General features: G+C 38.5%; 2 protein-coding genes and 1 long non-coding RNA gene across 4 annotated transcripts in view; 2 read left to right on the top strand and 1 right to left on the bottom strand.

Moving 5' to 3' along the window:
- Nucleotides 1-1,195: 1,195 nt before the first annotated feature.
- LOC134137065 (uncharacterized) lies at nucleotides 1,196-6,026 on the top strand. The gene is made up of 3 exons (XR_009957619.1): nucleotides 1,196-1,247; nucleotides 2,683-2,715; nucleotides 4,931-6,026. It is a non-coding gene; the product is annotated as an uncharacterized LOC134137065 (long non-coding RNA).
- An 8,186-nt stretch (nucleotides 6,027-14,212) lies between these two features.
- NPSR1 (neuropeptide S receptor 1) lies at nucleotides 14,213-73,706 on the top strand. Its single transcript, XM_062569547.1, has 9 exons — nucleotides 14,213-14,359; nucleotides 28,262-28,394; nucleotides 54,457-54,560; nucleotides 54,900-54,993; nucleotides 59,631-59,832; nucleotides 68,791-68,867; nucleotides 70,857-70,946; nucleotides 73,095-73,275; nucleotides 73,407-73,706. The coding sequence occupies exons 1-9, from the start codon at nucleotides 14,213-14,215 to the stop codon at nucleotides 73,498-73,500; spliced, it is 1,122 nt and encodes a 373-aa protein (XP_062425531.1). The 3' UTR covers nucleotides 73,501-73,706.
- Nucleotides 73,707-99,636: 25,930 nt separating this feature from the next.
- DPY19L1 (dpy-19 like C-mannosyltransferase 1) overlaps nucleotides 99,637-144,179 on the bottom strand; it is a 51,095-nt gene continuing 6,552 nt past the window's right edge. The window contains exons 4-23 of one of the 2 annotated variants that reach the window (XM_062569548.1): nucleotides 143,411-143,498; nucleotides 142,650-142,787; nucleotides 137,708-137,828; nucleotides 135,968-136,061; nucleotides 129,575-129,632; nucleotides 124,549-124,640; nucleotides 122,432-122,531; nucleotides 121,113-121,190; nucleotides 119,090-119,176; nucleotides 117,391-117,450; nucleotides 115,952-116,032; nucleotides 114,477-114,578; nucleotides 113,638-113,709; nucleotides 113,066-113,115; nucleotides 111,944-111,968; nucleotides 110,269-110,388; nucleotides 105,373-105,547; nucleotides 104,459-104,558; nucleotides 103,024-103,149; nucleotides 99,637-101,567 (exon numbers count right to left, since the gene is read on the bottom strand). In XM_062569548.1, coding sequence (XP_062425532.1) covers nucleotides 101,411-101,567; nucleotides 103,024-103,149; nucleotides 104,459-104,558; nucleotides 105,373-105,547; nucleotides 110,269-110,388; nucleotides 111,944-111,968; nucleotides 113,066-113,115; nucleotides 113,638-113,709; nucleotides 114,477-114,578; nucleotides 115,952-116,032; nucleotides 117,391-117,450; nucleotides 119,090-119,176; nucleotides 121,113-121,190; nucleotides 122,432-122,531; nucleotides 124,549-124,640; nucleotides 129,575-129,632; nucleotides 135,968-136,061; nucleotides 137,708-137,828; nucleotides 142,650-142,787; nucleotides 143,411-143,498 — 1,924 coding nt within the window. In that variant the 3' untranslated portion in view covers nucleotides 99,637-101,410. The remainder of the gene's footprint in view (nucleotides 101,568-103,023; nucleotides 103,150-104,458; nucleotides 104,559-105,372; nucleotides 105,548-110,268; nucleotides 110,389-111,943; nucleotides 111,969-113,065; nucleotides 113,116-113,637; nucleotides 113,710-114,476; nucleotides 114,579-115,951; nucleotides 116,033-117,390; nucleotides 117,451-119,089; nucleotides 119,177-121,112; nucleotides 121,191-122,431; nucleotides 122,532-124,548; nucleotides 124,641-129,574; nucleotides 129,633-135,967; nucleotides 136,062-137,707; nucleotides 137,829-142,649; nucleotides 142,788-143,410; nucleotides 143,499-144,179) is intronic. The other variant, XM_062569549.1, reaches the window with a different exon arrangement.

The raw sequence follows: 144,179 nt of genomic DNA on the forward strand, positions 1-144,179 counted from the left end.
GAGGTAGATCCTCCTCAGGAAGAACCTGAGATGATGGAGGTGGATCCGCCGGCCTGTGAGGAGGACGAACCCATGGAGGTGGATGTGCCGCCAGCAAAGGTGGCCTGTCAGCCCCCCCCCGGTGCCTGGGACGGCCTGCCGACAGACACAGCGGCACAGTCGTCCCAGGAGAGCCAGGGGGCCACACGGCCACCGAGCTGGGCCCAGACGCCACCCCACCGCAAGAACATCATGAAAGGCTGTACGTAACATCTGTAGGCGGCAATTAGTGCAGCCACCAGCCCCCACGACAAGACCAGGAAGGGGCTGTAGAGTCACCTGCAGGCTGCAGATCAAGGCCAGCCAACCCCCAGGGGCCAACGAATAAAACAATTTCTGAGTTCCAAGGGTTGCGTGAGCCCTTCTTTCCTGTCCCGCACTGTCCCGCACACCCTCTGGTGTGAAGAGGTGGCCTCTCGGGCCCGTCGGGTGCCCCGAGCCCCGACGAGAGGCAGCAAGAGTGCCGGGCTTCCTGTGGGCTGCTGTGGGAGGGGGGGGGAACGGGGGAGTCAGGCAGAGGGTTGCCAAGGTCACTGGGGGCCCGGAGGTGGGGGGGTTCTCAGTTGGCGGTTGAGAAGGTGAACAGGGGTAGTTGTCGTCAGCTCCTTCGCTCTTCAGCTACCGAACGGGTGGTTGAAAATGGAGCCAGGCCCTCCTTGGAGGTGCACAAATAACACCATACCACCAGCGGATCGATCAAAGGAGCCTGGCTCCCCTGGAGAAGCAAAGGGCTTTGATTCCAGCACAAGGACGTGCTGGATTTCAGCAGGGAGTTCCTTCCGTTCTAGTGGCTTCCTTAGGGCTGATTGGTTCCAAGCGCAAAAACATCTGCCTGCCCTCCCTTTTGGCACTTGGGAGAGTTCCTCTGGATGCCGTGCTGGGTTTGGGTTCCCCTCGTCACACAGAGGACTGGAAGGCTGCAGGAGCCCTGCTTCGGGCCACAGAGGGGATCAGGTGCTGCAGCACGGGGCGTAGGAGGGGAGGTGGAGGGACTGGGGCTTGTTCTGCGTCCAGAAGACGAGGCTTCCTTTCAGAAGGTTCGCCGTGCCTGCACTCTTACCTCTGTGTGCTGCACGTGGCTGTGCTGCAGCTGCAGTCTCAGACTGTTGGAATCAGCTCTCTTGATGGTGGAGTTGCCAGTGCCGTGAGCATTGGCTGCCTGGTCACTGTTCTGCTCGCAGAAGGACTAGGGAACATCAGGGGAAGCGGTAAGTCAAAAGTAAGCGGTAAATCTAGAGGAGGACGTGGCAGTCTCACAAACTACAACTGCCTTAGTGGTGTCTGTTGCCGTGAGAGCTACCTACAATAGAAGCACTCCTTTTCTTTCTGACGCATGGAAAAACTTCCAAGTTTTTGCCTCCTGGTTAAGGACACCAAAGAAGAGCAAAAAATATATATATATATATTTTGTATATTGTGCAGGGGGGTTGGTTGAAATGAACTCTGGATAGGCCTTCCAACTTCAACCATCCTGTAATTCTGTTATGTAAGTTCCTCTTAGTTTTGGCATATGCCAATTAAATATATTTTTCTGTATGAATGTATGTATGTAATTTTCTGGAGATTTCATCTGAAATAATAATACATATTAGGAATTGTTGATGTTGGACTCCTCATTAGAAGATACAGAAGTTTATTCTCGTTAAACTGCTGTCACAAAAATGCCTCTTTGTATTTTGTAAAATCATTATTTGGTTTTATATCGAATCGTTTTGACAAAAAAAAATAACTAGAATATTTTTTTTAATATTTTTAAAAGGACATTTTTAGTTTGTTTTGAAAGGCTATTTTTAAAGATAGCTTTTTTCCTACAGTATAAATTTTCATTCAGGTCGGTAGAAGATTTCAGAGATTTCAAAAGATTTTTTAAATGTTTATAAAAGATTTAAAAGATTTTAAAGACCTGTGTTTAGATAAATGGTTATTTCAAACTATCTTATCAATGCTGGCAGGAATTCAGTCATGTCTTCTGGATTTTTATCATAAAACCCCAAATGTATTTTTTTTGAGCTGTTATGTATTGTTGCTTTGAGGCTACAGCATAGCATTTTTGCTGCTCTGAAAAAGAGCTGAAGAGCCCAAAGAATGGAAGGTGCCAGGGACCATCAGGTCTCCTGCAAGATGAAGTGATTTGTGTCATTCCCAGCACAAAGTGTTGAAATGCCTTTTCAGACTTCAAGACCCCGTGGCAGAGTTAGGTTAGTTGGTGTTTCATTTGAGTAGCCTAAAACAGCAGCTGCATAGATCTGTGAACATAATTTCTTATTTTTTTGTGACTTATCATAGATTCCCAAATTGGCATTTTCATGTAAGTCAAACAGAAGTTGGTAAAAACATGTTACCTGAACAGATTTTTCTGAAATTCACTTGCTATTTGCAGTTCCTGCTGCTAGCTGTGGTGAAAGATGGTTCATAGCAAGATGGCTGATAACAGGAAAACCATGTGCTAAGGTCTTTGTAATGGAAAATTCAGATTAAGGAAAGAACACTTTCCTTATTATTTTCTTAGTATTACTAAAAAAACTGATTTTCATTCTTTCATTCAAATAGTTACTAAAACAGTAACAGTATAGACTGCTTTAACTCTACATAAAGAGTCAACAAGCAAGCAATGAAAAAAAAATGTTGCTTTTTTTCTTCTAGGAGTGCCACAAGAACAGTCAACAAATGCTAAAAGTGAGTGAAGATTTTAATTATCTCCTCACCAGCATATTTGTTCCTATTGCTATTTTTTTATTCCTTTAAATTTTTAAATATTTCAGCATAAGTACCCTTTGTGCCTGTCTTCAATTAAGTGACTGAGACATACTGGGCACAATGATTCTTCTGATTAGAGCACATATAAAGCATTTCCAAATAACCTGCAAATGGTGATATAATTCAGCTAAACACAATTTGTAAACAGTGTTCGGCAACAACAGCTCCTACTGTGAAAGTGAGAGCTGGACAGGATTTTTACACTTACTAAGGCTTTTGGCTGATGTAAACACATTGTCATTGTATTTGAATATCCACATCTGGAACAAATCCCAGCATCAGAAAACAATCTCTAGCAATTTAGGATGCATGACTGATTCTTTCCTGGGTATTTGCTTAGAAAGTAAACACAAATACTTGAATTCTCAAACAAGGGAGACATCAGTTAACTTGCGAACCATGCTTTAAAATAGGCACTCGTAAAGCATTTCTATAAGAATTTCATCATTTTTGCCAAATGTTACAGTCCAGGAATTACGAGCTGCTATTTGCCTTAGCTGGCTGGTGAGACAATAAAAGTGCAAGACACATTAACGAGTTAAAGTTAAGCCCTATTCTTGTTCCAGAGTTTATTGAATATAGGCCATTCTTAGTCCTACATATTATTATAGATGAAATGAAATTACAGCCATGTCCTAACAACCCATAATTCTCATACCAGCAATTTTATCAGAGTCAGCAAATAAGCTGGTCTAAACAGTTGTACATTAATGACGAAACAAACCAAACTGCCCAGAAGTCTGAAAGAATCCAGCAGAGGATTCCTAGAATTATCAAACAAAACTGGCCAATAGAAAAACCTACTGAAGATTATTTTGAGGAAGAATTCAAGTTTTGACTAACCTACAGTTATTTTTCATGGTAAGTATCTGCTTGCATTAGAAGAAAATTGCATCATAAATATCAAAAATTGGAAATTTTTACCAACAAAAAAATGAGTGTGTGTCTGTGCACTCACTAGTTTTTGATGAAAATCCAGGTCTATCATGAAAATTGTAGCACAATTTTTCATGAGAAAATCATATAAAATGGGAAATTCAGCGAGGTCTACTGAAAACAGATGGATTTCTTGTTGGTCCTGATATTGACTTTAAGAAATGTCAGTGATACAGCACTATAACAGTGGACATGAGGGAGAGCAATATGAAATAAATGGTATGTATAACTTCTTGAACTCCTTTTGGAGAGAAGGAGAATGCATCTCCTTGAGAGATCTCAAGCTTTCAAGAATAACTTTGCGTTATTCCACATTCATCCTGCAAGGAATTTCATGGACTAGCCGATCAATTCCACTGCTAAGCTTGAGAAAATTGGAACAGAAGGACAGGTCCTTACTGACAAGTAAGCAGTATTGGTTACCTTCTAATAACAGATTTTCCAAAATTTTGGAAGGAGACTCCATTATTCTATTTCTGTTGGCATTTCAAAAGCATGTAAAAGTCTCTTAAGCAAGGCCTATGATTAATTTCTAAAATGATTTCTTTTTTTAAAGAAAAATAACTGAAATGGGAAATAATTATATACAATTTATTTCTGTAGAGAAATAAAATCAAAAGCTTGATACTCACATATATGAAGTTGTTTTGCTCATCTCCTTCCCAAAGAGGAGAGAATTTAATTAGTTTTTTTTTCTGAGCAAGATATTAATTTTCTCATCTAATCCCCCAAACAGCAGTTCATATAAAATCTAGAATTATTTGGCATGATCATAACCATAGAAAACATTTTTCTTTTCTCCTAAGGTAAATTGTATGGCAAAAACTATGAATTTTTCAAATGCAGAGATCATTTGCTTTTATTTAATCTCTCCCTGATTTGTTACATATGTGGATGCATAACAATAAAAAGTTTTCTTCAAAATTCTTTCTGTTCCAAAGAGAAAAACTAAGGAACATTGCTTGTGATGCATCATTCTTCAGTAATTTTGGTTTCTTTTAGAAGTTCTGAAAACTTGTCTCTGGGCAGCAGGAGCAACACGTATCTTTCACACTGACTTCAGATTTGTTTCTAAAGATTTTAACAAAATACACGTTGCACTTGTTATTGTATTCCACCCACATCACTATTCTTTTTGCACTAAAAACTTTTTGCATTCCTATTTCCTAAATGATGCTTACTATTTTGTTCTTTCTAGTTTTATTACACGAACAATATGACCTGTTTCAGAGGCATATTTGAACAGGAATTGGAAATTTCTTGCATAACTGATGGAGATGTTGTTTTGGCTATATAAACTGCCATTCCAGTCAGAGAAGAGCTGGCTTGCAGAAGACATTCTTCGATGTCATTTGTCTAACACTAAAAAAACGAAGTTATTGTATCACCTACCAGATCTGGATTGCAGTTCTGGCTGCTCCATGTTATTAAACACACTGCTTGTGGCAATATGTAATGACACATATCAGCATAAACAAAGGAATAAAAACTGTATCACGTGAGATCTCTGAAGGAGCTGAGACAGTTTCCTAAGCGAGTATTTCTTCAATTATCTCGGTTCCCTCCCCTTTTCTTCTGCTCTGCAATTGAGTGATTTGAATTCAAATACGTGCTGGCACAAAGTTGGTGGGACTTGAATAAATCATCTGTCTTGTTGCCTGAAAATATACATCCTCCTCCTTTAGAGAAATGACTTGGGAAGCAATTGCATACTGTAGCCAGTGTTATCCTCTGTCCCATATATTCTTTCTGACCCAGCACAGATTTCACCTGCTAACAGTTTTCTTTCTGTCTGCACAATTCTTTCTGAAGGAAGAGCAGTGGGTGAAGTATATCTGTTCTTGGAGATCCTCAAAAGCTGAGCTTCTAGAATTGGGGAAGTTACACTGGTCAAGTTGTTCTTCACATGCCTGTTAGTTGTAGCAGTACAGAAGATGTATTTTACTACACCTTAGGTTTTATTAAAGGGAAACTGGATGTAATCTGTTCTGCTCCTGTACAGTTATTTGCCTTCCTGCCTGCCTGTCTTCCTTCTCTCTGTCTCTCTTTTTCTGTGTGTGTGAATGTGTGTGTGTGTGTGTGTGTGTTTACAAATGCAAAGGCAGTAAGTAGCATACCTGCTACTGCAATGGATTTTTTTTCCTTTAGCTCTGCATAATTTCTGCAGCATGTATATAAGTGGAATTGAGCTTAAGAGCACTTAGAATTCAACTAGCTGTTTCTATATTTAATAAATAATAACCCTGCCACGAAATTGTAATTGGCATTAAAAAGTCCTGCAATTCATCTGACAACTTTCCACCTCCATTGTAAATCTGTACTTTCACTCAGCTGCTCATAGCCAAAAGACAGAGTGTATTCATTACTCCAGATACAACTTCTTCCACAGAAATGAGAACTGGATTGTAGACATTTTAAATACTTTCTTTCCATACTTTCTTTATTCTCTTACCTCCCTGTGGGCACAGAGTTCCTCCATTTTTTGACCTATTCCATTTTCTAGCTTGTGCTTGTCTTTTTCTGAGCTTTTAGTCCTGAATTGATGGATTGGATTAATTTTTCTAGACTTCCCTCTTCTCTCTCGCTGTTCGTCTGTGGTACCATTTGATCTGAAAGCAATGTTGGAGAGATAGACTTAAAGCAATGTTCTCGTGTTAATTATTGCTTTTTTTTGCCATTTTATAAACTTTAGGTTGGCCTGGTCCTGCTTAGAATTATATTTTTAAAGATCTGCCCAGTCAAAATTAATAGCAAAGTAGGTCAATTTTGCTCTACAGTGACCAGCTCACTTACTGTTGTGTGTTTGCCTATCCCTGCTTTGCAAAGTGGCTCAGCACAATTTTAGCTCACCCCAAGTTCAGACCTGTCAGTCAAAGACTGGGAATGATAGTGGTGTGAGGGCACACTCCTATGGGGAGTAAATTTTATATCAGTGCAGGTCTTGAAAATGGGATTATCATCTTGTACAACCACTTGTGCAACCACTAGAGGTAGCAGATGGGAGGGAGAAGTATTTCTGTCTCAAAGCAGATATGAAGTCGGTATGCCTTTGTCTAAGACGGACTCAGAAGAATGTTAAATTGCTTATAGTTTGATTAAGTATGAACAGTAGGAGGAATATTGCTTCTGAGCAAGAATATGAAAACTGTACTGAAAAAAAATCCTATCTTTTGAAATGACATATCCTGCTTAATCAATCCGATAGCCTTCTGTGATGGAATGACTGGCTGGGTAGGTGAGGGGAGAGCAGTGGACGTTGTGTACCTTGACTTCAGCAAGGCTTTTGACACTGTCTCCCACAACATCCTCCTAGGTAAGCTCAGGAAGTGTGGGTTAGACGAGTGGACAGTGAGGTGGATTGAGAACTGGCTGAAAGGCAGAGCTCAGAGGGTCGTCATCAGTGGCGTGGAGTCTAGCTGGAGGCCTGTGGTGAGTGGCGTCCCCCAGGCCTCAGTACTGGGTCCCATCCTGTTCAACTTTTTCATCAGTGACCTGGATGAGGGGATGGAGTGCCTCCTCAGCAAGTTTGCTGATGATACCAAGCTGGGAGGAGTGGCTGATACACCTGAGGGCTGTGCTGCTGTTCAGAGAGACCTGGACAGGCTGGAGAGCTGCGCGGAGAGGAACCTCATGAAGTTCAACAAGCGGGAGTGCAGAGTCCTGTACCTAGGGAGGAATAACCCTGGGCACTAGTACAAGCTGGGGGCTGACCTGCTGGAGAGCAGCTCTGCAGAGAAGGACCTGGGAGTGCTGGTGGATGACAAGTTGACCACGAGCCAGCAGTGTGCCCTTGTGGCCAGAAAGGCCAATGGTCTCCTGGGGTGCATTGGGAAGAGTGTTGCCAGTAGGTCGAGGGAGGTGATCCTGCCCCTCTACTCAGTCCTGGGGAGGCCTCATCTTGAGTACTCTGTCCAGTTCTGGCCTCCCCAGTACAAGAGAGACATGGAGCTACTGGAGAGAGTCCAGCAAAGAACTACGAAGATGATCAGAGGGCTGGAGCATCTGCCCTGTGAGGAACATCTGCGAGAGCTGGGCCTCTTCAGCCTGGGGAAGAGGAGACTGAGGGGGATCTTATCAATGTCTATAAGTACCTGAAGGGAGGATATCAAGGGGACAGGGACAAACTCTTTTCAGTTGTCTCATGTGACAAGACAAGAGGCAATGGGCAGAAATTGAACCACAGGAAGTTCCGCCCGAATGTGAGGGGAGAATTTCTTCCCTGTGAGAGTGACGGAGCACTGGACCAGGTTGCCCAGAGAGGTTGTGGAGACTCTTTCTCTGGAGATCTTCAAGGCCTGCCTGGATGCAACCCTGTCTAACGTGCTCTAGGTGATCCTGTTTGAGCAGGGAGATTGGACTAGATGATCTCCAGAGGTCCCTTCCAACCTTACTGATTCTACGATTCTATAATATGGGTTAAAAACAGTTCTTTATCTCTGGTGGTGGTTTAAAACACTGCAAAAAGTTGACATGGAAATCTGGAACTTCATTTTCCTTCAACTGGCCTCTCTGAGCTATGCTAAACCAAGCTCTGGCGCTGCTCAGGTGCTGGCTTATAGCTCGAGAAATGAAATATAAACACACAACTGACTGCTGATGCCAGTTTTAGACAAAATGGGAACTAGTATCTATGTCTACACAGCCTCTCTGACCCACTCTTGGTGACCATTAGCACTCATTTTAGTTAACTGAGACCTTAAGTGGAAGGAGGAGAAGGCCGGTCTATCCATATAGCTGGCGTTTTGTTCTCTGCTGTCACCCAGTTTCCAGCCCTCAGGTCTGTGGCATGGTGATGAATGAAAATCTTTCTGGTGGCTCTGCAAGTTGTAAATTTATTCTGTCTGTCTCATGGCATGCTGATGCATAACTACTTGCTAGGACCTTCTGTGGCTGATGCCATAAATACTGGTTACCTGCTCAACTCTTTAAAAGTAGAAATACTCCAGATGACTGTGTTGAGGGCTCAGTATTTTGGAGGAATTCATGTCAAGCTTCTCCTTGAGTACATGTGGCTTTTTTTTTTTTTTTTTGATTGTTTTGTTTTTTCACTTAACCTACTTGCAATTCCGTTCACTGAATAGGAAAAACCCTGATCTACAGGATATTAAGTGAATGGAGAATCAAGCCCTTGCAAAATATATGATTTTCTTGATGGTTATACTAAGGGGAAGAAAGTAAAGGGATCTGAAATTTCAGAGTGTCTGATAGTTACACTAACGTGATATTCATATCATGTTAATGACTTTCTTCTATGTATTCTCCTCAATCGCTGGCATTCCTTTCAAAGATAATTCCTTAAGGATTGCTTACTCTTCTGCAAGAGTTTCTTAGCAAAAACAGATAAATGGCTGGCTGTTGTTTCTGTGAAGTGGACTGGTCTGAATTAAGACCATAAAAAGCAATAAAGATGTGAAAAAACCTTCTCTTTGTTATATTCAAGTTATTTATGGAAGAGAAATAAAATGCTTATCTTTTGTCATTGCTATTACAAATATGCTACATGATTTCTATGGCTCCAGTGTTTACTAAGCATAAAATACAGATTTTTGCAAAAGATCTGATCCAAAACTTCAGTCAGTAGAAAGAACCCAATTAGTGAAAGTTTTGAGGCCTGATCCAAAGCTGGATAGCACACTGACATATCAGAGATCAAACTGGAGTCTCGTGGAGAACAGTCATCTTACTTTGCGGAGGATTTTGATATTTCAAGATTGAGTTTATAGAGATTTTGAAGGAAAAAAAAAAAAACAAAATTCTCTATAAACAGGACAGACTCTTCAGCTCCAGCTGCCAGTCCAGTCTGCCTCCAGAACGCAGAAATTCGGGGACCAGCTAACCCAGGGGTCTGGCAGCTCCATGGCCCCCAGGCAACCCACATGGTATAGCTGGGGCAGAGTCACAACCCAGGACTCTCTGCTGTTGCTAACTGAGATTCACACACCTGTGAATAGCGGCTCAGAAACCTTTAGGACTGATAATATCAGCAGGCTGCTTGCAGACTCCCAGGATTTGCCTCAAAATCCCCCACAGAGGCAGGGAGTCGGAAACAAAACACTTGGAAATACATCTGAAACCAACTTCTGCAATCTTGCTGTGTCCCCTGAATCCTGAAATCCTAAGTTACAGCCGTTTCATTCAGAAATGTGTGAATGGGAATCAAGTGTAAAACTCTGAGTGTGAGGAGCGGGGATAGCTACAGCCCAGGCTGCAGTGCTGTGCATGCAGATGGTGCGGGGAAGGTAGCTGGAGACCAGGATGCCAAGGAAAGCACAGACAGCCCCGGCCTTGCCTTACACGCATCTCTGACCTCAAAAAAAAGTGCAGAAATGTGTGCATCCCTTCCCGGCCACGTGCACGCTCGCCGGGTCCGGTGGGTCGCTCGCTGCCGCAGCCCATCCCCGCCGAGCGCAGCACGGGCCGTGTGGTTATCTCCCACCGGCGCTGAGCAGGGATGAGCTTGCCAAACGCGTGGTGCAAGCAGCAAATAACACGCAGCCTTCAAGTTAACAGGAAATGAGTTTATGCCTCGAGCGGGTCTCTCTGCCAGCCGATAGGAACTGTGGCACTGATGTGTCATTTCTGCGCCTGTGCTGTGCAGCGGGGACACGGCGATGCAGCTCTTGCATGCGAGAAGCAGCAGCTGAGCCCCTCTGCACTGCACCCGGTAGGAAGCTTTCGTGGGGGCAGGCTGGGGATTGGGAGAAACAGACTGACCTGCCTCCTCCGAGGCCGGCATATACAGATTGGGATAAGCAGGCTTTTGACAGACAAGCAATTAACTTGTCATTCTTCTAAAAGCAAGAAATATTTCATTCTCTTTCTTTCTCTAGTCTAATAAAAATAGTCTCTTCTTGCACTTTAATACGATTGTGCCCAGCTGTTCCGGGGTGTAGGAAACTCCAAACAGCCTAAATCCAAATGTTTGCTCTATATTCCCAACTCTGCTTCAAGGCAGAAAAGACATATACTGTACTTAAATTATATACGTATATACTATATATACTGTATATGTTACATGTATTACTATATATATTTTACTACTTAAAGGCAGCGCAAGTTCCCTGTAAAATAATACAGATTTGAGAAAAATGCTTTTTCTATCCATTTCAGATGTGCTTAATTATTTAAATAATTAGACATATTAAAACATTTAGATCAGCTGACTTTTGGCAAATCATAAAAATTGTGCACAGCAGCTACTGCCATGCTACAGTTTCTAGCAGGGCAGACAAGATAAGGGAACGCACACAGTAGGAGGAACTACCTATTCACACATAGCCCCCTCTCCTCCTGCCACTGGGCTTCGGACAGCGATGTCCATCGTGGCTGCGAAGGTGTCTCCACATGGCAGGGAGAGTTCCAAAATGCGATTTACCAAACGGCCCCTTTCCGTGTATTATGTTTCAAGACTGTTGTCGTGGAGAGACCAGAGTATCCGCATGAGGAATTTCTGACTTAATCAAAATCACTATTTTGCACTGGTCTTTAAAATCTTTCTGACTCAGTATGTTTCTTTTTCCAGAGGCACCTAACTTAGTCTCATCATAGCATTTGAAAATCCACTGATTTCAGTTACTGCAGCTTTACAGGACTTTCTCCCCTTGCCAGGCAGGAAAATTCATGGTGGAGATACACAAGAGAAGTGTTATAGGTCTCCCTCCTGTGTCTGCTAATGGAAGATACCAGTTCTTACACACTGCAGCTGCCAAGTATTCTCTGCAGCTTCCAGTGGAACCCTTCTTAGGTTTGCAGCTCCCCTGGTTCAAAACTATATTTAAAGAAACTAATTTTACGTAGTTTTGGAGACCAAAGTAAAGAGAATGGCCAATAAATAAGCCTCTTAAGTTAGTCCTCTGTGTTCTTCTTCCAAATAATCCATTCTCTTTGCTTAAAGGTTATTCTCAAAATTGCTTAATCTTTCCTATTTAGGAAGCTTGCTTGTAGTATAATAACAGAGCCAGAAAAAAAAAAAAAAAGCACAGTTTAATGTTAAGAAAACAGTATCACATTTTACCATACATTAGGAAAGCTTTATCTCAGAGTAATAATTTGAGAGCATTTTACATTAAATCAGTGGGAAGACTCTAAATCGCTTCACTCTCGGAAAGTTCTTGGTGACTTTTCAAAGTTCTGGCTGAGGAAAACTGCCAGGTCATTTGTAGGAATCAATCAGTTAATCATTTTTCACAGAAGAATTGCTAGGATTTGATCTTACCTTTTATAGGCTCCTGATACTTCATCAGCAAAATCTTTTCTTTCACCATTCATTTTAGGGGTATTCAAACAGTTTGTTTAACCTAAGGGGCAGGGAGGAGAAAACAATAATAACAAAATCCCCAAACACCAAAATTCAGAGAGCTAAGATGATTTTGGAGAGGTTTAAAAAAGATGTGGTGGGTCCTAGAGAATTAAGTTAATTATAAATGTGGCACTGTAGACGGTCGATAGCTTGATATTCCATGACTAAATAATAAGAAAAGAGCATTTCAGCAAAACAAGCCATCAACAAACCAGGATGATGGCGGTGACTGTGAGATTCTCACAGCCAAGACGGAAAACGTAGTACTAATGGAAGACTTGAATTACCTGTGTGTAGACTGATAATTGCTGGAGCAGGGCATGATACAGGCTTTTTAATGCTGTAAGTACTTTTTAGAGTAACTGGCTGGCAAACTCATGAGAGAAGTGACTCTTGGTTTAGCTGCGAGAGCTGTGCAGGATCTGGCTTACCATGTAACTACTGAAAAGCCTCTTAGTGCCCATAATGTGTTCAAGCATAACATCTCTGTAGGAGTGAGAGTGCCAAAAACATTCACTGCAATAACATTTAACTCTTAGAAAGGGAGTTCTGTAAACATAAGAAAGCAAGAAAAGAAGAAGAAAAAGGAGCAGATAAACAGTAAGGTGCTTTCGGGAAGTTTGGCTGCTACCTAAATACTCCTTATCAGGGACTCAGAGTCAACCTGTACCATCAATTGGAAAAGACTCCAAAAGGCTTTCCTTCTCTCTTTCATCTAACATATTAAGGAGTGTTTTCCCTGTTATTTTCAGCTAAATATGGTGGTTCTAGGACATTTCTATTTATCCCATCATAACCTGCGCATCAGTCACTACTGTTTAAATATTGATCACTGGAACAAACAAATCAGTGTTGATCCTTTCTCATCATGAATTGTACTAATTATCTATAGATGAACTTGAACCAAAACACTCCTTGGGATCCCTCTGGCATCACTTGGAGAGATCTGCATACTGCTCAGAAATCTAGAGTTTTCCCCAAAGCTCAAAACAGCCTGCTCCAAAGCTCTAGATCCAGACATGTCCCAACCTGGTGGATTAAGAATCAAAATCTTCTGTTACTACTGGCTATGAAAGCCAGAAGGCCTTGATGCCACTGCTTTCTCTTTCACTGTTCATACTCCTCCTTAGCTCTCACACCCCTGGTACTGCCCGTGCACACATACACACAAGAGTAAGTTATGTGGTCGGCAAGTAATGAAATGTAGTTGAGGGGGGCATGGGTGTGAAAATACATCCAATTCTGCTAAGAGTTGCACCGATATCATCACAGAGTAACTCCATCAAGCCAAACAAGTCTGGATTTACATGTGATTTTGCCCTCCACTCCAGGAAGATTTGCAGAACCTAATCTATCATGTAAACTTGGAGTAGCACAACCTAAATAAATCAAAACAAAAAAAGCATAGAGTAAGAGCGGTCAATGCCCAGACACTTGATAGTTGATTACCTTGTTGTGAAAAGCTCTTGAGCCCACCTCTTTGTGCATTTCCCGAAAGGCTCCCCTAACCAAAAAGAAAGCCCTGCTTATAGCAGGCATGCAGCATCTTTGGTATCTTTGCAAAGGGAGGGGCCTAGGCCTATTCATAATTTTTCTTAGTAAAGACAACATCAAAAGTCAGACAGTTACTGACAAGCAAATGATGACAGCTTAAATCTAAAAGCTTCATAGGGCTTGCTAATAAGGGAGAGGATGTTGCTGCTTGTATGTGGGTATACTGTAATTCTGCAGGTAATTGAAATCAAAGTGGGCTGTGCTAGGGTAAGAAAGCAAAGCTGCTGAGTGGAATAACCAGACTTCTGAGCTATAATGTAGGAAGGATGCCAATGTTTTCACAGGTACGCCTGACTCCAGACTTGCCAACTTTGGGTACAAAATCTTGAGTCTGCAAAGCGTATGGATGAGTCCACAGTTGCTCAGTCTCTTACTGGAGCTGGTTCTGCTGCTAGAAAGAGCAAGTGGACAGTTGTCGTCAGAGTTGTAGCAGAGGAGAGCTCAAAGGAATGACTCCAGCTTGCCTTTTTTTTTCTTATCACTCAGCTGCACTAAAGCCTTATGCCTCTGGTAGCCAGTGCTGGAGCAGTGAGAAGCTGTTTTTGCTGCTGTGCTCTTACAGGAGAAGCTTGGCTGCATTAACTCTTACAAAAACAAGCACCTAGACAACTAGAACAAAATCCAGTGATGGATGTTGCCTTCACAGAAGCCAGCAGCAACTCCCATGGAGGCACCGACTGGCTGGATTTTACCCTTGTCACCTGCACAGAAACTATGACCTTTACTGAAGTGGTGGAAGAACAGGAGTGGAGATCCTTTTACTATTCTTTTAAGGTATGGACAGCATGCATTATGTTTCTCGTGTGCCCGCAGCTCTGGTGCGTTTTCACTACCTTTGCAAGGAGGCAGCTAGGATTATAGAACTTTTTGCCTGAATATTGCTTTTTCTCTGTAAAGACAGTTGACAGCATGGGAATCATGGCATGTGGGAATCATCTGCTGAAAAAACAAAATCATTGTGGGATTTGGACTTTAGAATTACAGATCTTGGCCAATTGTATCCTCTTCCAATAGGGGATGGTACTGTTTTTCTAAAGAGGTATTGTAGTTATATATTCACCTTTCTTTAATCAAAGGCTTTTATTAGTTTAATACATCATTTCTGTAATTTGTAACAGCCATCATCTTGACATAAGGGATTTCTTTTTCAATTTTTCAGCTACACCGTACATTGTACACAAGTGAGAGTTATTTTTGTTTCTTTTATTCAAGAAGGACAGGTTCTAATTAGTTGATTTATTTGTTTTTAACTTCAGAGGGGGATGCAGTGTCTCTTGAAGGCTGATTTTAAGAATGTATCAGATGCATCATTCAGTAGTGAATGCTATTGAATGACATGAGAAGTGTATTCATTCTTCTCCTAAAATGAACTTCCTACTGACAGCGTACGGATGTAGGGAAAAGATGAAAGGGACACTGAATTACCTCTTTGCACAGATTTGTGTGCCCATTGTCGTTGTTTCATTTCGTGTTGTTTGCCACATATCACTTTGCTGTAGTGGCACATTATGTAAGTTAAGTTCGAGTTATTAGAAGGTCTATCAAGAAGTACCCTGCTGTTCCTTCTGGAGTTCAGGGCTGAATAGATCTGTTTCAGATGGAAAGATGTAGGCATTCAGATCATTTGATGATATGTTGAAGATCAGGGAATATGTTCCAGGGGCAAGTTTTGATTTCTGTGAGATTTTTTTTACTATTCTAATACAATGCCAGTGAAATCAATGGAATTACAACAGGTTTCCACCAATAAAAAAAAGTTGATCTACAATTAATTAATAAGGATCTCTTAACGTGTTGCTGATTTTTTCTTGACAAGACAGCACTTTCTTATCTGGGATTTCAAGAATCAAAACTGTGTGTGTCTGCATGTGTCTCTGTGAAACTCCTAAAATGGTCCTGAAAAAAAAATAGAAGTGGGCAAAACATTTTTAACAACTTTTCTTTATTTCCTTTCTTCTCACCACCACTTCAAGCTATAAATCTGAACAACGTCATGGGAGCAGTATTTCATAATGGTAAAAGTGACAATTACTTCCATAATTAGAAAGACCGCAGGCAGAAAAATGCTCCTTAATAGAGGAGATAGTGTAAATTACACTAATTAGAATACCATGAATAGTCACGTATGCTTGTCCATTGCTAAAGGAAACTTGATTCTGTTAGCTGAGAACTTCTCATTAGACTTGCTCTCTGCTGCCTCGTGTCTCGCTCTGACAAATATAGTATGAACTTTGCAAAGAGGCCTACTGATGCCACAGCAATTACTAGCTATTAATAGACATGGAAATATTTTGACTTTGGAGACAAATGGCAGCTGGTGCTGTTACTACAGGAAAGCAGGAATAAAGTACCTGCTACGACAACTACTGTGCAAGGAAGACAGGGCTCCCCACCAGCAGTTTCAGCTATCTGTAAAACTCGGCCCTAAGCCTCACAAGTGGAAGGTGCTGTCAATACCTGCTGAATCAGTGGTGCTGCTGGCTGTCCTCCACCAGGACTGCCTAGGCTGTGGGTTGCGTCAGTGTCCTGATCCCCTCCAGCAATACAAACCTTCCTCTTTATGGCACCAAGGCTGTGAAGTTCTGGGTAAGAAGCTAGAGCACTAAAAGGTCAGCGAGGCACGGATTAAATGGATTCAAAACCAGTCAGAGGTCAGAGCTCAAAATATAGCTGTAAATGGGGCTTTGGCCATTTACCATGGTTTTCAGTGCAACGAGTCCCAACACGTCAGACAGGCAGGCACTTCCAGTACAGAGCACAGGCACCCATGTATTCCTGTTTGGGAAACGCAGAGCTGCACGCTCCCTTATCAAACGGCGCAGTGGAGAAAGGCTGGTGCTGTTCCCCTTGTTTTAACTTCATTCTTTTTCTTTCCTGCACTAGTTGGGAAGGGGAAAAAAAAGAAAAAGAAAAAAAAAAGGCCTGAGCTTGGTGGGCTTCGTGGCTCTCGGGGATTCAAGACACCCTCGGCTTCCGGGAAAGCTTCACGGCTTTTGGCTGTTTTGAGGCTTCGCCTCTTATCTGATAAAGCTGTTCTGCTTTGACTAGAATAATTTAAGACACTCTGGGCCAGAGAAAGAAAGTAGACAAAATCTACTGATTTTTAATCCCTGCACTTCAGGGATGAGTGTTGGAATGAGCCTCACACTCACAAAACCCCTGTGGAGGGAAGTACTAAGCCAAGAGCCAAGAATAAGGTGCTAACTCCAGGACATGGGTGGGTTTTCAGTCCTATCCCTTCATGGATTTTCCTGCTGATTACATGTCACGGATGCTTACTCAGAGCAAGGGGTTTGTAACTTCTTTGACCACAAGATCTTCCCAGAAGCTGATCAAGGGGGACAAAGTACCCACCTCCAGGTGGTGTCTGGATCATACTATGGTGATACATGACCAAAAAAAAAAAAGGTGACTCAAAAAAAAAAGTCCTGTTCTGGGGTTCTGGGTTGAGGTCTGAATGCCTCCTCACTCTGCCTTTCAGAAGTCCATTACTCTTCAGAGCTTAACAACTAAATTCTACTCCACTTGAAATTACAAAGCTTTTTGCCATTTCTGTTACACTTCTTATTTTGGTTTTTCCTTTTTTTCCTTTTTTTTTTTCCTTTTTTTTTTTTTTTTTTTTTTTTTTTCTGGCTGATAAAAAGAGCATTTCTTCCACTTGGAGGAATATGCATTTCCCTTCCAGTGGTCATTACTGTAGCTGCTTGGCCAGGCACTAGCTGAGGAGTATCTTATGGAGCTGCAGCCATCCACACTAAGAAGGCCAACCTCAGGGCTACAGCTCCAAGTCATGTTTTCTAGGGGAAGAATGGCTGCAGTCATGTGCCATGAAGCATACAGAATCAGCTACTGCTTCCCAAAGCAGACAAGAAAGTGCTCATCCTCACCTACGTTTAGGTCTTGCTGTTGTATTACAGTCTGTTTTCCATGGAAGTCCAAACTGTACCTCTTCTCCAGTTCCTTTAATTAAAGTATGTGGTTAGATTACTTAAATCGCAAGCCCTAGAAGGTATATTGGCTGTGTCCATGCCAAATACCTCACACATGTGCCAGCTGGTATTAAACACAGCTTCTAGATTCCAATCTGAAGGAAAGCTCATTACATCTCTTTCCAATCTCCCCCATACATATTTAATCAATATATAAAAGACTCTAAGCAGGTATCAGTTGCCCTCTGCCAAAGAGTTCTCTCTTAGTACTCTATCTAAACATCTACAGCTTTCTTTCACATTAGGACTCTAACCCTTTGTACCTAGGACACTAGGAGGGAACCAAAAACCAGCCTGGGGAGACTTCAATGTCTCAAAATAGGTTCAAGACATCTTGCAGAGGAAGGTGTCCCTGCTCTCTCCTCCAGGCAGCTAGCAGGCCTGCAAGTCCTCATCAAGGCTGCTGGGAGCAGCCCCAAAGTCTTCCCCAAGGGCAGGTGCATGTACTCCTTCTCAGACAGGAATGAGTAGGGCTTATCTCTCTTATAGAAGTCCAGTTGGGAAGTGGGGTACCAGGGAAGTTGCCCCACTTTCATGGAATAGACTAAGGGTTGCAGTACTCCCAAAGGAGGAAAAATCCCAGCATCATTTCCCACCTCTATGTAGGACAGTGTTGTCACCAGCATCTCCTGCCTCCCAGGAGAGTGTGCTAACTTCCATAATCTAGCAGTTTGTCTTACTTTGTTTTCTGATGCCTAGATCTGAGCCCTCACCTGTGCAGCAGGACACCACAGCTTTGGTGCTTACACACAAGGTTGTTTGGGAACCCAGATCTCTGCCCTGCCAAGTGGGACCTCAGTCAGCAGGCCAAATGGCAGCATTGCCCTCCCCCAGCCCACTGTGTCCTGGTTTCTATGCAGAATCATCGCCCCAGCAGCAACACAGAAGTATTAGAAACAGGGTATGCATTGAATACACCACAAATGATTTTACGTGAATAATCCAAATTCCCTATTTTTTCAGGAAAGACTATTTATCTCTCTGCCTGTGACTGTCCTCCCCACCACCACAGCATTCCCAATACCAAAGTGATGTAGCCCAACTAACTACAATATTAAACAGAACAGCAGAGCTCTGCCAGGGCAAGCACAAACCTGAGGCTGGGTGCTTCTGATTCAAGGTGCTTAATGTTCCATACAAAAACCAGGAATTACTATCAAGCAGGGAGAAGGTTTATTTCGACTTGTTCTGTAGAGCAATCACCTGACAAGGATTTGACACCGAGTATCCTGAGACCCAATTTAAGGCAGAATCTGCTGGTCCTATCATTTCACCCAAATGCAGGAGTTATCTTCTGGAAAGTATTTGCCTATACTATTGCTCATTCTAATTTTCAAGCAAACTTTACAGAACATCCCATCATGGAAGACATACCAGAAAAATAAAGATAGTGCCATTCAATTTTCAAAGAATCTTCACAGATGCAATCATACGTTTTAAAGAAATAGGCAAATCAAATAATCCGTAGTTAACTTTGTTATCTTTTGGTGGGGAGAGGAGAATTAAGTCTACGCAAATACAGTATTGAGAACTCCTGGATGGAGGTATTGGAATATACCATAATAACTGTTGCCATTCCTGAGATGCTGTATGGAGAAAGCAATAGTTGATCACCTTGTAAAACAATTCTGGAGTGCTCTTGGCTGGACTGGCTTCATGTATTAACTTAAATGCAATGCAGAAGTGATCTGGCTATATGGCAGCCTGACTTGGTGTCACTCTGAGCAGCCAGTGCAGGCATTTTTGTATTAGCATCCCTAATACTTCTGGTTCCATGCTCCACAGGGCCCACGGGGTTTGAGTCTGTCTGCCTCTCTTATTTACATATGCCTAAAAAAATATAGATTTCTCTAGTTTGTGAGATGTATTCATTTTGCAAAATAGACATACTGACAATTATCCTTGTTTATGATTAAGAAGGAACAGTATTTCAAGGTCTTAACTGGGGCAGCAAAATTATGCAGTTACAGATGGGCTGTTGAGTGACCTTGCATTATCTCTCACATTGTAAATGTGCTAGGAAAAATTAGATAGGTACACATAAAAAAAAAAAAAATGATGATGTTAAAATTAGGGAAATCTATTTATCTCCTTTTGTGGAAGTCTCCTAGGGTACAACGGGTGAAAAAAAAAACCCCTGCAATAACAGAATAATACCGTCCCTATTTATTATCCATCTTTACCAAAATAGAGCAGAATAGCACCTGTGAACTAAGTGTTAGGAACATTGAATTATTGCTATTTGTTATTGACTGAAAATTTGAATGAAGAAAGATCACAGCAATTCACATTCATTAAATGCTGCACAATGAAATGTCCATGTGTCAGGCCTGATGGTGAAGTCAGAGCTAAGAAATATATATTTTTTTAAGTTGGAGATTCCCCCAAAAGGTCAATATAGTTCTGTTAGATTCCAAAAAGAAATTAAAGTAATCTTAGTAATGTAATTACCCCTTCCCGTAAAAAAGTCCCCTGATTTGATGACTATGCCTCCTTGGCCTTGATATAGCTTTTCCTCTGTATAACACCTTAATATTCACAGATGAAAAGTGCTACACAACATGGACACAAAAATCAAACAAACTGTTTCTTTGGTGGAAGAGAAAACATGACGGTGGCCCCTTGTAGCAGTGTTGTGCTTTCAGTCTAAGAGACAAACCTGGAACTAAACTACTGCTTGTGCGGTTTGAATCAGGCTCAATTCCAAGTCAAGCCACCAAAAAAATCAACCTCAGACAGGCCAGTTGCCCTCTCAAATGTGTTCCTTTCAAATTCAAGCATAGCAGAAGCACTTCTGAAAAAAATGTATGAAACTTAACTTTGAACTTGTACTTCTCTCAGTCTTTGTTATCTTCATATGAGTTTTCCCAGAGCTTCTTGTGTCAATCAAATTGCCTTCTCAGATATTTTAGGAACATCTTGTGTGAGCAATGTATACAAATATCTTTTCTTTTTTGCCATATTAGATGGAAAATGTTTTTTCCAAACACACTTGTGCTACAGGAACAATTGTTGCTAGCTGTGGCAACTAAGGCTCAAGGTTTCAGTAATGTTTCCATCAGTTCAGCATGTTTCTTTCTTCTTGAGATGGGGCTATCCGCAAATGAAACAGAAATAGCATAACCCTTTTTGTGACTTTTCTTCCTCCACAGATTTTCTTTCCTTTTTTTGGAGATTTTTTGAGCCTTAGAAGGTAGCTTGAATTAATCATCTGATCTTCCACATTCAGATGCTTGACTTTTATTGTGTAGTGTTTACTTCCAGCCTAAGTGTTCCCACTATTGTCCCTGTTTTGGTTCAGTTAATTTGTACCTCGACTTTGTTCTCTCCTAACAGTCAGAGCTGCTGTCCAGTACCAAAGTATATGCATCTCTTATTCTCTCACTGTGCACCTTATCTTCACACAGATTTCTGTTCTTTTTTCACAGCCCTAGGAAGGTTTCAGCACAAGAAGAAATACTGATATTCTCAGCTGGCATTTTAACCAGCTCAGTTCTTTTTTTGCATATTAAAGAACCTTTATTGTGGTTTTAGCCAGACATAATGTAATTGTGGTCCCTTCACTGGCACTCCATGCTGCTTCTACAGCTCAGCCTTTAACCTGGCCACACCTTGGCAGAAATCCTTCATCTCAGAGCACAGCATAAGCCTAACACAAATGCCACCTGGTATTTTTTACGTTACTTTTCCTATATGACTGATGTGCTTGTGTCATTCCCACACCTACAGCTTTTACGCCTGTACTCTTTTACATACTTTTCCTCATGAAGATCTGAGTTTGTTTCTAAGTTACAATATATAAGATACAACTTGTGCATAGCTCTTATCTGAATACACGCCTGCATACGTTTTTGTTTTAGCCTAGTTCCTTAAGAAAATAGGTCTTACTCGTATTTCTTCTGTATGCATGTATGCCCCTGATCATAGAATAATTTAGGTTGGAAGGGACCTCTGGAAGTCATCTGGGCAAATCGCCCTGTTGAAAGCAGGTATAAACTGTATCAGGTTTCTCAGGACCATGTCCAGGTAAGTTTTGACCATCTCTGTGGAGATCCCACAGAGAGGGTCTCAGGGTCCCCGTTCCACCCTCTTGATGAATGCTTTTTCTCCTGACATCTAATCAAAATTTCCCATGTTGCAAGCTCTAGCCTTGTCTCTCATCCTTTCATTGTGCACTTCTAAGAAGAGCCTGACTCCATCCTCTCTGTATGCTACCACTAGGCAGTTGTAGGCAGCAGTCATGTCCCCCTGAAGTTCCTCTCCTCCTGGTTAAACACAAGTAACTTCTGAAATCACTGCCTAGTTGCACCAAAATTTCGCATCGTGGTAAAAGCCTCCAAGATATTAAAATCCATGAAAATGGATGGCTGGTCAGAGGAGAGTGCAGAGCCTCAGGAAGAGAAAAAATAAGAGATTCTCATTTTTCTTCAGATTTTGCTGGGAGGCCTGATTTCTGCCATGGGGCAGCTTGGCAGTGTGGGGTATGTATCCAGAGGACACAGGAATTACCAGCTACTTTCCTTCATGGCACGATTTGTTTCATATCCCAGCATGGTTTGTATTATTCCCTCCCTCCTTTTTTTTTTATAAAAAGGTTTGACCAATATCTTTTAGACACTTTTAATTAAATTGTGCTAAAGGATGTCTGTCTTTAATTTCTTTCAAGGTCACTATCCAAAGAACAATTTGCCTGAGAAGTAAACTGACTGTGCATTCCCAATGGAATCAGGCAAGTTGCATAGCACCTGTCTGCTTCAAGAAATCCAATCTTTTTTTCATCTTTTGATCCATCCTAAATAGGAGTCACTCAATTAGCAAATCTGTCCTGTACATATTCAGCATTCAGTCACAGCTGAAGACTCTGGATCTTCTTCAATAGAGTCAAAATGCTGCAAAATCTAGACTCCTCTATTAGCTTACATGGTCTTCCATTTAAAGTGATTATTTGAGGGGATGTCGGGGGGAGAAAATATTTTTTCTCTTTTTTTTCCTCCTTTAAGAATGGGCATTATAATCTATTTGATTATGAGCATGTCAGTTCTCCAATTTAACAAGCAGATTTATGACTTTATTTCATATTATCTGATAAGAAGAACTTGTGAAATTATTTGTGTTTCTCCATGATTTGTCCATTGCTACAATAAGTTACACTAGGAGCATTATTCTTAATATAAACCAAAGGCACATGATCAGACTGCTTGCATAATTTAATCAACTAGCAAGAAAAAGTTGTTCAGAGACTTCAGTCATCCTCAACCTGTGGAAGTTCCTGTAATATCAGGGAACAGTCCCTCTTCTTCACTCAGCTGATCAGGGACGTGGAGCAAGAAGGCATCCCATCAGTGAGTGCTAGTATTCACTACAGGCCTCCTCTCTTCATAAGGAGAGGCCAGTCAGTTACACAAGGACCTGTGTACATCTCCCTTTTTTTTTTTTTTTTTTTTGATTTGTTCTTTCCTTAACTGGCAATCTGTTTGTTTGGTTTCTTTTTCAATTTCTTTCTAAAATCAGGCTCAGCAGTTAGGGAAAAAATTATGTTTCAGAGTGGGTTGTGGTTCACATGAAAACTCCCTTCCAAAACAGATCCTACAGTTCCTGTTTGACCCCTTGGGCAGAACATTTGCTTTGTTCAGTGATATTTGGATCTGCCCCTGCCTTTTATTAGGCAGCTGCTCCAATGTCAGACAAAGGGTTCTGTACCTCAAAATACGAGAAATGGCACCTCCGTTGGGGGGGGCTATCAAAGATATCCCAGCTCTGCAGTCACAGCTGGTGCCCCCCAACAGAGGGGATGTAAATCCCTAAGAAATGAGTGACCAAGGAGGATGGTTGGGAAGAACTGGAAGCAGGGATAGTGTCATGGTACCAGAATGTCTCCCAATGGCTCTGAAAGGACTTAGCTACAGACTAAATGAAAGCTACTGCACCAGAATGACCCTGCTCCACCAGGGCTGTATGAATATGAGATACCTGGACTGGTTTCGCTTGTCAAGTCTTGCCTGGGAAGTCTACTCGTTCTGTTATTTACTGCTGCATAAGGCACAGCTTCCCAGTCACTGGAGTATGTTTTCCTCCTCTGCTATTTACTGATCTTCAGAGAGCGCTTTTTTGCTTGAATGCTGAATTTCAGACTTTCTCCATCACAATCAGCAGAGTGAGAGTTAATCTGAGGTAAATATCAGACTGAAGTTAACTAATGGTGTTAAACATTTCCCATTTCTAAACTCTCTATGCTAGAAGAAGTCAGAGTTACTACACAAAGAGCCTGCAAATGGATTTCAGAAGAAAAAAATTGTCATTGATATCAGATAAATACAAGAGATGTTAAAATAAAACATATGTCTACAGCCCAGAAGGATCTCTTCTGCCCAGGGATGGTTTATGAGCCAAGAGCAAGTGACACACAAGGCTCACAGAAATGATTTTTCAAGTATTAAGCACAAAACACCTCATGCTAGACTTATTGCAGCCTATAAATTCAGAAATTTTGTCAGAGAGACAAAATAACAAGCGACTTCTACAAGCAAAGAAAAATGCCGACCATTTTCAGACAAGCTTTTCTGGCTTAAATTTCTTCCATGAAGAGGCTTCATTCATTGGCAAAAGCTGTTTTGGATCTCAAAGCAAATTAGCAAAATGTGCATATGTGCTCCAGATGTCGAGCACTTCCATGCTCCAGACACAGCAATGTTATGGACTAGCAGTGTATGTAACAGTTGTAGTAAAACTGCAGAAATCCTCCTGACTCTGATCTGTTCTGTGACCTTAATTAAGTCACTGGTATTTTTAGTTTCGCTAGTCTAAAAGAACTGGTATGTGACACTTACCTCTCTCACAGAATTCTTGTATGGTGTAATTAGGAATGCCTGTTGTAAAAGCACCCCTTGCTGCCAGTTTCTGCACAGGGTTTTGAGAGATACTTCTAGTGTCCGTGCAAGATACTATTAAACAATGATTTTTGAAAATCACCTCACTGAAGGTTGTTACAAAAAGAGGATTTCTACTTAATGAACAAATAAGACATGAAATGAAACACCCCTATGTTTAAGCAACCTGAGTATGAGGAATATAACAGAATTACAGAAAATGCAGCTGTAGTTCAGAGGTGGATCAGCTATATCTCTAATCTAATAGTTATTTTTAAGACCTCCAGGGATGGAGGCTTCACTGACTCGATCAATCTATACCAGTATATTTTAAATCAATTTTTTATAGTGGTCAACCTGAATTCCTTCCTGTAATTTTGTTTCACTGATTTTTGACTGACCTGCAATGAATCTGAAGAAGATACTGTTCCCTTCCTTTCTGGCAGCCATCCTTTTACCCTCAAGTTCAAGACTGTGATCATTATTTTCCTGCAGCCCTTTCTTTGCTAGATTATGCAACTTCGGTCAGTCAGTCTTTCCTGCTGGCTGTATGTTCTAGTCTGCCATCAACTCACCAGCGTATGTTCTTCTCGAAGCAGGCTTCCCAAAAGTGGACACAGTACAGCAGCAGGGTACCGTGGACGGATGATGAGAGGTGTGCTATGCTGGTGTTGATCCCGTGTGGTGGTGGTCATTTTCATGGTAGCATGACATTATTAATTCAATTAATGTTCCACTTGCGAGGCATTTACCTGCCACATGCAGGGGCATGATTTGAAGTCTTGCCCAACCCAAGCTGACTACAGGTGCTGCAGTGTAGACCCCCACACTTGTCCTCTGTTGAACTGTGTCGTGTTTTTCTCCAGTACACCTTTCCAGTTCATCGACATCATTCTGAATTTCAATTCTAGCCAGCATAATGGCCTCGATCGCTGTGGTCGTCCCATTTATAACCACAGAACATTTCTTTTGCAAGCTCATGAAGCCTGGGAGAGGCTGTGGTGATTTAAGTTGCGTGTTATTATACCTCCTTAATCCCCAAGAATGAGATCTTTTTTTCTCTCTCTGAATGGCAGCTACCACAAACATATGGAATAGAAACCCTGGCTTTATTCCTTTGTGTATGTCCTTTCAAAATTACCGGTTTTATATTCAGCTTTTGTACTTTTTAGTGCATTTCTGTAGGCTGGTTCAATGGTACATTTCCGTAGAGTTTAAAACTGCTAAACTGTTAAGTGCTGGCCTTTCATTTGGCAGATTGGGATTTAAACTGACTGTATGTGCTGTCCGCATGATGTGGAAATACCCCTCTAGCACAGTCTCCAGAAGTATTCCTTCTGTGGGAATCATAAGAAGATTTGAGTGTTGGAGCTTTGTTCTGTTTGTATTCTTATCAGTATAATATAGGAATAGAGGATTTCTTTCAAAAAAATGCTCTCCTGAGAGCATTTCAGAGCATATCAGAGAAAATCAGTGCTAAGCTTCTCCCTTTGTTTTTTTTTTTTTTCATGTGTTGTGAAAGATCCTTTTTGAAATGGAAACAAACATAACTCTGATGAGAATCCACTGATTTCAAGGACAAATATGATGTAAAATCTTATGTGTTTCTCTTTTAATTACCTTCACAGAAGACACTTTCTTCCAATTCCTAAACAAAACCAAGCATTCCCGAACAAAGAGTTTCACTCTGTCTCTGCCACACCTTTTCAGGAGAATTTGTTTCCAAGAGATTTGCAGAACAAACAGATACAAAATGTTCTCACTTGTTAAAAAGCTAAGCATTCAGTGCAAGCTAGCTGTCTTAGGGAGGTCGCTCTATAATCAATGGAAACAGTTCATCCCAAGATAAGTAAAATTAATGGTGATTCATTTCAGATATGTCACTGTCTACACACTACATGTAAGGCAAGTTAGAGTAGCTGCCGTTAAAGTTAGGTGAGATGACTCAAATAGTAAGTTACTCTGTCAAAAGTTATCATGCCGAGGAAAGCAAAACCATCTAAACACAGCCTTTGTTGTGTACTGGAGCTAATCCTCACATTCAAGCACGGTGTGGCCTCAAATTTACCAGCTCTCGTCTTTATTGCACAGCTGTGTGAGTCCCAGGGGCAGCTCCTCCATGTAGTGATGCACCTGTAGCAAGGGCTAGTTCCTGCGAGTGGCTCCCCTCCAGGGCTGGCAGTTGGAAGGGGGCTCAGAGCTGGGGAAATGGGTCAGGATTGGTGACTACCAAATATTGTGAGCAGTACTTTCTTCTGCTGCCTGCTCTCTCACCAGCCCCTTCAGGTGGGCACACCAAAAGCCCCTTTCCACCTACCCAGGGTCACCTCACTAGGGCCGGCAGGCAAGAAGCACAGATTGCACTTCAGCTGCAGCCCTCATCTTGTTCGCCCTTTTTTCTCTAGCCCTCTCAGTACAGCATTTGGTGGCAGGAGCAGGGAGATCCCAAACGACTGATTTGGCACATCCTCTATCTCAGACCCGTTGGTAGGATGTGAATCCAGGTGACTCATACACCTAAAGCCTGGGAAAGCTGTAAGAATAGAGTGGGAGACTGATGTCATTGGTGTAACCTGTCTCCTGATGCAACATCATCAAAAGCAGGGGTCCACCAGGGAGTAGGAGCAGGCTCTGAGAGGAAATGCAAGCAGTCTGTCATGGAAGTTGGCTTTAACTTCATAACTAGTAGTTCTGCTGAGACACGTGTATTTTTTCACTCATGGGCTAAACAAGTTAATAATAATGTACATGTTGTTGCTGTTGGGTATGTTAGGATTTTTTATCCTGAGCTCCCCCACACTATGATCTTCAGACATAACTGTTCCTATGAAAAGTACCCTCAGTTCTAGCTGTCTCTGCAGAAGAGCAGCAAACCGTCTTCCTCTGTGCTATGGCACGTAGCTTCACAGTTTTTACAAGTGAGAAGTCTGCAGACTCTTTTTGCCAAGGTGACCCCATGCTCACTGCTGCTCAGGTTCAGCATCAGAGCTGGCTGCCTGACAAGGAGAAAACATGGACTTCGCAGTCCTACCTGGCCAGGAGAAACCTACAGAGCAGACAGTGACAAATAATTATCCTGTGTCTTGAGATGAACAAGTGGCTTTTGTAGGCCAGGGAGAGACAAGATTGCGCATGTGCCCATACAAAACAAGCAGACAGACATGTGTACGGCCTTACTCTTGCATCCAGGGGATCCTGATGCTTTGAAAGCATGAGCAGCTTTTTTCTTCTTTTCGGTGTGCACACTACCACTAGGGGACGTTTTGTCATCATGTATTGCTCACTGCACAGTTTTACTTTTCCTTGCAGTCAGTCATGCTTGCTTTTCAATCTTGGCCACATCTAGATCATGGAGTGGATGTCTCCATTTCACTGGTTTTGTGTATGACCCGTATCCACTGGGATTGGGAAGAAGTAGTTGCTTCCCAAATTTCTCAAAAGGATCCATTCTGTCAATATTCCTTACAAAAAGAGGCAGCTGGTTATTTCACAGTTTGCTGGAGCAAAAGAGAAAACTGAAGGCTGCCTCTCTTTTTAGTGTTAAGTGCTGAACACAGAGGCTGCTAGTGGTTTTGTGAAAATAGAAGTAATATGCAGACATTGCAAATAAAACTGGAATGAATATCAACAGCTGTGATGCATGTTAATGCTTTCTGAAAGGAGATGAATCCGTTTTGAACCAAATATCAAAATCAACTGGCAAAACTCACCTTTCACCCTTCCCCCCCCCCCTCGTTTTTCCTAGGCTAACTCACTGGCTTAACCCAAGTTGCTATCCACTGACCTACCTATGTGCTTTTTTTCTCTTATCGCCAATGCAGACAGAGCAGCTGGTGACTCTTTGGATTCTCTTTATTGTCACAATCGCTGGAAATGCCATCGTGCTGTTCTCCACCTGGAAGAGGAAGCGAAAGTCTCGAATGACCTTCTTCGTCACCCAGCTGGCAATCACAGGTGAGGTATGGAAGGGAAAGGGGTTTCTGAGTGCACGGAGATCAGTATCAAAAGACAGAAAATATTTGCCTAAATAAGAAGATTCAAGCTGAATGGTGAAGAATTCGTTTGCCACCTAATGCCTTTATCTTGTCTGCAGTTTGTCATGAGACAGATCAATGGCTGCTTATCTGAGGGCTGTCTGCCTCTGATCTAAAAAGATGTTACTGTATGTAATATCTGTGTCAGACAGCAGCTGCAACTCACTAATTTCATTAAATCTTATCTTCCAGTCTGAATTTGCATCCACATTTCCCAGCAGTTATGTCTCCAGCTGTTGTCACAAAACTGTTTAGATTAAACCAGTTTAAGATGACTCTCCAGTGTTTTTTTTTACTAAAAATCTTTTTAAACTAGCTCATAACAGTGTTGCTCTGTCAATTACATGCATGCATCGAAGGGACAAAATAACTTCCGGTCATCTGGTTTGGGCACGTAAGGTATAAACAAAAATATAAATGTTGAGAGAATTGCATTTTATTAATTTTTTGAATGGAAAAGGGGAAATCTGATCCAAGAACTTTGTAGTTTTAGTACAAAATGGAAAATATACAGAAACCTGGTTTATAAAAGGTCAATCTCCACAATTAGGAATATAAATAGGAACTGAAATAACACCTCATTTCTCTCTGGCCTAGAATAGCCTGAATTCGTGCAGTTTTAATAGTTTCCCAGAGGAAAACATGCTCTGCTTCTACAACAGTGTCCTGCTACTAATCCCAGCTTACAAGAGAGCTGTGCTGTATTGTTAGTTTTGTAGGATATTATTTGTATGGTTTCTGTTGTCTATTTTTGTATGATACAGGAGGAATTATAACACAGTTCTACTAAAGAGAGTGTTTGTTTTCCCAGTAATTTTGAGTCCTCTTTTGATGTCTGTTGTGTCTCTGTTCAACCTGGAAAAGCAAAGGATTAGACTCCCCAATTTTCAACACGTGTGTACTCTTGGTGAGTAAATGAACTCCTGCTCATAGTCTCTACCATGATCGCCCATGGGTTTATCTTGTCTCAAATACCACCTCCAGCTGAAAACAGTTACACAATATGTGCGAAATGATGCAAAGTGACTCGCCCATAACTACAGGCAGTTGATGTAACAGTTGTTGCAAGATGGAGAGGTGAATGTTTAATGCGACTCCTCCTCTGAAGTGCTGACAGCTGATTTTTGGATTTGCTTGTGAGTCACCCTTAATGAAAGGTTTCACTCCTTATCTTTGTGGTGACCTTCATGCCACTTCCTCTGTGTGCCATCAGAAAATGCAGATATGTCATGTCGATGTGGTATCATGGTTCTGTTTAGAAATGTCTGGCACAGACCAAACATTACTGCACTCACGACAGGTCCAGAATACCCGATATCTGGCCAAAGCACTCTCGCTGTAGGATGAATACGCAGGAAATGGTAAAAAGTAGGCAATCGAGCAGTAGCATGGGAAAAGAGCAAACCAGTAACTGAAACCTCAGATGGTCACAGTCTTTTATCACCTACCTCACCATCATCAGGGAGAAGAGTGCTGGGGGCACTTCCATGAGAGGGGCTTTGAGGGGAGGAGGGCAGAAAATGACCCTGTGTGCAGGGCTGGCACAGAGGACACAAGAGTTGGGCTCGTTGCCAGAGCAAAGGCATGGTTGAGGTGGTAACAGGAGATGGCTCCCAATAGGAAGAAAGAAACTAAAGAGTAAAGGGCCTTGTCCTGCTAAGAAAAGGATTTACTACATCAGAGAAAGAGCCAATGAAGGGAAATAACCACTCCAAAGTCCAAGTTAGAGGAATAATGCAGTAAGATGACAGAGGTTTTCTTTATCATAACAGGTCAGAAGAAAGTTGGTCCACACGAGATGTACTAGGAGGGGGGTTACTGTTGCTGCTCCGGGTAAGAGTCTAGATAGGAGTTTTGGCATTTTCAACCCACAGGAAAGGCTGACTTTTTGGATTAGTATGGGGGTAAATTCATTCACTGAGGGTTTGAATGTAGTCTACATTAGGGGAGTGGGAGGCATTAAAAGTGCAGTTTGGAGGAAGCTGCAATAATCAGTGGAAGAGACAACAGTTAGAGACAGCTATTAAATATTTAGTTGTCAATAGGCTAATATCTTATCAAATGTGGGCAGCAAATAGTGTTATGCAGCTAATACTGTTGTACTGACTGAGGTCCATGTGCTACACTTACTGATTCTCTGATCTCTCCTTTCCAAAGATTATTCCTGACTTCCAAAACCAGAACATTCAAATGTTTGAATTCAACAGTCTGCTCCATTTCAAATTATAGAAACTCGCACAGAATAGTTGTTTGACATTCACATCTGCAATGTTAAAAGAATTAACATCAGCTTCAACAGCAAAGCTGCTTTCAAGCAATGTTGACTGCTTTTTTGAGATGCAGGAGTCAGACCTCTAATTTATCTTTGCTTCCCAAGAGTTCCTGTCAGTATTCTGGCACAAAGAAATGACTTAATTCCTGAAATGGAGCCATTTCACTTTCTTATCTTGAAAAATATTAATAAGAACAAAGCAAGCTGGCAACAGTCATCATCCTTTTACAAGTTATGAGGTGTATGCAGAACATTATGAAAACACTGGCTTGTCACATTGCTTTGACATGCCAGGCATATTTAAATCCTACCAACTAAAGCCTAATCTCCTGGCAAACAGTTTCTGCTTAGTCAGTATTACTACTTCCATCTACTTCCGAATTCTTAAAATATTTATTATTTCTGCCCCAGCAGCAGAATAAAGAAGAATGGATAAAGCTTTATCAATGCAGGCATTTCAAAGCCATTTAAAACCTTTCTTTCCATTGATCTGTGGCTCGATAGCTGAGTAGTGGTTTCAATTCTCACATCTTCCCGCTAATGTAGTACTAATATAAAATGAAAATATAGCCTTCATGTTAGAATAAACAAGGTTTTCAAGACAAATTATGCATAACACATGAATAGGAAATGAGCAGTGTTATTCTTTTTGACTTGCTGCCAAGACAGATGTGGAAGAGAAGTAAGTAACTGATTGAGGCTTCTTTCACCACTGCCAAATTCAATGGTTCAACCCACTTGGCAAATTCACAGATAAGACTCCCTTACTATACACTAATTCAACATGGTGCTAGAGGCTGCAGTGATCTTTAGGAATGTGAATAATCACTTCAACTTCAGTGTGCTTAAAGACCTTGCTGAAGCCTCTATTCAGAGAGTATTTCATATTAAATCTATGCCTATACAATGCCTACGTCAATACTGGATTTAAGCCTGTGTTTAACTCTCAGCTCATGCATAAATCCCTCCGAAATTATCTGGGAATTAAGCACTAGGATATCAGCTAAGAGTTAACAGCTGAGCTGAACAATAGTGCTAATCATTAGCATCAGCTAATTTTGCAAAGAGGAATATTGCCATCTTCGTCTTTTGTTCAGCTTGCTTTGGGCATATTCTTTTTTCTAATGGTTTTCCTAGAAACAAGTAGTTCTGTGAAGACTGAAACTAAAGGCAGGTTTCCTACAGATTTTTATGTCCAAGGCAATTTAATGTCTCAGAAAGTGTAAACTCTGAAGATTGCCCTGTTAGGAGAGCTTATAAACTCTTTTCCCAAACAGTTTTCTTCTGTTTAACAACTCAAGTTATGCTCGTGGTGTGCATGTCCTTACTGGTAAAAAACCTCTCAGATTTTCCTCCTCTACTCGATGCCATTTCACATAACTTTCAGATGTTAGTGTCCTTAAGACAGTGGGGTCTGACAGATAGCCAAATTCACAGACATTGTGTTTACACTGGAAATTTTCAAGCAGAGAGCATTCAGAGAGCATGATTTTGTCCACGCATTTATTTCCATTTAGATCACTTTACCCAGCTCTATCAAATGAAGGCTTTCCTATCCCTACTCTCAAAATGTTAAATTAGCAGACTTGAACATACATTTTTTCTATTTATAACAGCATTGTTCAAGTACCATTGGATAAGTAAAGCCATTTATTGGCTAAACTGTCCTTTTAATATGAAACTGTTATTATTTGATAATTTCTAAAACTGAACTTTAAGAAGTAATTTGTCAGCTTCATCCAACTTCACCTATTAGTGATAAAAAAGGTATTTAAGTTCCTATTAGTGATGAAAAGTTTATATGCCTATGCACAGTCTTAATTTTTTATTCAAAATTAACATTTGGAAAATTGGATCTGGAAATGTCATGCCCATCAGCTTTATATTTCCATTTTTATTTCAACCTTTAGCAGAAATCAATACCTTAAGAATGGTGTTAGGCTTCTGTCTACTATCACAAGTAGAAATACAGGTAGGTACTTTACAACATGCCTGATTTTACACCCTAGGCCTGCAGACTTCATTGAAAATACATGCTCACTTAAGATATTACTATGGATATAATGAAGAAAGGAAAAACAAAGCATGTCAGCTGATTTCTATTGCAGTGTACTTGTAAGCAGGAAAAAAAAAGACTTGTTAAAATTTTAAGTATATTATTGTGATCATTTAAACATCAAATCCTAAGGGACAATTTGAAAATAACATTAGAAAGATAGGGAGGTTTTTTTGAAAGAGTCTCTTCACATCATTTCCATCTTCTTCAGTTGCCCCCAGGAAGAATTTATTCTTTCTTTCTTATTCTTCCCCCCCCTCTTTTTTCTTTTCTTTTTTTTTTTTTTTTTTTTTTTTTTTAAGATTGGTCCCTTGGCCTAATCTCCTCCGAGTGTGTTCTCTCAAAATAATTTGGAAATAAAACTACAACAAGGAAGCTCTGGCACTGACTGGCATGACATTCACAAACCACTGCTTTCTGCTTTCATGGACTATATCCGTCCTTCATTGTTTTTCTTTCTTGTCTTTGGGACTTGAAGGAATGAGGGTGACTTGTTACTCCCTGTTCTGTACAATGCTTAACACAATAAGACTGTTACCAAAACTAACGTGTAGAACAATATTAACAGATAATTCTCTCTGCTCCAGCTTTTCATCTGGAAAATGGTCCTTGTAACATTTCCTCACTTCAGAGGAATTATAAGTACAAATTCATCAGTGCCACAAATACCTTAGGCATCGCAGTGATTATGAGCATTGGAAGTTAATTGCATAGAGCCATTAGTGGTAACTCAGAAAATCAGCTTATCGGAGGGGGACTGTTGGCAGCCAAAGAGCTCACGGATTTCCCAGTTATACCAGAAAATGTACACCTCCCCAACTGGGTGCTGGCTGGAACTTGCCATCAGATTTACATGAGTGTCTACCCATAATGCAGAATGCTGAGCTGAAATAGAATTTATTTTACCAATGCCAGACATCTGTGGCTTTTTCCTCTTTCTCACACCTCTACTTAATGCTTATTTTGTGGAAAAAAAAAAAAAAAAAAAAAGAGGTCTGAGGAAAGAGGAGGGTGTTTGGCTTTCATTTGCTTTTACATGAAGGGAATGGTTTAGTATCCAACATGCGGGGAAGAAAGTTGGAGGAAGATATAATTGTACAGGACCGCTCATCAATAACATTGGAAGAAATATAGCTGCATTTCTTGTATTTATTATTTACTAAGACCTGCTGAAACTCTAATTAATATATGGCAAAAAAACAGTCTCTGATCACAGATCATCTGTGTTCTACACGACATGTTTCTGTGACTACTGAAAAAGCATAGGGGAGAAATGGGCAGGAAGAATGGCATTTTTTCCCTCATATTCCCTGAGGTACCTTCAAATGTGCTTAAATACCCAACAAGGGCCTAATTTCCCCAGTCAGAAACAAATTTCTGAAGTCTTCCGCTTGTTTCCTGAATGCGTAGGCAGAAGTCTGACAACTCCGCAAACGACCTTAGTTTGTACATGGTTTGAAAAACGAGGAAAGAAGTAGATTACATCTACCTTCCCTGCAGGCCAGAGCAGCTACAGGGTATAGAAAAACTGTTGCTTTTCTATTCTCAAAATAAATGAGAGTCAATTTACCAAGAGCAAAAGTGGTTTCAGGGAATAAACACAGCAATATTAATGTCACTTTTTCTGTTCATCTCATGAAATTATGTTCAGTTTTCTGGCCTGGGAGTAAGAAAATTCATTGTATGTTTCCATTAGACGCCTGGAGAATTAGCTATCACTCTGCATCCTGATCCTGCTGAGAAGACTGATCCAGTAACTGGAAAACAAACTGGGACTTACTTTAAACTAGGTACATATTAGCAATGCCCACAAAATATAATGCAGGAGGATGAGATAAAAGTGATGGTATCACTACCTACAAAACCCTTCAGTAGCACATGGCAAACCAGATTCAATAACCATTGCCATTTCTGGCAATTTAAAGCCCCCTTGCAGGAATTCAAATTCTCCTTTGAACTCTTACTCCAATCCAAATTTGAAGATGAGTCATAGTATCCTACACGGTAATAAGTAACTTGGACACTCTGACTTTATACCGTTCCAATTTGAGACAGTGAATCATGTTTTACTCTACTCTCAGACTTCCTATGGGAAAAATCCTATGGGAAAAATCCTGTATGTCTGTATGTGACCACTCTTGTCTGCATGTTTGGTCACTCAATGCAAGGCTCAGTCTTTCTTGGGGAGGGTATCCAGTACACACAGCCTCATTAAAATACATTTTCTTCAAACCCAAGACTGAAATACATGAGGTAACAAGTGGAACATCTCCAGGAGTTAGGCAAGGAAGACAGAGATGAGCATTAGCACCAAAACTGAGAGAGAAAAGAAGCTTTGTATGAAAGAGAGGACGTAGTCTTTTGTGGGGAGTCGGGGCCTCTATTTCAGAGTGTTTGGTCATACAACCAAAGGAAAATGACCATGCAAAACAAAGTAGATTTCATATTTTTAGAGATGAAAACATGAGGCTAGAGGTCTGGCACTGAGAATCTGGCATCCTAAATATACATTGCCATTGTCAATCCTGGAACAGTCCAGTAGCATAGGAAGAGCAATGGAATAGGGAAGAGGACACAGACCCTCAGTCTAGTTATACAACTTCCTTGTGTGGTTTAAAGTAAAAGAAAATATGCAGAATGTCTATATTACATCCTTTAACTCTCCTTGAAAAGATTAGAACCATGACTGTGGTTCTAACCTTGCTGGCAGTAATCTCGGTGGACTAGCAATAATCCTGAGGTCTAAGGTAGCCGAACTGCATTTGCTTTCTGTGGATATGGGCAAGGGAATCAGAGCCAAGGACACATGCCAGGAAGGATGAAGAAACAGTGATGTAGCTGACCTTGACTGAGTAGACAGAGAATTTAGGTCTAGAATTTGGTACCCTAAAAATCAAGATGGTAAGTACTCAACAGGGTAGTTTGTGTAGGAGTGAGACACTTCCTGAGAGCATAGAAATGTGCTATAGACCTGTTGAAAATTACTTCTTGTACTTTAGTCCCAAATTCAAAACTGAATTCAGAATCTTTTTTTTTTTTTTTTTTTTTTTTTTTTTTTTTAAACAGCCTGGACCCTGGCTTGCAAACTGTAAATTTTGCCGAATGCAAAATATTTTAATACTATTATTATATTAATAATATAACTATGATAAATGATAATATAATTAGCAACTTTCTTAAAGATTCACTGGAAAGCCTAGGGCTGGATACAGTAAGTTTGCTGTTTGCTCCATTGTAGCTCACTGCAGTAGGTAACAATAACACTGGCACAGATGAAACACTGAAACACAGGGGTAAAAAAAAAAAAAAAAAAAAAAAAAAAAAAAAAAAAAACTGAAGTATGAAATGTCCCTCCTATTAGTGGAAGATAACGAGCTCTTCAAGTTTGCTACTGAAAGTAAGAATGATCATACCCCTAAAATACATGTAATGACTGTTATTTATGTAGCTTACTTTAATCTTGTGAATGCAGGAACAACATGCTCATGATTCCTGGTTTATAAATAGTGCATTCACAACCCAATAGGTACACATCCCTTAACCAGCATTTTTCAACTTGTTGTCTCCACGCAGTGGTCTTCAGATGCCTTACAGGTATCAAAACCACACTGTAGCATAGCACCCAGGCATAGCGCTGGGTCCCCGTGGGCAAGGATAACTCGTGAAAAACACTCTTCTTTCCTGTTTGCTCCAAGTACAGCATCTAAATCCTAGGGTAAACTGCCCCAGAAAGGGACTGTCCATGTCTTAATCATTTGTGTGCTGTTCAGAGTGGGATTTTCAAAGCACCCAGTGATATAATTTATATCCATTCTGCAACTGCAGGATGCTCCCAGCACTCTCCCAGCTTGCCAATAGCTCCACTACCAGTGGCAGGGTCAGAGATGGCAACATCGGTTTTTCATATTGCACAAAACCACCCAGGACCCTTGAGAATTTAGCATCTGAGGCTAGATGACCTGCATAGCAGTTGCTATCATACTTCTCAAGGCAGAGCAGTAGTTTTCTACTTCTCTTTTCTGGAGCTGTAACATATTTTCAGGGGAGGTATAGATTCCTGTACAAAGAATTTAAGCCTTTCCTTATAAAACCTTTATATTTTCTGGTCTTCAGTCCACAGATCCCCTCTTGTTCTAAAGCACAGAAAAAACTAGCCCCAATATGCTTATACCTATCCAACACTGTACAGAATAATTATTCCTTTGCAGTGTATGCGTATGTTTTAAATCATAAACACACACCAGACTTCTGTTCCTAAGTCACCAAGGAGCACCATCCCTAGATGCCATCCCTAAGGCTTGGGCCCATGGACACCCCTGCAATAGAAACAATAAACAATGTTAGTGGATAGTATTGTGACAATCCTGTCTCTTAAAATTCATACTTAATCATACATTTTAAAACCAAGATAGAATCGGTTACTCTGTTTGCTTTTCCTGAGTAATAAGTCATTTCTGAAAGGATTAAAAAATGATGAATGAACCTTAGATGCCCAGTCTTTATACAAAGGCAGCATCTTCTCATTTCAGCAGACACGCAGAGCCTAAATTTGATTCCTCTTCCCCACCTACAGGTTTCCACATAGGAGATCCACTTTTACCAGTTCTATTATTTTAAAAGGAGCTGTCATTATTTAATAATGCTTTTCCCGACTAGACATCTGTGTGATAGAAATGAAAGCATTTCTTTTCAGCCAGTCTTTGCTAGTAGCTTTTGTTTTTTTTTTTTTTTTTTTTTTTTTTTTTTTGCTTACCATCGATGTAATTTCTCCAGCCCTGTGCTGAGACCTGCACCAGGCAGCTGAACTACCATGCCGTCACTGCTCTGCTGACACCAGTGTGTACAGGTTTTAAAGGTCTGCCTGGCCAACTACTGCACTTTTAGGGGCTGTAAGACAAAAACGTGTTGTGATCTGTGTGCATATGTTAAAATGACCATACAACATTTCAAAGACAAAACAAAAACAACCACCAGATTCTGAGCTTAGCAACTTATCTGGTTAGCCTACGAAAATGTGAATTATGCAAAAGCCTTCAGACACCTGCTTTCTCTTATAGCTCCCGTAGGCAGTTGAGCATACTGGTGCAACATATATCTGTGCATCTTTGAGCCAGACAGTTTAATCTGTTATCTTCCTTACCTCATAGTACTATTGTTTTTCAAGGTGCTACATCTTTTGGTTTATATGTCATCATTATTAGAAGGCAGGGAGGAGGGAAAATGCTCTGTTAGCTTGTCACCATGTTTATAGCAGTAAGAAGTCTTACAGCTCGGCCTCAGTCCTGGGAAACAGACTGGGCTGTGAGTGTCGCAGAGGTAACTAGATTAAGCTCCATTACTGCATCCTCTCACAAGGGTTTTCATTTTAGGGATTATTGACATAATCTATTTTAGGCACCTCACTTTAGGTATGAAAGATAGGAAGTTACTTTCCTTATGTTCTATTTATAGCCAAGGGAGGAAAACACTCTAATTGCCTTTTAGAGGAGCCTAAGATAAGATTCACTGACTGTACAGGAGGATTGAATTCCTAATTTAGACCCTGAAGTTGACCATACAAATCCCTACAACATTTGTACATCACCAGATATGTCAAGTTTGCTATTCCTCTTTGACAGCTAAGAATCTAATCCTCCACCACTGAGGCAGGACCACTGAAGGCCTTGACCCAAAACCCACTGGCAAATAAAAAGTTTTACAGGAAAGCTGTTTTCTCAATACTTGTTTTTTTTTCTTTTAAGCACAGCAAGACATATTGATGTGCTTCCTGATAGAAAATGAATAATTTAATTTTTATACTCAGCTATGTTTCTAAGCAGCCATCTGGAATTTGACCAAACTTTTCTGGGCTCTGCCCAAAAGACAATTTATTCAAGTAGGGTCCAAAAAAAAGTAGCTTAAATGGTAAATGATTTTCCAAAGCTGTGCAGTAACACTACAGCTGGATGGTTAACCTTAAAATAGAACCTTTGCACTGTAGATAACTGCCACGTCCCACTCCGCTAGCGGAAAGAACAGCCTGAAATTACTGAAGGATACAGTGTGGGCGTGGACGTATTTTAGCAGCTCATTCTGTTTCTGCACATATTGAAAACACCAAAAAAGCTCTGACAGAATTAAATTGAGGTGACTAAACTCTACAGCCCAAACTTTGAAATACAAAAGAAACTTGTGGGTAAGTCACACATCCCTTTATTCAGCATGAGGGCATAAATAGTAAGTGGTAGCTAGAAAGGGAGAACAGAAGGAAAACCTGCTTAATAACAATGACAGGAACCACCAAAATAGGATAAAACCTACCTCTGGGCAATTCCCAAACACTTAACTTCCTAGGCAAATTTTTTGCTTCTACTTAAGGTACTGAGCTAGTAGCACTGAAAAACAGAAGAAGGGGATTGATCATGATGATTTCTCAGGCCAGGAGGTTACTGATAATGAACAGGTGTGATTTTTCTTGCAAGATGTTTGTACTTTCATTACAAACCTGCAAAAGTGAACAAAAGTGAATTATAGATAAAATATTAGTCATCATGAAAGAAGCCTGAGGACTAGCACTTGGGACTGGGGAGGTTTCTGCACAGGGAAAATATTTTTTTTCGCTTTGTAGCTCCAGGAACTCAAAGCAATGTGACAGGAAGGGTAGAAATTTAACTATTATTTCCTTCAAAAAAGTCAATATTTTATACGTGCACAGGAGTATTTTTATAAAACTATTTAGGAACTGAAGAAATAGTGCTAACAGCAAAAAACAAATCCCAATGACTGGATATGCCAGGACAGCGTTTTTTTTTTTTTTTTTTTTTTTTTTTTTTAACTTAACCATGAAGACAAGCACCACACCTCTATGTTTTGAGATGGTGGTGTTTTATGGATGTTTTTTTTCTCATCTTGAATGTAGGTTCTAATTTTTGTTAAGTTTTGAGTATTAAATTTCCAGCTCTTGTCAGTAAGGAGAAAAACATGAATGGACACCACATGTGGGATGGATGGAGATCCTTCCTAGAAAATTGGGAGTCCAAAGCTACAGAAATGGGTATCATATAAACACCAGCTTTCTAACATGTTATGAGGTTACTAGAGTTACTGTTATGTTACTGCTAGGCAAAGGTCCAGAAAACTACTTTAAAATTTATTAAATATGGCCATTTCACACTGCTCCTCGTGAAATTGTATCTCCAGTGACACCTGGTATACCAAATGCAGTATAATAAAGTTTTCATTTGTTGCTCTGTCTTCTTTGGTTTAGTGAAATAGGCAAACTATTTAAAAAGCAAGCAAAGGTCTCTCTATTCTAAATGTCTTTATTCAGTACTCAAATAACTGCAAGGCCATGGTCCTTTGCTCATGGAAACCAGTGGAAGATCCCCCTAAAAGAGCTGAAAAGCAGAAGTGGCTTTTTCCTTTCAGCCCTAGCCTGGAATTCAGCAAATGTAATTCAGCATTAGCACCGCCGAGGTCAGCTTTGTACATCACCTGGAACAAGCGAGAGTCTGCCAGTGTTCTGGTCTGCCCCCCTCTCTAAAAGGAGGATACCAGCTCACCTTTTCCATCTTTCATTTATAGAGTCAGTTTAAACTTGGGTTCCTATAGTTCCCTAACAGAAATACTTAGTGCAATTCACATTTTGAATCTCTGCTGATGTTCTAAGGTGAGTTTTTATAGCTCTGAGTTACTAAAGCTCCCTATTACACATTAAATGCGGCTTTTTGTATCCAAGAGTTTTTGGTGTCAAATCTCATTGCTCTAAGTCAGAACTTATGAAATTTTAATGCACAAAAGACAGCACAGAAAAAAAATAGTCTGCTTTGTATGGATAGTTAATCCAATATTAGCAAGTGCCAACAACATTGGATATTCATCATCCTATTTTCCCTGAAGGGTCCTCTCATTACGTTGTACTGCAAAATCATACCTCTCAAACACTTAGGTCTTTAAAATGAGCAAGTTGGTCTTGAGTCCTGTTGGCAACGTAGCTATAAATGATGGCTGTCTCAAAGTTTCCCCACATGGTAAACTGGCACTGGTATTTTGATAAGTTAGCAGGAATAGCAGTGCTACACAAACCACATGCGTGGTTTTCATAAAGTCCCTCCGAAATGTCTAGTTTACTTTCTGTGCAGCAAATAAGCCAACTGTGCTTGTTCAAAACAGAATAATACAGAGACTACTATTTTACAGATTATACGTCATCCCTTTTGCATCCCTCTGATGATTCTCAAAAGCACTTTTGTCTCTTCTACAGCAATAACTTTTTGGAATAGAGATTGTAAGTTGTGTGTGCATGTAGCATCTGCAATAATAAGGATCTTGTTCTAGACCAGGTGGGACTGAGGTTCAAAGCTGGTCATCTGCTCTGGCTTTTGAGCAAACAAAATGGCTGTTGGAAATCAGCAGGAAATTTTTTTTACACTGTGTCTGTGGGGGAATGTTAGAGTATGCTACCTAAAATATGAATTTTTGGTCAGCAATGATATTAAAAACATATATTGCATTCTCAAGCTGTGAGAGCATGCTATCCCCACAGTAGATAGCATGGAGTACCCAGTGTGCTTAGATTCAGAGTTTAGCTCATCATGCACTACTTAATTCTAGGCAAGGCGAGATGTAAACTGCACCTTTAAAAAAAACTTGCAAGTGCTCTTTATGGGACAAACACTTTTCTTCTATCTAGATCGAAATGATTAAATTATCAAATATCAACATATAGACATGAGAGTGGGAGGTGGGGAACAGAGCAATGGAGACGAGAAAAAGAGAAGGCAAAACAGTTTACTGATTACCAAAGGGAAAATATTTGCTGGTCACATACCAATAGAGAAATCATTGTTTGGAATAAAAATCTGGAGGCTGCCAGAAAAAATGGAGACTATAATGACAATTCCATATTGGCTAGATTGGTCCATGTTCTCTACGTGAATCGTAGTCTACATATTTTATAACTATTGTCTATGTAGAGACTTCTGGGGCTACAAAACCTGGACCACATAGCTGCCATACAGATAATGCTCAGCTTACAACAGAAATAGGCAAGACAGACAAATGAAGACAAATTCCCAGTTTATTGGGAGATGGAAGTAATTTCATCAACATGGGACTTGAGCACCTGGACTGCAAATCCTAGACCACCAGATAGTTCTAATTTAATGCAGTTTAAATTAGACATTTCTTTGGGGTAAATGCCTCAAGTCATGGCTCACTAAAATTTCCAGCAACCAATCCCTTAATGCAGTGAGCCTCCAAGTAGAAAATTGTTTTCTCTGGAAAGCTGTATATTTCAAGAACTGAGCTCAGATCTTCTGCACGTGGGAAATCAAGCATTGACATTCACCCAGTGCAACAAAGCAGCCTGAAAAATGCAAGTTTCATATTCTGAAGCAGCATCATACGGACATATCCAGCAACCAGTCTTTGTGGTAGCAAACACAAAGGCTTTCAGACAAGAAGAAGAAGTTCCTTTGGCCGTAGGAAGTAGCTGCCTACAAGTACAATATCTGTGCCTGTCTCAGAGTGCTCAGGGTCACGGTCAAGTGCTGGCTTTGACCTAACAGGTCAGCTTTACAGCAGACAAAATCTCCAGGGAGGAAAAAACATAGAATGAAGCCAGGACAGATGCAGTGAGAAATGGGTCCCCATCAGGCTATGATATTTGACAACACTCATTCACCTGCTAAAAGCTGTGGTGAGCATCATTGCTCAACTCTACACCAGGAAAGCTGCAGGCCACCTGCGCAGGACCTGACTTTGAGAGAAATCATGTCCTCAGATGAACTCCCAGCGCTTAGGTAAAGGAGTGAACTTGCACATCTGAACATAATGAGCACAGACACAGTTGAGCAGGGGATGACCTTGGGGAGCAGGGATGAAGGCTGTTTACTGCATCCAGAAATAAAATCAATATGCCGCTTCCTCAGCGAACAGCAAGGATGTCTTTGAAATATCTCCATCAGTATTTCACCAAGTGAAGTGCTCCCGGCACACACTTTGCCAGCAGTCCACAGAAAGCTCACACACTCTCTCTGTGGCAGAGGGTCTCCATAGCTCTTCCAGGCCAAGGGTATGCCCTACCTGCTTCTCTTGGGCTTCACAGCAAACCCCGCTCAGATGTCCGACATCTTGAGCCGGAGAGAGAATCGGTGTCAGACCATACTGGTAAAGGACAGGAGAGCACAAAGCTGCCAGTCAGAAAGCCCCTGTATTGATTCAAACAGAGCATATCTCAATATATTACAATGCATTAGAAGTATTAAGGCACTTCAGCTTGCGTAGTGTAGAAGTTATGAGCACAAAGGGCATCTGCCTTTTAATAATGTTTTTATGAGCTACCTGAGTGGATTGCAAGCAGTTCAATAGCCACTGCTGCATACTATTACTGCTGTATTTTCTAGAAGACTGCTTGGATAACACAAGAAAGAAAATGACTGTGATCAAGGTGAAATTACAAAGCACAATTGCATTTCTGTGAAAACTGTACACAGCTAATAAAAACAGACTGGAGAAAATTGATTCAGCTGGATCTATTTAAAAAATAAAGCAATGCTTTCAAAAACATAATCCTTACAGATACGCTTTTAATTAACTCTGTGCTTCACTTATGTGGTTTAAAATGCCATCATAAGAACTGAAAAAGGAAATGATTTTGAGTTCTTCTGATGGTCTTGGCTTTATTGTGTACAGACAGATAACGTCACTAACAAAATATTTTGCTCTTGCTCAGGACTCATCTGATCATCCTGAAATGTCACAGATAAATTGACTGCCTACTCTTGCTAGATGGCTTTATGCATTTCCAATCATATTGCCGAATCTTTATACACCTCTCATTAGTATATCAAATATATTTTTAAATAAGTGCTTTGGCAGGTTAGCTGTTTTAGCAAACAATTTTTCCATAACTCATCTTTTATACTTTGCAGAAACTGTTCTCAAAAGGGTAGTTACTTCATAAATCCATCAACTTGCTGAAATTATGCAGTTAGTGTCTTAAGTTACCTATTTCTCTTAGGAGATCAAAAAATGTTCACATCCCTTACTGGTTGGCTTTTCTTTGCTCCAGAACTGGAAAAACTCAATTTGCTCTGGATTAAGCTTTTCCCACAGTTAGGTTTCTCATGTGAATTGTTAATAAATATGAGAGTTCGTATACATTTGCCATTTCAGAAAACATTTTAATTTCAGAACTTGGCTGGGGTACAGACTGAAAGAGGATGTAGAAAAGGTGCAAGTAAATTGAAGGGCAAAAGGTGAAGTCAAGGTTTTCTCTGGGGCCACAGAGCAAAAGCAGGCATTAGGCTTTGCAGATATATGCAGCAGCCATCAGAAAGAACTATGTATTTTTTACATCAGTAGCAGTCTCTTCTGTGCTGTGTCAATTTATGCCAGTTTATAGGAAGGCTTAATTCTTGTTTTGACAGCTACGCAATTGTTCTGCGGTCCTGAAGGACTGATTATGGCTTTTCTACCTTCAGCCTGTGTTAGATGCTCAAATCTAAATGACAGTTTTGTTGCATTTGTTTTTGTTTGCAATAAAAAGTGCTCATAGACAAGCTGTATAATCCTGTGGGTCCAGCATTTCAGCCTAAAGGGGGAAGTGGATTTCTTTCCAAATTGCTTGCTCTAAATTATACAGATTCCTGTTTGATTCTCTGCTGAAAGTACAAGTAGAGTTGTCATCTGACAGAAGGGACACCTACATTACAGAGTTATTCTACACAAAGGTGACTTCTGCTGATAAACAAGGGCAGGTGTAGGGACTTTTCTGCTTAGCTTCTCTGCATGCTGCTGACAAATATAAGCGAGAGGATGTATGAGAAGGATGTATTTCACAGGGCTGCCAGCTATACGGCCATAATGACTACACTTTATCCAGAATCATCATGTAGAATCTCATTACTTCCCATTAAAAGACATAATTTTAAACTTTTGACATTAGGCATATAAATACACCATTAACACCTTTTACTCCAGCATCTGTACTGTGGCATTTCTAATTGCAATCTAATGGAAATTGCACTGGAAAGAACCTTTGCAGGTATTAAGGAGCACTGAAAACATTTTGTTATATTAAAAAGGTAGGGCTTTTTACTATTCCGTTCAAGTATATTTGAACAGTGGCATTTATTTAATGCTCAAGCTAGAATGCCATTATTTGTGTCACCAATAGTAAAACTGACTTGTTCTTATCCCCATCTTTCCAAAGGGCTGTAAGACAGAACATCTAGCAATTTCATACAGTACTTCATAAACTGCCAATTTGTGCAACTCACATTCGCATGTATCAAAGGTTCTCTATGGAGAGTTACTTATTTTAACTTGGTTGCTTAGCTGGATACCAATTGGCTTCTAAAGGTTTAACGAGATTTAGGGAATTCTTGTCAAAGATGTCACATGTGGCATTACTGAGACTTAGGTGTTCTAATGAGACCAAAAGCACAGAAGACCATATTGGCAAGGTTCGGAGCACTTATAAGACCGAGATCCAGAACACATGTTGCAAAATCTTCCCCTTGTTCCAGTATTGCAATGTATTTAATGGAAAACAGCAGCCATTTGCATGTGCTACCTTTCCTGCACATTGTTTTTACAAGGCGATTCTCCATATTTCACCAGTATGCTTTTGTTCATGTTACCAGCAAACACCAGAGCAGACAGAGCAGGTGCAAAAATCAGAATGAAGTCTGTCCTAGCATTTTGCAGCTACAAGTCTGTGGTTAGATGAAAGTTGAGCTGTAGCTTGCAATATCACTGCTTGAGCATCATGGGAATCTGATTTACAGTTTGACATGAGGCAGAAAAGAAGGCTTTATTCTTACCATTTGTACTTAAAGAATATACATCAACAATATCTGAGTCTAGTGGGACAGCATTATTGGAACAACAGGTATTCAGTGACTACAATGCCTGAATTACACCAACAGAAATTATTCCCAGGATAGTCAACAATTTTTATACAAGAAAAATCATGCTGCTGCTGTTGTGACCAAGGTGTAGATATGCAGTCCTTAAAATACTCAAGGTAAAGTGTTGCTCAACAGGTTCAACAAGGGCAATGCAGAGGAAATAACAAAAGAAACTGTATAGAAGACGTGGGATGGACAGAATTAAAATGGAGCTCTTTGTTGCCTGGTATCTTATAAGGTATATTTCTTCTTGATAATACCAGTTACAGGTATCACTTGAAATAAATGAAGAGGCAATGAAGTACAAACCATCTAATTTCTGTGTCCTTTCAAAAGTATAGGCTTGTTTTCTGGTGTGTATGTGAGAGGTGTTGATCCATAGGAGCTGATCATCTACATTTATTTTAAATGAATTCTATATCTCCTGTATGCAGGATTTTTTTCCCTCTGCTGCTTTTATTCTTTGTACCTACTCTGCTTGGTCTGAAGGAGAGAAGGAGGGTTAAATTAATGGGCTCAATTTAAGTTATACTGCTCCAACAGCTAAATAATTATGCAAGCAGTTGTTCTTGCTTAACTTTGACTTACAAATTCAGGCATGTATAAAAAGTCATGTATTTGTATAGCTGGAGATTCTTGCTCCTATTTCTACACCTACAGCCACTCTGAAAGGAAAAAATACAACAGAGTCCTTCACAACAGTTTATGCAGTGCTGTAGCATTTGCCACTACCTGTTGTGCAAATAGTTTTTGCAATTTGACTACTGTTCAAGCCTCAGTGTGAAACTACATTCAGATGAATCTTTGCGTGGTCCAACTAGAAATAATTTTTCCCTCTACATAGAACTGAATAGCTGCACACTGCAAAATGATGTTTGACCAAATAGACAGGGTATGTTCTCATCTACTTGGAAATAACATGAGAAGGGAAGCAGAAATGTTGTTCTAAAACTTCAAATTACTATTAAATTCATCCTCCCCTGCACATCCCCCGTACTGGAATTAGGAGTAGTCTGGGGAAGGGAGTATTTGGATGAAAATATTTTGCCTTTCCAGTCCTGACAGGCTCATGATACATCCTGATTTTACAAGAAACAGTTCATTCCACACCGTAACCCTGTTTACCTGAGATGAACAGAAGGAAACAGCTCTGTGCATGACCGAAACTCTTGCTGAGGTGGATGACTGAGTATCACAAGCCAGATCACTCCTCTTGCTCACTCGTTACTGCATTTAGTGTGCTGGTGGTGTTCTGGTTGTTTTGCTCTGTTTTCCCAGGACTCTCCACAGCATACCTGGTTCATTCCAGCCCTCCATGACCTCTCTGCTCTATTCCCACAGCATGAGAAGGGATATTAAGAAAAGATTTACTAATAAATGCAAATTAAACAAAACCTTAACACCCCTCACAGTTGCAGCTCACTTCAAATTTCAATTCTTAAGGACCTGTTCTCCAGCAGGAATGTCTTCCTTTTTGCCTTTACAGCCTCCAGCATAACAGAGCCTGCCTAATCCCAGGGGGGCTGAGAGCAGACATGCAATAAATGCAATAAATTAACAAAATGCTCACCCATTGCAACAAAATTTTCTGTCACTTCTCTCAATCCAGAAAGAGAAAAAAGCATCAATTCGATCATAAAAACATTCTGTGTAGCTTCAACGGAGGGTCTGAACAGGTTCCCTCTCAAAGATTTTCAAGCGGATTTTGTATTAACCATTACATTTTGTGTTCCACTCCAAGCTTGTGTGCCTGAAGGAGAAAATCCATAAAAGCAGTGCAGTACGCATCATTAGCACTCGTGGCAGAAGTGCTACTTTGCACAAGCACCAGGGCAGAGCAAAGTCTTGCAGATTGAAAATGCTGCCAGATTCCCCAGCAAAGCTGAGGGCACCACAAATTTTGGCCAGCACTTTGGCCCCTTCACCAGGGGTTCCCCAGCAGAGGTCTGGGCTTCTCCTAGGAGGTATGAGCAGTCCCAGCTGCTCTACTTCAGCTCTTTTAAAAGAGTTAAATCCAGCCTGGCCCAGACAGCAGCTGCAGCCCTTGCGGATGCCAACCTACTGCTTCGGGAGTTCTCAGTAGACTTGATTTTTTTTTCTTGTGCCCCTCAGCTAGTGATTTTAATATCTTGAAAAGCAAATTCACAGCACGGTCTCTGGGAGAACATTATTAGTTAGCAGAACGTCGAGTAACGAGATAAAGCATAAATGGCAGAAAAGCGACAGTTGTTGCTGGATGAGTATTTATCTGACAAAACCTGCCCCATCCCTTCAAAAGTCACATATGCTGCACAGGCAGGACCCTGTTGCAGGTGCCGTTTTCATTTGTAAGGGTCTAGCCCTCCCCTGCAGGCAGGCGTTAGCAAACTGTTGTCCTTGAGTGATGCGCTCCTCGGGCACAGGCTGTGACGCCAACACATGTGGTGGGATCCCCAGGAGACTACCGAGTGTCACGCTGAGTCCTGACAAGGAACTCGTGCCCTCTGCCCTGCCTTACAAAACATGCTGCTGCCGTCCCTCATGTAATTTGGTGCTAGAAACGAAACAGAACTAAATATGCCTCTTTAAAACGGAATCATTTTATAAATGCTAAAAGGGGAGGGGGCGAAATTTCAATAAGCAACACAGGCTATCAGCTCCATCAGATAGTCATGGGTCACCACCTTCAACTTAATAGGACTGTTCTCAGTTTTGAGAAAAAACAACTAAACTATAGCTGAGAGGACAAATACAGCTTTTCAAATTACAACAGCTTTCCTAGCAATCTGCTTTCCACTTCCTACAGGAAAGACCTTCAGCAACCTTAAGGTGAAGTGATTTATAGGGAGACCAGTGTAAGTACTAATAATCAAATCATAGAGAGATTTTCTTGCAAGTTTCCAAGCACTGAATTTTGTCTTAACTTTCTTAGTTCTAACAGAAGAAAGATCCTGAAGTCTGTAGAAGATGCTTCCCTCGAACAACAGCATCAAGTCAATGAATTTCTATAAAAAGATTAACTGAGACAGTTGTAACATGTTTGTATTCCCATGCTAGATCACTAATTACCTTCATTTGTTCTCTGTAATGAACTTTTATCTCTGGGGGTGGGGGGAGAGTTACCACGAAAATGTGTCTCTTTCATAGTAAGAGTAAATCTGCATTCAAATTTGTCTCTCCAAGGACAATATTTTCTTTTTCACATTTTTGCACACTTCGGTTGTGTGGGGGTAGTACCCACCATACAAGTTTCTGTAGTCACCTCATAAACCAAATGGTTCCTGTGCTCAGATATATAGGCGCAAGCCTGGTGCTGAGTTATACCAATAAAAATCCGAAGCGGTTTTACTGAGTACAATGAATAAGTATTAGTCTTTAGGGCCCGGGACTGTCACGGTTTGTTTCAGTACCTGCCATATTACCCAGCTGTAGACACCGTAGTGCTGCATCCACTGTGTTTCAGTGCCCTCTAGGAACAGGCTGCCTCTCCTTCCTAGGGATTTCAATAAATGTTGTTTTAAAATGCTGCATTTTGAAACATTAACAGGATCTTAAAGCCAGCAAGAGCTGGATGCGGTTGCGTTGACGATAGGGTGGAGGGAGCTCGAACCAGGGCAGCTGCATTCTTCTCGCACCACCAGCTTCATGCATTTCTCTGCCTTGTGCAGTCCCCGGCAGCCCACTTTTCCTCTCTCTGCACCTCACCCTCTTTCCTCCCCACTGCTTCTACTTTTTCTTATTATTTAAGTCACATGGAATATTTTTAATACATTTTTAGAACCTCTGTCTCCTCTCAACAGCAAGCTGCTACACTCACCACTGGTGCCATTTTCTTCTCCTCTTTAACAAAGAAACATTTTGTCTGCATCATTTTGTGAATATGCATTTGGATCATGTTAAAAGTCACTTGCTGGTATTTTTTATTGAAAGATATGATATGTCATTAACTGATATTTTGTCCTATTTTTCAGAGGAATTAAACGAAATTATAATCATACAGTTGCCTAGCAACGCTGGCACAAAACTTACAGTAAACACCACTTCTTGGGAAAAAAAAGTATTAAGAAAGCACTGGCAATGATAAAACTGCACACAGTTATGAGCAAAGGCTGATTAACATTGCTTTCAGCAGAAAGGTTGATTTTATTTGACCTGGGAACATTCATTACTAACAGAACAATAGTATGCAAGCCTCCAACTTTGCGAGGAGCAATGAGGACATTAGCAGCAATGAGGATATTGAGATTTAGAATGATGGTCGGCTAGCCTGGCTTCTGATACTTTTACCACTCAAGCTGGTAACGACATAATCTAGCAACACATGTAGAAGTATAGGATTTTCAAATTTAAAACTGCCAAGATCACATAACTGAAACCTTCTAACTTCTGTATGCTGACCTCTATCACAACAACCGACATAATGTGACGAACAAGGATTTCAAGACATTGTGATCATTGCTGTAACTGTACGTGAGGCAATAATGTGGTTGAGGAGGATTCATCTACCACTGAATAGAGCTGTGCAGGTAATTCATGATCAGCATCTCAGATTTATAGCACTAGCATATTTGGGCTTTGTGTGGAAAAGGGCTTGTAAGATAAAGTGGTGTTACGAAGGTATGAAAAATATGAAGTCTAATTATTGTGGTTATGATCAGCAGTTAGGTAACAGAGTAACCTAATAGAGACACATTCACTGTCCCTTACAAATGTCTGCACCAGCTACCTGAGGTACTGAAAGAAGGGGGACACAGAAAGCAAGAAACGGCCAGATGCCAGATGGGACACTCAGAGTATGAAGGGAATCTGGTGCTGCCAACCAGTGGAGCCTGGGTGTATGCTTAACATAGTGGTAAATAGTTAGCTCACTAGAGGGTGAATAATAGGTGCGTAAAAGAAATGATGCCCAGAAACAGCTGCTGAGAAGCACATACAGAAGGGAGCAGAAGCACAGATTCTTGATTTGTTGTAACCTACCGGTTGCATGCATTCGCCTACAAGCTTTCTGACCACCTGTACAAAGCCTGTTATTTCCTCAGTTGCACTATGTAAAGTAACCTGCATGACAAATGCTGTCAAGTTGTGTGAGTGGGTCTTTGAAGAGACAGGAGAAGAAACAGCCTCTGGAGCAGCTAGAACTAGTATAATTGCACCATGAAGTAAGAGGAGCAGGTCCCCGAAGCACCTGCAGAGCTGGTAGTGGAAAAGATAGTGGACAAGTGGAGTAAGCAGACCCTGGAAAGAGCAACCACAGAGATCAATAGGATTTCTGGCTGCCGAGGAAAACAAAAATAAAATCGGTTGTATTGGCTGTGTAGTTGGTAGGATCAAAAAGAGATGAGAGATTTCTGAAACTGGCAGAGAGCATGAGGACATTGCATGCGAGGGTGCTTCTCTAATTAAAGGTTATTGAGAAATCTGACTAATTTGGAGCATGCACGCAGTTGGTTGCTTGTGCTTTGGCACACACAAGCAGGTTGTGATTGGGGACATGCACTCTCAGGAACACACACTGAGCATTTCACAGTGATTCAGAAACTCAGCACGAAGAGCTCTTAAAATACACCACCGGGTGAGAGCAGCTTAGGCTTGCAGCACAAAGAAGCTGTGAAGTTTAAACCCTGCCTAAAAGCCTCTGCAGTCACCTGAAAACCTTGCTCAAAGGCTTTAAAGGGAAAGACTTTCTACTTGTCTTTAAAGCTCCCAAAGTACTTAAAGCCATCGCTACATCGGCCGGTAATGCAATGCAACTGGAACAGATCTGTAGAATGAAGATGGACAGGATATCCATGCTGTACTTTCGGGGAGGATATTAGCCACATCCTACTGCGGCCCCTCTGCCTGAGCACTGAGTAGCAGTTATGGTGTATGAGGTGCACCCATGAAGAGCATCTTCAGGCTGAGTCTAATCTGAAGCAGATCCTATCTACTCACTTGTGCCTGCTCTGTGACATGAAGGAGAGAAGTGAGGGCAATGAGGAGCCTGAAAATGCACTCCTAATGCAAACTGAAAGGCTGATGCAGATATACGCCGGAAGTGTGATTTCTGGGCCTGCCCAAATCGCTAGCCCCCAGAAGTAGCTCCACAAACTGCAAAGATGATGGCTCTTCCCTTACCTCATCTGCAGGTTCTGCCCCCAAGGCACTTTCCAAATGTACTAATATCTGTGACATTGTGGTGACAAAATGTGACAATATACTGGCGAGAGGAAATGAGAAGACAGCTGGAGTGTCTTCCCTGCTTCTCCTTTTTCTCCGAAGTGCCCTCAGATAGGAGTGGGGAAGGAGGTAGATTCTGCTCCCTCCTCCTCCAGAGCGGAACCAATCCCTGTTTAGCACCTGCTCGGTGGATGCTCAAACCATTAAAAGCTGGAGGATACCCTGACGCGAAGCTCTATTAATGTTTGTTACTTTGAACTAATGCATGTTTCATTACTAGAGAGAGAGAATATTAATCAGTAATTCAGGAGCTGGGAGAGGAGAAGAGCTGGGTTTGAACCACAGCAGCTAGAGGATACATTTCACATGAAAAGACCTAAACCTGTGGTTTCTTCAAAGACCACCTTAATTATGGATATCTACAAACTTTTTAGAAAGTCTTAAAGACACTACACTCATCAGAGGAACAGCGGCTTCCACAGCCCCGTTATTTTAATCAATGAGCAACATTTAACATACAGTTTCAAGGCATATGATTTTATGCTGTCTTGAGCAGCTGTGAGAGTAGAAAACATAGAAATCCTCTTTGGAAGGGGCTTCTGGAGGTCCTTTCTCATCCAGTCTCCCACCTGAGGCAAAAGAAGGGTGAAATATTAAGCAATACTGCAAGAGGGAAAATAAAGTTGTGAATAGGGAGGCATTTTATCCACTTTCAACAGTGATGTTATGTCTGTTTTAATTTCATTTTGAACTGAGTCTTGACTAAAAAGAAGAGTAAAGAATTACTGGTACAGAAAAAAAAAATAAAAAAAAAATCAGTTCTCCAACATACTGAAAAAGATTGCTGCTTCTAAAGCATTATGCCCAGATCTCAATTTCCAGCTAGAAGTACCTGGAACTTCTGTAGTTTTAAAAGGGAAACGGTTAAAACAAACTCAGTTTGTCAAAACAAAAACTGTTTGCATGAAAACATTGGTTCAAATCATCTATTGCTTGAAAAAATGTTCTGAAACTGTCAAAATGTCTTGCTTCCAGAAGCATATATATTCAAATCGGAAAGTTTTGATTTGTGGATTAGACTGCCTTATCACAGTGAACTTTATAGATAGTTTTAAAGTATGTAAAATGTTGGTCTCAAAATGAAACATTATACCTGATTTTTTTTTTTAGATACGGATTCAAGTTATTTCTAGTTTAAGAAAAATTAGACTTATTTTTGTCTTGACAAATTGCATGAAATCATGCTTTTCCAACCTGCTGCCTTCCATTGTGGTAAGCTATGTAGGGAGAGCAACACGCTGTATTACTTTAAGTGGAGAATGCCAGACCGATGTACATTTTCTTTTGTATAGAGCACTTAAAAGATTTATCCTGTCCTAATGGGGGATAACTTCCTTATTATTTTTGTTTTACATAAAAACTCTTATTATTGCCCATATGCACAATAGCAATAATAGCTTTTGAAATTCTTATGTAAAACTTGAAAAGCTATGAATCCCCATTTGTACTAAAGGTAGCAGAATGAAGACTGGTACATCTCCTTGGATTTTCTTGAAAAATGAGATGACCTGAGGTAAATTTATTTTGACGCATACAGACTACAGTATGAATACAGGCACAAGTAGGCTAACTTTAAGCTGACAGCCCAAGGTTGGCTGTAAAATAATTATGTTTATGAATAAAACCCAGACAAATTTCCCACCAACTTTGGTGGCATTTGGTTACACCTCAAATATTTTTGCAGGAGATCTGTTTACAGTGAAAAAAGGACAACGAAAATAAGCCATTAGACAGTTCAGTATGTGGCCTAGCTGGGAGCAAGCTGACACATTTAGACTACAGCCTACAGCTTCTTCACTGTTCATAGAATCATAGAATCAGTAAGGTTGGAAGGGACCTCTGGAGATCATCTAGTCCAACTAGTTATATATTATCCATATGTCGTGGAAAGTCTGGGGGAAAACAGTGAGTACTCCCAGCACGGCTGTCAACTACAGATGGGCAAGTCCAGGCTTAGGCATATACCAGGAACAACAGCATGACTGAACATTAACATTAGGGCCCATCTGATGTCTCGTATTTATCCTAATAGCCAGATAAGTAAGAGACATCAGATTTATAATAACAGACATAAAATAGACATCGAGGGCCCTGACTGAAGTAATAAGAGCAAAATACAGAGTGACTATACCAAATCAAATTTTCTTCATTTCTGTAAGTCAAGCTGCTGCAGCCATCTCAGCTGGTCGCCACATGTCCTGATAGGCAATGGAGAGAAGCAGGCACTCTAAGTGTGCAGTTCACCGGAGCTGTTAGAAACGTCACAGCCCAGAGGGCAGTGACAAGTTCTCCACTGACCACAAATGACACCACACGCGACACCTATGCTTAAAGCAATCTCACCATTTCTGCCTGAAGGGATTTACTTTCAATTACGAGAACAAGATAACAAAAGCACAGAACTCAAGTGTTTTCCGAGATTTTCCCTCTTCTCCAGCATCCTGCACTGACCCTCAGGGTTGCAGGAGATAGCTCATCCTAAGAGTCCTAGCTGCCTCCTTGGTTACGGCCGCTGTACATTTGTTGCTATTAATGTACCATCAGTGGCTTTCCTTTGCAGATTCATTCACGGGACTTATAAACATAATGACCGACATCATTTGGCGCTACACTGGGGATTTCATGGCTCCCGATCTCGTCTGCAGAGTTGTTCGCTACTTGCAGGTATAGCAACCACATGCTCTCCTCTATACCAAAGCTCAGATGATAGCAATAAGCCCCCACAAAAATGCTGTATAAAGATTTTTCAAGCAACAGAAGGGCTAAATGCTAAAACACACAATCATTTAAAATTTAAATGCTTTTATTTAAACCATATGAGATCTTTTACACTTTGTAGATAAGGAAAAGGAAAAAAAATGAGTGAGAATACAAGGATTTTTTTTGTTCCTTTTCCTTTTTTTCAAAAAATGTTTTCAAATACTAAATACAGAGCAGCGTTGTAGCTAACATTATTTTATGCAAATATGTCTCAGCTACTGTCTTGTATATCTTCTGTCCCAGGTGGTGCTTCTGTACGCTTCGACTTACGTCCTTGTATCACTAAGCATAGACCGATACCATGCCATAGTTCATCCAATGAAGTTCTTGCAAGGAGGTAGGAGAATTTCCGTGCCTTACTGCTGCTATAGATATTATTAGCTAATTCTATTTTGCTAAGAAAAGTTTCAAAATTATTAACCTTGTTGCCATGAATTATTCATTCCTGCTGTAGCAATATTTGGACTCCATTAGTTTTCCAAATGGCAATAGAGTTGTGGTTTCACGAATTATTAAGCTGCGCTTAGCCCTCAGCAATTTTATAAGCATTGTGTTAGTAAGAATGAAATGACATTTAAGGAAGTATAGAGGTTTTCATTATCTTCCAGCTTTTTGAGAAAATTGTTACGGGCAAAAATTCTCTCTTGTACAGCTGCACTGACTCTAGGAATTATAGCAGGAATTTCTTACCTATGCTATCTATTTATTCACACTAAAAATAATTGGAATAGAGCGTGAAGTATTGAGAGATAATGTGGCAGTTTGATTAGAGAACTTCAAAAACTATACAAAATAAGTTTGGAATACTTATTGTTTCTTATAATTTCTTCTACTGCTTGTTATTTTCACAACACTGAGAAATATCTTGGCTGCTTAGCAATACATTTAAAGAGTATGATTTCTTTTCTACAGAGCTTAAAGTCGAAAGCCGAACATATTGCACTGAGTGAATAAACAGAAATTGCACGTGGGGCAGAAGGAAGCAGTTACAGGCAGCGCGATGCTTGGAAGATGCACTTTAACAAGACACAAATATCATTCTTGTTTTGGAGTAATGATGGCATTCGACAGCCTGCTCTATTAAGGGGATCAAATTAATGGTCCTTTCTGGCCTTTAAAGGCTATGAATCAATCACAGCTCAGACAGCTGTGCAGCTTTGGCAGATGTTAAGGTCTGAAAAAATGAAATACCTGTGCAAAGCTTAGCTGAGTCCTTCCTAGCAGGCAGAGCAGGTATGTTCAGGAGGGAGAGCTTGTCGGGGAGGTTAGGAAGCAGCGTGGCAGAGGTGGAGGGCGAGTGGGGCTGGCCACGCCATGCCACGCGCCTCACCGACGTTTCCTCTTTGGGAAAAGCAGCACTAGCTGAACTGCCTCTGGGGCTCAGTAAGGAATTTAGTTCGTTAGGAAGCTGGTTAGTCTTTGCAAAGCACTTAGAACCTGGGTGGGGAAAAAAACAAAACTCAAAAACCTTTATAGATGCCTTTTTTATGTTGCTAGGTAAAAACTTGGTAAAAAATGGTGAAAGAACACACTGCATTTGATTTCTTTCCTTGCGGGGGCTTTTGCAACAGGCGGCCTTGGCCAAACTCTTGCTGCCGCTGGGGGGGGGGCCGGGGCAGCCCGGTCCAGCTGTCCCCATCACGCCCGCACAGGAGGCCACCTCGCCGGGGCCGCTCTTCTGCCCAGAGTCGCCGTTTTTTCCCCTGACATCAACGCTGGGAGCTGCACCGTACTTTACTGTATGATAGCAGCACCAGCCTTTGCAATTGGTGCTGACACAGAGAAACTGTAAAAGCAATTCTGAGCCCACCTACAGCAAATAAAACAATGAATTGTTTTTTCTTCCCAAAACAAAACGCTCATGCCCCAAAAGACCTTCAGACAGGAAACAGAAGCATTGTTTCATTTCTACAGCTTTTAAAAATTACACTTACACATAGCATTGAAATATTATGTTGAGAAAAAAAGTCAAATATTTTGCTTTGAAAAAGTTGAATCTTTTTTTAAAAAAAATCTGCATTTTAATTACTAGCCTTAAACTATGTTAAGAAACCATTTGAAAGAAGCTGTATTTTGCAAGACCTCTAAGAAGATTAACTTCATCAGTTAAATATTTTATACTCACGTTCCAGAGACATAAATAACCACAGAAAGTGCAAGATGTGGAAGAATTATACATTCTAATCCTAACACTTTTACTATGTAAGAGGAATCTAATTCAATAACTAAAAGGCTCATTGAAAAAAAAAAAGGTAAAACAAACATCGAAGAGAAAAAAAGAAAACCTTAGAAGTTAGAGCTGAAGGTATTTTATGAATATTTCATTGTATTTAAAACATACACACAAACATTGTACAAAATAAACAACAGGAGACAATAGAACTGCCTGAGCAAACAGCAAAGCCTAAATAGGTGGAAACGGCTCCCTGAGCAACTCTGAGCTGCAGATGATGCTAATGTGCACTAAAGCAATGAGATGCTGGAACAGCTCGCTAGAGGTTAGGGAGCAATAAATCTAACTACTTTTTAAATGCCGCTTGGCTTATGGAAGGATTGCACAGCATTGCCACTCACTCCAGCGGGGGATAAAACTCAGCCTGAGAGGTCATTTGCAGCCGCATGTTCCCAAGAATGGGCAGATGCGCACAAATCCACCGCAGCGATACACAGATGGCAGAAGCAGAGCAAAGGGGACGATGACATGAAAAAGTCCATTAGAAGAGTCAGTGCCAAAGCTGGGAGGAAAAGGCATGGCTGAAATTCCTGCTGTAATGCTGGGTACTAGAACTGGTGAGCATTTCAGTGCATCAAAAGCTTTATATCTATAAATGCTTACACATACTTATGAATAGCAAAATTATTTTTTAAGAGAAAAATACTGAGATTAATTGAGTGGACGTTCATATGTAGAGCTGCATTTATTTATTAGCATCCATCTATACTTTATTTAGTTCTAGTCATGTGATTTTCTAGCTGCAATATATTATTAGAGCAGTTATTAAAAGCACAACAAAAAAAACCCCTACTTCGGAGGAAGCAAGTTAACATTAGTCAGATAAAACAAAAAATCCTCATATTTAGATGTTACCATTGTTACCAAAAAGCCTTTTAGATACAAGATCATATTCTACCACAAATGAGGAATATTTTAAAAGGAGGACAAATGAATATATCAGTTGTTTTATAAAGATAAAATAACCCTCTTGCCAAATCTAAACTGCCCAACTATCTTCAAATTAAGGGCGTAGCTAAGCAATACAAAAAATAAAGTACATATTACCTAAATACAATCTTTTCCCCTACATGTGAAACTCACTAAAGTTCCTATATGTGTTGTCTTAGTAGATAGTTCACAGTCTGAAAGCCCTTTCTGTCAGCAAATATTTTGTGGTTCTTGCTCCTAACATTCCTTTTGTCAAATTTATTCAGTTACACTTTGCGAAACTTCAGTTTTCCTCTGTCTGTGCAATATTTATAGACTTAATCTAACCCTCTCACTTAGGTAGATATCTTCACAGTTCCCTTAAGCCCTAGATTAGCAAGGCAGTATTTTACTGAACATGGATAGCATTCGAAAATGAGCAAGATAAATGAATATTTGCAACTGATGTTTTATAAAGCGTAAAATTACTTTTTGAATGCTTCTCCCATTTGCTTTCATATTGCTCTTTGCGCTTCAAGGAGGAAAAACATTCCTGATATGCATACTTCAAAATGATTTTTTCATTTCCATAAACAACCCCAGGTATTTTGCAGGCAGGTAGGACAAAAAAAATAGTTCAACACCAAAGCTGCCTGGGATCACAACCTGTCCCCTTCTGTTCCTGTAGCAGTCTGACTGGGGAGGGACACTGGTGCTCCACAGGCCAGCACCCTTCCTCCACATTTTGGCTAGAGCTACATGGATTTGAGCCAGGAGATGCAGATTTGTGGAACATAAGAGCTTTAGGGCTTTCTCTTTCAAACCGCTGATTTTTAGAAAATTCCACAGTTGCTATCAGGCATCACCTAGTTTCTAACTGGTTTTCCCAGCTTGGCAGCAAAGGGAAGAAAAAGTCAAGGGGAAGCAGTAGTCCAGATACGCAAACCATCTGGGGATCCTTAAGCTCCTGACCTGTGAGGTCCAGCATGATCTCCAGGCAGCATCTGTGTGAGAGAATAAAATAGGGCTGAGTACATGAGCACCAGCCCAGCACCGTCTGCCCCCTTCAAGAGTTCGCCCTTCTTGGCACAGTTTGGGCACAGGCCCTTTGGCGGAAGTTGGGCCTGAACTGCACTATGCCATAGGGCCCCTCAGGGCAACCTCTCCAGGAGACATTTGGGCAACCCCTTTCAGGAGTCATCTGGGCTCTTGCAGCAATTCTGGGGCCACATCTCCTTTGGGCAGTGAGGAGGTAAAGGCAGCTGGCCATGCAGTTTTGCTCTGAGCCTGAGCAGAGGCATTTTCAACTTTCCTGAAAGAAAATGTTTTCTGAATTTTCCACTGCAAGGTGCATCAAAATGTTTAATTTCCCTTCTGAGGAGAACACTTGTCCCCACAGTATGTTAGGAGCTCCAGCCCAATTTATATCTTGAACCTTCACTTCCCAGTCTCAGCCTTACTCTGATACATGTAGAGCAAAGGCTCCTTCTTCTTTCCTATCCAAGTCTCTGAGAGACAGTGCAATCTTTTACACCTCACATTACCGACTTGCTGACCCTGACAAGTGCCTTTGTCCAACATTTCTGATTCAATGGCCCCTTGGTGTCTTTAAATAAAAGTTAAAACCCAAGCCCACAGCAGAATGACTTTTTATCATAAGACTGAGATGAAATTCTCCAGTACTGTCTTTTCAGCATCAACAGGCTGCAAACCAAAATTCCCTTCCTTCACTGTTTCCTCCTCCCCTTCCCTGTCCTTCATCCAACACTGCTACAAAAGGCCAATGGCACCAGTACCCCCACTAATACAATCTGTTTAAATCTGTTGAACAGAAAGGCAGGCGAAAATTCTTATTGGAGTGGCCTGGAGCCTCTCTTTCCTGTTTTCGATACCGACTCTGATTATTTTTGGGAAACGGCAGCTCTCCAGTGGGGAAGTGCAGTGCTGGGCGCTCTGGCCTGACGACTCCTACTGGATCCCCTATATGACGGTGGTTGCTTTCCTGGTGTACTTCATCCCTTTGATCATTATCAGGTAAGTCTGGCAGCGGGAGCAAACTGTAATCAGCTTTAATTTACCTCATTCATTATGTTCTCATTTCCACAAGTGCCTTAAAGCTGCTTTGGTTTGTATCACACAATGCACAGGTCGCTGTAGGTGCCCTGGGTGCTCACCACGCAGTATTACTAGACAGGAACATTTTTTCTAAACAAGAACTGAATCTCCAAATGTGTCCAATTATCTCCATAGCTTCAGGCTTGAAATATATCTTTATAAATACAGTATAAAAGTATCATGACAAAGCCCAGTTTTAACAAAGGATTAGAAACCATGTTTATTCTAGTTAAACTAAAATTAACCTAAAGTGCTCTCAAGCTTCATAGTACTAGAAGAGTGTTTATTCATCAGAGCCTGGAATTAGCCCCACTAATCTGAGGCTGTCAAGTACATTTTAAAAAGTGAACAAATGAAATCCTTCCCATTTTGTAACAGGAAACCTGAACCACAAATATTTAACACCGATTTGCCCAAAATCACAAAGACAATCATCAGCAGCATATGGTTTCAAACTGAGGTCAACCAATATCCCAAACCATGCTTGGAGACCTGTTACTGCCTTTCTTGGGGGCCAATACCATCAGCTACTTTGTTATGAACAAATATTATCTAGCCATGAGGAGCTACCGACACAAGAGCGCAGGCATAACCTGGAGTGGAATGTCCTTTACAGCCCTAAAGGGCTGGCAGTGGAGTGGTGGCAGCTTGTCCTGGCTGAGCCCAGATGCACTCCTTCCCCTTGTTTCTCCTTCTTTTTCTCTCTTTCAGTAGAAAAGTTCTTCCTGTCTCTCTCTCCTTTTTTAGTGGCAAAGACAACTTGCTGGGATTCTTGCCCGTAACTTGGTGTCACTCTCTTTGGGCTATGAATGAAGAGCTGTGCTTGCAGGTCCCTCAGACATCTCCTGGGGCCATACTGCTGCGCTGGTGCGTGCAGTGGGCACTGAGCCAGGCGTCTCCCTCTGCAGCCTGCTCCAGCCATGCCCTTGGTGAAAGCTGGTGGTTTTGATCTTTCCTACATGATGACGGGACTAGCTACATAGGCTAAATACTAAAGCCTGTACTCTTTTTTAGCTCCTTTTCAACTGACTTGTGCCTTGAAGCCTCTTACTGTTTAATCACAAAAATTTAGTTCTGCAGCTTCTAAAGGAAACCACACTTATTTCTAGTAGAACCACAATCATAGGAGGGATGAAACCTTGGTGGCTGCAATCATCTAGCTGACTTGATACCAAACACTGACCAGGACAACTTTTATACTTTGCTCATAACACATTAATTTGCTGAACCTTCTCTTTTTTTGTGTCAGATTGCACAAATATAAGCAATAAACAAAATTATGAGAAGTTCTTAAATGAAGGACATGGAAAGAAGAGCAATTGGATAAGCTGGGAGGAGCTTTCCTTCTTAGTCAGGATCATTCCTCTCTCTAGGTTTTCCTGTATCTTAAAACTAGCCTAATTCTAAATAAAACCAAATTTAATCTTGGGAACATGAGAATAAAGATGTAGGTAAATCTGCAGCCACATTTACCGGTAGAAAGAACAAACACACACAAATGAGAGAAAAATAATCTAACTGTGTGCAACAAATGACTCAAGAAAAACTTGAAGCCAGCAATTATTTGTGGAGGAGTTTTGTTCTGAATCTTCTTAAATGGTTAACAATCAGGAAATTCAATCAGCATTTTACAATGTTTCAGGGAAAAGATCTATAATCCATCAATTTACTGGTTGTTCCATAGATGCATAAAAATCTCTCTTTCATACTCGAGCTTGCAGATTTGCACCCTTGTCCTTACAGATCAGCCACTCTCTTTTACATGGCATATATACTTCTTTGGCAACAAAAGACACGCAACAAATATTTCAAATTTCCAAGCTGACATTATGCTACCCCCCTCCTCCCTACCAAAAGAAGATATTCAAACCAGATCAGCGCTGCGACTTATTTTACAGTAAGTCCCCAGAAGCAAGCAGGCGACGATGACACGAGGGGAAGGGAAATGCAGGGACATGCAGCGTTTCCTGAATTTGCTCTGACAGTTGAGACATGAATAAAATGTCCTAAAATTTTTGCAGCTGTAACCTTAAGTGACTTTCACACTGGAGGCTTATGGCAAGACAGGAACTTAAAGCACCTGCCCCTGAGCGGCAGGGCAGAGTACTGCCCATCGCCTTTTCAAACACGCTTCTGAGTTCAGCATACGCTAACACAAGAGCTGAAGTCAAACTCTTAACAGGTCCTAAGTGGTGCTGGGAGGAGGGAAGGGGTGGGGGAAAGGTGGAAGGATTTTTATGCCCATTTATCTCTAGATGATAGTAATATTATTTTCTTCAGAATTGAGAGATCTAAAACCACTTAAAAAGAGGATTACCATCAGGACAAAATCAGTAGAGACATTATGAACAACACATGCCATACAGTCTAGGAATAATCAGTGATTTTTTAAACTATGTTTTCAGTTTCTGAATTTCCAAGCATACGAATGAAGGCTGCAGCTGCCCAGCTGATGCATCTGTAAAACATTTTTCAGTGTAGCCTCAAGGCACATCATCTATTCCTTTAAAATTGATGGAAAATTCTGGAGTTTAAAACTAATCCACCTAATCTGGTTGCAACATGTAATACTCCTGCGGGCAGCTTGCACCTAAAGGATGTCTGGAGAGGCTGCTAGCGTATGCAGGAACTCTATTTCTCCTCAGAAGGGCTGTTCAGCTTAATTCTTTCAGATACATAGTGAATTTGATTGCAAATGAGACATTGTTTCAAAAGAGTGAAAAAAATGCCAGGTACATTCTAGTTACATGTTACTCTATCAAAAAGTTAACTATAAAAATGGAATGTGTTATTTGGTAAATTAAGGAAAGAATTTTGTGGTTTCTGCATTTAATGGCCTTTACCTGAAGATTCTATAAAAAATGCCCTAACATAAGAGTGGAGACACAGTCAATAAATGTGCAGCTGAAAATCAGGGAACAGTATCTAAGAAGCAGGGAGTAAGACCAAACAAGTACTCAAGACGCGCACAGCACTTACTGAGGAAGTAAAGTTTCACAATGCAGGCAGCACACAGAGAAAGAGCAAGACCTTTTCAGTAATAATTCAGTTGTGTTTGCAGAGCTACTTTATTTTCTCTTCCACAGCATTCTGATTTAACTGCACTGCAGGTACATGACACAATTTGTGACACCGTCTGGGGGACTTAATTCTAAATTAGTTCTAAGTTCTACTGCCTGAATCTGCAGAAAGCCTGTTCACTCCAGAGCAAAGTACTTCACTGATGACAGCACTTTTTCTAGTGCCATTTGTCCAAAGAGCATACAAGAGAGAAAATCCTACTTTTCAGATGTTGAACTTAACCCTATATTAAATATGCCACTTTGGTGGAGCAGTTTTCACTTGCTACAGTCCAGGTACCATCATCTTTTAAGCTTCTCTCATCCAGCCATTCACTCATAGAAGAGCTGATTTCATGAGTCGCTGACACAGCATTCAGCTAATTTGCAGGAACTTGGGTTATTCATGACACCCGAGTACATGAAATGAATTATTTAGCTGATAGCTTTCACCCTCACTGTGCAAAGTCCTTCCACTACAATGTAATCCCCAGACGTACTGTGAGCAAATCTCTACATTCCACCAAAACGAGAACCATAAGAAAACCACATTCTACCTCTCTCCTTTCTTTTTTCTCTCTCTCTTTTGTATTGTATTGTATTGTATTGTATTGTATTGTATTGTAGGAAGATCTGTTCCTACCATGTCTTCACAACTGGGGTGTCAGCCATCATTTATCATGTGATTTGTGGTTCTACAGCAAATGTTATGTCTGATTTTAATAAGAATGAACAAGACCTGAATAACGAAAAGATAATGAAAAGCTCTGATTAATTTTTTAACTCGAGCGTGTAGTTAGCTTTGAGAGCTGAGAAAAGGAGGAGAGAGTATTTGTTCTTCTCATGTAAAAGCTTCTCTCCTTCCTTAGTGTTGGTTGGAGACAAATAACCTGCACCATGTTCTTCCCTACAGCGTTTAAAAATTTGGCCTGCTCCTTGCTCTTTTTTAGTCTAAACTACCACTTATTCTGCAGTTCATATTGTCTACCTATCAAAAAAGATCAGAAAAATGGATTAGGCAATCTGCAGTAATTTATTCCCTCCTATGTTTGGACAAGTGTCATCAGCTATAACTGAAATGGTTTCATTCCTCCTGCACTGAGAAATACCAAGCAAATCTCAGAAAGATATTTGTGATATCTAAATCCTGCTTGGGCATTCCTGAACAGAGGTTAAATATGGGTTGAATCAAGATTACAGGCTTCTCTCCTACACATATTTGCACCTGACTCTCCTAGGTCCTGTGCTGAGGAGACAAGACAGTTACTGGCTTTCTGTTCTGTATCTGGGCCAAACTATAATTATATTCTTTCATTTGGTATGCAGAAATTTTGAGTTTATAAGGGTTTGTTCTTTTTATCTATTATTCATCAATAATATATTTTCAGTATTTTAACCTAATAAATGCAATATATAGACATTTATCTGATAGAATTCTAGATGCAAGTTAAAAAAATTGCAGAAGTATCTCTTGAGGTACCATGACAAAAGTATGCAACTAACATTTAAAATTAAAATTCCAAAGAGAACTTTTGCTTTGGAGCAGAGGAAAAGTAACTAGAAGGGAAAAAATATAATAAATTAAAAGAAAAAATATAGGATTCGAAACAAGATACTTCAAAGAGATAAAGAGTAGATGAAATAAATAGCAGCTGTCTGAATTAAATAATATCTTTTGAGCTCGATTGAACTAGTGCAATCATTTTTGCCTGCAATTTCCACTTAAAAATAAAAAAGCCTAGATCTTGCTCATATGTTCCAATATTTTCCTGTCTATTCACTCATCTGTTACACAGACTTACAGTCACTTGTCTGGATAAAGTTACATATGATTTTTGTCTTGGACAAATGATGCTATAAATTGGCTACCACAAAACACAATACAGTTGCATGGCTTTATACAAATAAAATACAAGGAAACAGACAATGCTGGATGATAAACACAATTAGTAGGGAGCTTAAGTGTACTTTTTGCCATTGTAAAGGCTCACTTTACTAGTAAATGTTGAGACTGGATAGGATGCTATTGTAATGCAATTAGTTAATGTAAAATTTAAAAAGTTTCTGTGTTTAAAGAGTAGGCAAGTCAGTAATTCTTACAATGACTGTTAATAACAGTAGTTAGCTTAACCAGTAGACAAAGGGAAAAGTGATCTAAAAATTAAAAAAAAGCCAGAATGGAAATACTCACAGTAGGATTTGTATGACTAAACATGAGTTAGTTGCAGTGACAAACACTGCTGTAATTACTGATGGAGTCAAATTAACCAATGCCATTAACAAATAACATGCTACAACAAACAAGCATCTTCTTCAGAATGTGGATCAAGCTAAATTGCTTTTGGAGAGGCAATGAATTTAATATGTCGAGTTACATCCACAATGTATCTGAAACGTATTCTTATATTTTTCTGCCACCATTACACATATGCATCTTCTCAGGGCCAGAAAAAATCACTATATTTTCAGATCAACAGTATGTCCTTTCTACCTTGTCACCATCACAGCCTGAGCATCTCCTTGTCAAAAAGGCTTGGATTCTTTTTCCATCCAGATTTGACTACTTCATGTGAGCTCTTTCCTTCCTTTTTTTAGCCCCTCAGCTGCAAATAAAGGGCTATAACTATTCAGATATTATTTTAATATCACAGTATATATTAAAATCTTCAAGACCACAACTCAGGTTCATACAGCCACCAAGAATCCCCAATTAGGGCTTGAAGATCAATGCACTAAACACATACAGAAGCAAAGAAATGTAGTAAAATTTAGACCTAATGAACTATATATTGAATCTCCCAAAGATAATAAAATCTCATCCAGCAGCATAGCAATTAGCACACAATCATATTTTGACGTTCCATGTGTTGGAAAATGAGGGTTTTTTTACAATTATAGGCATGCCATGTATGTGTCTATGGTGTGCTTTTACCTCTTGACAGTGAATACTAAGTAACTTGATATCAAAAGGAAAAAAACTCCAAAGATTATGAGGAGACATAACAGTGTAGACTGTTGCTGAACACACTCCTGTCCATCTGAATACCAGCTCTCACCTGTCCGCTTCTATTTTTTTTCCACCTGCTGTTTCATTTTCCATCAAGTAGGAATTTCTTCCCACCCTTTAAGATGTTACAACCACCACTTACTCCTCTATCCAGCTTTTAAAGGAAGAAACACATCTACAAGCATATTCTGCGAGAAATCTGCCTTTCCCTTGAAAGCAAAATACAGTTTTTCTTCCCTAAATGTTTACTTTCTTGTCACAGCTGTGAAATAAATAAACAGTTGCCTTTTATGATCATAAACTTTGACTGATACACTTCTAGAAACTCCAGTTGTTTAGCTCTGTGCTACAATAGCTGGAGAAAAAAAGATTAGTCACTAATAAGATCTGGAGTCTTGGAGAGATGAAGGCACAATTATGGTTGGCAAAGCAGCCACTGAGAAGTGTCCCTAGTGTGACAAGTGACTCTTCTTTTTCTCTACACCCACCCTCAGCAGTGGCCACCACTGCTGGACTTCTCCAAGTAAGGACAGCTCCAAGTAGACCCATCTGCTACAGAGAAAAAGAAGAGGAATAAAGGCAAAAATCCCAAAACAAATCTGTAATGTTGACAACACTTTTGAAGTTCCTGGATTAAATTAGGAATTAACTTTGCCCTGGACTTCAGAAAATTAAGGATTTCAATGAAAAAGAGAAAAAGAAAAAGAGGAAAGAAAGAAAGAAAGAAAGAAAGAAAGGAAAGGAAAGGAAAGGAAAGGCCATAAAGAATGTCCAGGACTTCCTAACTCTCATCACAGCATCACTTAGCCGACTTAAGTAGAGAGTTAGGCTCCTTCATCCTGGTGTTTGAGCATCTCTGGATGTGTCCGACAGGATCTAGACCAAAGAGGATATTGTTCTGACTGCAAATAAAAAGATTAGGCTAGAGATACCAGGATAGTGGTAAAATACAAACAGAATTTATAGCAGCTGGGCAGAAATTTTCTTAAAATTTTCTTGAGATAACAACAATTATCATTATAATACATTCTTATTCATTGGAACAATCAAAGAAGAAACGATGCATGAATTTTCAACCTTTGTCAGTACACTGGAACAATCAAAGAAGAAACAATACACGAATTTTCAACCATTGTCAGCGCAAAGCACAAAGGAACTCTCAAGTGTACCAGCTGACAAATAAACAGGTTCTTGAAAAGCCAGAAGATAATAGGAAAATGTTCAAGTCAGCTGGGAGCCAGGCAGGTCTTTTGAAGGGATTAAAAATGGGAAGCTAGAGGCTGTGGCAGATGCATGCAAAATCCTCCCAAGGCAAGCATGCTACAGCCCAGCTACAGAGACCGAATGTCACATTAAACCTCAAATTCTCACTTACTGTACCTGGAAACCTGATGGCTCAAACTTCCACAGAAATGAAACCATCATCACACACAAATACTACCCTTGCAGGTGCATCTAATAACTGAGTGTGCTGCAGGAAAGGCCTGCATATTTGTCTGAAAGCTTTTGCAAGAATAATGTCTCTTATAATAACAAAAAAGTAAGCCATATGATAATACAACATCTCTCAGTCTCCATAAATCACCTAGAATTAGTCTCCAGTCTCCTGCACCTCTGTCACCGCTAAGGTTTATAGCAATTTAAGCTCATACTGCCCCAGGTCTGAGCCAAACACCATGGTGTCCTGCAAACTGCTCATGACAACTTCCGTTTTATGACACTAGGCATTTACACCAGGAAAATGTGGCAACTCAAGTGCATTAGCTGAAATATTTTAAAATTGTTTTTATCTTCCTTACTAGACTAAAAATGGAAATCACCAGTCAAAAGTATGTCGTTGCATAGTAATTTTACCTGCACGCTACCTAAACTTGCAGGACGAAAGGGACACAGAACAAGGCCTGATCTTTTTTTTTAATATATAAACTACTAAAAGGGTAACATCTTCATCCAGGATGTGAGATCAAACAGTTCTGAAAAGAATTCATTTTACCCATTTTGTAGTAAATACATATAATTCCACAATTCTTATCGCCTAGGGAAAGGAGATAACTATCCAAGGCTATTGTGGACAAGAGCACTTTTCGTCTTTCCCATTAAAAAGTATACGTATGTTCTCTTCAACTGTAGTGGATCCGGTTTTGTATCATTTAACTCTTCCCACCCACCTGCTGCTTCTGAGCTCCTCAATTTCACTCCCAGGACCTTAATCCTAAAAGGAAGCACTGCAGTACTCACGTCTTCTAACAGGTCTTGTCCTTACCTCCTGTACCCTCACCCAGGGTACAGATTTATTCCTTAGCCTCACATTCACAAAGTAACTCCAGAGCAGACCTTTATGCCCACCCAGACCAGGTTTCCCTATGCCAGTGGCCGCCCCACTTGCATCCCCTATTTCAGAGCTAGTTTCCCCCTTGCACCTCCCACAGAAAGCATATAGCCCTGTGCAGCAATCAGGTGCTTCCTGGCTGGAGCCGGTAACCAGACAGACTTGGCCCCAGCAAGCTAAAAATTGCCAACAAACAACGCCTGTGGGATTGGGGCTGAATCATTTCATCTCCCTGCACCTCAGATTTGACATCCATCAACAACTCCCATTGTGAAAACACTTCAGGTTTGCTTGTGCAAAGCACAACAGGGGAGTGACATTTTGTATGTTATTGCTGTTGTCATTATTATTATTACTATGAAGTCCTGTCACCTCCATGAGCTCCATACAGATGGACGTGTATATTCATGGAGCGTGAACGACTGGGATGTTAGTACAGTTTTCTGTGCCTCATAACACCAATGACTCTTTCTCTACTGCAGTGTCATATACTCCATTGTGATTCGAACGATCTGGGTGAAGAGCAAAGCTCAAGCTTTCATTATATCCAGCTGTCCTGGTGAGTCTCAGCACACATATGGTCTCCAGCCACGAGTCAAATCGGGACTGTCCCACCAAATCTGGGAATGGCTGAACATACAATGTTGCACTGGGCCCCAGGTCTCACTACAGTGGGAACAAGTCTTCTGTAACTGTTCATTCATAGTTCTTTTCTACTGTGTTTGCTTTCTCTCCTCTGACACTAAATCCTCTTTCGAAAAATGATGAAAAACAAATGCAAGAAAAGAATTAAAAAGTAAAAATCTCTACTCTGCCTAGAACCTTTTCCCACTTCTAAAATCAAAAATTTGTAGTAGATGTTTGGCAAGCATTTAGATCTTTTGCTGCACTTTTACATGCCCTTGCAATTGCGAAATTTGATCAAGACAGCAAATTCCTGAACACTTAAAAAAAAAAAAAAAATGAACCGAAATTTCCATCCCAAGACTATAAATTTATTTGGAGTGTTCTGAGCTAAAGGATTTGAACACAAACCACTAATAAGTACAAGATCCTCACATGACAGCTGTCTTTCCTTACCCTCTTTTCACCCCTACTCACACGAAAAGGTCCTCTGATATCCTCTGAAATCACAAATCGGCCATACAGACAAATAGTGTCATAACAGTTTCTCAGAGGAATGATGTTAACTAACTTTCTTACTTCACCTAAGTGACGAGTGGTAGCTCATCAAAGTGTAGTGATCATGTTGCTGGTGTTTGCCTTTAGTAGGATCATGTCTGTTACAAGAGGAAGCATCTTGACATGATGCTGCATCTCCTCAGGTATCTTTGCAAAAAAATTTATTCCTCCTTTGAAATGCTTGAGCAGGACCAATTTCTAACCATCCTGCCTCAATGCCACAATCAGTATCAAGTAGGCTTGAAAAAAATATCTGTCTTCTCACCCAAGTGGTATGTTCTGCTCTGTGAGCCAATAAGTAATTTCCAGTAATATGAAGTACAGACTATGTTCAAGCTTCTAGATGGGATGTCTCACTGACAAAAAGCTCACTTTAACCTTACATATATTTTCTTCTCACGTATTACACAGCCTTGATGTGCTGTTTTTTTCAGAGGTGCAAAAAATTGTGTATGCAGAGTTATTTCTGATGATATTCATCAAAATTTCAGTTCTAAGTTGGGATTACAGGAGTTTAGAAATGTTTTGATAAATATGACCTTCTTGCATATTTACTATGGTGAACCTAATTATTCTAACACAGCAATATGAACATAACATTGACATTAATAATGAAATCAAGCATATTATCACAATCATGCTAGTACTGTTATTCAAATACACAACTTGATGCTCAGAGACATTAGCATGGCCTCAAAGGAAATGAGATCGACCAGCGCTGGTGTGAGATAGAATAGCATTTTCCTCTCGGTTCAATACACACTTCATTTCCGAAAAGCTAGTCTAACAGCATTTCTTAATGCTGTTCTTACTGAGCCAACATGAAGAGTAAAATGCTCGATTGATTATCTAAAGCATCAAAAAGAGTAAAAGGTTAAAGGAATAGAGTATGGAGCTTTTAAAATCCTTCTAATTGAAATGCATTTAAAGTGAACAGGTAGTCTATTTTGATAGGTTATTCCTTATGTTTTCTTCATTACAGTTGCTAATTCCTTTCACAAAATATTCTTATAACACTACCGCTGTAGCATTCTGGTAGCTGTGATAGCCACATGGTTTTTAGTAGACCGACTGAAATACTTGGGTACAGAAGCACTGTGTACCCAAGTGCCACAGACCACAATTGCCCCAACGCTGCAGGCAGATTTGTTTTGCTTCCTTTTCTGCTTCTGATTTTGGATGGCTCAGGTTTGCAAGCATCCAACTTGAGAAGACCTGCAAGCATCTGCATTTCAGAAAGCGCTGAGGCCCTGACTGACCCCCGGGAAGGACAAGCCACGTGCCGCTGTCCTAACCGCGGCAGCGCATGCTGACCGCTGCCTGCACCAGCCCTGCTCTTTTACCAGCTGAACTGTTCTTTCCTCAGATGGCCAAATCTCTGCCAGCTACACCAACCGTGGCTTTATATCCAGGGCGAAAGTGAAAGCGATCAAGTACAGCATCGCAATTATCCTTGGTAAGTGAAAATCCCCACAGCCGGTAGCTACGGAGGATGCTGGAGGTAGGGAGCCAGTCCTCCTCAGCTCCCTCCGTCCTCAGTGGAGGGCGTGAAGTGCAGGGAACGTCTTGGAGAAGGCACTTTATTTGGACCCCTGACTTGCCTTCTAACCTTGTCCCCCTCTCTCCTCCGTCGACCGACAGGCTCCTGATTTAGGCATCTGACATACGCCTCATTGGCGGTGATACGCCCAGCTTGTCATGTGCATGCAAGAAAATAAAGGAGCAGGCATTACTAACAAAAGGATCAAAGGAGGGGGTTGTCTCCTTGTAATCCAGCCTGCCAAGGCACTTTGCAGCTGAGCTGCCTTTCAGGTTTAGAGAGTATATATGGCATATTAGCAGTTGGTGCAGCGAAATGGAAAGGAAGGGGAGGAGGGAGGTGCAGAGCGGTTGAATTTGATGCTGCTTGCCTAGGTGGGAACAAGGAGCTCGCCTTTCCTAACCAGGCAGCAGATGACTCAGTGCAGGCATCCTTTGTCTCCCAGGGAGATGACATTATCCCGATGGAATTAGGAGGATGACATTAGGTCTCCATAAATAAAGGCAGCGTCACGAAGGGCTCGTGATTAGCTACCAGAGACAGGCAGGAAGGCAACCGAAGCGACTTACTCCCAAGGGCTGACAGCCACTGCCTACCACCGAAAAGCAGATCAGTGAGCGCTCCTCTTTCCAATCCTGTGCAAAATCAGTCAGATTGACTGATTTTGTGATAACAGCTGCTAGTGAGGTGTTTAGTTCCCCATTTAGCAGTATTATGGGTAGATGCGAGAGCCACCAGTGTAGGTCACGCTTCACAGAAGACGAAGTACACATTTGCTGCCTCAGAACTTTTCTGTGCAGCAATCACAGAAAGTCAGTGTTGGAAACGACTACTATCACCATGCCATCAGATGCCAAAAGCTCAGCTGGATGCTGAACACTGCACAGGTCCTTGAGCATACTAGGCATGTACTTGGCATGTAAACCGATTACAGTACCTAACATTCTTGGATTTCTTTAAAGAAATTTAAAATTCTGCACAGTCAATATGATGATTCACACACTGAAGCTGCATATTGTTATTTTACAGCTGTGTGTACACAGACACAATCAGTTTGGTACTCTAGAAAACAGGAGGATAGTTTACCTCTTCTTTGCACATTCAGTGGACACTCAGCTAACCGCTGTTTAATGTAACAAGAAACAAAACATGGGGTCACTCTGCTGTCTTGTCTGGATCCCAGAGAGATTGCATGCTTGATTTCACAGATACCTATATGTCTGCAACTCCTGAACTTTTATAGGTTAGATGAGATGAACTTGTAGCTCTCTGTCCCAGAGTTTCTATGTAAATCTTGAATCACCAGCCTTTGCAAGAGGAGACAACGCAGAAATTCATGAGGCATGGATTCATTCCCTGTGCCTGCAAATAAAAGGTAAACCTGAGGCCTCTCCCTGTCTGCCACCTCTGAACAAAAGTAGGGGCTATCAACAACACAGTGCTTTTTTCCCTTCCCCAAATTCACTTCTCACACTGCAGTAGAGTAATTAGGAAGTCTTCCTGTCTGCTCAGCCTATACACTCCCTGCAACCAGCACGCAAAGTCACTTGTTGGTCGGCTGTTATTTGGTGTGAAAGAGCATCATTCCTCGCTCCTGGGTGTTCAAGAGCTTCTTCTTAATAGGCAGCTGTGATAGGCAGTGCTGTCACAGAGCAGCACTTTGGTGCTCTGTGTGCATCTAGGTTGGCTCTTCACTCAGGGGACCATTAAAAGAGCTCTTCACTATAACTGATGATGTTTTAACTGGCTACCTATTTACCCTTTATGAGTTGTGTAGCGCTCAAAAGTGCATCCATATGTCTAGAGGGAGCACTTGAAACACTTAAAGGAACACACATAATATATTTTATATGCATTAAAATAAAAATGAAGACAAATAAAAAACATATTCTAATAACTATTCTCTTAAATAAAAGCTGAATAGGGAAAGACATTTCTTGCGTGAACAAATATATATGTGTTATGACAGTCTGCATGCCTGTGTGTGTGTGTGATTACCTCCCTAAATTGTACACTATCTAACATCAAGCTTTTCCCATCTCTCTCTCTTTCTCTGTATTGCAGCATTTGTTCTCTGTTGGAGCCCCTACTTTCTTTTTGATATTCTGGACAATTTCAACATACTTCCTGAGACCAAAGAACGCTTCTATGCGTCTGTGATTATTCAAAACCTGCCAGCCTTAAACAGCGCCATCAATCCCCTCATATACTGCATCTTCAGCAACCGCCTCTGCCCTCCTTTCGAGTACTGCTCCTTTATTATCACTAAAAAGGGGACAGTTTGGGAGGAGAGACACGTAAATACAGTTGCTAAACTTTACCAACTGATCACCCATTTTTGCATACCTTAATCCAGACCTTTTTTATTCTCTTTAGGGAAAGAAGGACAAGAAGGCTAGAGGGAACTTTCAGAGACAGAAGCGAGGCAGGGCAGGAGATGCAGGTCCTGTCCAAACCAGAATACATCTAGCATGGGCGACGTCCCCCAAAGTCACGCTGCGACCTGTGATGAGGAAAGCAGCAGTTCCTCCCAAGTGTGGCATGCTGCAAGAGTGGGCGCACATCACGCGCCTACCGACAGGAGAAAGCAGCCGCCTCCTTCTTGATCTGCAGCATAAGTATTTTGGATGGTACCGCAGCTTCGGTGATTGCACACCTTCAGGCCCGAATTCAGTATGAGGGATTTGCATGCGTCACTTTTGGGATGGCTCCTTTTGGCTCCCTATTTTCAAAAGGGCTGTAATATGCAAGTATGCCAAATACCAATATAAATAGAGCCTCATCAGAATCTGCTTTCTGTTTTTAGGGAATCTCTTGAAGCTATCTACTGTACTGTGTGGCTCATATAGCTGGTAAAGATCACTTAAAAGTAATTACAGAGGGAGAGCCCTACTTAAATGAAAACACTGGCACTTTTCCTATCAGCACGCACACTGCCGTCGCTTTATGATCTTGCCTTGTTTTCACACACCACCACCTACAATGCTGTTGGAGAAGAGGGGAACACAGGGCTGGATTACTGCCTTCCACATCTCCCAGCCCCACTTTTCAGCCCACGCCAGTCCTCCCAGCTGCTCTGTCCATGAAGGTGCTTCTCCTCCTTCCCTGCAGCATGTCCCTATTACCTTACCTTGGTGCACCTGTAGCCCCATAGCTTGCCTGCAGCACAGCCATATGGCACACCCAGGGAATTATTTTTCTCTAGGCTATTGTATTAACAGGCTGTTTGCCAGCCCTTACCAAACCCTGCGGTGCTCAGATTCCCATGTGTTTCCACAACGCCAGAGCACAAAGCCCTGAGCAACCATCTGGGGATCCCGTGCTTGTGCCGGTCAAGGTGAGCCACCCACACAGAGCACTTCAGCAAACCCCTATCACCCCGGCTGCCATGCAGCAGCGTTGTCGTCAGCTGGCTGCCGCTGGGTGATCCGGCCTGTGCTGTTCCTGCCCTTCGCTTTAGTTCTTCTCTGCCATTTAGGACTCATGTTTTGACCAGTCAATGTACATTAAGACCACATACACACAGTTTGCATTTGTAGGATACCTTGCTTACTTGTATAGAGACATAATTCCCTGCTTGACCACATGCACTGCTAACCCTTTTCCCCTAACCACTGCTACCCTGTATACCTGCCAGGGGAATGAAAATTACTGCTTTGGACAGTTTGGACAGCAATCTATATTTTACTGTCTGGCACCCTACACAAAAAGTCCATGCCATTGTAATCACGGTTGCAAACGACATACATCTTCAGAGAACCTGAGAGGTGGAGAAAGACCTGGATGACATTGCTAAATGTAAATAATATTTGTAAGAAATGTATTTTTTGATGGTCCATTCTTGTACCATTTGTTCCTAGAGCCCACGGAGCACAGGCCATTGGGCAGAGAGCTTGGTGCCCTGACCACCTGGGTACTTCCTTCCCTGCGCTCTCAGGGAACCCTCCTGCCACAGCACTTTCAAATTCAGGGAGAAATGTGCTCTCATGGGTTTAGCATGTGGGTAAATGGTACTGTTTTCTATGTTTACTATACTGCAAGGCAAGTTGAAGTGTTTGCATGATAATACACTCTAACCAGCTGCATTACCCTGTGCACAAAAATAGATCTTCTGACATATCTTTGCTTTATTCTCTCACTATAAGCTTTGCATTATTACATATGTGGAATTTGTTGAAGTAGAGTTTTCTTTATTATTAGTACCCTTTATAATGAGTTTATTCCCCACAAAACAAGAACTGAATTTATTTAGTTACCTACATTACAACAATCTTTTTCCTAAATAAGAGAGATATAAGATCATGGGGCTTTATGTTCTCAAGAAAAACAGTAAGATTTCTCTTTCTATTACTAAAAAGTTCTGTTATATCTAAATTTTGGTACTAAATTAATTAAAACCATGAATCTATACTACTCTTTACAACAGCCATGTTGGACAGACTCTATTCAAGTACTGATGACTTTTTTCCTTGTTGGCATCAACAGTGGACTTCTTGATTTAAGCCTCATATATATATATATATATATGTATATGCATATGTATGTGTGTGTGTATATATATATATATATAAATATATATCTTAACTTTTTCATCTGATACAGATACATGGGCTGCCTACTTTCGAACAATTATGGACTTCATAGGTTTAACACCTAAAAATCAGATAACATTTTTGAATATTTGAGCATTTGGATAGGCAAACTTAACATGATCTCAGCCTCACTAAAGCTCATATATCATTCAGCTGGGTCAGCATGCAAATTATTCCATTTAAATCTATCCCTTTTAAATTAAGCATATACATGATGGCTGTAGCCTTAAGTCAAATATTTATCCATTTACTTTCAGAGAAAGAGTCATTGTGTTTCGATTACTATTGTACTATGCATCATTTTCTTGTTATTTATATTATTTTTCCTGTGGACCTGATTGAGACACTCTTATTCATATGGGGATCTTTCAGTTTAAATGGCACCACACCACTTGTGCCCAAATCCCTTCCAAGCACTTAAATACACATTAATTTACCTCGTTTTCTTCTCCCACCTTCTTACTGTGCAGGAAATGGGGCTTGACCAGGTTTTCATGTTCTCCAATATTTTTGTTGCGTGCTAGGGTGCACCAAGTAAAGAAACCGAGACTAAGCTGAATTTTGCTGTGAGTCCAGAAAACACTCCCACAGAAGAGGCAGCGAATGCCAGTCTCAAGAGCTGAATCCCAAGAGAGACTTCGAGCGTAACAAAACGAGGGCACCGAGGTGGCTGGCCTGGGACACCCCCTAAAAATAAGCTTCACGAGGAGCCCTGTGTTTTCATCACTTACACCATTTCAGGATGCTTTTGTCCTCCCAACATTCCCACAGCCACCAGAACTATTTGTATGCACGCCTGCTCGGACATAAAATCCTGTATGGTCACGCGTTCCCAGCAAGCAGGAGAAATCAGACACCCGCCCCAGAGAAACCAGGTAAGCGCCATAACTCCCAGTCACATCAAACTGCCCAGGTATACTTTTCAAAGTAAAGCATCAGTTCAAGAGAGCAGATGTGTGCTTTCTGAGACAGCTGCCAATGAAATCGGAACGGAAAAAGCTATTTTAACTTGCTCTCGCAAATTTTCAGATGTAATTAAAAAGCCAGTTCTCTCAGTCAGATTTCCATCTGTTGCTAAAAGTGCAAGGCTGTATTTTGTCTTTCATGCTGGTTTTGCCATTGGAATCTCTGTGTCCAGTTTTATTTTTTACTTTGAAAAAAATAATGGAAGACAATGAAATTAAATGTTCAAATCCCTGAGTACATATTCACTAGTAATTTGTATAATATTCAATATTGCAGTCATGGAAGATTAACAAAGTAAAAGCCTATCTTCAGGCATTTTTCATGCTGCAAATCAAGAGCTTAGAGATGCAGGTATTACTGGTCAAGAAATGCAGTAGCCAGTGCAGCTAACTTAGCAATGCACAGTGCAGATTTCAGTGGTCCAAATGCGTATAGACAAGTGAATAGACCAGGTTTCTATACTCATTTACTGGCTCAATCATACTTGCATCCTACAACCAGGGGCAGATTCTCATCTCTGAAAAAATGTATGCTGTTGGCACTGGACAGGGGAGCCAAACCCTGTCCCAATCCCTGCATACACTGTGCTTTGAGTGGTGTTTTTCTTGGATGATCCCCATGAAGACTGACTTTTCTCTCTTCTGCGTTGTCATTTAGCAGCATAGCATTCCATTTTAATAATTAAAAAATGGACTCTGCAGTACCTGCTGTTAAGTGGATGGACAATTATTTTTCTCGAATATGATACTTCTGGGAAGAGTACGTGTACACAGGATACATAACACTACAGCTACTCGATGCGGTTTTAGGGGGAAAGGATGAGTTTCTGGAATAAAAGTCCTCTCTGCCTCCTATGTGCCTTAGTTGTCTGTGTCTCCACCTGTTTTTTCCCCCCAAAGCTATGTTCCACAGAAAAAAATTGGACTTTTTGCTATGATGCAGAATAATTTGTCTTCCACTGAACAAAACTTCGACTTCTTACATATCTCTAGGTATTACAGTCTTTGAATGAACAAAGGTCCCTATTATACAGCTATCTAGGTATTTAAATATGAATTTATTTCAATGAGAAACAGGCACATAAATGTTGACACAATACAGCTTCAGTTTATCGACTATTGCAAGCATCAAATCCATACTGATAACAGGCTCTAGGAAGGCTGCATAAACAGGGGAAGCATAAGCAAGTCTAGTACTTGTTTTAGTTCAAGCCCTAATATTTGAATAAAAGAAAGCTCTAAGATGATTAAGATTTTATATATTATTTTCTTGACATTACAAGACCAAATAGGAAAAACCTGGTCTCTGCTGAGAGCATAGGAACAAGTGACTTGAAAAAAAAAAGAAAAAAAGCATTTTCAAAGGTACTTTCGCAAAGAATTTCTCCAAAGATGAGAGCTTTGGGGTAATACCAATCAGAGATACCTAAGAAAAGCTTCTTGGCTCTACTACTGTTGGCAAGATGCCCCAAAGAACGAGTCCTTTATGAGTCCAAAGTGCTGCCTGGGCAGTTTGTACAGACTTGTTTTGCACAAGAACTTGGATGGCTCAGGTCTGCATGCTGCTGTACCTTACCTATCCCAAGGACTGCAGGCAATCCTCAGAAATACTTGATGAGAACAAAAGGACGTTGCAGAAAGCACAGCAAAACCGTACATGCACATCATTGGCACAGGCGTCTTTGCTCAAGTGAGGAATCATTCCACAGATCAGGAGCTACCAAAAGAAGCTATCTGCCTCCATCTTCTAGCCCAGCGACTGCTGCTTAAGGAGCAGAGAACTTACTTCATTCATCAACCTTCTGAAATACAACAGATTTGGGGAATAAATGTAATTTTTAGTGTAAGGTAAAATGTTTCACTTTCTATAGAAAACTGTAATTTATTTTACGTAGCATTCAATTTAGATAAGCATTATAGATGAATGGTTCATCAGATAATCTTTTGTCATGTTTTGATGGCAGCTCATTCTGAGTACTCATAAAATAAGAGGGTAGAGAGTTAAGTACACAAACATATACATAAATTTACAAATAGACATTGTTGATTCCTTGTACTGAGCTAGTTAGAGTGGTACATAATTAGAAGCTTAACTGTTAATTTAGACTCAAGTGAGGCAAATGAAAATGGGCTAAAATTCAACAGATTTAATCAAGTCAGTACAAATGAACACAGACTGAGGCATCACAGAGAAAGAACTGGATGATCTTCAGAACTGGAATAGCAGAAATGTGATGAAAGGTACCACATTGTGTGCTAATATTTAATTCCATCAATTACCAGAAATTGTGTTATAAATTGGAAGCTTATCAGTTGGAAATGTCTGAGGAGGAGAAAGACTTGAGTGCGTTCATGGATCAGATGATGCCTGGTTATTTACAACACAATGAAGCTGGGGGTGGTGGGGAGGTAATATGATCCCAACATTTATCCGGTAAAATATATATATCAGGAGAGCTAAGGCCATGTTAGTGGCATTGTGAACCACTGTAGACCACTCTGCATAATACAAGTGGAAAAAAAAATATGGAACAGAACAACCTGAGAATTCGGCTTTTTGGGGTTAGTATAATGAAAGATGAAGAGAGGTATTACTGCTGACTATTAATACCTCAGGCATGTCAACCGGGGGAGAGAGGGAGAGGAGAGAATGAAAAATAAGTGATAGTTTTGCAACACCCTCTCCCAGCCACCAAGGAATAAACTTACTATGAATAAATTTTAATAATAAATTCATGAGATTTAGTGATCTTATTGTGCGAGAATAAGAGAGCCCTTTTAGTCTACATTGCTGCTGTTTACTGAGGTCTAAACACAAGGCAAGGAAAGACTTTCTGTGCAAGCTTTTCACAGAAGGGCAGTGAGAGAAGGGGCTTAGTTCCTCTCATTTTGAATCGTGCTAGTAGCCACAGTTTTACTGTCACAATGGTGCAGTAAGGAACCCTTGCTGGGACAACCAGCCAGTCCTTGAGGAACATCTCAATGTTGTGTGGATGTCCTACCTCAAGTCTGCAAGCCATAAACCAAGGCAAAGGACTTGCCAGTTCAGGGCAAGGCAACATACAGAGATACAGAATACAAAGATTTTGGAGCTCTATTTCCTCCAGATTTGAACCAACTCATGCCTAAGATCACTAGATATCCTAATACTTAGTAGTGTAGGTGTACAAAATGGCTTCTGCAAGGTACAAAATGACACGGTAGTTACCTTGACTGGTATGGGGGGTGACATCTCTGTGACTCCATGGCCTTGTCACGAAGAATTTGAATGAGGTAATATTTCTTTAGAGAGTTAATATCTCTTTAGATTAACCGATGTCACTAGGAAAATGAATAAGCCTTCAGGCACATATATGTCCTTCCCATTTCCAGGCTACCAACTCACATCATAGGTTTTAGAAAAGTACATCTAGCAACTGACCTTTTTCCTTATCTTCAGACTATCAGGTTGGAACCAAACCTGATAACTGCAGAATTATACAAGCATTATTCTTTGAAGTATAATCCTCTTTCCTGCCTGCCCAAGATACCATGACTTGTACTCTTTGGTCTCACATGAAAAATATGTGTTAGGACATCACCTTGTACCCTTACTGCTGTCTATCAGTCAACCCGACTGCACGAGGCTCTTAGCAGGCTTGCTATTGTATTAACATCACATATGCCTGTGGTTTTAAAGAGAAGTCATTAAGAACCTGTAATCTGACATACATTTATGCATTACAGGACTAGAAAACTGCACCTCCTGGGCAGTACAGACTCATATCAAAGGGAAAAAGCACATGTAGCCATAAATTAACAAACTGTCCTTGACTTAAAGGATTTGAGTCCCTTAGGATGCATTACACAGAAAATTAAAGAGAAGTCAAAGTCCCTTGATCATGCTAAAAGCTAAAAGGTTCCTTATGAAGCTAACATAGAGAGAAAAGACTTTAAAGTGATCAAATAGGAAAATATCACAAAGTTCCTTTCAGAGCCCATGATTTAATCTCCTCATTTAGGAGTAAGAAACTCCAAGAGAAAGTTTTAAAAAATATAGACAGGGGAATTGCTGATTTATGTAGATATCAGGTAGATGGAAGAAATGTGTTCAGTTTTGATATGGCACCAAAAGAAGAATTTAAAAGTGATTCTGCTTTGCAATATTTATAAAATGCCATGAATGAAAGATCGTTTACAGAGGAAAGCCAAATGCAGTTACTCTTTGAGGAATATCTGGCAATTCGTCTAAGTATTTGGCACAGAGAACGCACTGTTGATGTGGTTGTTCACATGCTACAGGGAGCAGTATCATTTGGGAACCTGCATAGCCAAACAGAAATTATTATGCAGGAAATCAGTTTTGGGAAAAACTTTACTTTTGAAGATTCTTACATGCAGACTACATCTTAGGGAGCAAATGGAAGACGGAAGCACCTCAGCACGGCCACAGTCTGGTGGTTAAGGAACATGCTTAAGCAAGGACTTGACCTTAGTTTCCCACACCCTAAAATCCCTGGCCTATATGGCTGGGTACTTCCCTCTGAATTAACTAAAAATTCTCTTGGATTGAAACTGCTCCAACAGGAAAGGTGAGGAGAGATTTCTTGGAGATGCCTCTGGGACACCACAGAGCGCACACACCCTTTGAACACGAAATGCCCAGACGGAGCTCCCCACTCCCGGGAGCAGAGTCCCCCAGCGCCCGGGAGCCGGTCTCACTCCCTTGCCTCTCCCTGCTCCCCTCTTTCTCCGTTAATCTTCCCTCCTATGCCAAGACTTTTACGTGGACTGAAGCTGGAAAGAAATGTCTGAACTCTAAAAACGTGATATTTAGTACAAAGTAGCTTCACCCAAAAGCGAAGACGGGTAACACAGCTCTGTCTCAGCTTTCTACAACCGCACTGCTTGATAGGGGAGACTCATTACAACACAACATACTGCTCAACTACAGCAAACGCTCCTTTCAAATCCCCAAAGCCTGGGTGAGATGCCTAATTAACGATGTATGGAAACACACTGTTGATAAGGCTGCTACAGAGGTTCAGTGAGATACCAGAAACGGCATGTTGGGAATCTAACATTACACATTTGTGCCTGCCTAATATTCTGAGCACCTCAGTACAGCTTTACCAGCTTCTGTGGGTGTGTACATACATACATCTGTACATACACACACACACACGCATGAACACACACACACACACATATATATATATATATATACAAACATGCCAGGGCTACATCCATATATCAAGGAATATGCATATGAATGGTTCTGAACTAGGACCAATCATCAGAAAACAGACATAATGATAATTTTATAATTATTAAAATAATTTTTGTTCCCAGATGGACACTTTACAAAAGCTTGAGAGTAATTAAGCTGAGATATTTTGAAAGTATCTGATCAATCTTTTCCTCTCTCTCTCTCCCTTTCTTTTTTTTTTTTTTTTTTTTTAAAAAAAAAAAAGATTAAGCAGCATGAACTTCAATATGCATTAGCAGAGGACGCCTGTTCAGCTATGAATAAATATTATTTGATCAGTCTAGGCCTCTCACAAGTCAGGAGAATTCTTCTTACTGGTTTTAGTAGCAGTTGATTGGGCTCTGCTCTAGGAGAACAGACGAGACCCTGTTAACATGCTTATATTTACTATTTCAGTCAGCACTGAACTAACTGCCACCTCAAATCAGATTGACATTTAAAACCCAAATTGCAGAATTTTTTTCAGGTCATCCAAACAAAATGCTAAAAAAATAATGCACATAGACATAGAATTACCTAGAAAATCAAAAGAAACATGCTAGGAGGCATTGCTTAAATGCATAGCAGAAAGAAAAATATATATATATATAAAAGTAAATAAATAAATAAATATATCCTTTCTGTAAGCACAGGTCATTCCTATTTCTTGAAAGACTTCCCTGATAGCTGGTAAAAGTTTAATAGATTCTAGTTATACTACAGACAGGAAAATAAAAAAATGCTGACACACATGACAGATGCGATGCTCTGGAAACACAGTCTAGTCAAAAGCACTATAGAGACACAGATCACTCCAAGAATGTTGCATCAACTTCACATATGCTCTCTATATTTTTGTGGGCTGAGCACTGGTGTAATATAATTTCTAGCTCACTGAGTACGTTTAGAGTCATCACCTGTAGGAATTGCAGGCAATCTAAAGGATAATGAAAGCCTCTCTCTTGTCTAGACAAGACCTTTGTTGGGCTTCTCTCCACTTCACCCTTCACTGGGTGCAAGCACAAATTCTACAGGACCTGGCTCAGAGCTCCTGATAAACAAAAAGTCCTAAAATCCAATACAATTTCCCACCATAGCCCCAGATTGTGACCAAAAGGCATGGACTTTTGAAAGTGAGTTTGGAGTACTTCGCAGTTGCCAGGATCCTTATGAAGACTTTGGGCAGTCATTATTGAATCCTCTCTTTGCACTCAGAGCAAGCGAAGCTGCAAGCCCTGGGGTGTATCAGATCTCATGGGGGAACCAGTAACATCATGGGCAGCTGCAGCCTGATCTCCCAGTCTGGAGAGAAGAAAGCAGGCTGGAAAGAGTCCAGGCAAAATCTACTTGTGATTCAAATTCACCTCCAAAATCTTTATTCGAGTGGCCCTCTCTATGCTGCCGGCACGCACGTGGGGGTTTACAGGCACAGGCGAGAAGTCATGGGCCACACGCTGTGCCCGTACTGCTGTGCATGCAGAGCTAGCTGGATACCTCTGCTTGCTCCTGCACCCGGCTGCATACGGGGGTACTGCCTCTGCATATGTGCCACCCTTACATCTAGGCCACAGTCAAAAAAAGGTCTGAAATCTGTTTTTTGTAGTAAGTAAAGGCTTTTGGATAAAAGACACAGCATGCTTGATTGCTTTGCTGTTTGTCCAAGAGATGCAAGCAAAAGGCAAGCTTCCAAATAAAAGTGCTTTCCCTGAAAACACATTCTTTTCTTATGATTCATGATACAGCAATCTGATTTTAATTTTTCTACGGTATATAAAGTACAAAAAGCCACCTACATCTCCACTTCTGCTTAATAAAGCTAATGTGGCTCTGATAATTAACTCAGGGGCAAGCAATTACCAAGTTACAGGACATTCACCAATGGAGTCACTAATCCCTTTAAATACATAGCCATGGCTCAATTGGCTGACATCCCGTATGTCATTAGCCAAATTCAGTTCATGAGCTTTTCAATCAGTTACAGCACAAAATGTACAACCGCAGTTTCCCAGTCCTGCTCTTCTGAATTGCCACATTAGCCTCTTCTGAAGTTTGGATCACTAGGATTTGCTGTTACCCATTAAACTGACTTATGGTTCATACTATTTTATGTCACATACCTGCAAGTAGAGACAGAAATAGCATTTCTTTCCTAAAGCTCCATTTAAGCCCTTTAAAGCACTACGGAAAAAGAGAAGAAGAAGAAGAAGAAGAAAAAGATATTTCTAGTAGAGACAATTACTCTCTGGAAATTTTGTTTACTGCAGCCTACAGCTACCATCAGGACTGCAGCATAACTGCTTGACATATTACCCCTCTCCCACCCTCCCATTTAGAGCTTTCCCCTGAAACTCCTTAAGTCCCTTACGACTCCTCAGAAATCCTCCTGACACCATGTTGCAGCCCCATGGCTGGAAAACAGAGATTGAAGAGGAGCTAGAGAGAAAAATAATTAATAAAAAAATTAGCGTGAGCGCCCAGAGTGATCCGGGGATCACAGAAGATGAGTGAAAAGGAACAAGCTGTTGTTCAATACCACTATGTATGTAGCAGGAAGAACAGATGGGGATATCTGTTTTTTTCCCCCCAAAAAAGTTTGAAGAACCTGTGAAGGCTGTGAACAGAGACCCATAAGAGAATCTGAGGACAAAAGAAAATCTCCTACTTTAAGAAACTTCAAGATCAATCTACTTTGCTTAGAGAAAGAACAAGATTACTGAACATAACATCTGAGAAAAACCCAGTGCCAAAAAGTGGAGCAAGGCATAACACAATTCATTGCTGAAGCCTACAATCAACTCAGATATTAGAATCACATTTTAATAGTGGAATTATTTAACTACTGGATGGAATTACCACGAGAAGTATTGGATTCTTCATCTCTGATGTCTTCTATGAAAAAATGAAGACTTTATGCTTCAGAAGCACAATTCAACAGCCCTTCCTGAGTTTAAAATCTTTGAAGAGCAAAATCAGAATACTGCATGGCTTTGCACTGCCTCTTCTAGCAATAGTTACCTATATTAGATAAAGTGAGAACCAAAGGTAAAATGGTTGGCTAGCTTTTGAAAAGTCCCACAACCAGATTTTTACATTCTTGTTTTTGGGTAGAAGCAAATGCAAAACACTGACTGTTTATATCTAATCATCAGAAGTGACAAGCCCAAGCATCTTTTAGAACATGTTGAGTTAGTACAGGAAAAACAGGAGATGATATTTTCAGTCTGAGTAAAGCAGACTCTTAACCTCACCTCAGTAGGACACGGGCAAAACAGGATACTGAAAGAAGGGGTGAACAACACAACAACTGGACAGAAGGAAGAAACTTCCAGGACTGTGAAGAAGAAGATCTGGACCTTCTGCAGTTAATGTAAATTCCACCTGTGATTTCAAAAGGAATCAGGAATTCACACAAACATTACTTAGCTTACACAGGAGAAAGGAAGGATTTGGACACCACTTTAATATCATGTATATACTGCTACGACAGGTGCTTTAAAGAGATAGGAATAAAGTATATAAAATAGAGATAAAGAGCAAATCAGACACTCCTATTTATTTTGTCCCATAACAAAAGAACAGAGAGCATTCAATTCAGTTATAAGGGTAATCACACTTGTAAGCAATAGCTGTAAATACAATACTATAATTAACATATCAGTCTTTAGAATTCATTACTCCATGCTATCACTGAATAGTTTACAAAGATTTATACTGATTAAATGCTTAAATGAGTAAGAGCAGCACCTGCAGATACTGTAGCTCTGGGCAGGTTCCAAATCAAAAATACAATTCCTAGACAAAAAATACTAGAGGCTGGATCAGAAAGAAAATTCCATTCCCTGCATCATAGATTAGCTCTGCACAAACATCCAATCCCATCCTACTTTTGTCTCCGACTTTCCTCTCTGCTGCTACATATAGCAAAGGTCACTTTGCTGGTAGAACAGGATGTTAAGGGGATGGTTTCTTAGCCTGTCTGAGGGTATCCGTTGCCCTCTGTTCTCTTCTTGCAAGTGCTCTGGCTTCACGTAAATCTTTGCCTATAGTACTTTGCATACAGGAAATAGGAAATTAGTCATTTTTCATTTTCACAGAGCAGGACAGTGATATTACCAATTGCACATTTAATCTGCAACGTGTACTGCCTATAGCTCTACAGCTGAGCCACTGTGAGACTGCTTGAATCTGCTTTTGTAACTTTGAGATGGTTAAAAAAAAGAAGAGAGAGAGAGAGAGAGAGAGAGAGAGAAAGGCAGGCCTAAGCTATCTTGTAGGTGCTTGGCAAACATTCCTTTTCTCCTGAATGGTGGATTACTGGATGTTAATCCTTCCTGAAGGCAGTATATTCAGCAGATTCCCAAGGGAAACCTGCTCCACTGTGACAACTGAGATGTTCTGCTTCAGAAAAACTTCAGAGCTGCACTTGTTTAAAAGCTAGGATGGCCATGGCCAAGCAGCGACAAAGCCAGACCACTCCACGGAAGCAGCCCTTGGAGCAGGATCCCAGCACCGCGATCAGCAAGGACAGTGCACTGCTCCCCTCGAGGCCTGGCCAGTGGCACCAGGACCTCGCTTTGGTTGAGTCATCATCAAGACAAAGCCTCTCTTTGAAAGAGCAACGTGCAAATATGCGTGTTGGTGTCTCGTATGTGGGAGTGCAAGGGTCTGCACCCAAACGCAAAGCTGGTAAGGGTCTTCCCAGCAGTTAACCTATAATAAATTCCCCTTCAATTTGTCTTCCTTTCTGAACTTTCATTCTTTTTAAGGCTTGAATTTGCAGTCACACAAAACAATGGTGAACTTGTACTATCACCAAAAATAAAGGATTAGGCCTGATTTAGTCTCTTCTGATTGGAAAAGGAAAGTAATACTATGCCAGTTCATTTTTTTTAAATCTCTCTGTGTTCAGTGAAATCCAGGGGTTTTTAAAATATACTCCTCCCTTTCCACCTCCAAGCTTAGACTATGATATTTTTTATTTAATAAGACAGATGTAGAAATTATTCATTAACCAATAAAATACTGACAAATGAAGAAATGCATTCATGAATGCTTGAGGGATTTTGTTTATATGCAGTCATTTATTGTCAGTGTTAACCAGATGGATAGTCTTTGTCTCTTATTTTTTCCTCCCTCCTAAACAAGAAGAAACTTGGGCAGATTTTGAAGGCTAATTTAGCATTTCCCAAATGTCACTGAAACTCTGAATTCTAGAGTTTGTCTAATTTCTTTTCAGTCCTCCATCATAGCAAAATGTTAGCAAAGTACTCACTTAACAACTCTTTGGGCGATAACCTCTGCGAACTGAAGAAGTTGGAAAGCACAAGCCCAGCTCTTGATCGTACTAGAACAATTCCCAGTTCCTGGAGGTTCTCTTATTTCTGCAGCTTCGTTCCTTTCACAGAAAACAGCAACAGGACAGCTAACTCCATCCAAACCTTCATCCATTTACCAGACAAGGATGCTAAGGCAGAAGAGATGGCTGTGCTGTGAGAATAGCTTGTAGGCCAATAGCTTGTTAGATCCTTTGGGTAGCAAGTTATCTATGAGTTTTCCTTTGCAGCTGCTGAAGCTGATCTGTCTCTGAGGTGCCACAGATATCAGACTGCTAGAAAGCTAATTATTTATTTTTGGTAGAGTTATTTCCAGACAGATCATTTCTGAGAATGGCTAGTGTTAGGGTATCAGGAGAGAGGGTATCAGATTTACATGCTGCCAGGGATGAGGAGAGAGCAGAACTGCAACAGCCCAGATTGAATTAAGCTGCCGTAGACTTTGTCCTCACTCATGCTATGCTATTGAGTACCAACAGTGCAGTATCAGTATATCGAATCTAGGATGGGAGCCACTTACTCCTTCCTCCTAATCTTAATTCCAGAAAACCCCAGGAGCAAACATGTACCAGCAGTCCTGACTTACTGAGGAGTGTTTGGCACTTCAGGGACAGACACATCTTGCAACATAGAAGCAGAAGATGTTATAAAAATGCGGACTCCCTCCCCATACAGATCACTAATGAGGGTATTGGGAGCTGAGTGCAGACAAGGGATCTGACAGGGCCCCTGAGATGTCTGCACCTCAAAAGGAAAACTCCAGGTTCCCCCACATCAGCATTATCACTGCAAAGGTGCACACATCTTCATGCAAAATTGGCTGCACTCCAGCAAGCCTAACAAGACATCTCCAAGTGACACAAAACTACAAGCATCAAGAAGAAATTCCTGATTCAGTTTTCTGATTCCTTCATGCATTGGGGGTCCCTGCCAAGATCTCAGCCCTACAGACACACAGAGAGAACCAAAACTTGGGTGCTTCAGCTAAGACCTGTCTCTGGCTAAGCCACGAAAACACCAACTCAGTCCTCCATGCCACTTCACACTTTCCCAAATGAGCCACCGATCTGTACATCTGCTACTGGGCCAGTGTATAAGACATCTAGATGAGCTGATCAGTATATTCATTGATCTAACTAGACCTTCTGCTGATGTATCTTCAAGATTGAGTTCACTGCTGAAGAACCTCCACTGAGGATAGAAAGTTTTGGACCAGAGATTTGTGAAAGCTCTGTACCCTGCAATTCATATACTATCATGCTTGCCACTAGAGACACACTTCAGTAGCTGAACAACAGAAGGAAGTCATCATTACCAAAAAATAAAAAAATAAAATAAAATCAGTCTTACCAGATTATGCAATGATCTCGAATTCACTTCTTTCTCAGTCTCCACAGAGTGAGAAAAACAGTGAGTGAAATACAGTCATTTCCCTGACATATGCTCAGCATCAGGATGAGTACCAAAGTCAGTTTACCTGAAACATATCAAAAGGACAACTGGTCAAAATCTAAATTTTAGTTATTTACATATTTGCCAGAAAAGGTTTGATTCTGACAACTCCTTCTACAACAAATTTCCAAATAATATTTTTTGTTGTTGTTGCCGAATGAGACTGTTTTACGTGGAAATACTGGCTACAATGAGCAAGCTCTCAAATACCACAGTGAAACAATAGCAGGAGGTGGAAGGAAGAGGAGGCATTCAGAAGTTATTACAAGGAAAACTGCAATTTTCTAATGACCTTATGAAAGGAAAGTTCATTAGCACTGTGACAATTAGTGTTTCAATCAGACCTCAAAGACTGTTCAGTCTAAGTTGCTGATGAGCCCATGCAAAGTCTTCCTGTTTGTTCAGTTTCTTGGTCTAGCACTAACCACACTTACCACCACAGCTCTGTAGCCTGTCCACCCATGTTTCCCAGAGACTCTCCATCTAAAGACAAGCACGCAGACTAGGCCTGCTCAGTTTTCATGACTGAACACTTTTAGTTATCACAGGAAACCATTTTTAGAGTCAGCACTACTCTAAAGAGAAGATATCTTAAAAAAAAAAAAAAAAAAAAAAAAAAAAAAAAAAAAGAAAAGGAGAGTAGCAGTAACATAGCCTTACCAGCGTAATAGCTTCACAGGAACTGAGGCTGATACTATCTCTGTAACTATAATTACCTAACAGGCATTAAAGTAACAATGTAATTATTTAGTTTTCACTGTAAGTATGTCCTAAAATTTCAAGAACATGATAAAAAGGTAACACTAAGCATAGGGCCACTGCATCCCATGTAGATTCCACTAGATGTGCAATCATTTACCATGTGAAGAAAAATAAAAGGAGACAAGAAAGAAGAAGAATTTGTGATGGGAAGGTTAGGTCTTAGAGGAAACAGCTCTCTGCCAGAACCACTCAGTAGCCGGTATTATCTCTTTCCGAGCAGGAAACACTTGCGAACCGCTCACAACTTAATATTCCCGTGGTCCATGTTTAATCCGATATAAATTATTGCTAGGATTATTCCCTGTTTCCCTGCTCTCCTTGGCAACCAGATGGGAGAGAAGAAAAGGGCACCAAGCGCCTTTCCGCGAACGCTGTGCTCTTTCTTGTTAGCTGTGTTTTTCACAACAAGCCGAATGCTACCCATCCAGTGTCAGGTAGATATTACCAGTAAAGCCTGATTCAGAAGCGTGCTTCAAAACGTGACTTTATCCACCGACCACCTTTTGTACAGAAGGTCACGTTACTGTCTCCCAGGCTTCATCCTCCCGAACTCACTGAACGATTTCCTTCAGACAGGAAGGCTTTGAAGAGCTGGCGTGCAAGGGAGCTAACTGAATGTGGTGGCATGTGATTAACCAAATTGTCTGTAACACCACAGATACCTAAAATATTTTTAAGTATATGAATATCTGAATGGAAACGGAGTACTGACCTCCCAGTTTAACACATAAATTCAACACGTAGGAGATGCTGAGCCACAGAAGGAAAATGTCATTGGATTCACCTCGTGTCTGTGCCAGAATGTCCTCTGCTTTGCCCACACTGTAACAGACCCACTCAGCTGCAGCACATCCTGCATCCTCGGAAAAACAGCTGTCTAGAAAGTGAGAGAAAACCCAAACCGGAACATAAAAATAAGGGAAAGGAGATCCCAAGCACCTCACTAGGAGACTTTATGCGGATCTGAAGGAAAAGGATGCTGACCAGATGCCTCAAGAAAATCCTATTGAACTTCCCTGGCGGCCACTGCGGCTTTTACTACATAAACAGGGTTCACAGGAGGCTCAGATTTTCCATGTCTCCATTCGTTGAAGCAGTGATAGATCTTCCAAAAGGCTTGCTTTAGCTTGGCTCAACCTCCTGTTGATCAGTATTTCACAGAGTCACTTATGTTAAAGAAAAGAACATGAAAAATGCTACCATCCAGGCTGGTGCATCTTAACTAACAGAGAGTCAGACCTCCTTTCCGGACCTCAGCTACAAGCAAGTCCCACGCAATGGCAGCAGAGCAGTGATCGTAAGAAGTATCATAGAATCACAGAAGTAGATTCCTTTACTCAACTTTAAGTATTAGATACCATTTTAAAGCAATTTCTGACCTTTTAAAAATGTCATTTTTATTAATTCAGGCAATTTGCAATACTAAACTTTAAATACTATTCAGAAGAATCCTTTGTCCTTTAAAAAAATGTCATTCTATTCATCCAGGCACACATATTTTTTATTTATAATACTTCATTTTAATTCTATTTTATTATATCACCGAAAGCAAAGTGAGTGACCTTTGACTACACTTTGAATTGCACCACTTCAGAACTCCGTACTACATGTAGTTGCTGCAGGGCACTGAGTGTATTTCTTTGCATTCGTGAAGATTAAATTGTCGTGATGTAGGAGTCACAGCTGTGCTTTCCAGACACCTCACAATTCAGACAAGGGCTCTTCGGTCCTGTAACGCTCCTAGCAGTTTTGTGGGCTGTAGGAGGTCACAGCGCAGCCTAGCTAGGCCTGGATCCAGCTGCTATCCAGCGCAGTGAGATTATGGATGCAAGCGTGGCTGTGAGGATGCACACAAGGTGTCTTTTCACCTCCCTGGGCTGACCTAACCCAAGATCACCATAACTCAGAGGCATAGCTGCCTTCAGGACACGTGGAGGACTAGCGCTGCTGCAGCTACTTGGCTACTGTTATCTGAGCTTTTGAGACTAAAGCTAGCTTCTCTCTGCTTTTGCATCAGCTACAATCTTAATTTCCTGACTGTACAGTCATTACAGTCTCATTGTGTAACCAACCTCAGCTGCATGCTGGCAGCAGCATCACACCAAGGATCCTCAGAGCACTGCAGGTTTCAAGCTTATCTGAAACATCTCCTTGTCCCTGGCTATAAGCGAGTGCTTGAGAAAAAAATGGACTTTTTGTAGTATAGGAAGAAATCGTAGTTCCATTCTGTTTCTCCAACATTAGGAGAAAACAAACAAACAAACAAACAAAAACTCCAGACTATTCATTTCCATAAAGAAAGCTTCTGTTTGGTTACTTGCTTATTTATCGGTTTACCTCCAGCTGAGGCTTTGACTCATCGTCACATCTAATTTAAATGATACATGCAAGAGAACGAATATAGGAAGAGAACCACTTAGTCACAACTTTAGATAGCAAAAGTTCCTGATAGTTTACTCTAAACACTTAAATTCAGGGAAAGAAGAGATTTAAAATCTGACCAAATCCAAAGAAAAACAAAGTGGACTATTTTCAGGAAGGAGAAATTACATTATTTTTGTATTTCCATTTAAAGTGAGAATTCATTACCAGGCTGTAGGATTAGCATATCATTTTGTTATACAACATACAAAGCATAGTATTTTAACAAAAGGAATTTTTACATAGAAATGAGCTAAGTCTCTGAAGTCACCTGAGGAAACACTATGTAAAGAATAAAAAAAGAAGAAAAGTTGAGCGTAATTTTCCAGGGCTGTAGCATCCACATTCATGTAGGTAAAAGCACATCAAGCATCTAACTGAAACCAAAACTAAGTCATTTTAAATTATTGTTGAAAGCCTTTGATTGAAGCTAAAGATGTGCATTTAATCAATTCAGCCATAGCATAGAAGTATTTCTGTATTCTGCACTGAGCTTCATTTCTGGACAACTAGTAGACCCTACGGTTTACTGACACTGAACTGGTCTTGGTACAGACACCCTTTCAGCTAGACTGCTGTTATTCAGGATTTCTAAATCCCATCTCTATGACGTAAAAACTCCAGGACGATACTGGATCTGGCCCTACCTCACATATTATTGGCTACTATAGGGTGCTGAGTCCCATTCAGCACATCTGTCTTCATCTTTACAGCACTTATTTGCCTGGGACAACTTCTAAAAGCCTAAAGCTCTAGGACTGAGTTAAAATACTTCTGCCCCAGGACAGACATTGCTGATCAATGCCAAATATAAGAGATAAGACTGTCATGTGGAAGCTACTTGACAGCCTGGCCCTAACATCCATCTTTGTGTGCCATACAGATAGCACCTACCTTTAGCAGTGCAAAGCCTGTTTGCTTTAATTGTCAAATAGAATCAGATGACTGGAGTCAAAAGCATTTCGGAATATACTTGTTCTCACACCTCCTACCTACTTTATCCTGAATACTCTCCAAATCTCTAGCTGTACAAGCTGAAGATAAGCAAACTAAAGAATAGAACTCTGCTCCTCTTTCATTAGGCATGGTTCATCCACTTTATTTTTCTTCCCGGATTTTCAGAGCAGTGGTAATATTAACTATTGGAAAGGCACAAGATGTGATAACTTCGTTCTTACCTTTTTTGTGTCATGATGCATTCTGAGGTTTGCCTTATTATATCATACAAAAAAAACCCAGGATTTCCTCTCACTTGCTATACTCCCTTCGTACCTGAGAAATAATGTAGAAGGCAAAATAAAACTAACAAAATATTTATAGTGCACATGGTATCTCAGACATGGATATAGCTCCATCCTACATGTCATACTTCCCATGTGCACACACACATGCGCTGGTGACTGCTCAGATGATAATCTATATTCATTAGGGGCCTTATTTATCATGCACTTTCCCTTTTCAATCCAAAATGATGAATACAAGCTTGAATAGCTGTCATGAAATGTTTATAATTTTTTTAATGCTGGAAAGGATTCTCTCTGCAGCTTAAATATGGAATTTGTCTTTTTTTGCAACAAAGGAGACCTCTCAGCTGGCGCATGTGTGTACACGTACAAGCACTATTTAATTCTCTATCCAGGACGCATTCAGAGCCCCACACTGCTTAGTCTCACAGATGTTTAACTTCATGTCAAAACCAGTTCTCACTCTGCACATCGAAAAGGCCTAAGACTTTAGGGTGCAACATTTTAATGTACAGCAAGTTTATTTTAAACCTTGTCAAGATGGTTTACAACATACTGATTTCCCTACTACTGATTTTAGCCCTCAGCTTCACACCTACACTCTCATGCTCATGTTCCACAGGCACTTTAAGGCAGTGTAAGCACATGTTATCACTGAAAAGAGCAATTCTGTCCTCTTCTACTCTCTGCCTTACATTCTTCTGTTTGCCAGCTCTAGCACACACTCACTTTGATAGGTGTTGCTGTGTTAGCATTAATTGCAGTAATGTGGATAAGTATTATCTCAGTTCCTATATCCTCTTCACTATACGTCTTCATGGAAATCTAGACTCACAAAAGGAGAGGACAGTGGAGGGGAAGAGCCAGTGGACTGTCTTTTCTCATAGCAACAGCTGCTTATAGAGCTGCTCGGAGACGCCTGATGTTGGCTTTATATGCAGAAAGAAAGCAATCCTTCAAACTGCAAAAACTTTCTGAAATAATTGTCATATGAAATATCCTCTGAAGACAAAGCATGTGATTCAAACTCTTCATCCATAGCATTTTCAACAGAATATTTGGAAGTGGCCAGCTATTTCAGACAGATACACAGTCTCTAATTCGGCAGCATATGAATGCCATTGCATACATATCCTAGCACTAGAAAACCCATAAACATGTCAAAGTTAATCCCTCAAAAACCAGCACAAGTCAAAACTAAGGTTGCCTGTGCAACTGGATTTGCCCTTTCTTCCTGTATGTGGACATAACATGATATAGAACAGAATTATTACCAAAAGGTATATTTATTTTATACAGTACACAGCATAGATTACCCCAACAAATACTTCTTCATTATTTTAATTTTATCCTAATTGTTTAATGTAAGACTATGGACTTTATTTATTCCACACTTTTCAAATGTCCTGCATTAGGTTTTTGTATAATACCCATCATTGCACCATGTGTTCACTCTAGACATATCAATGAAATTCACTACCTTTCACCCTTGCAAGGTAGCACATTATTGTTATTGTATGTGGAACATGTTGTTCCACTCCTACAGACACAGGAGTTTTACATTATCTGTTTTAAATCTATGTTTTCAGTTCAGACATCCTGATGGCATCATAGGCAGCTGTCAGTGCTCAGCACTGCATTAAAGCAGACTCCAGCAGCCTTAGTGAAGGAGTCCAAGAATGGAACAGCGCTTCAGTCCTGAGCCCGTGAACACGTGGGTTTAAGTGATTTGCCCAGCATGACATGAGCTTTCCCAGGGGGAGAGAGGAAAAGACAGAACAGAATCCATATCTTTAGGACAATGCCCAAATTGATCCAAACTTGACACACTTAAAGTCTTGTTAATCCCTTAGTATGATTTACTCAGTTTAAATATCAGTAGTTAATAGGAGAGGATATTACAGCTCAACCGCTTCTCAGAACAGGAAATAACGTGTTACAGAAGTGTTACCAAGCCACATCCCCAAGAAGCTGAGGACTCTCCATTTTTAACAGAGACCCACAACTGGACAAGGAATCGGCCTGCTGAGGCACACCAGAGACAGCCTGCAGTGGGCAGCACTGCCTACACAAGCTCTCTCTCTCCACCAGCTGGGGCTGGTGGTACCAAAATCAGCAGCCAGCAAACAGCACTGATGTCCCACTGATGAGGGCAACCAAATTCCTAAACTCTTGGCATAGATTTTTCCATTGCTCTGCTGTAGCCTAGCCTTCAGTCCAGCTGCTGTGTGTGCAGAGCCACACACACTGCATCTGGGCTGATGTCAGTCAGCTGCCATCAGCAGCTTGACCACAGCAGGGTGCTGTCTCTCTCCTTTGTAATGCTGGGTCTCCTAAATTCAGTACAAGTCCATATCTCAGGTGACCCAGCACTTTCCAAACAAAGCAAAAAACCCCAGCCGACAAAACAAAACAAAATCAGGATAAAGAAGGATGACATTTAAATAGTAAGTTCTGCCTCGAGTACCTGGGAAGCCCAGAGACAGCCTCAAGCTTCATGTTCTCACAACCCACATCCCCTGAACCTTTGGACAACACAAAATCTGCACAAATCCCTCAGCTCCACAGCTTACCTTTCAGTCCTACATTCAGGCCAGTTGCCTGCCATGTGTCCACAATCCCTGCCAGCTGCCCAACAGCCCCCTCCCAGTGCATCCTACTCCCTTCTCCAACCTCACACTCAGCCTTTCCACTTGCCTTCAGCCAGCCCAGCAGTCACCTGGCAGAGAGCTACCCACCACAGGACCTAGAAGAGTCTCAGAGCTGGACTTGCCTGCAGCACCTCTGAATTTCAGCTGTGCCCTTGGAGGAAGGCCTGCAATCCCCACAGGCCGGGTGGGGGGTTGCTTTTCAATTAATGTTCACAACAGGGGCCTTCCTGCAACAGGTCACAGAGCCGCAGCACCGTTCAGCCCACACGTGCTGCCTCAGCAGGGGCTTGACGCAGCTGTAGAAATCTCTCCTAGTAGGCAGCAGGAAAAGGGTGCTCAGCTCAAGGGCACGGTGGGAGCCCTGAGATGGGCCAGGAGGAGCCTCTGCTCCTCCCATGCTGCCTGGAAACTTAAGGCAGGAGCAGGGGCCTTTTCTGGAGGAAGCAGATGGCTGACAGGGTGTAACCTCACCTTAAATTTAGGCCAGGGCATCATTCATGTGTTACAGATACCTTCTAGACATCTTGATACTTTGCAAAGAAAGGTGCATTTCCTCCTCTCACGTGCAAAGCTGTGCACAAAAGCTCTGAAATGCAAGCATTTGCCAAGGATAAAACTGGTTGACCCATGAACAGTGAAGTCTGTTCTTAGCTTCCCCTCCCCTTTCCTTTAGCACCATAACCTCATTTCCCTGTACCCTCAATACATCCTGCGGAAGCAAGAGAAAGCAACATTGCTGTTAGGGCAGAGGCAGCCGCAGCAGATAGGTCTTGCTGGCTTTTTCTCAGTGGTGGAGGGTAATGCTGTTCTCTCTTACCCTTTTCCTGCTGCCTACCAGTGTCAGCTAGGCCTGTGGAAAACTATCTTTGAGAAGTCTACAGTCTTGTCAAAATTCATTGGAATTAGACAGGAGTTCAAAAGTTATTTAGTAGGGACTGACAGACAGAAACTCTCATGAAGGCACAATGTCATGAACAGTTTCTATCAGTGTAGGATGACATGGCCACTGAAAAAGTTGGTGCTGCCTGTCTGCATCTTCCTCCGTGACGCTTTTTCTCCTTCTCGGTTCATGTCTCCATACTGACTGCAAGAAAGTTCACGCTACCACAAGAGATGGCTAGGGCAGAATGACTTCTTCAGTGGCAACTGAAGTTTATGTTGGTCGGCAGCGTATGTGAAATTACAGCTTTTGCTAGACTAAATCTTTCCAGTATTTTAAGATCACTGAGCTGGAAAAGTCTTTAGAATATTGTATTTCAAATGCTAATATTTGAATTGTATTTTTGCATTAGTCATTCTCTCAGGGTTAAAAACGCTTATTTTCTTTAAATGCTCTCCTCTTGTTTTATTTTTAATTGCATTCCTCTTTAAAATATTCGGTGAAAAAGAATAACTTATAGATATTTTCCTGATGGCTGTGTTTGCCCCCAGTCCTTGAAACTTTCTCAGACTGTAGTTTGAGAAGTTGCTACCACAGCTCATTTAAACTATGGGGTGTAAGTTATCCAGTTATCTTGAGGAGATAGAAAATCCTTACATCAGAGAAAGTTTAGTTTATTTTCCTCTAACTTCTTCCAGAAACGAACAATGTGTTAATACCCAGAGAAGGAGGTTTCATGCAGTGATGAGACTGAATCATGAAACTGGTCATGAAATAAAACCTGAGGAAAATGAGACATTACTTTTTGTGGCTCATTCTCCTGGGTGCTTAAGTGGACCCAAACCAGGGCAAACACCCCTCAAAACTCATTGGAGTGGCACTTGAACAATAGCTTACCCAGAAGTGATACCTGCTATAAATGCAATCTGATTTACTGTAAAACAACAAATCCAGCCCGATGATGTAATCAAGCCAATCTTTGTGCATGTTTAGCCTCTTGCTCATTATGTGGTCTCGGAATTTCTCTGCCTATCTCTCGTGGACAAATTTTTCTGATTCAACCTTGTATTTACACCAAATTGGACTTCAATAATGGAGAATTATAAGACAGTATCAGAAAGAGAAGTCAATTTGCAGAGGAGACTTATAGGAAATTTTTAACTAACAAGTGTAGTTTTAAAATCATTTGAAAAATACACACTGTTCTTTCAAGATAACACTAGCACAGTTTGACCTGATTTCTCTGCCACTTCACGCATGAGCAGGGTGGATCAGTTTCTGAAACAACCATTATTAAAATTTTAATTCTGTTATTTAAATAAGCACCTGATTGTTCTTCATCTGTAACTATGCCATGTTTAGTAACATCTTCAAAAAACCTATACTTCAACAATTACATTCTACTAAAAGCTGGAACACATCATGCCTTCTTAAGAGGTGAACAGATTGCATATATACCGATCAACAGCAATGGTATTGATCAATATAGTTAAATCAACATAAATTGCAAAATAAATTTATAAAGGGGTAAAGCAGTCCCTCCCATACTCAGACTCGGGTAAAGGTGAAGGAAAAGAATCTGAAATTTGGAGAATCTAAAAAGACCAGCCATTCCTTTCTAGAAGCAGAAGGAAAATTGCTCAATATTAAAGAACTTAGAGAATACTTCACAGATGACTCACATTTCCTCCCCTAAGTTTATCATGGAAGAGTTGATCTAGCCCATGGAATTTCATTAATGGCTGCAATTTGACATCTGTTCAATATAGAAGCCAAGTCTGCGTTGCCATCCATCTATGCTTATAAGCTAATATTCCAGCTAACATAGTTTTGTTAGTGGTCACATTCATACTACATATTTCCAGAGTTATCATTATTTCTGATAAATTTGGGAAAACTGTTCCTGTATTCCATTCACTGCTCTCCACTAACTTTTGATATTTCTCCTCAGCCTTCCATTTCCACCTAGCAAAACTATATTTGTTCCAGCCAAGGTAGTTAAAAGATGTTCTTAGGCACCATCTGGCTACAGTCTGGTACTCAACCCAGTAAATCCATCTTATCTGCTCCAAAAAAACCAAACAGGTCAGCTTAATCCTCTGCTAAAGATAGTTTATCATAATCTGTTTGATTTTGTACTGACAGACAGTTGAAATGCTTGCATCATTTAGCTACAGTTGAGAATTTGTACATCATACCACTAAGCGACCTTTCATCATCCAAGTAATTACTACGCAGCTGACCAAATCTTAGATTTACAACTTTTGCATGCCATTTTACATCCCCAGTCTTAATGTCACTCTAAGAATTCCTTAACATTTGTACTGTTTAAATATTTATAGAGTTAAGCCTGCCTTTCATACCATACCTGTAATTCTACTCTTTCCTTATAGTACAAGCATAAAGCTTAGATAGAAGAGCACTACTGTCAGTTAAAATTTCAAGTCTTTTGTCCAGTTGCTGAAATCATACCAGAGCACCTTTTTATTTGTCTTTAAAATATCACTTTGTTTTACTGCATCCTTCACATTTTGTAACTTAGGTGAAATAGCACTCTTTATGGAAACAACTGTAACAATGCAATTTGAATACACAGGTCTCAAGCCATAATTTGTATTTCCTAATTGCTTTCAACAATGCTGATTTCCAAAAACTCTGTACTCTTCTTTACGTATTTGCTTTTGCTGAAGGAACTTTCTTTACTTATCCTGGAGTAAGATCCAGGTTTGTGAAACTTGCATCTTAATCGAAAATCCAAGTGAAACTGACCCACTTAGTTTCACTGTTTCAGCTAACATGCCAAAAAAGGTAAAAGCAAAACATTTTTTTAAACGGTAGATAAGAATGACAAAAGGCCAGGAAGCGTTGAATAGGTCTTAGCATCTTTGTCTCACAAAGGTGCCTCATTTTATCTTCATATTAAATGTTACCGCAGGCACAACCATCAAAAGTGAGATGCTGTTATAAATTGTGCCCATTGTACTGAAGAAATTCATTGCATTCAAAGCTAGAAGTATTTCCAATTCCAACAGATAAATTAAGTAAATAAGAGCAGATATGTAACATCAGAAACATGAAAACACTTTACATCTTTTTTTTATTTAACCACATATAAGTACATGTCAACAGTTGGCATAAACCTCATAAAAATACAGTACCTTTTTGTGCTGTAACACTAGTTACAATGTTTATATAAAGATTTTTTCCTGCTTCCTTGAACTCAATTAACATTTTAAAAAGTGACTTCCTGAAAGCCCTTTCTGTGAGTTTCCTTATAGAAATTTTTCCAAAATCTACTCTGTAAAAGTTAAAAGGCTAATGCATTTTCAGCCATTTTCCCTCACTCTCTCGATAAAACTGATTTAAAAAAAAGTTTTTAAATACTGATCAGCTTTTAGAGTAGTACTTTATCGTAAGTTCTCATTTAATTGTTACAATTTCAGGTGTGACAGATGCTACTTCTATAGCACCTAATACTGCTATATGCTATCAGGGCTGAAAAAGACCAGTCATGTTAATAGACTGGTATGTGAACAAAAAACACACATGAACAATATCCAGAGGATCTTTCAACTACTACAGTCTTAGACTGTAGAATGACAATTACTGTAATGTTTCCAATGACTACTTATATAATATCTCTGTCAATTTAGTTAAATGACTACAGGCAGTCCTTGCACTGAGTATATTGGAAAGTAATTCTCTTATTTACAATGTCGGTTTGACACCAAGACAACAGAAAAATTGTAGAACCATTCTAATTTTGTGGAACGATTATGTCCATACCACCATTATGTCTATATTCGTATCACAACTGAGGCAAATTTAATTTTTCTTTAGAGCTGGAGATTCTTCAAACTATCTGAAAGATTAGCATTACCTTACTAAAGCTGGATGAACAATGTACTATCAAATCCAGGCAGGATGGATCTAAGACATGGGAAAAAAAATTGGGCATAAATTTTGAAAGTCATTTCTTATTGAGTTAGGCGCTGAAGGTCTAGTTAAGGCAGTGAAGAGTTTATTTTAGTTTCTTTCTAAGGCTATGACAGATTTTTCCTGAATAAAGCATTTTCCCTTAAAAATTTCACATACACTATGTCAGCTTATGCTGAATGCGTAAGAATGCCAAAATTCTTGAACACTGAGAAGCTAAACTATTGCTGACTACAAATATTACCCTTGTTAGTCTTTTTTTAACATCAACAAGGTACCAGAAAGATGCATCTAAAGCATAAAGTTTCAAGATTGTTTACAAACTTTTCCATTTCAAAAGCAAGCTTAAAGCATGTGTTTAAGTGATCCAAAACGATCAATGTTCTTAATCCTCTCAAAGAAGAAGCGTGTATCTCTCAGACATGACTAATGAAATTACATGACTTCAAATTTCTAGAAAGTATCACATTGTCCAGAAGAGAGATGGGTAATGTTAGTGACATCAGAAATGCAATGCCAGATGCTATAGCACCATTCCTTCCCTACTAGCTGATAAGCACCAACGCTTTAAACAAACTTCCTTTGCTAAAACATTCTGACAGTCCCATTTCACAATAGTATTGGTTTTGAGAATGGAGTTTCTTTCCACAGCTATTTTTAACTTTTTTGGATCAGTGTGAAATAAAATGTGCAAACATATAATCATTTGCATAGCAAATCTCAAGGGACTGACCCTGAAATAGAAATCCAAACTGTTAGGTTTAAGATACTTCTATAATCAGAATTCATTTAAAATGGTAAAAAATAAAATACACATTTTCCTATTTCAAGTTTAGTAGAAAAGGTATTTTTCATTTAGAATTCTTACAGTTACTAGTTAAAAAATTGAAAGACTGATGGTTCTTTGCATTGAGACGTTATTCCTTTGGAACCTTCAGGACTTTGTAATTGCTATTCTCAAATACCGTGATGAAATACGGTCTGGAATCCTTGCTCATAAGGTTACATAAAGGTATTTTGCCACTATTGGCAGGATCCTCCACATCCCAAATTTCAGGCATACTGCAACCAGGCCTAGAAAACATTTTAATATGTAAGCAAAAATTAAGAAATGCCATCAAAAAACATGCAGCTCTTTAAACTCAGTTGTGTGAATTTTTCTATGAACATTTGATTATGCCTTCTCTTTTTTTTTTTTATTTTTACACTATAAATTCTTAACAGATTAGGAAATTAATAATTGTATTAATAATTCAAGAGAAAGTATTTATAAACATAAACATAAAATGTTTATAAATATTTGTAACATATAAAATCTGTCTGCTTTGGGGTTACACAATTAGTAGTGATTAATTTTGAAGAGACAGTATATATTACAAAATGACTTTTAAATTATGCAATATACATTGCCAGAGACCCTCACAACTTCCTAGAAAATGGAAGGCAAACTTCACACCCCCAAAACTTCTAAAGAAACCTCGGGAAATAAAACACCTTAAAAAAAAAAAAAAAAAAAAAAAAAAAAAAAAAAAAAAAAAGGTGGTATTTTCTTGCTCCTTTGTTAAGGCATAAAAGCAACATCAATTCCTTATAGGGTTATTTCTCAAAGTTAAAATTACTGAAAATTTCCTAATTTTGTCAAAGACAATACTAAAAAATAGCATAGATTTATTTCATTTTATTCTAAACATATAGAAAAATAAGTTAACTGAATCAATGGTGCTTTAAAAGGGTAAAAAGAAAAATTACAGAAAAAGCATACCTTTTTCTTAAGTAGTCTAAACATGACAAAATATACAGGAATCTACAATGGTAATATTATGATTCTAAAATTACCTTTTATTCTGCACCTTTTAATCACACTAGACTTTTTTATTACACAAACACATCTGTTCTCTACAGAATTAGAGGGATCTTATCAATGTATGTAAGTAACTGAAGGGAGGGTGTAAAGAGGACAGGGCCAGACTCTTCTCAGCGGTGCCCAGCGATAGGCAACAAGCCCAAACAGAAACACAGGAAGGTCCATCTGGACATAAGGAAAAACTTCTTTAGTGCGAGTTAATAGAGCACTGGAACAGGTTACGCAGAGAATTTGTGGGGGTCTCGAACCTTGCAGATATTCAAAAGCCATCTGGACACAGTCCTGGGCAACGTGCTCTATGTGACCCTACGTGAGCAGGGGGATTGGACTAGATGGTCTCCGGAAGTCCCTTCCAACCTCAACCACTCTGCGATTCTGCAAATTATAACTTGTTTATTTTGTGAACCCCCTCTATATTCTAAAGTGAAGTTTAAAAATAGACACAACATAGTTTTTAAGTGCAAATGAAGACCACAGTGTTATTAATGCGTTACTAACATTAGTTATATGTATTAGGGTCTAGAGAAGCTGGACTAAAATGTATTTTGAGCACAATAAAGTGCCAAAGTTTAAAGATCAACATTTCAAAACTACTGCTTTATGCGAATGCTACACTATTTGTCTGAGTGGCATACTATTCCTGTGAGAAAGATTAAGATTACTCACTTTGTTCTTCTTATGCACCATGACTCTTCTAGAATGTAGTAATCCACTCCTAGTTTTATCAATTCATTTTTAACTTCTTTTGCAGGTTTTCGACTGTACATGGAATATACTATCTTAGTTCTGGCCCTTTAAAAAGAGAAATACCATAAAGGTTAGCTAACAACACAGCAAGAAAACTGTAAGCTTAAATTTTAGGCTACACAGGAAGGCTTATTTCACAAAGCAACTAGTCTAAAATAAAGTTTAAAATAAGAGTGTCATTTGCTTTAATGCAACAATTTCTTTACAAATAGAATGATTCCAAGAACAACAAATACAGTCATTTTTCTGTAGTAGGAAACAACTTTGTAACAAGATCTGTGGTTACTGGGAACACAAAAGGTAAAGATGTCAAATCCCTGTACTTAAAATGTAGTATTCAAGGCAAGATGCAAAGACATCAGTTCAAGCTTGCTTGGACTGGGCATGATCAGAAGAAATTGTTTGCTCAGTCCCCTTTGCCAAAGGTAATTCTCATTGCTCTTGTTTAGACTATTCTTAAATTCAGAATTCAAGATCAAAAGCTCACTCTAAAGTCTGTCTATGCTGAACAGAGCACAACTGTCACTTGTAAACCACAGTCTTGGTTATATTATCCAGTAATACGTTTCCTTGATGGTGCAAAGTATGACATTATCAACTCCTGTTCATTTTCTGATTCTATATCATCTCAAGCTTATTTTCCCTAAACATGCCCTGTCCTGTATTTTGGATTTATGCCAGATAAAGAACTAAGGGCATAAGGGCACATAACATCAGTGTCCCCATCACCTCCTTTATCCCTCTCTATTTTCTTTATACTAAACAAATGATCTGTGACATTAAAATTAAAACAAAAAATCATGACCTTTCCAGGTAAGTCAATTTTGATTTAGAAAAATTTCCTGATTTTGGAAATAATAAAGAACACAACTCAGTGCTTCAAGTTCAATGTCGAATGAACTGGTAGAAGTTTCATTACAAATTTCAACTTCAACTAGTTTTAGTATCTCAATAATTAGATATAAGAAGATAAAAAATAACACTCAGTTGCAGAAAGGTTAAAGGAACAACTGAAGTGGCTTTCTTGAGGAAAAAAAAATCTATGTACAATGTCATAGGAAAACAGAATGTAGAAAGGATGTATTAGTACATGTTAATCCCGATTCAGAATCGTATTTGGATTTTTTTTTGGATATAAGTAAGTTTGAAGCTGTATCTATCTTACAGTACATCCTAGAGAACGAACAAAAATCTTGAAAGAAGTTTCATATGTTTTCAATCTGACTAAATATCAAATCAGGTTTTAGAAATTTTTAATAAGTTTTACTATATAACATGCTGACAGTCCTACTCCATATTACCAATGTTAAGAGCACTAATGGCTAAAAAAACCCTCCTCAACCTTTATATTTACCTCAATCCTGCATCTTCATAATGAGGATGATTTACAATAGGACGAAGTGTAGACAATTTAACACTTGCCATTGTTGGCATTGCTCCTGCAAAAACTGCATCTGAAATACAGAATGAAAAAAATGTTTGAGATTAAGAATCAAGTAGTAAAAGCAGAGAATTGATTTTCAAATATCTAACAGCTTTCTGATAAAATTAAACAACAGAAATGCAAAAAGAGAAAAGTGCTCTTTTGAAAAGACCTACCATGGCACCCACAGGACACACAAAAAATTCACACCTTTTTTTTTTTCAATCTTGACCCCAACATAAGTCATTAGATAACTAAACATCTAATAATAAGTATTTAACACACATTATTTTTCATTCTTGAATAAGTACAATTTATTCATTATAACAACATTTGTTCATTTGTCCCTTCTTATGCCACAGCTAAGTGAGTTTAAAAAAAACGCAAGTCCTTGTAAGTCCTTTCTGGCTAGAAAGTATTTTCCTGCTAAAATGCTAACTACTTTTTTCCAGCTAGTTTTATGACACTTTTATTCACTACAGTAAAAGATGGGAGCAACCACAGCACATCCATTTCCTCTGTCAAAACAGTGATCTTCTATCAGCACAGGATCAGTGTCATGTGCACAAAAAAATGTTTTAATAGGACTTTGCACAAATATTTCTGTTGTAGGAATGCCACAACAGTGTTAAAAACTTCCGTACTGCTAGGCTGGAGTCTAACAAAACAAACATTTTGCTATTTTTCTATTTGAGGCAACTTTTGCCTGGGCAAGTACACGTGACTAAACAGTGACTTTTGGATGGTCCCAAGGCAAAGGAACAGATAGTAGTAATAACTTTGCAGTCATTCTACCAAGTCCTATCACATTAAACAGGGGACAGCTAACATTATTTAATAGTTACCTGGTCTGGTATTGACTTTTATCCATTCTAAAAGTTCCTCCTGTGGCAAATTGCTAAATTCTCCCATGATGTTCCATTGAGTTTGAAGGTTTGATGATCCTTCTATTGTCATCAATGCTAAAATAGCAAAGACCAATATTTTGGGCTGGATTTTACAGAAGAGCCATCCAAACAACTGAAATAGAAGAATCAATTAATCTCTAGACAAGAATTCTGTAACACTATAAGCAGTACAACTGATTTTTATTTCTCTGTAAGGAATCTAACATATATTACAATATGAAACTGTTTTTCAATTGTTCTCTACTATAGTTCAATGAGACCTCGTAAGAAGTACTCACATGTACTGAAAGCAGTGCATTATACTTTTTAATACTATAAAAAAAGAGAATTGATATTAATGCAGCTCCTAAAGTTGTAGTTCAGATATTAAATTCTGCAAGTAAAAGATCATTCAATAATGCTAGCTGCACTTATGCAATATTTTATCTTCTCATATCAAGAGCTTCTGGCTCTAGTGTATTGATTAAGTAAACGTTATTATGCAAATTTATGAAAATATATCACAAAAGTAGAACTTTAGAATATGGACTTAATATTGCTTTATATCCTATGCTTCCTCTCCTGAAGTGAAAAAGATTGCCCTTGGATTTTTCCCTAAAGACTATATGCTGGAGGCTTAAAGCAAATACTGATGAATCTGAAAAAAGTACCAAATTTGTTGTGTTCTTGCTTGGTTTCAGCAAGGATACTTTAACTCATCCATAGCTGAACATTTTAAATCTTGGATCACATTAAAATGTGAAATACTTTTTTTAGTTATTCGTTGTTTGGAACCAAACCTGCACTAAATAAGCACGTTTCACTCAAGAGTACTTTTAGCCACTTTTTAATTACAATATGAAATAACCAAGTTAAATCTCCCACTATTCTGATTACACCAGTTAAATAACATATATTATTTTTGGTATAAACTAACCCTAAATTATAGATTATTTAATTTCCCAAGACACCTCTGAAATACAATATATTCCACTCTTATCCAAAAAAACTTCCTGCTGAACACTCTGGCAAAAATAGCAGCATTATCCAAGGAAACTTAATATACCAAATATGCCTGACCCCTGGCACAGGTCTGGAAGAATGGAAGAGAAATGAATTCATTTGTATGCTGGTCTACATGAGCAAACCTTTTTTTAACAGTAATTGCAATAACCTCAGTTCAATTAAGAACATGTTAGAAGTTCAGAATTTTTTAAAGAGTTTCATAGCTTTTCAAATCAAAGGAAATCGTAATCGATAATGCTTTATAAAATATTAATAATGTTAAGAAATACCTCAATTTAATACTATTTTGTTTATAGAAAGAGCCTAGAATGGCTGAACTTATATGCAGTGCAAAAGCAGCATTTTTTTTTTCCAGGATGTTTCTTATGCTTTTTTTTTAATTGATTCAAATTTTTTCTTTTTGTCAAATAAACAATAAGTTTTAAATCTCTCTAGCTGTCCATCAGATGCCACAAGCTGCAACACTGAGATAATGGTAAGTATACAGATTCATGAAATGGTCTCAAAGAACACTGTATACAAAATTCCTTTCCACTGGTATACCCTCTTTACAAAATTCCCTCTCAGACTAAATATTCACTAACAAAGGGATGTATTTTTACTGGCAGCTGATTAATGTGTCTCAAAATAAAGCAGTTATATTAACATACCCCTTGCAGGTAAATTAAAAGGCCTGCTAGAGGATAGGACAGTGCTGGTCTCATGAGGAGATAATTACATATGTTTATTTTGCCCCCCCCCCTTTTTTTTTTGCGTCTGTAAAGACAAATTGTTGCTGTCAACATATCCTCCAATGAAACATCTTTAAACAATGAAAAAATGGAACACATTCTAGTCAATCATTTGGTCTCAAGGCCTATCTTACCCTGCTCACCCCCTCAAGCACATTGATTCCTCTATATCATTATTACATATACAGAATCAGATTTTTCAGTCTCAAAAATTATTTCTGCTTAGAAGCCAGTAGGGCAGAAAAAAGACTTACGAAAAACAATTTGATATTTTCCTGAGCCTACAAAAAGTAAGTTTTCTTTGCCTTTTGTTTTCTTAAGTCAGAGTAGTCTTAGAAATGGTCTTAGATAAAAGTCTTGGAAATCCTGGATAGCCCTATGGGTCACAGGATGTCAGAGTTTCTCTCTTATATTCAACTCAGCCATGTGTTACCTGGAAAATTACCAGCAGCTCCACACTAAAAAAAACTGCACCAGTCAGACTGGAGAGAATCTAGCTTGTCTTTTACAGGTATGAATCAGCATCAACCTAGTGAACATTTTAAAGGCAAAAGAACCTTCACTGACAGCAACATGAGATTTTTTTTTAAAAAAAAAATTTACTTATATTACAGCTGGTCATTTACCTTCTTTTGCACGGAACAACTCCCTCAAACTACAGCAGACTAAAGCCTTATTTTTCCTATCATTCAAGACCTAGTTCTTTCAATCCAACTTCTTCTCCACTATGCTGCAAAGAAGAGGGAAAAAAGCCACTGGACCTTGGCCATCCGGTCCAACAGAACAGCTCCCAGAATAGATGATCATTTGCATTTGTACCTTCCTGAGAATCTTGCTCTCATTCTACAACCAAAGAAATAAGAGCAGAACACCCAAAGGACCAAACAGCTTTTAGAAGCAGAATACCTCTTGACTTTTTTTTGTTGTTGTTGTTCTTTCCAATCTCTCCTTTTAAACACAATCTTTTCTACTGATAGATGAATAAAAGTTAGTGCCATAAACTGAATCCTGTAAAACTGATACAACTTGAAAGGGAAAAAATATATATATTGATAAATTACTCTGAACCCTTCCTTTTTGCAAATATTTACATAGTGTTAACATGGCATCTAAAAATCTAAAAGGCAATGATTACTGAAAGTACCATATTTCATTAAGTGGCACAATGAACTTAGTTGCAATAGTACAACAAAAACACTGTTATCCAAAGTGAATTTTGAATTATATCTAAAAATGAATCAAAAATATAGCTTTGGTACTAAAATCAATGAATAAATAAAGGTAAAACTTTTACTAGTTTGCCATGTACTAGGTAGCTTACAATACAAAAAAGCAAAGGAGACAACCTATTACCAGAAACCTTCCTATCAGCTCATCTTTCATCATTACCAGTTACAAGGTACTTTTTCCATATATTTCAGAAAATATTCTCTTGATACAACAGAAAAAGAGTAGTTCATATTTTCTTCAGTAACACATTTGTCAATTTGCAGAGGTTTGACAGAATAGTACGAAATTGAAAGTTCACTCGCTACAAAATTACACAAGAGTTTTAACTCTTGATGTATTGTATTGTATATTGTATACCAAGTGCGTAATAGGGCAGAAAAGCCTACAAATTTTCTTTTAGGAACACAAACAGTTAAAACAAGAATTAAGAAGAAATTTCCTCTGGACAGAATTCACTTCTATGATAATTCTGCCATCCATAAATTACAACAATATGTTAGAAGGAGATAAACAGATTTTTTTTTGTTGTTGCTTTTCTGATGTCTTAAAAGCAGTTTCATTGCTTTTAAGCAATGAAAATACTGTACGCTGACATTTCCACAGAGACACTCTGTGAAAGTCTGCTTAGAAAGTTTTAACTACAGTGTAACTGCTATTAATTACTCAACCAACCAGATCCCGAAGAGGACACCAATGCTGCAAGATCAAGTAACTAAAAGCTGGGCAGTGTCATAAGAGCACCTGCCTGCCTTACAGAATGGCAACAGAATACAGGACAAGCAAGTTTATACTAAGTCTGAACACTGATTTCCAAGGTGACTAAATGAATTTACTTTTTAAAGAGTATTTGAACATATAAAATGCTATGAACATGCGAAAATACAGATTCCTTTCATGTCAGCAAGCACTCAGTACTTTTGCATATGAGGCGCCCAAGTGAAAAAAAAGGCACCAAGAAAGTAAGGAGCACAATATTAAACAAGACAGATTACCATGTAGTCTGTACCACATTATGGAAGAACTGTCCTTCCCTGTATTCTTTATCCCATTGATCCTCATGGTAGTGTTCCCCATATAGACCTTCTTATCAATTCCCTGAAAGTTCAGCATTAATCATCTTCATTCACCCTCTGTGTGGGATATTTATTTCGTATGAGGTAAGTAACACTTTCCAGACAGAGGACTCGAAATCCTACTTTTGCAGCAATTGTGAAGCTTCTGAAATAGCTACTCAGATACAGATTCAATCAAGTTCACCTCTCAAAAACACAACTACTGAAACATGAAAAGCCAATTCTAACAGACATTTCATATGTGGAAACCAATCTAACAGTGCTGTCTGTTATGGGTGATTTCAAGCTAGGAAAATTAAATCTGAGTTAGGCACACTACTTCTGATTTTTAAATCATTTTCAACATGCAACACTATTTAGAAACGTCTTTTTAGAGTAAATTAATAAACTAAAAACATGAAAAGCAATCCAAAATGCTGTGAAAGCACAATGTAAACAAATGTAAACACCATTTGGATAAAATCAGTAGTCGATACAAACCTTGCAACGGCATAGAAGTGTTCAAATAAAACAAAATCTAGTATATGCCTCCGTATGCTCAAGCTCAATTCACAGTGTATTAATTTGTATAATAATGTAGCTGGACAAGTTGTATAATAAAAGATTTTTGCTTTACTTTGGCGGAGGAGAGAGGGGAACATGCGTAGCATTATTTTTAGACAGACTAATTTGTTTATTTTTAACTGGTATACTCAGATTTAGCAACTACAAACACAGAAATTTGTTTAAAAACAGACAGCTAGGTAATAATACAAGTGTTGAGACAGTTATAGAATCAAAAAGAAAGATCTTACCTGTTTTGAACACACTAAGGAAGCCATAACACAAAGATGTGGTGTCAAAAACAGTTTCAGTCTCATAATTAAAATTGCTAGGACACTGTACGCCAACAGCTGCAATGTATGATATACCAGCTGCAAAAACAAACATACCACACAGGAGCATAAGCTAGCATTCGTAAACATTTCATTTCTATCTTAAATATACAACTTCTTTTTCAGTATAGCTTAAATTACAAGCTTATCTAAGAAAGAGTATGTCAAAATAAAGACCTTCACATTTCAGATAGCAATAACAACTTTGCAATCTTCTTTACAAAAACATGTGTAGTATGTTAAGATATGGCACAACATGAGGGAGAAACAGTAACAGTACTACTAAAAACAGCTAGAGAAATGGCTAGCTATCCAAAAGATCCTGAGGCACAACGTGATATGTAAAATTTCTTGTGTAACTTATAAATAGTGAATAGACCTTGTTGTTTAATATCTAAAATACTTAACAAGCATGAAATGAAATAAACAACTAAAATTATCCTCAGTAATCACACAACCACAGATCTGCTTATAGCATCAGACTGCTTTAGCACTTTCAAAAGTAAAAGCTTAGAAAGTTCAACAAGCAGAGACATCATTCAACACTCCTAACATTGAATCTATCTCACCTGTGGAAGTGCTGTAGTTAAACATTAAGCATTGATTGAAAAAAAAACCTGTATCTGATTGATTGCTTAAAATATTTTGTATGGCATGATATTTCTCTCATAGTACAATCTACAATAAACTGCTAAAACACCCAGAAAACAGAAGCTCCTTAGGAAATCTCTGGTATGCATGGAAAATGAGAGTTCATTCCTTCATGTCTAAATCAATTATTATAAAGCTGATTCAGTATTTTTGATATATCACTATTTTCCCAGTTATTGAAATAATTCAGTAATTTCATACTCTAATGAGTAAATTATTTGGCTTTCCTAAAGCCACCATATGCGCATTTAGAACTGATCTTCAGTGAACTGTTTGCTTATTTTACTCCAGAGTTATACTAGGTTTCATACTGAAGAATTTGAATAAATGGGTATGAAGGTCAAAAAGGGTTATAAAAAGTTTCTCTTGCAAGCTTTGGCCATGTTAGCTGTTAAGAAAATTTCGTATCCTCTATGCTGACTTAACTGGAAAAAAAAAAAAAAAAAAAAGAAAAAAAAAGCAACCGTACACTGTTTAGGTAATTTTACTAAAAGAATCACATGTAGAACTGTTTTCATTGTGGCACATATAAAAAGGAATTTTAAAAAGATAATGTTATTTGTCAAACAATAGCAAGCTTTGTCATCACTGATAGAAAATTATACCATAAAACTACATATAGTAACCATTCACCTTCTCAGTCTGTATGGGGAAAACGAAAGGCCCAGCTTAAGATTAGCATTCTGTGCCTCTACAGCAAAAGCCCAAAAGATTCCTCTCCTGCACTACCTCCCCTCCTATTAGCTAATATATATTTTTTTTGTTCAACATTCCAGAGTTATTTTGGTAATATACCAGACCTAATATAGAACAAGGAAACAGAAGCAGAAGTGAATACTTAGCTTCAAATAGTCACGTATCAGCATCAGACCACTGCAATTTGTATTTCAATATTGAATATTCACGTTAACTTCAGAACAGAACTGTGCAGAATGAGTCCTACCTCACCGTGGTTAGAACGTTCTTCTCTGAATGAAAAACAGAAAAATCAAATTATTCGTTTATATCATACAGAAGCAGTTGCTTTATATTAGAATCATATATGACTATTCTGAACAACTGAATGAACCTGGTAAGCATGACTCAGCACCTGAATAGCTATTTTTTTCTTTTTTTTAAACAATCTTTGAAACATATTGCAAATCAGTAACTATTCTCCTCCATCACATGTCTATTTGCAATCCAAAAATTAATTTTAGCATTTTTTTAAATTATTTCCATGGATTACTTCACACATAAGAGTTTATTTAGAGAATATCTCACTAACATAAAAGAAGTAGAACACTTCTTCAGAGTCAATCACTTTACTCAGTTACTACATATGTGGTGTTCGGATTCTTAGAAGGAAATACAAATGTTTATATAATCAAAATGATGTACGCCTGCTGTTCTGCTAAAACATCTGTGAGGACAGGATGGTGAATCCTGCTCACATTTATTGAAATTTTGAAAGAAGGCCATCAGACTACAGAAAGCAGAGATCACTGAAGTGATCAGAAAAATATAAAAGAAAGAAAACACAGCAAAAGATGTGTCAGGGAAATGAACAACACTCAGTTGGCCAAATTCCCCATTCTTGAGCCTAATATCAACAGCTGATGACAAATGGATGTAACAGACAGAGCAAGCATTACACAGATTTAGTAAATAAAATGAATATGGTAGGGATTCCTTTCTAAAGATGAAACTCAAGTATCTTGGTAACACAGGAAGAAAAACAAAGGGGAGGAATGTGTTTGCATTCACTGTTTATGGCAGAAAAGTGAACAGTAGCATAAATAAACATTGGTTTAAGAACATACAGCAGAAAAATATATTACCAAAAAACATTTGGGTGAAGAGGTTAGGATATCCAAAACTAAGTTCAGCAGCTAAACTTAGTTTTAGACGTCCTGTAAAAACATTGTAAATATCACATCCAAGTCATTAAGTTATTGAACTGCAAACAATCTACAGTTCAAAAGGGGCCCACACAATGTAAAATTCTAAATTATCTAGCATATATCAAATCAAATAAACTTCTGGCAGAAAATTGTTTTATATTCAAAGAGAAGACAACATTTACCTTTCACACTGGCCTTTTTGAGATAAAGTCCACACAAGATATTTAATTGCCTGAAGAAAATGAAAGCCAATAAGAAGTATGAATAAACTTTCAAAAAATATTTTAATGTATTTTCAATATTTGCAAAATTAAATTGCACCTGGGCAATCCCATTCTAAGATTATATTAAGATTAAAAAAAGCAATATTCCAGCTAAAAGTTCTTTGTTAGCATGTTTAATTAGCCAGGCAGTTTTCAGTTTCCCATCTGTTCTTGTGTAAACTGTAAGTTGTTTTTACACAAATCATGCACAATTAGATCTACAGAAACAGTTATAAACTACAGTTATAGTTCTCCTCAGCTAAAGGACAGAAATTTGTGTTTGGCACTTTAACATCAAAGCAAGCTTTGCCACTGACTTCTGGACTGCACTTTTCCCAATCTATGTAACGAGAATACAAAATTTTATTCAAAAGTTTTTAAAGAATCATATTTTACCTAGCTTTCTCCTACCTCAATATAAATAGAGGCCCCTTCAAAAAACCTAAAAAGCAAATTCAAGGAAAAGGTCATTCATTAAATCAATCACTTACCCTTCTAATGATTACCACCAAAATCACCAAAACAATTGGTAGCAGCAGAGTCTTTGTGTATCTCACTGGAGTCTATAATGGAAATAACTGCATTAACTGCTTTCCACTCATCTATAATTGCTATAATGGTCATTTTACAGAAGATAATTTGAAAAAAATCCTTCCTCAAAGCAAATGTAAATTTAAACATACAACAAAAACAAAGCAAGCTTAAAAGAGACTAAAATTTCAACTCTACCCAGAAATCTCAGTGGAGATTGTAATACTAGAGCCATGAGCAAATATTCCCTATTTCTTTGGCCAGCTTTCCTCAGGCTAAGAGTAGATTGAATGCCATCTGAATTTGAGTACTATGGTTTGAGGAACCTATAAAATTTCTAAATATGTATCTACATACCGATTAACTACAGAAGTCCATTAACAGCAAATTAAGAAGCATCAATGCTCCTCTGCAATCTAAATCCACCACATAGGACCCTTATAGCTCTGATCCCATTTTCCCTTTATTCAACATCAATTACCAATGGCCACATAAAATCTTAAGTTTGCAAAACTGTAAATTTCCATTTGCCCTTGAATCAACACTTCTTTCATTCAAGCAAATGTTTTCTAGAACTGAAATCAAAACAGTCCTTTTAGTCCACTTAAAAAAAGTAACAAAGCCAGTTAAATTTAGCTGAAGTCCGTTGATGTCTCTAACTTCACCAGTAACCTCTTGAATTCCAAAAAAGAAAAGCCCTACGATGCAAGGAAGAGACGGTTCTCACATGTTTTAAGTTACAAATTAATATAAACCAAAAGGTTTCCAGTTCCACAGTGATCTGATTTGATCAGATTACCTCTTTTTCCATGAAGTCAAATTCTGCAGCACAGGTGTACATCAATGTATCAAAATCCTTGTAGCCAGTAAACTTAGATTTTAACAGATTACCTATATGAGCCTGGTAGGAAATAAAAAACAAAAGCAGTAGTCAGTAAAATTGGCCTATGTGCTGAAATGAAGCAGCTGAAATGTAAATATAAAGATTTTTAATTAGAAGAGAAGTCTACAGGATTTACAATATTGTGACAAAAGCACCAAAAATTTTTTCAGGTAGATTAAATGAGGTTTTCAATAAGAGAGCTTGGACAAAATAAAAAGTGGGAAGTGGTTGAATAAGGGAGTTATCACTGGGACTGTGCTCAACAAGTGTACAGTTTTTGCATACTCATTTTAAGATACGAGCTTGCCACCTTTTACCCCTTGATGTAGCATCTGCATAGATAACATCTAAACAGCAGAATCTGGTAATAAAAGGGCCAAAGTGCAATGAGGATTCCTAGTCATAACAAAGATTTCAAAACTGTCTTCTTAAATTAGCTTCACAGAAAAGTAAACTAAGGAATTGAGCAAATATAGGAAAAGATATCATAAGATACCAGAAATGCATAAAGCTCTACAAAGCCACATTTACAGACAAACAAAGCATTTGTTAAATCAGTGGTAAAAAAGTTTGTCTTTTCACAGCTTAGGTCACAGTATCTCAAAATGATAATTCATAATGAATGGGAAAGCAATTACACAATTTCTCCTCCACTTCTGGAAAAGTAACCCTGGGGGTTTCAGGAAAATATGTAAGTAAGATGATAAAAATCAAAATATTAAAAATTAAAAGTTTTCTAAAGAAACTAACCTAAATAAATGAAACACATCAATACTTTTCTTGGAGCCTCCATTGACTTCAGCTGATATGTATTACTTTCTGATTTGCCATTAGTTGATTTTTAGTTTTATTACTATACTATTCCCTTTCCCTGATGCTATAAAGTTTAATATAACCTGTTTCAAGTGAGATTTTTAAAATAAAAAAATACGTAATTACATAACAGAAATGTAGGAAAATAAAGGTTCCATGTGTAAAGTAATGCTCTTCCACAAAACATGAAAGAGGCTTTCTAACATAAATGAAACATTCCAAACTTACTTCAAAGCCTGAGAATAGTTTCATTAAATTGCTTCCCATGGGCCTAAAATATCTTATTGGGCATGTGTACTTCCAGACTAAGGAAAATTTCCTTCTTCCTATTTTAACTCACCTTCTCTCAACATCATGCTTCACTGACAAAATAATGTTACTTTTTAACCTAACTCCCACTTCAGTTTCATTTAATTTAAAAAGGAAAAAAAATAGAATCGTAAATGACCTATCATATAAAATATTACTGTAAGTATCACTATCACATGAATCTATTAGAAAACAGTACCTAAAGAAAGTGTTATGTAACACCAGACAGCTTTCTGAACAAAAATTAAGCTAAGAGAAAGAACACTTACATCATCAGCTATCCCAAACGCTAAAGAAGTCAGATATTTCAAGGCCACTGTCCCAAATATCCAGGCACATCCTTCAATGACCTTAAAAATATATTCAAAATGATATAAACACGTCTTAAATGAAGTTGAAATAAAAAAACTTGCTTTTTAGAAAAGCTTGTTAAATTAAGCACTTAGTCAAAAACCCTCAAATGTCACCACCAAGAAGTGTAACTACCTCTAACCAAGTACGCTTCACCAAGTAGAGTGCATTGTGGTGTTTTGTATTTTCCTCCTGTTACAGCTGAAATCATTTTTGTGTAACTGATTCATGTTATGGCTGTATCACTACACACTGCATTGTAACAGAGGAGATACCTAAGCCGCTTTTAAACAGGGCAGACTAACTTTGAAATCCTCTGAATTTGAATTCTGTTTTGCATACACTGGGGTAGTAGGATTATTTTCCACCAACATTATGAGTTTGTACTGTTCTACTAATCCAACCCTTTGGAGGACTTGCTTATTTACAGCACCTTCACCAGATAAACTCAAGTTAGAAATTCTTGGAAATACAAATAAAATAATTTATACTTTTAGTTATAGATTAGGTTTATCCCTACACCAGAATGATGCAAAAGAAATTCTAGACAATCTAACTGAAGTTACTTCCATTTCTTTATACAACCAACTGAACTGAATAGGGCAACCTATCTGACAGACACTAGGAACAGATACTTTCAGAGAGCATATAGCAACAAAATACAAACTTTCCTTTAACGCAATCAGAGGGGTAACATGACTGCTGGTTGCATTCAATCGTCATATTTACTAGCTGCAAACAAACCTATATTCCTGGAAGGTACTTAATTCTTTTCTAAACACTTTCATATTTTTTGCTTCTACAGTAACTTTCTTCCATCTCCTATGAACTTGCTCCTGCTAACATAAGGGGCATCAGAAACTAAAATAAATCATAAATTAAATATAACCTGTAACCATATCCTATTTATTTATAGGCTGCTTATTGTTGTTATCAAAAAGATTCTAAAACAATAATTACATAGGACAGATTTTTATGTGGATCTCTAATACACTAGCTTAATCTCCATATCAAGCACTGCTTCTTCTAAATTTTTTCATTTATTTTAAAGGGAATTTCATATAGATCTTAGCAGCTGTAAATATGTTCAAGTTGGAAGTATAAAATAAAATGCATTGCTATAGAAAGGATGTTATTTCAATTTTATGAAATAAATATATGTTTGTTTTCTTTTTCTTTTTCCTTAAATGAAGATTAATTTCAGGGAATATGGACAATTTACTTGAATTCAGCAGTTCAGCTGTGTTTCTAGACAAGAAACTAAACCAGAAACTATTTCTCTATTTCATAAAAAACAAATAGATCAAATACAAGTAATAGTCCTTTTCTGAAATTCAAAATATAACAAAATCTTTACCCATAAACTGACTTCTCTTCTGCTCTTTTTCAAGAATTTTGGACTCAATTCAAGAATTCCCTAATAACAAAAAGAATGTGAATTTTCAGGTAAGATGTAATAGCCACACAACATCTTCCAGTATCTCAGATTATTACTTTATTTTAGTAAGAGCTTACTGTACCAAACAACTATTTAAAATAATTATTATAATAATAATTCCAGAATGCATACAACCTAAAGTAAGAAAGAGTATATGATTTTGCAATTTCACCCTGCACAGACCAGACATAGTAACTTAAGAACTTTTATTGCAGTTTACATACAACAAATGGAAGACTGTTCTTCTCTTTACCAAGTAAAAACTCTATATTATACAGTTATAAGCTGCTTTATATCAAAGTCAATAGGAATATGGAATTATATCCGTTTCCATGAATGACAAGAGACCTCTGAAACACTGAATAATTATTAGCAGCACAATTTTCATATGCAAACTATTTTCAAAGGAGGAAACAGAATGTAGAGGAAAAGAAAGGTTACTATCATTTTTTGTTTCTTGTTTTAGGATAGAAGGAAGACTCACATAAAGCCAATTTGATGAAAAATGTAATTAAGAAAAATAGAAAATGAACATAAGAGCTTCTAGAAACCTACTGCATATGTGGCACTGAGATTACTACAAACAATCAAATAATAGACAAATAATAAAAAAATTTCCTTAAGCAAAAAGCAGAGAAGAAACTCAATGTAGCTATATAATTTAGTACCAAAAGTTGATACTTTTAACAACTGAAGATACTACAGCGTGAGTTTATAAAAAGCAGACTATACTACAGTGACTACCAGAAGCCAAAGTAGCTTATTCTTAGCATAGGTGAGATATTACCACTTATTTACTGAAGGATAAAATATAGACAGAAGAAAATTCACTGAGCTCACTGCAAGCTTCTAGGAGAAAAAGAGGCAATCAAAAAATAGAAAAGAAAAAAAGAGAAGAGAAGAGAAGAAAAAAAAATCAGAAATGGAGATGAATGTAGTACGTTAAACCAGACCAGTCCAAGGAATCTTATCTCCCATTTCCCATGCACACAATTCCCTAAGAGAAACCATATGAAACTGAAAGAGGTTAGGGATTATTTTTCATATTTAAGATAAACAGAGCTAGATGACGATGGGATGATGAGTTTTGGATGAATGATTTCACACTGGGGCTCAGCAGATTCAAATAGTCTTAGACTATCGTTATATATGTTTTAGTCATTTATCTTGTATTTGCAGTTTCACAAGCAATACATAAACATCTTAAAACAAACTCCCCTTTGCTCATGTTCTCTTTTTCTAATTATTTAGGGCTAATATTTTATAAAGGTGCCAGCCAGCATGTGCATCTTTCCACAATTTAAGTTTGACCTATAAAAAGAAGAGAGTTGAGCCCTAATCAGCTGCCCTGTGAAGAGGTCTTGATGTAAAAAAATATCTATCTATATGTGTATGTATGTGTATATATACATATACACACATATATATATATATGTATATATATGTTTTTATTCATTTTCCAAATATCTTAAAAGGTCTAATCCTGTTTGCCAGGTAAAAACAATCTTTCTGAACTGCTTGGCAATGCAACAATTTCACATTTCACATCAATGCATTCAATAACAGTACAGTATGACATTCTTAGCATCTCTCATGATTTCTTTCTTAAACAACTTACCCAGATAACTACTAAAGATGCAGCATAATAGGATGTCAATAACATTGAGTTACCAAACATCAGAATAAAACACACTACAAGAGATACCTGAAATAAGAAAATAAAAATAATTAAATTTAAAATAAAAATAAGAATTGTCTAAGTACAGAATTTTTTTTACCAACTTGAAATTTAAAGAAATTTGCTTCATAGCATACCCAGCTCAGAGAATTCTTCTGAAAACACTGATTGTAAGGATGCAATTGTTATAAGGTAGCCAAATGTAGACTATTATAGTAACTCACACTAAAATGTAAGTACACATGGACAGAAAGATTTGATCACAAGCCTTATTCATTTTATGTGGCATACTAGTTACATTTTAGAAGTTACTCCTAACATACACATTTTTTCAAATTACTGTATCAGTATCCTGTCTTTCAGAATCCCAGATAAACATTAAAAATCTTGAATAAATGTTTGTTGTTGTTTTTATTTCTTACACACTAAATCATTACTGAATTCAATAATGCAAAATTCTAATCTGACACTTTCCTCATATACACATAACTATTTCAATTGATTAGGTTGAAACTCAAAGCTGAAATACAACTTTTATCCAGTGTCTTGATTTTCTGCTGTGCCTATTCTAATTTTTTAAGATTTCTTTCCTAAGAGAAAGAAGATGAATCAAATTTTCTAACTTGGACAGCTACATCAATGGTCAGTCTCTGGGCCTTCTCCTACATACAGGAACACTAGGAAAAATAATGCATTTATTCATAAAATATGCAGCCTTTTGAACTCATATTATTTTTCATGGTTAGACTTCCTCATATTCCATAGAAAAGTGGAAAGAAAAAAAAATCAAAAACACAAGAGTGGCAGTTTAGCTAGGCTCACTAAATTTCCTCTAGAATCTTATGCTTGTATATTGACCTGAAATTGGACTTTTTACGACGCTACCAGAAAAATTATGATACGGCTGCTGACAGGAAGTTTTAAGTATTTCATCCTGTTTCTGACAAAAAAAAAATTACTAAACCAAGAGCTTACTTGAAAGTTTTTCTAACAAGTCTGACTAGAAACACCACTGGGTGTCCTCAGTTAACTTCAGAAATTAGTTGTACAGAACTTTATGATTTACAGTATTTTATCATTCTGAATACATATGAAGTACAATTACATTCAAAGCTGTTTTGCTGTGGCAGACATTCTCTTTTTGCACACTGAGTTTCTTTAGCAAAATTTAAGCAAAAATGTATTTTTAAAAGCAGCCATATTTCTTCAAAGAAGTTTATGTCTTTCTGTATATTTAAGACTAATCACTCTCCAAGAAACTTGTAGCAAAACTCTATCACTATTGTAACTTCAAAAATGAAAATCAGATATATTATGCTGAATTTTACATGCCTTCTGCTTATTACCTCTGCAGCCTTTGTTGACATTTTCATCAATTTTTGACACAGTATTTTTTTCTTCAGATGAGTATTTTATCTTGACTTCCTTACTATTTTCCAGAACAGTTCAACCACAACACCTTCATATACTTAAGATTACAGTAATCTTCAGAACCCAGTTCTAGCTGTGATTATTCTCTTTAAAAAATAGACTATTCTCTAATCCTGACTTGCTAACATTCCATTTTTGGTTTCTAATAACCATAATATAAGATGAGTTGAATGCTGCACTTTCAACTTTTTCTGTTCATATTTTATTACTTGGTGTATTTTCTAGTTTGCTGTTTGAGACAGTGTCTTTAAATTCATATAACAAGTAGAGACAAAAAGGAGAGACAAGTATTTCCACAATTCTTGCAAGCTGTTGATTTTCTTGAGTTCAAAGATGCGGGTGTGCCAAAAGGATTCTAGTTTCTGACTCTGTGATCTAGGTCAGATTAAATTGTTCAAATGCAGACCCTCCACCCCTTATTACTGCATTTGTTCAATCATCTGATAAATAAGCAACGCACTTAAGACAGCTAGTTTCTTTTGATACGCTAACCTGGTTGACAGAATTTAGCTTAAAAACAAAAGAAAATTACCATATGAGCAGAGAGTATCTTCTGTAATTTGCAGGAGTCGATATAACCCATAACATACACAGCAAATAAAGAAGCTATCTAGAATCAAAAGTGAAAGATAGTTAAAACAATTTAAAGTGATGTACTCTCCCTAGCAGAACACATATTCATACAGAAAAAGTAACTGTGAATAATCATACATCAATTTTTAAAACCACATATTTGAATATTTAAGAAATAAGTTTTCAGTTTTACAAAAAAATTAAGGACATCAAAATATATTACTAAAATAAAACCTTTCACCTTTGACTAAAAAATAGCATTAACTAACATTATTGCTGAAATATTACAGATAATTAAAGTATGGAAACAACCAAAATTTGCTGATGAAGACAATGTGATTCAGTGATTAAGTAGTTTGCCATAAAAATAAGACAGCAAATCCATGAAATTATGAATTGAGCCCATAACTTCAAATTTCAGGCCCAGAATCTTAAACAGGTATTTACCCCACCTTGTATAATTGTTTCTGAAACAAAACAGAAAAAAAACAACTAGGAGTTTATAGCGACAGGTTCCTTAAAGTATTTTATATACTTTAAAGGCTTCCTGTTTTTTTGTTAGAAAATACATGTACCACAGCACAGACTGATTGTTCAGACTATCAACTAAATTCAAGTAGTAGCAACTTTGAGTGGGATAAACAAGTGAAAAGGTATGGACACATGGCTGGCTTCTGATTTACGGGCTACAGTTCAGTCAATTTAAACACTCGGGAAGAATGCTGCATGTCAGTACTCTCTTGTTCACATTAGTCAGTGCAGAAACATAGTAAATACTAAATTACCTCATTACCTCAAAATTATGTCATTAGTCACAGAATCATCAAAGTCAAATCAAAAATCATGCAAAATCATGCCAGATACTACATGCCATGCAAAAATTGCTCAGTTTAAAATTTGTTTTTTAATTTTGTATAACCTAAAGTGATGCAAGACCACTGCCTTAATTTATTTTGTAATTCAATTTGCAAATTTTGTCTTGTTCTGCACTTGTTATAATGTACCTATCTTAGGCTGCAGGCTGCTTTTAAGGGAAGGCTTAATTGTTTAGTCCTGGAAACAGAAAAATGAGTGATGTAAGTGGTCAACTTTTACATTTTTAAGACCACTAGAAAAGTATTGCTGTAGCAAATAGCATGAATCTTTCCAGAAAGTGAGAGTGAAGTCTGGCTAAAAGGAAAGCATCAGCATAGTCGTAAATTCAGTGACTCTCTGTAGAATGTAGTCAATCTGCCTAAATAATTCAAAGATGCTATTTGAAGTTGCATACGATCTTACCTGTGTGAGAAGAACAAATTGAGCAAACTGCCAGGGAAGCATGAAAAAGACATTAGAAACACACAGTGCAATCAAGCTTCCTGTATTAATATTCGGAATCCTTGGGAAAAAGAGACAGAATAGGTATCAGTAAGTTAAACTACATAGATATTTGTGTATTATCCAAAAGTAGAGCAGAGAACAGAATAAAAACAAGATTACCTTGAACGCCTGCTAGCAACATTGATCCACTATAGATAACATCGCTGAAGCAAATTTAGTATCAATTTTCCATCAGTTTCCAAAAACAACTCACTTTCCAATAGTTCTGAAGAACATCCAATTCAAGAGTGACTATATACCAGACATGTCTGTTCCCGGCAGCATGTAATATACCAGGCCAAAATATGTCTCTTGTAGAGGTCCAACTCCTTGTAATACCTTAACAATTATGTCACATTCATTTCTTTTTTTCTGCCAAGATCACAAATATTCTCAGAACAGTCTGTATCTGATAGGATGATAGAGGAATACAGTCACTATCTCACATTTTTCTTTTGCCTATGTCCCTTCTTGGAATGAAGCTTTCAGGGCAGAAGAGAAAAGAAAATACAGAAAGGAGCTCTTGAAATCCTCTTTAATAGTTATCTCTCTCTCAAAATTGAAACTCATCTTTAACTGAATAAAGTCTATTCTCCAGGTGCTACTAGACATGCTAATTTCTGTGTTAGCTTTGAATTTACTTCTGAAAAAACTTACATTTCAAAATTTACTAAGTGGCCTCCACTAGATGAAAGACCATAAATAGTCTGCTGGGAAAAAAAAAAAAACAAATCAAATAGATTATGTGTTCACAGTCTTGTCAAACTCTGTAAAATTAATCATCAGTTCTCTCAGAGAGTCTCAAGACTAGCTGATACTGAAAGTCATGCTAAACATGAGACTATTGTTTTACTTAACTGATAAAAGTAGTGGAGGATCTAAGTTCTAGCCTTACTCCAAAGACAGTTCCTGTATTATAGCAAAAGACTGCTATACACAAAACAAAGCTGCTCCTGAAGCAAGAATCAGAAAGTTAAGTCTTAAAATGTTTTAACACATTTTCAGGACCTGGTGCTGAAATTTCTAAATATCCACTTCAAGAAGCATCATAATTATAGGTGCAGAAAACATACACTCTGATCATCCTAATGTAAAAGTGCAGTTTTCTCCTTTTTGTTTCACCTTACACTTTAAGAATAAGCAATAAATGAGAAGGTGCCATTCTGATATAAAATCTAACAATCATTCTATAAACTGTTGCTTAAAATATCTTTCTAAGCAGTATATACCTTTAGGTGCACCTAAAAATGACAGGTTAGTCACAACTAAGCAAAATGTATTTTTGTTTTAGTCATTAATGACTACAAATCAGCATGACCTAAAAAAGGAAAATTTGAGGTTGCAAATACAAAGTTTAGCTAAATCAGAAGTATACTGAGAATCTCACACCACGGAGTTTGGTGGAAAATCCCTGAAGTATCAGGCTTATTTTTCAAACCAGAGGCAAGATAGTCACATAAGCATGTTGCAAGTTAAGAGCAATCCCTTATGAAACAAGGAATATGACCTCAAGAGCATCCTTGCATTAATGTAATGAGATTGCTCTAAAAGCTTGAGCTAATACACTCATAGAAAGCTGCATGGACATACTAGCTTATAGGTGCCTACTGCATCCTCTATTGCATACCACAGGTATACTCCAAGTGCAACCAACCTACCACTCCTTAAGAGGGACAAAAATAAGGTGATGAAATATCAACTTGTTTCTCATTAGGAAGTCAACCAAAAATTCCGATGTGCAGTTTAGGTATGTATTTGCCAACAAGTTAAATATGATTTGTATTACAGTGATATCTTGAAACTGCAATGCTTTTCCTCTTAACAAATGAGCAATATTACTGCAGTTCTAGTGCAGTGTCTGCCATGTAAACAGCCACAAGGAAGTTTCTGTGCTAATGATACCATTGTTGCAGCATACAAAGGCACTGGAACTAGTAACAGCTGGTATCTGCAAAACAACACAGTATTCATATAATGCCCTGTGACATTCAATTTTAAAAAGAATTGTAAATAGCTAAGTATAAATTGAAAGGTACCTGAGAATATAGGTCAAAAGCAACATCTGAAGCACAAGGAATGGGTATGAGAAACTTTCACGAAGAGGCGGAGTCCACATGACACGAGTACACTAAAAATAAGAACCGGGTTAGCTGATGTTTGCTGCTGTATTTCCATAAAGCAATGCATTTGCATTTCAAAATGAATGACCACTGGTAATTCAATACAGCAAAATCAAACAAGATGAGCTTTTACTCATAAGCTAACAAAACAACATGTCAGGAAGCAGAAAAGAGAAGGACAAAGGAAGCAGCTTTCAGGCTTGATGGCTGATGCACAGTTTTTCAGACTGCTACTTTTGGCTCATTCTCCTGAAATGTGAAAATTAAAACAGATTATTGCTTTTCCAAAATTAAATGTGACAGCTAGATAACATCAAAGAAAAAAGCCAGAACAGCAGCTGTTTGTCATTGTTTCTGCTGAAATTAACAAGTCATTCAGGTAACCAGAATTATTCTGAAATTCAGGCAGTGAGTTGCCACACTTACGCGGACAGTGTGTATGGCAAGAGGACATGAAGGATATATCGACATGGTCTTCACTACTCTTTAATATGTTACAGTTCTCTAGGTTATAAACATTTCATATTTCTAGCAGCAACAACATAGAAAGTACAGAATTTGCAGCTGTCCTGTAAGCCGGTAAAACTCAGCAACAAAACTAAGCTTTTATAGAGCTATACTAACTTATACCTGTCACTTTTTAACCCTAATGAAACAAAGAATAATAAAATTTGATCAACTGAATAGCTTTTTTCACTAATTTCTAGGAGTACATGGCAAACAGCTCAGACAACTCTCATCTTGAATCTTTATATTCAATTTTGGAGATGGTACTGCCCATCAAAAAATTACTAAAACTTTACATTTAAGCACATTACACTCCATTTCCATTTTAAATTAATGTATCTACATAATTAATGTACTTCATATTTTTTCAACTCTACATACAATGTTTGTTCAGATGCATAAGCAGTTTATCCAAGAATATTACACTTTATATAGAATCTGTTGTAAAAATCACAAGTCTGGATGGAGGAAATACAATCACTTTCAAATCCAAAGTTCACAAGCAAAGCTGGAGATAAGCTTCGATTACCACTATGTATCTATCATGCGTGGGGTTTTCACCCAATATTTAGGAAAAATGCTTTGAACAAACATCTTTGATTTGTATTTATTTACCATTGCAACAGAATCACTTACAACTTTGCACTTAACATTTTTGCAAAATTGCCAAGTATGCTTTGACAAACAAACTAAACATTCCTGTAGCTTTTCTTACATAAACTTATCTTATATAACAGTATTACCCATTCTCCTTTGTCTACTACCTTGTTCATTATTAAGGTGGGAGGATAGGTGCCACTGAGTCTGCAGCTAGGAAGCATGTAACTATCGCCAGCAGGAGCCTAAAATTACTCTCCCTCACAATCTGAAATACTACATATGCCTATGTCATGTCTATGATCAGCTGGCACAATTTACTCCAAAACAAATAAAATAATTGAAATGAGGGAAAAGGACATATATTCTTGCACATCGTTTCTTTTGCATGCAACATAAGACTGACTGTGCTAGTAACAGAAGGCAAAATTAAATGAATGAATGTAAGATGAACAAACAAGCAAACAAATAAATAAATAAAGGCAATTAAGTATAGCCTTAATCATTAAAAAATACTCATACTTCAGGAAAGAAAGTTATATCCTCAGTTGAAAGAAAAATACATAGATGGCTGATCGGTGGGGCAGGTTTAGCTCAGTGGGTTAGAGCGTGGTGCTGCTAATGCCACGGTCACGGGTTCAATCCCCATACGGGGCTATGCTGAGGGTTGGAGGGATCTCCAGGGGTCCCTTCCAACCTTACCATTCTATGATTCTGTAACACAAGCTCTTGAGAAGACTGCTGAAAAGACAATTCTGTTCACAAATTGCAAGGAAGATCAACGAGAAGAGGTGGAACAAAGGCCTGCTAAAAGAACTGTGTAAGGGAGATCTTATCTCAAGAGCAGAAACATAGAAGGGTTTGGCTTATTCAAACAACTTATGTGAAGGTTGACAGAGGATAAAAATGTGTAAGTACTCTGTGATAAAAGCACTGTGGAAGGAAAATAAGATGTTTCTAGTAGAGGTCAACTTTGAGATACAAACAAATGGGTTTGGAATGGCCATCAATAGATTCAGGCTGAAAAAAAATTGTAAGAAAGTTCTTCACTACTGCAGTACAAAAATATAATTCATTCTAACATTGGATTTATGAAAGTTGATAGTATGTAACACTAGAATAGCGGGGATTCAACTCAATGAGCAGATATCCCTTCTACTTTGATTCCTGTAACATTAGAAACATTTTTAGTGTTGCTTTACCAAAGAAGTCATGAGAAGTAGTACTGTAACATTCATTGCTTATTGTCTTGCTATTTTATAAATATGTTAAATTAATAATGTAAAATAATGCAAAGAATAAAAGACAGTCGCATTCATCAAATACAAACCTTAGAGCCTAACAGGATTCTCTCTCTAACATTTGCATCCTGATAGCCATTAAAATAAACTTTTCATATATAAAAAAAGTTAACATGTTATTTTCAGCTGACTGAAAGACATGATTACTTAAAAAAATTTTATTAACAAAAAGGACTACACTGTTTTAGAATAATCTTGATTATGTTTGTTATTTTTCAAGAGTATAGCAACATTTGCTTTGATACCAGAGGAGGAAAAAGAACGGGAAGCAGTGGTGATGATGTACAACCATAAAAAAGGAAGCATTACCTTAGCAGTATATTGACTCATGTAACTCATGTTATTATTCTATATTTGGCATGTAATACTAAATCATCAGTGGACAGTTTATCAAGGATGTAAACTAACTTTATTACAAGTGTAAATATTTAAGAACTGTCTGGGTTTGGCATCACCAAAATATACTAGCACAAGCACAGTACAAATAAAAACATGCTGCCTTAGGGATCACCAGCTAACCTCCAGAAGGTTAGCCACTATTATGTGGTATGGAATCCGAGCTAACAAGACTTACAAACCAAGTCGACTCTTGTAACACAGTCCTACCCTTTCAGCTAAGGAAAGTAATCTTTTAGGAACTGGTCTAGCTCCACAGTGGGTACTGTTGAATCACATGCAAAATGATTCCCACAGACCAAAAGTGTATCAAATTCTCAAAGAGTTATCTGATTAGGTGTAGTAGAAACACAAAGAGCCAGGTGAGATTTCGCACTGAATCTTCCCAAATAAGCCTTCTTTCCTCTCCAGAAATCCAAATTATGCAGATGAGACTCAATCACTCACAATACTCAGTCTCCATATAAATCCTAAACTAGGTGTGCATACAGCCACTCTGGTGTAATGTCTATGCCATTGTCCTAAATATCTACATTATCTGTGTTTTTTCCCCCCAAGTTGAGTCATCCATAAAACGGAGAGCTGACTGTACCACAGTGAAGTAAATGCTTCTTTTCAATATTGCTACCACTATCTTTGACAGTTCCAATTTGTTCCTTTCTGAAGTTAGTTTATCACTTTCACAGATTCAGCAAAACAGCACATACTATATCAGTATCTCCTGGCAAAGGATAGCAATATTGAATTTACTTCCAGAAGAGTATTAGTAAGAATGGAAATCCATGCAAAATTCTGTAAGCACTTGTAGTATGAAAAAAAGTTTAAAAGCACTAATATTAATCTGCCTTCTTCCAGGCAGTTAATATCTATAAACAAAAACTGTGCAGAAAGGATAGTTAGAGAAAAACATTTCAAACAAAACTTAAAAATATAATAGCTATTTTACCAACAAGATTTTTGTTTTAAAAGAAAACCATCAAAACTCATCATAAGTAAAAGAATCTTTCATTCTATTACACATAGCTACATTTTGTTACTACTCAGATCTCTAAGTTCAGCTCAGTCACCTAAGAAAGCAAAATAGAGATTTAACTCTTAACAAAATCATGGAGTATCTCATTTCCATCTATACAACAATCTTCACAGTTCAGCTATATTTTTAATAAAATAAAATCCATATTTTTTAAAAAATAAAACAGAAATACTGCCCAAGGGCATACAAAAGCAGTGACAAGAACAGCACTGGCTGGAAGCAGAGAAGGACATGTTAGGCAGCAATCTTCTTGTCTTCCTGATTTAAACAGCTTTCTAAAAATGTTTAGCATTAGACTACTGTATATTGTTCCTAAATTCCATGTAGCCTATCAAGAGTATACTAAATATTAGTATAGCATTTTAAAATTGTATTACATTTTTTAAGTACTCATGAATTTCTGATAAAATATATGGTAATTAAAGAAAACATCCTCCATTTTTGAAGCTTATGCATATGGTTCATCTAGTCCAGTTATGCCTGGAACGGTGACAGAAATAAAAGCTTTTGTTGTTTTGAAACTTGAAGCCACTGTACTACTAAGATTTCAATCTCAAAAATTCATTAGAATATAATTTCTCTTCTCACTATTTCTTCTCCCTAAAATGTAGGTTTCAAGGAGAAAAATTATATTCTATAGAAGAATACTTAATTTGACTTACTGAAGGGTTTCAATAAATTTGCTAGCATTCTGCTAGCAAACAATAAGAACACTACTCGTCAAGATTTAGTAGAGGATTATTAGTTAACTGATCAAGTTAGGCTATATAACACTAATTTTCTCTTAGATTACAGTACTCCTTATGACATCTCTCCTTAAAGAATTAGTCAAGACAAATTATATCAGAGTTCAAGTATGGGATTAACTCTGGAAGATGCCTTGAACACATATACCAGATACAGACATTTTCCTTCAGAATTTCATTTTTGTATCTAAGATGATGCACTAGATGGTGCTATAAATTTTCAAGTCACTACTTTTCTACTAAGGTAGTACCTTATTCCTTCCTTATTAACCATTTCAATTAATCCCAAAATAGACAAGCAATATCATTACCTCTAGTGGAATGACACCTAGCTTAATCGAAACAAACAAACAAACACCTACCTCTCCATGGTTGAAAAAGTAACACATCACAGTAACCAGGCCTCCTAGACGGCTCCCACTGTGAAAAGAATATGAAAAATAAGTACTGTAGAATCTCGTAATAGCTAATGCTGCTTCAGAAATGTGGCTACATACAGTTAAGTTAGATTCTGTTCCCAGAATCTCACTGAAGTTTATAGAAGAAAAAAATACTACCCATGCATCAAGAGAAAGCAATCTACAGTATAAAACAAACATGAATTAACTAGTCAACAAGTGCTTGTTTCAAAACACACCATTCTTCATATATCAGCTCCTTTCTGCAGAACATTTCAAAATTCCAACAGAAACAACTAGCAAAATGGTTAATACACTCTGTCACAGACTTTGGTTTTGATCACCACAGCAATAGCAGCGACCTCTACTAGTTATGGCCTTTATTTTGATGTATTTACAGCTTGAATTTGAAAAGTGCCAAGCATTTTTTTTTTTTAATACCAGGCAATAGAAATGGGATCTTTCTTGCCTAAGCTGTTGAGCAGGAGACCTTACAAGATGCATGCTTAATCATCCAAAGTTTGGGCATCTTTGCAAATTTTGGTCTGAACTGCAGAGTATGATAGGGTAATCAAAACAGGCAAACTCAAAAACATACTTAAACATGAGTTCGTGAAACACAGTTAGTGTAAGATATAATTTAACTCTTATCTTCACATAAGGGTCAAAGTGTGACGTACTATGTGAAGTACTGTGACATTAGCACAAGAGTTTTTTAGCCTTCGACTAAGGATTTTAATAGGTTTCTAAACTGATCAAGTTTACCTGTCAACTAATTAGCATACTGGAGTCAACACAAAGAGGAAAAATAGCACTTATATCCTTCCCACCTCAAAACAGCACTAGACCAAGTTCCTATTTTGTTTAACTAGATTTGTAGTTATCCATGCTCTGGAATACAAAGCAAAGAAATTTCTCTGTAAACAAGTGCACTACTACTAAGTGCCAAATCTACATTACCAAATCATTACTGTGTATTAGAACAAGCCAATGTAATTGCTGTTAGCAGCTGCTTTGTTCCTTAAAACCTGCCCTTGAACATTGGATCAGCACTTCCACAGCATCTTGTACTCCCTGCTTCTTGTCAGGAGGCTGGAAGAGGTATTGTTCCTACTCCCTATACTGTTCATGCAACTGAACTGGGATTTCTTCCCCAGCCTCACTGCACAATAATGTGCTCCTCTCATGCTGCACGCTCTCACACAGACCTCCAGACTGCTGAGTCTTGCCCTAGCATTCTGCTTCCCATGCTTCTCATTTATCCCTCTAGAGGAAATGTATCCTTCATAAAGGACATCCTTCATAAAACCCAAACCCTGAGGATAACATCTATTGTCAGATTTGCCTGTTAGTGACCATTTTGCAGCATGCACATTTTACTTGAACAAATTCTTGCTGATTTTAGATTTGCCCAATGGAAGAACAGAAGAAACTAATTCACCTTTTTACAACCTTATGCCAAAATAACACCACAGAAATAAAATTCAATGGTAACATCAAAATCACAGTACAACGCACTATATAGTATCAAGTTTCGTGCTGCACCCCATATGACATGACCTAAAGCGAGTATTATTACATAGTATTCAAAAGAAAAGAGAAATAAAGGACATGTCTAAGGATGTCTAAGGAGCTGTTTTCCCCAATACAACATGTGAAATTTGTGAATCATCTTTTTCATACCAATCCCCAACAAGTTGAAAGAATAATGAGAGAAACTTAGAGAATATTTGTTTAAAAACAACAAATTTGGGGGGCTTTATTTCAGAAGAAAAACCATATAAAATTCTGTACACAACATCAGTAACGGAAGACGATTAAGGGCTAAACTTAAAACAAGAATAAGGCCAGCTAAATTTTAACTTCATCCAAACAATTAAGCTGGTATTATAGTGCTTGCAAAATCCTCATCTACAGTCACTTGGGGAAAAAAAAGAAACTAAAAATAAGCAGTGTTAGAGCAGAACAGTGTTAGCCTGATCTTTTAGGATACAGCTTAGTATAGAAGTACTCAGTCTAAAATAATATAGGAAGAGTGTGCATTACACAAAATATGTAAGATTTAATTTGTGGAGGAAGATGACAAAATAGACATATAACAGCACTGCCCTCTCACATCACACCATAGCATTAGAATTCCTGTGTCTTAGTAGAAAAATGTTTACCACTCTGACCTGATTAGAAGAAACATCCTTTACCTATGATGTTTATTTAATAGGCAAAATACCATTTTAAATTTAGGAGAACTAAAGCCAACATGGTTATTATAAATACATTTCTAAAGTAATTTGATTTTAAAAGACAGAGTGAGAGAGAGAGCATATTAACACCACTAACTGCTGAAGTACTCCGCAATATGTTTTCCAGTTACTAGGTTGCTACTGCATTTTTGTATTCAACAATTACATTTGCCTTAAGGCTTTATTATTTCTAACAAATCGTCTACATCTTGGTTTTGTTTTAAAAATTCTAGTTTAAATTGACAAAAAAGTAAACAAGATAGTAACTTAAATAAAAAATGATGAAGAGTCTAGGGTTAAAAGGTTAACACTCACCTAGAAAAAATAATTATCTATAAATATTGAACTCAGGTTTTAATACAGAATTTAACACATTCCCCCAAAAGTCAAGTTGATGAAGAGAACATAACAGTTAAAAAAATAGTAATAATAAAAAGAAGCTTTCAGAGATGGTCCTGAGTTCCCCTAAGTCCTTTAAAGGATCTGACAGTAAAAGAACCTACAGGTAACAGATCACACTTCCAGAAGTCTTAAGAACTGAAAAAAAACCCCAAAACTTGCATCTAAAGAAAAAAAAAATTATTCCTTCCCTTGTACTCTCTTCTCCAGGTATTTATCTAATATCTATACTTTTGTGAATTTCAGATCCCTAAAGATATGTTGCTTATTAGCAGTGTATGACTTTACATACTAGAATTACTTTCTTAAATCTGTCTCGGGTGAGACATAACTATCATTCTAAATAGTTAATCGTAAGCAATCTTAATTTTCCTGAACATTTCAATGCACAATTAGTCAGAAAACAAAAACAGGGGCCAGACCTAAGGAAGTAAATAGCTTATTAGTTTTGAAGTTGTTACTGTTGATCTGTGTAACTGTTCTGTAACAATTTGTATAAAAGGTACAATGGTAAATAAAAAGATAGATTTGACAAAAAACAGCATTTATGCTATTAAACAAAAATATCAGCCAGCAGTTAGATTTTAAAAGACCCTCAGACCCTTTAAGATCCTTCACCCATCACTAATACACAGGTCAAACAGTATTAGTGATTTATGAGTACAATATCTGAGGATTAAAGGTACCAGTTGAGTCCTAGGACAATCTCCAGGAAATGTATATTCTTGCACATAAGACAAAACCTTTAATTCCACAAATACTAAAAGCATCAACCCTGAAATACTCAATAATTAAAAGAATGTTCTTACTATTAAATCTTACAGTAAATTAAAAATTTATACATGCACGCACACACACTCACAAAATATTCAAGCATAATGCTAAAGGTTAACATTCTGATACCTTAAAGTCAAGCATACTAGGCCTTAATTGTATTGTAAATGCCTTAGAGATATTGGCCTCTGTAAGGGATCAGTGTTTTACCACATGAGAAAAGACCAGATGATCTGTAGGCAAAAATAGAGAGGCTTGTCAGCACCTTTTCCCAGAAGAGCAAAATACATACATAGTATATTTCAGGGAGGGGTGCAGGTAAGATTGAGCTAGAATCATTATTTGCTACCAGTGTAATGATAACATGTAGGAGATACAGTAGTTAAGCCATTCCACACCAGTATAAAATTAAATGATAACTCTTCCTATTGAAACTCTTGTACCATATTCCAACCAATGAAATATATCCACAACTAAGTTTTACAATTTTTTTTTAAAAAGCCATTCAGCTGGAAACTAAATACTCTATGTTTGAGCCTACTAATTATTTAATAAATCTTATTAAATATTATTTATTAAATCTAATAATACTATTCTGTATTAAAGAACTGTACCTGACCTGTACAATTACACTTTGTCTGGTAGCATCAGCTCTGGAATAAAAAAGGAACTAGTATTTCAACTCTTCAGGTACAATAAACTTATGTCTAAAGAAACTCTATCTAGGGAATGGTTATAATATATTATTATTGATTAATATGCAAGAAAAAATATTTTGAAAGTATTGTCTAGAAGAGATAAGGAAATCCACTGGTAGTTCCTTGGGATGCAGTATTTGACAATCAGCTCAAGTATTCTGCCTCTCATTCACTTGATTACAATAGAAGGACTGAGGAGAAAAAAAAATAAGAAAAAAAAACTTAGACGTGCATAAAATACTTATCATCCAAATGCCACTCTTTTGTCCATAGAAAAGCACGAGTTCTCACCATACTGCTTTAATTATCTTTCTATTTCAATTATCAGTATGTTCCAGAGCTTGAGACTAATTTGCATCACACAAGAAGATTCCTAAGTGCCTTGCATAAACAAAAGTTACAGTTTCACATTACAGCTAAGCCAATTCAACATCAACTACTGTTGAAAAGGATTGTTCTGCTCCCTTTCTTATCCTTGGCCATACACTTCCACATCTGGTAATCTTCTAACCTTGTGGGAAACTGGTTAAGGAAGCTAAACAGTATGAAATTAATCCTACAAAAGCAACTAGTTTTCTGCCAGCTTAACTCCTTGATCAAGCTCACTATACAGTACAGTGAGCACAGAGGTGGAAACACATGCTAGCTTGGAAAACTAAGGTAACAAAGTGGTCTTCCACAATTCTTTCACCTTCCATCACTAGTCAAAATTGTGAAGAGATTGACCGAAATAGAAATAAAACATATACTCCATGAACACACATGGCAAGAAAAAGTAGAGAAAAATCAATTACCTATGCTAGAGATGACTGCTGCCAACAAATTCAGGTATGAAATGCTGGATGAAATATTAGAGGATGGTCTCCCATGATCAAATAAGTCAGGCTATGAAAAGCCCTTCAAAAGGCATAGCAGAAACAAAATAACTTCAGGAAGGAGACTTGCCACCATTCATGAGATTACCTACTTCAATGTATTAGAATTGGATTGCCTCGGAATAGTGTATTGGTTCTTTTACTTTCCACATCTTACGGAAAAGCCTAATTATCCTGATGTTCCTTGACTAAGAGCAACAACCGTAACAACCAAGCAGTCATCTATATCTGGTATCCAATTATGACTTTTTTCAGAATAACTATCATAAAACTACCTGCAGGAAACTGTGTAGTCAGTCAGTTTTTGTAACCCAGATAGCTAGTGGCTTATACCTTGAAAGAATTGCATTTATATTCTAATCGTCCTGCCTGACTACACTGCAAATCATTTTTATTTAATTTTAAATAACTTTCAACATTTGATATTTATTTACAAGACTAATACTTGCATTCAACATGGCCCAACTCACAGTACTGAGAAGTTAAGACAATATTGACTTTTCAGTGACATTAGTATGAAATGTTGATTTCTATACATCTCCCTTAAGAGAAACATGTCAAGTTAATGATACTAATATTCAAAGTTTATTCACTTCCCCAAAACATGAGGCATTCATTTCCTGTATTAAGGAACATAAACATATACATTTCACCCCCAAATGCCTGATAGTTTCAATTGGCAACTTCCTCTTTTCACTGTCACATTCAGTTCCTGCTCCGTATTCCTAATTTGAACTTCCAGCACTCTTTAGAATCAGCACATGCTTCAGACAGAGCAGGAACAGAATATAAGAGAGTGAAGCCAAGGAACGAAGGGGGTAAAACCTTGCATTTCTTAGAGAGAAACATAGCATGCTTTTTCATATGTACAACTGGCATGTGAAATTAAAATTGTAAGAGTATTTCCACTTCCATTTTTCTGCTGAATGTGGAGTCTATTTTCATAAGAAAGTGTATTATAGTTCCTGAAATTTAAGGACAGATACTGAAAACAGAAATTCACAGAAAAAGAGAAGCATATACAAATGCCTGCAAAAATATACATTATCTTAAAATATTTTTCCTTCTCAAATAAGTTAAAATTGAAAGAAATACAATACAACTTCAGGCAAAGCACCATTAAAACTCTAATCTTGGTTGTAAGCATAGTATTGTTCAAACTTCATTTACAAATGTGTTGTGCTCTTAAAATTTTAAGAGCACATCATATCAAAAGCTGATTAAGACCTGGATAGTATCTAGTTTTACGCATAATCCAGTGGTGTCAGTAAGATACTCACTTCACTGAAACTTTGCACAACTTTTTGTAGCATTTTACTATAAAAAGAGACAACTAGTACCAATTAAATAACTCAGTCACAACTGTCTTACCTCAGGTATGTGCCATATATGAAGAACAGTGACATCATTAATCCATTCAAAAGAAAAATCACAGCAACATAAAAGGAAGCAGGGTCCCCCAACCCTAACAAACAAACAAACAGTTAAGACATATTGCCAAAACATATGAAAGTTTTACAAACCACAACCAATATAACTGCATAATAGGGCACAGAGCATAGTACTATAATATATCTACAGAAACAGAAAAGCAAAAAAGTTAAGTGTCACCAAGATTATAGGGGGGATTAAGATCAGAAAACTATTCTCCTAAAAAAGGGGGTAGAGAGAGAAGATAGTACTTGAGCAGTCAGCATAAACAGAGAGGAAAGCATTAATAAAATTTAATAAAACAGCAATGTATTTAAAGGATAAGCATGACTAAGAACATTCTCCAAAGACCACATTTTGACTTTATCATAGAATTTTTTAAAAAGGGCTCATAGCTGATATTCTTTCTACCCTCTTTGCAGGAGTAAAGCATCTTTATTTATACACCACTGTACCACAAATGTTCTTCACTTTATTTCATTAGGAGCCAAGAGTTCTTCCAATAATGCAAGGCTTTCAATTTATTTATTCACAAACAGTTCTATGTTCACAGGCCTATTATTCATCTCTTTCCCATTATTTTTTAAACCCTTCTAGCTCTAATCATTACAGCTATACAGCATAAAAAGCCATATTCACTACAGGGAATCAAGCAAAACCTCACAGTTCAGTCTGCAGAAATGATTATTCATTATTGCTGAAGATATAGGAGTACAGTTCTCTAAAGCAAGATGACAATACGCCCACCAAACATGGAAGCCTTAAAGTTCTTCCTCTGTCCCTCCTCCCAAACAAGAAAGATGTTACAATTTATTCACTCTTACTGCTTCTGCAAAATTAGAGAATGTAAATGGTTCAAGTGCTAAGAAAGTTCTTATATCCTTTATGCAATGGAAAAATATTAACATGTCACCACTTGAATACATTTTAAGTGATAAAATGAAACAGCTTCACAAACTACCTTTTATCATTTAGCCACAACTGACTGTAAAACAACACAATGGTGTTTCTGGGTAAAGTACCTTTATAGTAAAACTTTCTTGACAAGTCAGTATCAGCACTATTTTGAGTATAGAAAAAAAACAAAAAAGTAGAAGCATTCAAGCTTTGTCATCAGAATCATGATATAAGGTTGAATTCTTAGTCTGAATATTAGGAAGATTCTCCCAGCAGAATCACTAAAAAAATACCCTTCAAAAGGGAGCCTTCTGCTTTCCCTTTCTCCCTCCACCAAAGTTCTGGTTTGGGAAGGAAATACAGAGGGTAAGAATTTGAAAAGTAAGATTCTGAAATGTATAGGAGATTCTACAGAATCTACACAAATTTAAAATATATTGAATGTATATTTAATATACCTTCAATTATATTTAGTGACACTTGCTCTCTATAGCAGTCCAGGACTATGAAGGCTCAGACTTCATCTGTGAAGATCAGAAGTGCCATACAGCAGTTCAACCTAGATAGGACGAGCTATCTAATAGGCAAAGCCCACATTTCCACCCCGACACTCTTAGAAGTATCTTTCGTGCTTCTCACAGATGTTGATAATCTGCCAGAAACACAGGCTTAGCAAAATTAAAGCAAGTAGTGATAAGGACATAGGAAAATTTACTCCTTCTGAAATATGTAAAGCCACAATTACATGCTTCCAGGAAGAAACTAGACCAAAAGACAACTCACCCTCACAGCTTTCAACAGGGCTAAGCCCTGTCCCTCTGTTTACTGTCCAGCATGTCTTTGTTGGAACACCCAGGAAATCCATAACAGTAGTATATATGCGGTACCAGCTGGCAAGAACCACCTATGTGGAAAACAGGATTTGAAGTTTCTAAAAAGGAACTTTGAGATTAGGTAACATTTCATGGCAACCGGACCACATCCAAGATTTTTTTCCAAGCTTAGAATTTATCTAAACTACTAAGTATCGTTGAACACAATTCACTAAAGGCACTCAACATGGATTAAGAGAGTAAAATTATGCCTGCTCTAGAACAGGAATCTTTTGAATCATCAAGCTGAAGTATTTGGAAAAAATCGTATATTTCAATATTCTATGGAAGGTTCCCCATTGAACCATTTTTGTATATTATAGGTTAAAATTCCAGATTTTGTTGACAGAGGACAGATAGCCTAATTAGATTAAAATCAACTGAAAAGTTCTTGATCTGGCAAGAATATTAATGGATCAAATCTTTTAAGATTTCAACTCAGAAGAACTTTGAAAGGTTAAAGTTAAGTACATGTTAGAACTGGCTTCAGATGTAACATAAGACAGCACCTCCCTTTTCCATTCAAAGGCATTATGTGATTATAATAACAAACAAATCAAATCTCAACACTTGACACAAAAGACATCAGTATTATACATACAGAAAAATTAAGACCCACTTCATGGCAAAGGCACTTTATCAAGCTATTCTATTAGGACATAAAAGACTTTATAGACCTCATAAATGAGTAAGGTGCCCACCCCAGTTAAGCTGTTTTGAAAGTTATAACCCAGGGTTTCTAAGTCTGATAATGTATTTCACCACTGCAGCAACAGCTGTCCCAGCCCTGTCTCACAGAAAACACAGGTACAGGAAGATGATTCCTCCTCTTCTTTCCCCATATGATTAATAAAAGTCTTTATGTCACTTCTATCTTCAAGAAGGGCAAGAAGGAAATCCAGAAACTACAGGCCAGGCACCCTGATCTCCAAGAATGTGATGGAGCAAACCCTCCTGGAAACCATTTCCCAACACACTAAGGACAAAAGGAGTGATTGGGAGAAGTTAGCACAGATTTACAAAGTGTAAATCATGCCCGACCAACATGATAGCCTTCTGTGGCTTTCAACCTGTGTCCTAAAACATCCTCATAGACAAGCTGATGAAACTGATTTTTAGGCAGTGAGGTGGACTGCAAATGGGCTGAACTGGCTTGGAAGGTTGTGACTGATGGCACAAAGTCCGGCTGCAAGCCAGTCACTAGTGGAGTGCCCTACGGGTCAATACTAGTGCCAATACTGTCTAACATTTTTATTATTAATCTGGATGATAGGGCAGAGTACACCTTCTGCAAATTTGCAGATTAAAAAAAAAAAAAAAAAAAAAAAGAGTGAAAAGATTGGCTGATGGTTGCGCCGCCATCCAAACAAACCTCAAGAGGCTGGAGAAGCAGGCCAACAGAAATCACACAAAGAGAAATGCAACACCCAGTACCTGGGAAGGAATAACCCTACGTATCAGTACAGACTGAGGGCTGACCAGCTGGAATGTAGCTTTGCATAAAAGGACCTAAGCATTTTGGTGGACAAGAAGTTAAACATGCACCAGCAATGCACACTTGCTGTAAAGAAAGGCAAGAGCATCCTGGGCTGCATTAAGGAAGACTGTCACCAGCAGGTTGTGAGAAGTGATCCTTCTCTTTATCCAGCACTGAGCAGACCACATCCAGACTGCTGTGCCCAGTTCTTGGCTCTCCAAGACAAGGATGACATAAATGGAATGAACAAGATGCAGCCATTCTTTTCAGTGTCACTCCGTGACAGGACAAGAGGCAGCAAGCACAAACTGAAATACAGGAAATTCCATTTACAAATAGGAAAAAAACTTTGTGTGTGCGTGTGTGTGTGTGTGCGCCTGAGTGGTCAAACACTGAAACAGGTTGTCCAGAGACTTGTAGTGTCTCCATCTCCTGCTCTAGTTCTCCCTGCTTTGAGCAGAGGGGTAGAACTAATTGATCTACAGAAGGTCCTTCCAACTTCAATCGTTCTGTGATTCTATGGTTTATTGATTCTTCAAACTAGAGATCCAACACTCAAAACTCTCTTCATCTATGGGTAAAAGTCAAACCTCATATTCTCAAAAAATAACTACATCTTTCTTCCTAGACCCAGACTCCCTACTTCAATACTACATACTACAAAATACACTGTCTTGAACTCCTGAAAGCTTCCTGAATATCCGTGCTAGGCATTTCTGATTATGCATGTGTGCATACATGAACCAGAAACAATGAAACAATGCTACATAAAAAAAATGCTACTTATCAGCCTCACCTTTTCATGCCACAAGTGCTAACATCTGCTGCAGACACTATCACACATGAATACTTTCTAGAAAAAAGCTATCTGATTGTACTTCATGCAAAACAAAGAAATATTTTTGCTGAAAGTTACTTTACTTGAACAGTTAACATGGGAATAAAAATTAAAATAAATTAATAGTACAAAAGACAATAGCTTTTTTGAAATTTCCACTGTCCCATGTTGGCTAAGAAGCAACAAGTACAAAACACAGAACAGACTATTTTGCAGATCCAGGAGATCCTCTGTAGGCCAGTCCTTTGCTGTGAAAGAATATTCAGAAAAGTCAATCCCTTTTACTAGTTGCGTTTGAGTAAGCACTGAAGACATATGGTATTTGGAATAGTCTTCAACCCAACTCAAATTTTCATCAGCATGGACACATACAGATATATCAACTGTTTTATAAAGGTGAACAGCCAAATAGCAAACTGCTTATTAGCATGAAGTTAACAGATTCTCTCTCTCTCACTTTACATCAGCCACCACAAACAAAAACAGCAACACAACTAATGGAACAACCTGACTACGGAACAAGTACCTAGATAATCAAGATATTTTTGGCACTATAATACTGTATAAATAGAAAGAATGGCTTGTTCCTTCTAAAGATTTTTTTTCTTCTGTGTATTTTTAATTCACATAGACCACGTAGTCCACGACTGCTATGGACTGTGTTGTTTTGTTTTGTTTTACGTTTTTTGGGGTTTTAAGATTAGCACCAATTGTCCGTCTAGGACCTGTTCTATTTTTCTTAATGTGTTCTGCATCCTGTTTAATATCTGGATTTCAAGGGTATTTTTGATGCAATTAATTTCAAACTCCATTAAATTAACAAAAATTTTTATTCATATTCAGTCTTAATGCTAGCATTGTGCTGAAAAGGCTGGAGAGTGCCTAAATATTAAATAGAAAATGAAAAATTTTCATATAAAATATGACTGTATACTAGATATCAGAGGGAAATACTTCATTGCCAACAAAGCAAAGAAATCCACAAGCATCTTCCCAACACACAGCTCCATTGTAGTTACAGGAAAACAAAAGCACAAAAAATTTGGAGAATGTATTTCAGATGGCATATTGTAACTATTGACAAAATTTTATAGATGCAGTTATGCAGAAACAATAGTGCTAAAGAAGTATCTTTTAAAAACTATTTACAGGAAGGCTAGAAATCAAGCAGCATATGGCTAAAAGGAATAGAGGAGAATATTTGTTTGCTTTGTGTGCCCACACAGGTATAGAAATAATGAATCAATTTATACATTATCACAAAGTTCTACGAGCCACAAAGATGCTTGAGAACTCTGAATGGACAGACAAGCCTACGCTTTCTGTGCATTAATCTACTTAATGTTCTTACAGAATGTCAGCCACTGTATGGTTGCTCTTGTTTTGATTTCATCATCCTGTTTATTCAGGCATCTTTAATTTTGCTACTAATAATTCAGTTAGAGCAAGTTCATTTCATCAGGTATTTTTGATTTTTGCAAGTCAGACTGGAGTTGAAGTCAACACACTTCCTTTTTTTCGACGAAGAAAATATATTATTCAAATAAGGTTACATTTCTAAAATTGAGCTCCAATCTCTCCTGCCTACAAAAAAACAAGAAGAGGGTAATAAAGAAGCAGCAGTCTATAGCATTTAGTTGTTCCAGAGCACGGAAATAAGAAGCAAATGAAACTACTATATGCAAGTTGTGTAATATGCATGCAGAGAACTCTTTAAACATGTAGTTTTTGGAAGCAGCTCTGCTCCATCAAAGCAACGAAATGAGCATAAATGCTAGTAACTAGCAATTACAGACATTATCATTCTGTGATTCCTCAAAAACTACGTTATTGTTGACACAGAGTTACACCAAAGTAGATTAACCAAAGGAGATTCCCCTTTTCAAAATGCTTGAGACATAGGGGCAAAAGTGTGTGCATCACCACATCTCACATCCGTAAGAGGAAAAAACCAAATGTTTCTGTACTAGGACACAAGCTCTCTTTCAGAGTTAGAAACAAAATAAAAATCAATTTAATCAGGAAACAAGTCTAACATCAAATAAATACGAAACAGTAATAGCTTGTCTTTGAAAGAGAAATTTCTTCTTGAATATTCAAAGTAAACAATAACCATTCATGGATTTTAGGGCAAGTGAATTGTCATGATTCATTAGTTCACTGTCATACACAAAATGCAAGTCAAAATATCCTCTCAGTATCTGCACTATTACAGACATTTGATACTTTATGTGTCATATTTCCCAAAAGGCACAATGTCAGCAACTTACCTGCTTCCAGTGAAAAGAACAAAAAAAGACAGACAGGGAAGTACAGAATTAGACTGCAACTTTAGGTCTTGAATTATTAAGAAGTAGAGAGCATTCATATTTTTTTGGGCATACCTGAAGTCTCAGAACGGTAACTATCCATAGCAGTTGATCAGTGTGTGAAGCAATAAAGCCATATTTTCCAGAATAACATCTCTTACAAAATTATAATCAGACTTAAATAAACCAAAGATTTCTCACAAGGTATACTTTTCAAAACATGGCTTACCTCTGGGTAAAGATTGAACCTCTGTAAAGTGTTAATCACTAAAGGATATTCAGTTAGTCTGTCATTCATAATTGCCCATACTCCATTCCAAAACGTTGGTGCCTCAATAATAGTCTTGAAGTAGGAATAATAAAGACCCTACAGGAGTGCAGAATTATTATTTAGGGTTAAAGAGGTCATTTCTGCTTCATGAACTGACATACAGGGGCTTCATTTTTAAATGCAATTTTGTATGATAACAAAATAGGACAATATTATTCAAGATTACTATGCAGTTTTCCAAATACGTTCTACTAGTACTGCTGAAACAGGCATGATGGGCTTGTCTCGTAAGTGCATCTTAAAATCTCTCATTTTGGCAGGTAATGTGCACTAGCATAATATTGCACAATCCTCAAAATAAACAAAAGTTGCAAAAGACGTATACATACGCAAAATTTATTAATGCAAAAGTGATTTTTAAAAAACAGCTGCATAACATGGCTGTAATTGAAAGTATGTTACAGAGTATTTGTAATTTTGTATTTTAGGTCCTCCAGAATCGTATTTTTAAATTATAAGCAACTTATTTAAAGAGATACATTCACATGAACTACAAGACACACAAACGCTCTCTAGGTAAAAGTGTAATGAATGTTAGTTGTGAAATACCAATACATTAATTATATATAAATTATTATGAAATTCTGGGAAGTCCACGACCACAAGATTATGGACAGAAGTTTTCTAATCACTGAATTTTTGTTAAAAGATAATCTAACCATTTCGGTGCGAAAAGCCATTTCTCTTTCTAGCGTTGACAGGTGAGAAAAATGACGGTCATTTTCAAAAAGAGTTGTTATATGACACCTGTTAAAGAAAAAAAGAGCCTAATAATTAAAAATGAATAAAGAGTTTTAGAACCTGTACTACGTCATATATACGAAGAAATATTCTGCAAATGTTTCACTGCAGACCTAAAGTCTGCTTATTGACCGATATTTTAATTTACTCAAATATTTTAAGAACATTCTCTGCTATTCAACTACCTCAACTGGAAAAAAAATGAAACCATAGATCAACTATTAAATCCTATTATATAATTAATTATAAAATGTTTTGATGCATTTTAATGTAAGTGAAGTAACTTAACAATCAAAATTTTAATGCTACTAAAACTAACAAGTCTATACTATATGAAAAATTTGAATGAAAACAAGGACAAATGAAAAGGACAGGTTAACAACCAGTGGAAATACTAGAGTGAACACGTATGTACTGCATTTTTTTTTCCTTAAAAGTCTTTCCTGACTTGTATTATAGTGCAGCTATCTGCAACTATATGTGCTTACCATCCAAATTTAGATAAAGATGCAGCTATGAGAAAATAAAAAGCCAGAAAAAATGCAAGTTTTGCCTTCTTAATTACTTGCAAATTCTGAGCTTTACCTCTGGAAAGTATGGAAAAAGAAACAGAACAGTGCACATACCTCTGCTTTTGGGTAAGAATTTGCAAGAAGCAGACTACAATTGTTAGTTCTTTTTCAGATA

This window comes from Rhea pennata, chromosome 2 (assembly GCF_028389875.1).
Source record: "Rhea pennata isolate bPtePen1 chromosome 2, bPtePen1.pri, whole genome shotgun sequence".
Classification (NCBI taxonomy): Eukaryota; Metazoa; Chordata; class Aves; order Rheiformes; family Rheidae; genus Rhea; species Rhea pennata.

What these genes read in the sequence shown, in the direction of transcription:
- NPSR1 (XM_062569547.1), top strand. Translation starts at nt 14,213, where the DNA reads ATGGATGTTGCCTTCACAGAAGCCAGCAGCAACTCCCATGGAGGCACC. An exon ending in GAGTTGTTCGCTACTTGCAG is followed by an intron (nt 54,561 to 54,899) that starts GTATAGCAACCA and finishes CTTCTGTCCCAG; the next exon opens with GTGGTGCTTCTGTACGCTTC. An exon ending in CATTATATCCAGCTGTCCTG is followed by an intron (nt 68,868 to 70,856) that starts GTGAGTCTCAGC and finishes TTCTTTCCTCAG; the next exon opens with ATGGCCAAATCTCTGCCAGC.